Source organism: Eulemur rufifrons, chromosome 12, assembly GCF_041146395.1.
Source record: "Eulemur rufifrons isolate Redbay chromosome 12, OSU_ERuf_1, whole genome shotgun sequence".
Taxonomy (NCBI): Eukaryota; Metazoa; Chordata; class Mammalia; order Primates; family Lemuridae; genus Eulemur; species Eulemur rufifrons.
This window is the reverse complement of record NC_090994.1, coordinates 7932155-8074083: the sequence shown is the minus strand read 5'-3', so window position 1 is coordinate 8074083 and position 141929 is coordinate 7932155. Positions and strand designations below refer to the sequence as shown.

General features: G+C 50.5%; 3 protein-coding genes across 6 annotated transcripts; 2 read left to right on the top strand and 1 right to left on the bottom strand.

Moving 5' to 3' along the window:
- The first annotated feature begins 43142 nt into the window (after positions 1 to 43142).
- CHMP7 (charged multivesicular body protein 7) lies at positions 43143 to 53594 on the top strand. 4 transcript variants are annotated; one of them, XM_069485136.1, is made up of 10 exons: positions 43143 to 43338; positions 45566 to 45737; positions 47918 to 48103; positions 48851 to 48984; positions 49764 to 49812; positions 50056 to 50175; positions 50453 to 50551; positions 50794 to 50854; positions 51350 to 51529; positions 52101 to 53594. In XM_069485136.1, the coding sequence occupies exons 1-10, from the start codon at positions 43289 to 43291 to the stop codon at positions 52151 to 52153; spliced, it is 1104 nt and encodes a 367-aa protein (XP_069341237.1). In that variant the 5' UTR covers positions 43143 to 43288; the 3' UTR covers positions 52154 to 53594. The 4 variants fall into 4 exon arrangements, with proteins under 4 accessions (XP_069341237.1, XP_069341236.1, XP_069341235.1 ...); XM_069485135.1 differs by having other exon boundaries at positions 43143 to 43508; positions 52101 to 52217; XM_069485134.1 differs by having other exon boundaries at positions 43143 to 43508; positions 51350 to 51556; positions 52101 to 52217.
- Positions 53595 to 54908: 1314 nt separating this feature from the next.
- R3HCC1 (R3H domain and coiled-coil containing 1) lies at positions 54909 to 69059 on the top strand. The gene is made up of 9 exons (XM_069484793.1): positions 54909 to 54956; positions 61534 to 61596; positions 61972 to 62099; positions 62520 to 62657; positions 63335 to 63932; positions 64752 to 64924; positions 66023 to 66093; positions 67348 to 67443; positions 68353 to 69059. Exons 1-9 carry the CDS (start codon positions 54909 to 54911, stop codon positions 68481 to 68483), a joined length of 1446 nt encoding a protein of 481 aa, XP_069340894.1. The 3' UTR covers positions 68484 to 69059.
- A 1813-nt stretch (positions 69060 to 70872) lies between these two features.
- On the bottom strand, positions 70873 to 123692 carry LOXL2 (lysyl oxidase like 2). The gene is made up of 13 exons (XM_069484849.1): positions 123338 to 123692; positions 117347 to 117522; positions 102895 to 103106; positions 98471 to 98693; positions 95086 to 95269; positions 89128 to 89279; positions 84756 to 84923; positions 82121 to 82289; positions 79329 to 79572; positions 75058 to 75173; positions 74484 to 74620; positions 72083 to 72194; positions 70873 to 71372 (listed from the first exon to the last, which is right to left on the bottom strand). The coding sequence occupies exons 1-13, from the start codon at positions 123690 to 123692 to the stop codon at positions 71293 to 71295; spliced, it is 2328 nt and encodes a 775-aa protein (XP_069340950.1). The 3' UTR covers positions 70873 to 71292.
- Positions 123693 to 141929: the final 18237 nt, after the last annotated feature.

The following is a 141929-nucleotide window of genomic DNA, read 5'->3' as shown; positions in this document are numbered from 1 at the left end:
GACTCACCGACAGGACACAGACGATGACGGCGGCGAACATAGCGGTCTTGAGGTTCCGGAGCCCTGACCCGGGTCCTCGGACGCGCCCTGCCGCGGCGTGAGGGAGCGCTGTTGTTGCCCGTGCTCCCACGACAAACGCCGAAGTGGATGGAAGCCGTCCGCTGTGGCGTTCCGCTTTTTAAAGTGGCCGTAAGTACGTTCACGCCCCCGGCGTGGCGCGCCGCCGGGACGCAGCGAGTGTGGAAATTCCCCAACACTCGGATGACCAAAAAAAAAAAAAAAAAAAAGCGAGAGAGAGCGAGCCAATGAAATACCGCCGGGGGCGGGGAGGGGAGGGGCGAGCACCGACAGGGCGGAGCCGCAGGGCGCGTGCGTGGTTTCTGCGCCCTATCCGCGCCAGGAAACTGCGGGCGAGTGAGCGGGGGCGGGGAGTGGGGGCCGAGCGGAGGTGACGCGCCCTGCGATTGCGTCCTGCGCTGTGAACATGGTTCAGAGTCGGGATTCCAGCAGCTGCCCGATCCCACCATGTTCACACCGCGCTTGTCCCTCCTGTACTTCAATACCGAACTCCTTCGCCTCCTCACTCGTGACTTCTGCCCAAACCTCAGCTTCTCCCCCCCACCCCTTCATAAGCGGTGCAAGGACGTCCCTGCATCCTGTCCCTTTGCAGCCAAGCGTCCTGGCAGGGGCTGGGCCCCAGCACCTCATGTTTTCCTCTCCAGTTTATTATTTATTTATTTATTTATTTGAGACAGAGTCTCACTCTGTTGCCTGGGCTAGAGTGCTGAGGCGTCAGCCTAGCTCACAGCAACCTCAAACTCCTGGGCTCCAGCAATCCTCCTGCCTCAGCCTCCAGGGTAGCTGGGACTACAGGCAGGCACTACAATGCCTGGCTAATTTTTTCTACTTTTAGTAGAGATGGGGTCTTGCCTTTGCTCAGGCTGGCCTCAAACTCTTGAACTCAAGCGATCCTCCTGCCTCAGCCTCCCAGAGTGCTAGGATTACAGGTGTGAGCCCCCATGCCTGGCCTGACATGGAGAATGTTTTGCAGAGCACCTGCAACCTGGCCTGGTACAGAGTCAGTGCCCAGGGCACGTTGTATGAAGTGACTTCTCTAGTCACCTGCCCTGGTCAGGAACGCCCCTTTAGCCCTGGCAAGCAAGCGCTGAAGAATCGCCAGGCCAGGGTTCAAGTTGAGTATCTTTGTTCTAAGCCTACAGTCTTCTTCTGTAGACAAAGTGCGTATGTTTTTTAAATATATTCTAAAACCCAGAGCTCTGAAATTTACAACATGAATATCCCACACTTTATCCTGCCCCTGATAATTTAAGTTCTTCCAGAATGTTCTCTTAGTATATACTACAAATGCCTAGAAGACATAAAAAAGGATGGATCCACAGTCATTAAATTTGTGCTTCAAATTCTTAACTTTCTTTATTTCACAAAATACCTTGAATAATTTTTCCTGTTTCTCCTTGGAATTCTCTGTAACTCTTGTTCACAGTTGCACAGATTTTCTTCCTGCTGGGATGGGCTGAGAAAAGCCTGCAATGGGAGGTTTGGGGAGACATTCAGAAAGGGAGAGCTGCTGTTCTAACTGGCGGGAGGCTGTGTCGTGTGGGGCCCCCTCTCCCTGGCTCTGTTCTTCATGGCAGACCTGGCCCAGGAAAGGCAAAGATTTTTTAGATATAACCACCCCCCCCCCCCCGAACACACACACACACACAAAAGCACAGACAACAAAAGCAAAAGGAGGGGATTACATCGAACTAAAAAGCTTATGAAAGACAAAGGACACAATAACCAGAGGCAAAGGACAATTTTCAGGATGGGAGAAAATATTTTTGAACCGTACATCAGATAAGGGGTTGATTTCCGAAATGCAGGCAGACCTGGAAGATATTGCAGATTCAGTTCCAGACTACCACAATCTAGTAAATATTACAATTAAGGAATCACACAGATTTTTGGGTTTCCCAGTGCATATAAAAGTTAAGGGTACACTATACTGTAGTCTCTCTGGAATGCAATAGTATTATGTCTAAAAAGTGTACATACCTTAATTTAAAAATACTTTATTGCTATAAAATGTTAACGATCATCTGAGCCTTCAGAGAGTCACAGTCTTTTTGCTGGTGGAGGGACTGGCCTCGATGTTGGTGGCTGCTGACTCAGTGCGGTGGTTGCTGAAGGTTGGGGTGGTTGTGGCAATTTCTGAAAATACTACAGTGAATTTTCCCACATCAATGGACTCTTCCTTTCACCAAAGGTTTCTCTCTAGCATGCGTTGTTGTTTGATAGCATTTTTACCCACAGTAGAATCTCTTTCAAAACTGGACTGAATCTTCTCCAACCCTGCCACTGCTTTAGCCATTAAGTTTCTGTAATATTTTAAATCCTTTGTTGTCATTTCCATGATGTTCGTCGCATCTTAACCAGAAGACTCATCTCAAGAAATCAAGTTCCTTGCTCATCCATAAGAAGCCATTCCTCATTGTTCAGTTTTACCATGAGATTGTAGCAATTTAGTCATATTTTCAGGCTCTACTTCTAGTTCTAGCTCTCCTGTGATTTCCCCACATCTGCAGTTACTTCCTCCACCGAGCTCTTGAACTTCTCAGTGTCATCCATATATCCGGTGAAACAGCTTCCCGCCCCCCCCAAACATAGCGAGATCCAGGGAAATCAATATGGCTAGGCTATGATGACATAGTGCAAATAATTTATCTTAAACATAAGTAACTCAAATCCTGTTTTATCTTCTTGACTCTCTGTTTCTATAATCAGATTATGCACATATTTATGTACAAAAATGTTACTGGCAGCATTATTTAAGATACCAAAAACGTCAGAAGAAATAAAATGTCTCCAACAAGATTCTGAATAAGGAAACATTGGTACATTCCTTTGCTGTAATATTAGGGATTAATTAAAAGAAATGTCGCAAATGATGAATCACATGGAGACTCCCTTTGCTGTAGTCATCTGTCTAATGAAATGCACGAATATATTGAGGGTGATATATGTAAATGACAGGAAAATCACGGAACACATGCATCCTCCAAAAAGGAATTCTAGGTGGATTCCTCAAGAAGCAATCACTTAACTGACATTTAGAGCAATTATTATCCAGCAATAAAGGAATGAATTTATTCAATGTTACCATGTACTAAGCATTCTCAAATACATAATTTTAATCTTCATATCATAGCTTAGAGGTAATTATGATGAAACCATTGCCATTTTTACCATCCCCTGAACTTGTCTTGCTCAGCATTTAAAAAAAAAAAAAAGAACCATAATGTTCTGAGTTTTCCTTTTCTTTATTTTTAAAAATATTGCATAATCATCCATCTCATAGCATTTTGAACAGAAATGCAAACTGGCTCAGCTCTGCCGCTGGGCCTGGGCTATTCTGTGCAGATGGGTGTGGGACGGGGGGCCCCCGCAGAGCCCTTGGGTGCTCATGCCATTCACAGGACAAGGTCACAAAGTTTAGGAAACTTGCTTTACTTTAAAGCACCTGATTTTATTTTCAAGTGTCAGTCAGTAGTAAAATGTAAATGTTCTGCTAGATCCTGTGGACCTGTCAGAAGCAGGGGATTCCTGAGTGTGTATGAAATTGCTAAAAGCCAAGAACTTGAAAAAACAGAGAGTACTGTGTTCCCCAGACAGCCTCAGTGCACGGAATGTAAGCTGGGCAATGGACCCTCTTTTTTTGTTTCTTCTCCCATTTCTAGAAAAGAACAAAGTAAGTACTTGGAAGAACTGGGTAAGGCACTTAAGAGCTGAGGGCAGATTCTGCTACATCCCAGAGGACAGAGGGGGCGGGGAAATGGAAGAGGGGGTGGGGTTGGGCTGCAGTGGCAGCAGGGGCCCTGCTCTTGCATAGCAGGACTGTCATGTTTCATTCTTTTAACTGTTTGTCTTCAGTGTCACACTCCTGTGTCACCCTGGCCGGGTGAGGACGGGAGAGTGGGGCCCACCCGAAAGCACAGGTGCTTGAGCCCATCACCAGGACGGAGCCTGTTGTATCATTCAGACACCAGCTGACCTTGCCAGTCTGTAAGCGCTTTCATGGAACCTTACTGCATGTGGTCACTAGCTGGCCCCCCTCCAGGCATGGCAGAAGCTGTGGTTACCCGCCATAGGGAGGCCACTTGTGTAAGGTTAGACAAGTGGTCCAGGTTAGCCCCCAGAGTTGGGCTCAGCAGTGAAAGCCACTCTTGGGCTCCTCCCTCCCTCCCTCCACTGGGCCTCAATACCAGCGCCCACAAGGTCAGACCCGGATCCCCTGTGCCCCGGCCAGGCAAAATGGTACCGGGGCCATGACTGGATGCACCCTAGGGTTCCCTTCCCTCCTACCTATTCCCCCGACATTTATCCTGTGAGCATCACCAAAGCAGGACCATGGCTTTGGGGAGGCTGGATCCCTGTGCCCTGGTCCTGGCACAGCACTGGGTGTGCAGGTTTCACTGGAAGAATTTGACCCAAGTTGGGACCCTGGCCAAGGCCCATCCAGTGTCATGTGCCAGATAGTTTCCTGCGGTTCTGAATCTTAAGAACTTTCAAGCATCTAACAGGGAAGGAAAATCCAGATGGAAGGCTGAATTGGCTTCAAAGGCTTGCCTGACACCTGGGACAGCAGGGCAGGAAGACATTTAACTGGCATCAAAATGACTCCAAAGGATGGATGAGTCACTTGCAAGGTGGTGATGGCAGGGGCGGTATTGACTCTGTTTTCCGACCCTCCAGTTTGCTGTGTGAGACTGTGGGCTGCAGATGGCCAGGCCTGCTGTGCTCCTGTCCTGCCCTGCGACCCTGCTGTGGCCCCCGCTCGTTCCTGTAGGACAGGGAAGGGATAAAAGTCTGCAGGGGCCCTGTGCAAACTACACTGGGCTGTGCTGGGAGACGTGTGACGTCATGTGGGAGGACAGATCTCACTGGCAGGGCTAGAGTCAGCCGCTCCAGACTGGGTGGCCACAGGGCACGCGCTCTCCACCCAGCAGTAGCTGCACCTGCTCCAACCTGCACCTTGGACCGGCTCCCTGGGGTAGAGGCAGGTGCTTCTGGGGAACTGGGGTGGAGAGCCATGGGGAGGGGCCACAGAGGACAGAGGAGCCAAACTCCAAGTGAGGACAGCGATGGTACTGCAGGGCCACAGGCCTGGCGTGTCTGCCATGCTTTCAGTTGTCCTACTGGGCGCCTGGCCAAGGTTGTAGTTTGAAGAATGAGCAGGAGACAGCCCCACCGTGTGGCTGCATATGGCTGGTCACCCGGCCTCTGCTGAGAGGCCACAGTCCCAGTCCTGGTCCTCTGTGCCACACCCAGGTCAGGGGTGGAGAGAGTGGAGCGGTGCCATGCCCTGAGCCTGTGCTGTTGGACAGTGGGTGTCCTGCTCTTGGCCAGAGCTGGCCCATCTGTGGTTCAGAGCATTTTCCTAACGACCGGGAGAGACGAGGGTTGGATTCTTTGTTGTACAAGTGGAGAAAACGAGGTTTGGCAGGAATAAGTCTGTGGCATTTTTGTTCTGACCTGCTTTGTAATAGCAGCTTTCTTCCGGTCTGGGAAGCGCGTCTCCTGCCATTGCTACTCGGTATTTGTCCTAATGGGGGAAAGGATCTGCCTTTGGGGAACAGCACGGTGTGCTCAGCACGTCTACAACACCTGGGACCATGGCGGGGAGGTGAGAGAATTTCATTTTATAGACTAGGGGGCTGCAGCTCAGGGGCAGGGGGTGTCTGGGGCAGGACCAAACTCGAGTCTGTACAGAGGGGCTGGTAGGGAGAGGGGAAACTAGGAGCAACTGCTTTTAAAAGCAACATAAAGACAATTTCAGAGTTAAAGTGTAAGAATTTTACTGTCAGTCATGGGAGTTTAGTGGTGATATTGCGCAATGCCTGAGATTGAGTTTCTATGTCCCTCTGCCCCCTGCCCCCCACCACGTTCCTCTTTGGTCTCAGCACTGATAGGAGGGAGGGCACAGGAGTGCCTTCCCAATGTGACATCTGCTTCCTGTTCTGCTTCCTCTCCATGGAGCAGGGACACGCCACTTCTGTCTAGGCAGCCACGCTGCTCCCATGCCCCAGGAAATTATCTTGAGGAAACACAAACTCTTTGTTTTTATGTAGCTCATTTAAAAGGTAAACAAAAATATTTCATAATTTTTTTTATTAGAGCAGGCCAATCCTCCCCCCCCCAAAAACTACTTTGTCCTTGTAACAGAGAAGGCCAAATTCTAGTGTTGTATCATCTTAATCTCTATATTAAAGCTCATTTTAAAAATCCTTATAATAGATTCATTCATTTTAGTCAAAGTGACCACACAGGATTCTCTCTTTTGTTTTCTGTCTTTCAGCTTTTTATTTCTGCTATGGTTTGAACGTGTTCCCCAGAGTTCATGAGTTGGAAACTGAATACCCGATGCAACAGCGTTGACGGGGGGAACCTGAAGAGGTGATTAGTTCATTTGGGCTCTTCCCTCATGAATGGATGAATGGCACTATTTCTGGAGTGGACACATTACTGCACAATTGGGTTTGTTAAAAGAGGGACTTTGGCGCCCTTTTGCTCCCCGAGCCCTTACATGCTCTCTTGCCCTTCCACCTTCTGCCATGGGATAATGCAGCAAGAAGACCCTCACCACATGCAGGCTCTGTGACCTTGAACTTGCAAGCCTTCACAGCAATAAACAACAAATCTCTATATATTACCAAGTCTCAGGTATTCTGTCACAGTAGCACAAAACAGACTAAGACAATAGCCATTTGGTCTTTATTTATCGATTCATTCAGAAACCATTGGATAACTTCCAAACTAAAACAAAACAACTCTTTAGTTCAAACAGAAGTCATCTGTTATATCCTATAGACAGTATTTTTAAATGAGAAAATGATCTTATTTTTCTCATATTCTGTGCATACACTGTTGCTTCGCCTATGACATCTGGTAGTTTTAACTACATCACAATTAGATTAATTAATTAGAATTGTGAACTCTTAGCAACTTCAATTTCCAGCAAACACTGGAAAGTAAGAAATCATAAGCTGTTTTTTATAAATTTATGACTACATTATTTCATAATTTCTAGAAATACATACTTCCTCATAGCACCGTTTTCCAGTGTGGCACAAATGATGTTTATTGATAGACCGAAATACCTTTTGTTGCTCTGGAATAAGAAGCCAAAAGCAGATGAGCCTAAACTTACGTTTAGCAATTAATGATTCCATATAATATTTTATTCTGACATGATCTAGACATTCAAACAACATTGCCGTGGTTTCAATATCTGTCCCCTCTGAAACTCACTTTGAACCTTAATTGCCAAAGTCACAGTAGTAAGGGGTGGGGCCGTTAAGACAGGATTGGGTCCTAAGGGCTCTTCCCGCGAGAACGATGAACCACTCATGGATTAAGGGGTCACTGTGGGAGTGGGTTCCTCATCACAAGAGTAAGTGTGTTAGGAAGACTGTTGGGCACTCAGTGTGCCCTCTCCACCAGAGGACCCCCTGGGCCACCTCAGGATGTGCACACAGTCCCCATCAGCAAGAAGGCCCTCACCAGACGGATAGTTAAGGCCTTGGACTTCCCAGTTCCAGAACAGTAACAAATGCATTGCTTTTCTTTATAGATGACCCAGTCTCAGGTATTCAGTTATAGCAGCAAAAATAGACTGAGACAAGTATCTATTTAACTTAATATAACTTAAAGATTTTAAGTTACCAAAAAGTTAACTATTGAGTGTAGCTTACTTATATACAGTATAAAAATCAGATAAAAAATGATCTATAAGAATGACATTAAAAAGCCATATAGGCCGGGCGCGGTGGCTCACGCCTGTAATCCTAGCACTCTGGGGGGCTGAGGAGGGTGGATAGTTTGAGCTCAGGAGTTCGAGACCACCCTGAGCAAGAGCGAGACCCCATCCCTACTAAAAATAGAAAGAAATTATATGGACAACTAAAAATATATATAGAAAAAATTAGGCGGGCATGGTGGCACATGCCTGTAGTCCCAGCTACTCGGGAAGCTGAGGCAGGAGGACTGCTTGAGCCCTGGAGTTTGAGGTTGCTGTGAGCTAGGCTGACGCCATGGCACTCACTCTAGCCCGGGCAACAGAGTGAGACTCTGTCTCAAAAAAAAAAACAAAACAAAAAACAAGCCATATAAAAAAGTACCTATATCTTTCACACCAATGTCACAACAGAGCCTGCCCTACCATCTAGATAGATGAACGTTCCGAAGCCCACCAGGTGGGACTCGATGGTCTGCTTCGTGTATCTTTGTCCCAGCCTGCCCAAGGCCTCTAGCAGGGTGTGCACCGGGGCCTCCTGCCCCGTCCTGGTGACACATCATAACAGCATTTCGTACAAGGTGTCCTCCAGGTCCTCGGCACAGGGTCTGGCCATGGGGATGTCATTGTCTGTCTGGCCCATCAGCGTCATCAGCAGGTTCTAGAAGTTAAAGGGCAAGACATTTAGGAAGTAGTCAAAGAACAGCCTGAGACCTAGGTGGAGAAAAGCCAGAGACAGTCAGGTGAGTGGGGACTCAGTCCAGGAAGGGCAGAGGATCCTGCATCAGGCCTAGAACCCTAGAACCCAGTGAGCTCCCCTGCGGGGGGACCTGGGGCTTCAGCATCCCGACCTGCTCCCCATCCACAGAGAACCAGCCCACACTGCCGGGACCCCACCTGCACCCAAGGTGCTGGGTGGGAGCGGAAGTCAAGGTCACCAGAGAATCCTGTCCTCGGGCAGGGCTGCAGCCCCCTACGGAGGATGGAGGGAGCTGTCAAGGCAGAAAGCAATGTGGGGTACGAGCCGGAGGGTGGGGCAGAAAGTGGGTGCAGCAGGGACTCAGAGGAGGGAAGATGCTTGGCTGCGCTTGTCACAGGAGCAGGTCCCAGGGCGGCCACGCCTACACCTGCAGAAAACCCAGCTCAGCCTCACTGCCAGGGCCAGGTGGGGCGGCGACAGACTCTAGCAAAAAGTCAGCCTTAAAACGGAGCAACTGCACCCAGCCCACCAGACTACGAATGGATTAAATGAGATGTGTGTGCAACGTGCTGCACAGAGCTGTCCTTAGGGACAGAGAGCAGCCAGGAATATGAGATTGCGTTTTCTAACTGTCTCATTTAAAGAAAATGAAAAGAAACAAGTAACATTCATTTTAATAATATATATTACCTAAGTTAGTATATACAAAATATTATCCTTGTATCATGTAATCAATATACAAAAATTATTAATGAGACAACTTTGCATTCTCTTTTGCATTAAGTCTTTGGAATACTGTCTGCAGTTTATACTACAGCTCAGCAAGCTGGGCCAACCAGGTGATGGGCAGGACAGTGCAGTCCCTCTGGAGGCTCTTGCGGGGGCTGAACCAGGCCCTGAACAAGGGAGGCGGGAGGAGGTGGGTGAGGGCGCGGACAGAGCTGTTAGCGTTCTCGTTAGGGTGCAGAGAGGGTGGTGTAGCGTGGGGGTTACAAGAGGTGGGAGAGGGGCATTTAGGGTCCAGTGACAATAGCATAGGATCCCCTGCTTCCAGCACTGAATGCCCTGGAAGAGCCCTGTCAGCTGTGGGGATGGCAGTTAGGACACTGTCCCTTTTCCCTGTCCTCCTGCTGCATCCCCAGGAACAAAACACTTACTGTCAGTGGGGTTGGCACCATTTTCTGGAACCTGTGGCCTCCTCATCTGAGACCCTTCGTCTTCTGTGGGTCCCTGGAACACACAATGGGGACGCCCTGAGTCACAGTCACGAATCCTGCATTCCAGTGTGGCCCTGACAGCCATCTGGCTTTGATACCTGTGACACGTCACTTCCGCTCTTTGTCTCTGCTTCCTGTGTAGCTCAGAGGCTCTGTGTGCTGATTACTCATTTACTGCTACTTGCAATAAGTGCTCACTTCGTAAGGGTTCCATTCCACAAACTCACCTGTGTAACCATCACCCAATTAAACAGAATATTCAAAACAACTATGAAGTCCCCTTCTGGTCAATCCCCATCCAAACCCAACAGGAAACAACCAGTCCTCGCAGGCTTTATATGTGACTCAATAGAAGACTATATATAAGGGCACTTTGCAGGGGTCAGAACTGTCCCGTGCAGGCATCCTATGTGCTCTGTCCTCTGTGCACCCTGCCCCGCCGGCTTGCCTGGGGTCATGGCTGCCCTGGTCCATGCACATGCGCGCCACACCCCACGGGCTTGCTCCATCCCACCCAGGCGCCCTGCCCCACCGGCCCACTGCATGCTGTGGGCCCACTCCACCCAGCCTGTGCGTGATGTCCTGTGGGCCTGCCACACCCTGCACAGTGCCACTCTCCGCATGTGTCTCACCCCATCTGCATGCCTGGCATTCCGGCTGCCCAGGCCCACATGCATGTACACCAAACCCGGCATACCTCCTCCTTCCCCAGGGCATGCCCCATCCTGTGCGCCAGCCCATGTCCCATGTGCGCCTTGCACCACGGGCTTGCCCTGCCACAGCGGCCCAGTGACAACTGCTGGGGAACCAGGGGGTGCAGCAGAGCGGCAATGTTAAAGGTTCACAGAGCATCCGCCCCTCTCCTGCCTGCTCCAGGTTCCGAGTAGGACCCAAGCACACCACACAGGGACTGTCCCCACCGGGCAACAGAGGGCCCAGCAGAGGAGAACAGGTGTACCGTGTTGACTATCTGTTTAGAGCTGAGAGAAGAAGCCCCAGATGAGAAGGAACCAGGGTAAAAATTCTGGCAACGTGAAAAAACAGGTTGTGTCGACACCCCCAAAGGGTCACAATGAGGTCCTACCAAAAGGAAATGGTTGAAATGACAGGTATGGAATTCAGATTATGGATGGCAAGTAAGACAAATGGATTGAAGAGATGGTAGAATACCACCTTAAAGAAACAAACAAACAAACAAACAAACAAACAAAATTCAAGAGATGGAAGAAAAATTCACTAAAGAGATAGATAACATTACAAAAGAGATAATAGAACTTAGAGAAGTGAAACAGTCCTTAGGGAATTTGAAAACACGGCAGAAAGCTTTAACAACAGACTAGACCGATTAGAAGGTTCAGGGCTGGAAGTAATTTCAGGGCTAGAAAACGAGGATTTCGAAGTAAACCAGTCAGTAATAAAATGTAGAAAAAAGAACAAAGAAGACTGAACAATCACTGAGAGAAGTATGGAATTATGCCAAGTGAGCTAATATAAGAACGATAGGTAACCCTGAGGGAGAAGAAACAAAAAAAAAAAGCATGGAAAACCTATTTGAGAGAATAATTCAGGAAAATTCGCTGGCATGACTAGAGACTTAGTTATCCACGGAGCTAGAGATGTCATCTTCTGGGAATAAAAAAGTATTGAATATTCACAAGATGCCAATTCTTCCTAGATTACTTTTTTACATTTAAGGTAAATTCAATAAAAATTCCCATGATTAATTTGGACATGGAGAAAATGTTATGAAACAATTCTAAATTTTATCTGAGTAAAATGGTAAGTTTTGGAAAACGAAGGAGGAGGTATATATGCTCTACTGGATTTTAAAACATATTAGAAAATTGCATCATGTGGAAGTGTATTATGTATAATACAATACCTTTCACATACAGGTACACTTCTGCTTAAAGACTTGGACAAAGAATCACAAGAAATTATCTCCCAGAGTTACCCCAGGAAAAAGACCCGGAGTGCAGGGGGGAGTGGAGGATGTTTTCTTCACTCACTGAATACCTTTCTATAGTGTGTAAGTTTTCTCACTTTGAATAGGTATTAACCCCTTCTGAAAAATGTCAAAGCCCTAATCAAGCTGGAGGGATTATTGACTTTTCTAATGTTTGTTTACTTTTTCTTTACATTTTCTTTGTTAAATAACAAATGGGTGCTGATGTGAGGAAGGAGATCAGTGTCTATATTAACATGTCACCAGTTATTAAGGAGGGACCGAAAGCAAAAGGAAACCAGAGAATTAGTGGCTAAAGGAGGTTGGAAGAACCAGACAATAACTGGAACAATTCAGAAAGGGCCTCACTTCATATCGAATCACAAAATAAATTCCATTTAGATTATAAAGTTCTATGCAAAAATCAAATCATTGCAAAAACATCTCCATAAGAAATTACATTACATTGTATGCTGGGGAAAGATCTTTCTAAAGCTATAAGCAATGAAAAAGTAAATGTATCTACCGAATTCACTAGTTAAAAATTAAAATGTGTGCCCATGAAAATATTGGACCAAAGGAAAGGACAGCAAGAACTTAGGGATCCACATCCGAGTTTGAGACAGTGCGCAGGCGGGAGACCACGTCTTTTTCCAACACTCTGATAGACAAGACGCTGGTCACAGGCACAAATAGTCAAAACAAAGAAATGCACCTTTAAAACAATGCCTGTCTTCCTACAGCACAAACAGAAAAGGAACAGCACTCACTTTTAGATAAAAATGTATGAACTGAAAGAAACCAAAACCGGGGGTGTGTGTGTGTGTGTGTGTGTGTACAGCAAACAGCACTTCCACACATTGACTCGAAAATTCTGCTTCTAAGAAGTCTCCGTAAATCATGATCAGAAATCTGGACAAAGATTTTTGTCCAATATGTCCAATGGAATAATACTTTTGCAGTGAATTTAACACTCCTGCTGTTACGAGCAAGTTCTCCCTGAGTTCTGTTAGGAGCACACAGAGGAGATCAATCTGCCCTTATTCAGTCATCAGTGGGGCCCATGGAGCCCTGTCCCCTGCAGTCCCTCCATCCCTCCAGGCCCCCACCCAACCACCTTCTCCTGCAGTTCCTCTGTCCCTGGCAGTCCCTCTGTTCCCTCAGGCTTCTCCTTCCCCTGGGCCAGGACAGCCAAGGCACCGGCCTCGCTCTCCATCAACAAAGTCCTGGATGCTGCAGAGCTGACCCCACTCACCAGCAGATGCTCTTCCTCCCATGGGGACGTTACAGTGACACCTGTCAGCACTGCCAGCTCCTGGCTTTCCATTTTCTGCTGAGAGTCCAGGGTGGAACAAGAGTCTTTGTTGTTCCGGCTCTTGTTGCAGGCATTATCCTCAGCCCCAGGCCCTCGTGGGGACCTCCTCCGGCACCAGGAGAAGACCTTGGGGAGGCAAAGAGCAGACTCAGGAGTCCATTCAGGGCCCCCCACAGTGCCCCCGGGGCACTGCTGCTCCTGCCACCCCCACCCTTCCCAATGGGGTCACCCCAGGTGGGCAGAGGCTGAGCACATCCAGCACCTGCTGCTGGCACCACGCCCCTGGTCACACCCATCCCCAGGGTGCAGAGCTGTGGGGTGGGGGTGTCAGCCACGCTGCAGGAAGGACAGGGCTGCAGCAAGGCCCACTAGCCTGTGGGGTGCTCAAAGCGGCCATGTGCCCCTCACGGTCAGCCAGAGCCCCAGGCCACTGCAGAGAGCCAGCACAGCAGCCCTACAGGACAATGGGGACACCCCACCCAGGGCTCTGTGTGGGCAGGAAGCAGTTCCTGAGCACCCGGTGCCCCCGGGTCCTGGAGAAACCAACTCACTTTGTCCATGTACCTGGGCTCCGTATGGCAACCTGGAAGAGAAGGGGGTCCCCTTAGCAAGCAGGGAGGGGCCCATGCAGCCCCCTCCCCACCTGAGGACAGTGTCCTGGCAGGGCTGGGCTGGGGGCTGAGACACTGGATAAGCAGTCCCGGCCTGGGGACAGGGATGGGGCCTTTCCAACTCTGGGACACCCTCAGGAGGGGGGAGGAGGAGAAAATAGAGTAAAAATAAACACATGTGAAATCTCTGTTTGGTTCTGCTCTGACCAAAGCTGTATAAACCCCCTGAGCACGTCTGGTCCTGACCCTGGTCCCCCAGTGGAGGAGCCCACTCCCTCTCTGCCCTGGCTGGCCCTGAAGATGGAAGGGGGAGGGGAGCCGGCCCCGCCCTCCACCCTTGGGAGAGGAGGGCACCGCCAGCCCCAGGAGGGGACTGATGACATCCTGGTCCTGGGTGGCGTGGGGGTGAAAGTGAGGTGGCAGACAGAGCGACCACCAGAGGGCGACAAGGACTTGGGAGACGGGGGAGGGCGCTTTGCCAGTGGAGCGGGGCGGGGGAGGGGCAGAGAGTGCCCAGCGGCCCCTCCTCCCTCGGCCAACACCTACCTGTGTGGCTGTTCTTCCAGCAAAGAAATGCCACCATTCCCACTACGAACACTGCCAAAACCCCGAGGACAATCATCGTGAGGAACCAGTTGCCTGAGGAAGGGAGGGGAGAGATGGAATAATTCCCTGGGGTGGTGGTCACTGGCGCTCCAGGAGCTGAAGTTTCCTCAGACAGCTTAGTACCTGATCCTTGGGGGACACACACAAGGTAACTCAACCGCATAGAAGACCTGTCCTCCTTCGTCTCATTAGGGTACCTGGGTACACACAGGGAGGAGAGGTGGGATTCCGTGAGGGAAAGCTGGCCAGATGGGACAAAACAGGAGCCACTCTCCCACCCACTGTCCCTGAGCAGGTGACAGAGGAAGGATGGGCTTCTCATGTCTCTGGGGGCCCCACTCTCCCTTGCTGAGCCGGGGAAGGATCTGAGCACGTGAACTTCAGCCCCTCGGGCTCCCTGCTCCGTGCTCAGGGTTGCAGCCTGCAGGAACCTTCTCTGCTCGGCACACTCGGGGCTTCCCTGGGCTGCAGGGGAGGCCCCGAGTTAGCAGGATCCTCCCTCCAGGGCAGGTGGGAGGCCCGCGTGGCCACGAGCTGAGCCACATCTTCCAGCCAACCTCGATACCACTGAGCTCCTGTCCCCACCTGTCTGCCCGTCCCTACCCGTCACAGCGAACACGGGGGGTCAGAGGAGAGTCATCACTGTCGGCCCCAAAACCCCAAATAACTACAGGACAGGGCTTGAGGGACCAGGGCCAGGTGAGGATGGCATTGGCTCAGGTCCTGGGACTCTAGAAGGAGCTACACCCATGGCCTTATTGTGACCTCTGTGGGCCACGGGTACTTTTGTCTGCATGGTGCCTGCTTGGATAAAATAATTATTAAATATTGCATTTTAGGACTCAATAGGTTTAAGGATAAATAATAATACATCTAAGGCTGGATTTGCAGTTATGATTTCAAAATATAATATTTCATGGGCCCCTAAGGATATCCTGGGCTCTAAGTCGTGGCCTCCTGTGTCCAGTGGGACACGTGCTGGGAAGGTGTGGGAAGGGGCTGCTGCAGGGGGCTGGGTGGGGACAGGTAGATGGAACAGGAGGGGTCACTGCAGGCTCAGGACACCGCACAGGGTCAGGGATGCACCGTGGGAGTGGAGGCCCCACGAAGTACAGGGGAGAGAAAGGGGAATAGGGAACTCGGGTCTTCTGGGGGTTCCTTTGACCTTTCGCGAGCCCCTTGCCTCTCATGTCTCACCAAAAGTGGTACTCCGTGCAGCCCTCAAAGGAATTTAACTTTGTGCACCGACACATGTTGTTTGTGGCTGTGGATTCGTTACTTGCCTCTGCTTCATCTGCAGACAAAGGAAAAGTCTTTCGGGATGTGTTTCCTTGGTGTGTCCCTCAACCCTTCCTCACCACCCTGACCCCTGCCCACTCAGCTCAGCTCAGGTCACCAAGGAGCTCTGAGGGCCAGTTTCTGCACCAACCCACTTGGGGCACACAGAGTACAGCCACCCTTCAGCTGTCACCAATAGTCAGAATCATATAAAAAGGACCAACACACATTATCTCTTACATCAGATTAGGGGAAAAAAATCGTTTCAATAACATGGTCAGTAGCAAGGGAGGTGCAGGTATAGAACCTGAAAGGGCCTGACAGGAAAGGAGCCCCTGGGTGACTTCCCCAAAGCCTGGCCCCCCTGGCAAGGAGGGAGGGGCCTGAGGATAAGAGGCTGACAGAGGCAGAGCACCTGCCAGGAGCCTGGAGACAAAAGAGCCCGGCCCAGGACCAGACCTGCATCATGGCTGAAACCCAGCCCTTTCCCCTTGGCCATGCCTTCTCCATGCTGTAAGTTACCTCCCACCCCCTTGCAACTGGGGGTATAAAAGATTTCCCTACCAGGGGGCATGTATTATAAAAATAATTAGACTGTATTTTATATTAGTGACCTGATACATAATCATGGAACGAGACATGATAAAAACCAAGTGGGACTGGAACTTGGTTCCTTGACTCACGTGGGCTACAACCCCCACCTCACCACCCTGCACTGCGTCTCTGCGTGTGGGGTGAGCGTGTTCTGTACCTGATTTACAAGGTTCACACGAGATGTAATCAGTCAAACATTTCCTGATGTAACTGATGTCACTCCCAGGAGGTATGCAGATATTACAACCTACCATTCCTTCCAAGAGATAGGTTCCTGAGAAAGGAATAAAAAGCCAGTGAATGAATTGCTACAGAATTCCCAAGGGCTGGCAGTGGTGACAGGGAATTCCTCCTTTGGCCATCAGTGGAATCCAAACAGGGAAATCCACCTACCCAGCTCGCTCTGGTCATGGATTTTGCACCTGCTGTACACCTCCGACCAGCGCTATTCACAGATACGTATCAGGAGCCGTGCATGAAATTCAAATTCACAGTATCCATACTGACACAGTGAAGAGAATGAGGTCAAATTACTTTTAACGCTGTATTTTTTGTTCCAAAATATACACAACATTATCATGTCTACATGTAAGGAACAGGAAACATTGAGATATTTTACTTCATTTTCAATACTGAGTCTTCAATATCCAGAGTTTATTTCTCACCCACAACGTCTCCATTCAGAATGGATGTGTTTGAAGAATCAATAACCACATGGGCCAACACAGCACCACCTAAGTCCCCAGAAACTCACAGGAGAAGTCCTAATCCTTTGCCCAATGTGCTCCTGGTCAGTAGAAGACGCAAACGGGCACAGAAGTAACACGTTAATGAAGGGAAGGCTTTCAGTGAAAGCTCATGCCACCCGCCATGGGAGGACAATGGGAGGCAAAATGGGTGACACCTGTGTAGGGTCCAAGAATAATCCAAAGAAAGGGGCCACCTAGTGCTGCCCTGGAATGCAGAGGCCGTCTCCAGGCACTGGGCTGAGGACCTGCACCAGCTGTCACTACTCGGGGTTCTGAACCAACGTCTGAAGCTTGACCTTCACCTTCAGGTGACCTCACGCTCCCCTACAGGGTCTATGTCTCCCTCATCTCTGATTCATATTTATCAATATTGAAAGATACTCTTAGAAAACCCAACTTTAAAAACACCCATTTTGCTTAATAATGTGTTATTGTTGGCAGCCTCTGAGTGGAGGTTGTTCCAAGTTCTTGGTGATTGTCGGGAAAAGAAACTCAGGATGCACCGAGTGAACCAAGCAAGCGACAGCCTTTTTTATTGAAAGTGAAAGTACAGTGTCCAGAGCAAGAGAGAGCGGACACGCTGGAAAAGAGCAGCTGCACCGGGAGGAGGCGGTTTCTGGGATTTTGAAATCCTACTAATTGAGGGGAGGAACATTCAAGCCTAAGGCATTGGCTTTTACTAAGAATTTAGGCAATAATTCTGAGAATTGGGCTCCCTCCCATTTTCATACGTTATACGGTGGTCTCTGAACTGATGTGGTGATTTCAAGGGTGGAGACATTTTAAAACTGCAATGCAAATGATATTGTAATTAGCCAAAGCTCACACAAGGTGGCAGAGGTAGCTGACAAGCAGGTACCTGCCTGCAGTTATCAGCCCCTCCAGGTAGCTTCTGTCTGAGGGTCCTTTACTTTAACACCTGCACCCACTCTGCAAGTCCTGCATCTGGTCTCAGCCCTGTCTCCTAGTCTCCTCCTCCTACAGGATGATGACACTTCTATCAAGGATAAAAGTGTGATTATTCTATAATGGTGCTGGAGTAACTAAGGTTACTGCTGACAAATAATAAAGTTTCTTCGTTATGCCTTCCTTATAAGAAAATAAAGACAGGTGGATCGATAAGTTAATTGTAAAATATGAAACCACAAAAGTAGTGCAAAAACACATGAGAAATTTGACTTATACATTTGGAGAGAGGAAGGACCTTCTCAGTAGACAAGGAAACATAAAACTTGCATTAAGTTAACAATATAAAAGTTAGGAAGAAATCATTAGCAAGACAAAAACAAAGTAAATACTTGCAACACAAATCACACTGAAAAGCATAATGTCCTTTACTTATAGGCATTCATACAAGAACAACCAGAAGGAAAGATCAACAAGGAAATAGTAGACTTGAACAACACTACAAACCAACTAGACATAACTAACATCTATTGAATACTCTACCCAACCACAACAAAATATGCACGCTTTTCAAGTGCCCATAGAACATTCTCCAGAATAAGCCATGGGCCACTACAAAGTTCAGTATAATTAAAAGAAGAGAAATAATACAAAGTTTATTCTCCTACTACAATGGAATCAAAAAAAGGAAGAAACTGGAGAACATCACAGGTATTTAAGGATTAAACAACACACTGCTAAATAACCAATTGGTCCAAGAAGAAATCCAAAGAGAAATCACAAAATACTTTGAGATGAATGAAAATGAAGACAGAACATACCAAAACATACAGGTACAGACAAAGCAGCTGAAGTGTAGAGGGATACTTATAGCTGTCAAGGCCCATATTGAGGAAGATGAAAGATCTCAATTTGTAACATAACATTCTACTTTAAGATACTGGAAAAAGAAGAGCAAGCTAAAGATAAAGCATGCAGAAGGAAGAAAATTGTACAGATTAGAGCAGAAATTGATGACACAGAGAATAGAAAACCAACAGAGAAAATTAATTAAACCAAAATCTGGTTCTTTAATAATATCAACAAGTTCACAACATCTAACTAGACCAGAAAAAAAAGTTACAATCACGCACTGCATCACGATGTTTCAGTCAACAATGAACTGCACATGTAGCAGTGGTCCCATAAGAGCTTAATGGAGCTGAAAAATTCCCATTGCCCAGTGACGTCATAACACAATGCATTACTCACATGTGTGGCTATGATGGTGACACCAACTGTCGTATAAAAGCATAGCATATACAGTTCTGTTCAGTACATAATACTCGATAATGAAGTATATGACTGTGTGACTGATTTATGTATTTACTATGCTATACTTTGTATTGTTATTAATATTTTAGACTTTACTCCTTCTACTTATAAATAAAAAGGTAACTAAAAGAGCCCCAGGCAGTTTTCTAGAGGAAAGCATGGTTAGGACAGGAGACGACAGCACCATGCCTGTTAAATTGCTCCTGAAGACCTTCCAGTTGAACAAGATGTGGAGGCGGAAGACATTGATATTGATGATCCTGGCCCTGTGTGTGTTTGTGTCTTCATTTTTAACAAAAAAGTTTAAAAGTAAAGAAAAAAAAAAATTAAAAAATATTTTAAAAGTCTTATAGAATAAGGATATGAAGAAAGAAAATATTTTGTATAGCTGTAAAATGGGTTTATGTTTTAAGCCATGTGTTATTACAAGAGTCAAAAAGTTTAGGGCCGGGCGCAGTGGCTCACGCCTGTAATCCTAACACTCTGGGAGGCCGAGGCGGGTGGATCGTTTGAGCTCAGGAGTTCGAGACCAGCCTGAGCAAGAGTGAGACTCTCCCCGTCTCTACTGAAAAAATGAAAGAAATTAGCTGGACAACTAAAAATATATAGAAAAAATTAGCCGGGCATGGTGGCACATGCCTGTAGTCCCAGCTACTCGGGAGGCTGAGGCAGGAGGATCGCTTGAGCCCAGGAGTTTGAGGTTGCTGTGAGCTAGGCTGATGCCACGGCACTCTAGCCTGGGGAACAGAGTGAGACTCTGTCTCAAATAAAAAAAAAAAAGTTTATAAAAAAACTAAAATGTTTATAAAGTAAAAACCATACAGTAAGCTAAGGTTCTTTTTTTTACTGCAGAAAGAAAATTTTAAAAACAAATTTAGTGTAGCCCAAGTGTGCAGTGTTTACAAAGTCTGCACTAGTGTACAGTACTATCCTAGGCCTTCACGTCCCCTCACTCACTCACTCACTCATCCAGAGCAAATTCTACTCTGCAAACCACATTTATGGTAGTGTTCTAGACAGATGTATCATTTTTTTACTGCCATACTACATTCTGATTGTGCCTTTTCTATGTTCATATATGTTTAGATAGCCAAATACTTACCACTGTGTTATAATTCCCTATAATACATAGTAACTTGCTGTACAGGTTTGTAGTCTAGGTGTGTAGCCCAGGTGTGTATAAGTACACTCCATGATGTTTGCACAATGACACATTTCTCAGGACATGTTCCCATCATTAGGCAATGCATGACTATTTTAGAATCAGAAATGAGAGAATGGATGCTACTACTGATGTTACAGAAATAAAAAAGATTATAAAAGAATACTATGAACCTCTGTAGGTCAACAAATTAGGTAACTTAGATGAAAGGTATAAATTTCAAGAAAGACACAAACTCCTGAACGTGACTCAAAATAAAATAGACAATATGAATAGACCTAGAGCAAGTAACGATATTGACTGAGTATTAAAAATTTCCCTAAAAGAAAACCCCAGGCACAGATGGCTTCACCACTGAATTCTCCCAAACATTTCAAGAATTCATACCAATTAATCACAAACTTTGTAAAAATAGTAGAGGAGGGAGCACTTTCCAATTCATTTTATGAGGACAGTATTATTTCAAGAGCAAAATCTGAAAAGGCTGTCACAAGGAAAGAAAAGTACAGACCAATGATTCTTACGAATATGGATACAAAAATCTACAACAAATGCCAGTAAATCTATATACATATAAGTCCAAAAACATAGCAAGAGAATTATATCATGACCCAGTGGGTTTTTTCCCCAGGAATGCATGGCTGGTTCAACATTCCAAAATAAATAAATGTAACAAATCCTATCAATAGAATGAAAACCAAAAGTCACATGATGACATCAAAAGACACAGAGAAAGCATTTGATCAAATCTAACACCCTTTTATGATAAAGATCATCAAACAATCTAAGAATAGAAGTGAACTTCCTCAACCTGATAAAGAGCATCTACAAAATCCCATAGCAAATGTCACACTTAATGGTGAAAGACTGAAGGATTTTCTCCAAAAAAAGATGATTATTTTCACACTTTTATTCAACATTGTACTGCAGGCTCTAGCCAGGGCAATTAGGCAAGAAAAAGAATTAGAAGACATCCAGATTGAAAAGGAAGAGGTAAAATTATCTGTGTATGTAAACAACATGATCTTTTTTTTTTTTTTTTTTTTTGAAACAGAGTCTCACTCTGTTGCCCAGGCTAGAGTGAGTGCCGTGGCGTCAGCCTAGCTCACAGCAACCTCAAACTCCTGAGCTCAAGCGATCCTCCTGCCTCAGCATCCCGAGTAGCTGGGACTACAGGCATGCACCACCATGCCCGGCTAATTTTTTCTATATATATTTTTAGCTGTCCATATAATTTCTTTCTATTTTTAGTAGAGATGGGGTCTCGCTCTTGCTCAGAGCTGGTCTCGAACTCCTGAGCTCAAACAATCCGCCCACCTCGGCCTCCCAGAGTGCTAGGATTACAGGCGCGAGCCACCGCGCCCGGCCAACATGATCTTATATAGAGAAAATTCTAAGGAATCCACTGAAAAAGCATTAAAAATAATAAACAAGTCCAACAACCTTATAGAATACAAGATCAATGTACAAAAATCAATTTCATTGTATTTTTAGATACTCACAATGAATCCAAAAATGAAATTAAGAAAAATATTTCATTTACGATATCATCAAAAAGCATTAAATATTTAGGAATAAATTTAACAAAATAAATGCAAAATTTGTAGTCCAAAAATTATAAATCATTATTTTAAAAATTAAATATGATCTACATGCACATAAAAACATCTCCTGTTTATGGATGAAAAGACTGAACATTGGTAAGAGCACAGTATTCTCCAGACTGAGCTATAGGTTCAACATAATCCCCATCAGACACTCAGCTGACTTCTTCCTAGAAATTCACAAGCTGATTCTAAAATTCATATGGAATTTCAAGGGACCCAGCATAAACAAAATAATTCCAGAAAATGGAAACAAAGTAGGCAAACTCACACACTTCTGCATTTCAAAACTCCCTACAAAGCAACAATATTCAAGACAGTGTGGTACTGGCAAGAGGACAGACACAGATCACTGGAGTAGAATTAAGAGTCCAAAAATAAACCCATACGTTGATGGTCAGCTGATTTACAAGGGTGCCAAGGCCATTCAATGGAAAGGAATGGTATTTTCAGCCAGTGGTGCTGGGACAGCTGCAGCTGGATAGCCACGTGCAAAAGAATGATGTTCGACCCTTATGTGACACCATATACAAAAATTCACTCAAAATAGATAAAATGCCTAAATCTAAGAGCTAAAACTATAAAATTCGTAGCAGAAAACATGGAGATATAATGTCATGACCTGGGATGTGGCAAAGGATCAATAAGTATCTGCTGAATAAAAGAACAACGAATTGCAGGAACCAGGAGACTGGAAGAACATGGAAACAGGTGGTATGAAGGGTTAGAGATCAGTGTTAGAAGGTACCTGCTGGACACGGCAGTTTTACGGGGCTATACTTTGATTGTTGCTGGACAGGCGATTGAGTCTGAGCTGTGGCTGGGCCAGGTAGGACCTGTGGGGACAAAGCAGGGACTGGCATGAGTAGCTTCCAGATCTTACCCATCACAAAATGAATCTCATATTCCTTTCCCTCCAGCCTCCAAAACCAAACAGAACTTTGATCTTTCTCCATTTTAAAACCATTCATTTGTATTCATGTTTGTCTCTTTGTCCTCATCTCCCCAGCTCTTGGTAACCACCATTCTAGTTTCTGTTTCTGTGAATTTGACTACTCTAGATATCTCGTCTAAGTGGACCCATACAATATTTGTCTTTTTTGTATGTGACTGGAATATTTCACTTAGTATAATACCCTCACGATTCATCCATGTTGTACTATGTGTTAGAATTTGCTTCCTTTTTAAGGCTGTATCATATCCCACTGTACGTATATGCCACAATATGTCTATACATTCAGGTATGGATGGACACGTGGGTTGCTTCCACCTGTTAGCTATTATGAATAATGATGCTATGAACATGGACGTACAAAATCTCCTTGAGACCCTGCTTTCGATTCTTTGGAATATACCCAGAAGTGAAACGGCTAGATTACCTGGCGATCCTATTGCCAGTTTTTGAGGAACTGCCATACTGTGTTCTGTAGTGTCCACACTATTTTCTACAGTAACCAACAGGGTACAAGGGTCTTGATTTCTCCATATCCTCATTAACAGTTATCTTTTTTTTTTGCCTACAGGTTAAATGCGATCACTATCAAAACCCCAATCCTGATGGGTATGAAGTGTTATCTCCTTGTAGTTTTGATTTGCATTTCCCTAGTGATTAGTGATGGTGGGTATCTTTTGGGGGCTTTTTGGCCATTTGTATATCTACTTTGGAGAAACGTCTTATTGAGGTCCTTTGCCCCTTTTTGAATTGGGTCATTTTTTGTTGTTCTCGTTGCGTTGTAGGAGTTATGTGTTCTGGATATCGAGCCCTTATCCCTTGTTTCCTCCCATTTGGTAAGTTGTCTTTTCACTCCTTTCATTATGTTCTTTGATGCAAAGAAATTTTTCATATTGATGTAGTCCTATTCATCCATTTTTATATTTGTTATTTTGCTTTCACTGTCAGATCTAAGATATCATTGCCAAATTCAATGTTGTGAAGCTTTCTCTCTCTGTGTTTTCTTCTGAGAGTTTTATAATTATTTTAGATTTTATGCTTAGGTCCTTTATGAATTTTGAGTTAGTTTTTACATATGGTGTAAGGTAAGGTGCCAACTTAATTCTTTTCCACGTGGATATTCAGTTTTCCCAACATCATTTGATGAACGCACTGTTCCTTCCCTGATTGAGTGGTCTTGGCACCTGTATTGAAAATCATCTGACCATATATGCGAGGGTTTATTTCTGGGTCCTCTATTCTGTTCCATCAGTCGATATGTCTCTTCTTTATGTCAGTACCACATGGTTCTGAGTATTATAGCCTTGCAAAATGTTTTGAAATGAGGAACTTTGAGACTTCCAATTTTGTTCTTTTTCCAAGAGTGTTTTCGCTATTTGCTGTCCTTCAGATTCCATATGAATTTTAGGATGAATTTTTCTGTTTGTGCAAAAACACCATTGGGATTGTGATAGGGATTGCATTAAACCCTAGACCATTTTGGGTAGTACTGACATCTTCACAATATTAAGTCTTTCAATCCATCAACACAGAAAATTTTTGTGGAATCTCTAGAGTTTTCTACATATAAGATAATGTCATCTAGAAACAGAGACAATTTTACTTTTTCTTTTCCAATTCTGATGTGTTTCTTCCCCCTTCCCTTGCCTAATTGCTCTGGATATGACTTCCACCATTATGCTAAAAAAGGTGATGAAAGGCATCTTTGTCTTGTTCCTGATCTTGGAGGCAAAACCTTTAGTCTTTCACCATTAAGTATGATGTTAGCTGTGGGTTTTTCATATATGGTATTCAGGTAGTTTCTTTCCATTCTCAGTTTGTTGGGTGTTTTTACCATGAGAGTGTGTTGGATTTTGTCAAATCCTTTTTGTGCATCATTTGAAATTAGGATGATGTTGTGGTTTTTGTTCTGCATTCTGTTAATTATTATCTGGTTTTTTTTTTTTTTTTTTTTTTGGGAGACTGTGTCTTGCTCTTTTGCCCTGGCTAGAGTGCCGTGGCATCAGCCTAGCTCACAGGAACCTCAAACTCCTGGGCTGAAGCAATCCTCCCACCTCAGCCTCCCAAGTAGCTGGGATTACAGGCATGCACCACCATGCACGGCTAATTTTTCTATATATAGTTTTTTGGTTGTCTGGCTAATTTCTTTCTGTTTTTAGTAGAGACGGGGGTCTCGCTCTTGCTCAGGCCGGTCTTGAAGTCCTGAGCTCAAACAATCCACCCTCCTTGGCCTCCCAGAGTGCTAGGATTACAGGCGTGAGCAACCACGCCCAGCCTGAAGTTTGACTTATTAATTGCATTTTCTTAATTGTGTTGATCATTTCTGAAAACCTAGGAATCTGTTGATTCCTTTCCTTGTTTGTATTCTATTTCGTTGATTTCTACTCTTATTATTTCCTTCCTGTCACTTCCTCCAAGTTCATTTTACACTTATTTTATGTGTGATTGATGTGGATTTTCAGGTCACAGATTTTTATACCTTTCTTCTTTTTTTCCTTTTCAGCTTTACTGAGATATAATTCACTCCTTTACGTTAACAACTCAGTGGCCTCTAATATGTTCATAGAGGTATACAACCATCATTAAAATCAATTTTTGGACATGTTCATCATCACCCCAGAAAGAAACTCCACACCCACTAAGAGTCATAACCATTTCCCCAAACCACTATTCTTTTAACAGAAGCATTGAAAGTTGGAATCTCACTCTAAGCACTGGTTTAGCAGCTTCCCACAAATGTCCATGTGTTAGATAATAATCATCATGAGTTTTTTTTTTTGTTGTTGAGACAGAGTCTCACTTTGTTGCCCAGGCTAGAGTGAGTGCCATGGCGTCAGCTTAGCTCACAGCAACCTCAGACTCCTCGGCTTAAGCGATCCTACTGCCTCAGCCTCCCGAGTAGCTGGGACTACAGGCATGCGCCACTATGCCCGGCTAATTTTTTCTATGTAGATTTTTAGTTGTCCATATAATGTCTTTCTATTTTTAGTAGAGACGGGGTCTCGCTCTTGCTCAGGCTGGTCTCGAACTCCTGACCTCAGAGCGATCCACCCGCCTCGGCCTCCCAGAGTGCTAGGATTACAGGCGTGAGCCACCGCGCCCGGCCGAGTTTTGAAATATTTTTCAATTTCCTTTTGATTGCATCTATGAACCATGAATTATACATATATGGATGTTGCTTATTGGGGTCTTTCTAGATACTTGATGAACAATTTAATTTCATTGAGATCAGAGAATATATTCTATATGATTCATTCCTTTTAGGTGCATTCAGATTTGTTTTCTAGACCACACTGTGGTCTATGTTGGTGAAAGTGTCACTTTCACTGGAATAAAATGAGTCTTCACAGATGCTGCCTGTGTTCTCTAAATGTCAGCTAAGCCTAGGGGGTTGAGAGTGTTCAGGTCTGTCATCCCTGTACTATGTTGTCATCTGATTGTTCTATCAACTGCTGAGAAAGGGGTGAAATGATCCGGCTTTGAATCTTTTGGTTTTTGCTTCACGTATTGTAAAGCTCTGTTATCAGCCATGTACACATTTATGATTATTGGAACTTCTGATAAATTGGCACTTTAAACACTACAAATGGTGCCTTTATAAAACCTCTCTGGTGACAAGTGAAAACTTGACATCTGGCTCCTGGTGACTCTGGACCCCGGTAATTTCTCATCATTCTCTCAGTTACCTCTGTGCTTGCCACTCTCACACAAAACACTCTCTGTGACCAGGATGGGGACGGAATATCAGCATTAGCGCAGTCATCCTAGATTCCAAGTTATTCATTCACCAGGAAGGGCACATCTGGCATCAGGTGACCACACTGGGCAAGGAATCGTGGAGGATCAGGGACAAGGCATGGCCCTTCCTTTCCTTAGGACAGTTCCAGTTCACAGGGAGCTGAGGCACAGCCGAAAATAAGCTCAAAGTGGATCAAGGTGCAGAGAGTCTGGCTGCCCAGGAAGAGGTGACAAATACCATTGGTGGCAGGGAGACTGGTGGACATAGAGGGAAAAGTCCACACAAACAGGACCCCAGAGAGGTGTGAAGTCAGAGTGATGGGACAGGAGAGTAAAGGCAAGTGAGGCTGGACGAGGCTCTGTAGTCTGTGCGCATCTCTGATCAAGGGAGACTGAGGGTGCAGCCAGAGAGGTGAGGTCGTGTCAGTCCACAGATCTGGGCTCACGGGTGTGTGAGAGAGACAGAGACAGAGACAGAGACAAAGATAGGGACAGAGAGTAGCACTTGTTCCAGGTCTTGTCCATTCACACTCTGCCAACCCTGCCTCCGCCCCAGTGAGTCATGAACTAGGCAGCGGTCTCCAACATTTTGGGCACCAGGGACTGGTTTCCTGGAAGACAATTTTCCACTGAAAGGAGGCGGTGGGGGGCATCAGACAGGAGGCGGAGCTCAGGCGGTGATGCAAGCGATGGGGACCCGCTGTAAACACAGATGAAGCTTCCCTCACTCACCTGCCGCTAGCTCACCTCCTGCTATGCAGTCTGGTTCCTAACACTGGGACCAGTCCACGGCCCAGGGTTGGGGACCACAGAACTAGGGGGTCCCCTTGCCTTGCTCCCCCCTCCACAAGTGCTGCAAGTGTTAGACTGTTTCACAGCCAAGTGTGACACTCAAACCGCAATCTCCAAGGCACACAAACCCTGAAAACTGTCTTGTTGCTCTTGAACTGAGCAGGTGTGAGCTCAGTTTTAAAAGACTTGTTCTCAACGTCTTCCTGAGGTCTGAAATCAGCTTCTCAGTTTTTGTGGGGGTTTCTGTTTGTTGTTTTGGTATAAAACGACTCCTGCATTAAGAATCAAGCCATCTTGTCATCCAGGGCCAGCCCCTAAATAGCTCATGGTCCTGGGAAGCCACTTCCTGTCTTCTCTAAACACGTGTGTCTTTCTTGAAATAACAGGTGGCATTAAATGACCTCTCAGAGATGCCCCCAGCTGTGATCTTGCTCTAGCTGAGTGGGGGCCTCACAGAGGAGCACTGAATACTCACGTGGAAATGTCAGCAGAACGCGGTGAGCCAGTCCCCGGGCTCCCTCAGCCCCGCCCAGCCCCTCCACTGAGTGAATTCTCTGTGTCTCTCACTGCTCTTCTAAAACAAGGACAGGCAGGGTCCCTGCACAGTCTGCCTGTCATGAGGATTGAATGTGCTAATACGTGTAGAAAGTGCTGAGAACAGAGCTTGGCACTCGGCAAGTGCTGCACTGACACATGCTCTGATCAGTGCAATCATGACCCTCAGAGGGGACCTGAATCTCCCCACATCCTCCAGGCCAACAGTAACAACCTGGCGCCTTGCAAGTGCGCAGGCTCCCCTCTGCCAGAGGCTAATTGGCGGAAAGAGGTCACTGGAGCCAGCACAGCCTCTCTGGAGGTGGGAGGAGGCAGGGTGGTGGGATCTCGTGCCTCCTGATAGTGATTTAGGTCCCTGGTGTCACCTCCTCCACCAGACCGTGGGCCCCCAGGAAGCAGAATTCCCACAGAGCTCATTTGTCCTCCCCCACCCCAGGCACAGACTCTAACAGAGTCAAGGGCTCATCGTCTACTTCATGGGTGAACAACTGCCCCCAGGACACAGGAGGTGAGCCCAGTGGTGGCCTCAGCCCACTGTCTAAGGACAGGCTCCAGGCTGCAGCACAGGGGGACCACAGACACAGCTCCCAGAGGCCAGGTGCAGGGCAGAGACCAGAGAAGCAGCCTCACAGAGGCCTCAGGAGCCCTGCGGAGGGCGCAGCCAGTGTCTGCTGAGACTACTGTGTGCCTGAGAGGAAGCCACCAGGCGAGGGGAGACATCAGACATTAGGGGATGGGCCAGCATCGAGGCCCACCCGGGGCTGGGAATTGCTCAAGTTCCCTTTCCCGTGGTGGACACACTGAGGACAGGGGTGCTGCCTAGTTATCATCGGAAGGGAACCACTGTACCCTTAGTGGTTTCCTAAACTAGTCCCTGAATAAGGCAATGAAGATAAGACAGAAAGTTAAAGTATCAGATGATCAAACTGATCCCAGTACGCAATACACTTTAAAAGAGCACAACTAGGGTCAGGCATGGTGGCTCCAGCCTGTAATCCTAGCACTCTGGGAGGCCCAGGCAGGTGGATTGCTCCAGGGCAGGAGTTCAAGACCAGCCAAATAAGGAGAGAAACCCAGCTCTACTAAAGATAGAAAAATTGGCTGGGCTTGGTGGCCCTTGTCTGTAGTCCCAGCTATGCGGGAGGATCCCTTGAGCCCAGGACTCTGAGCTTGCAGTGACCTAGGATGATGTCACTGTCCTGTAGCCCCGCAAGGTGGTGGGGGGAGGGGCCGACGGCGGTGGGGGCAGGGACAGAGTGATACTTTGAAAAACAAGCAAAACAAAAATACAACTAAATTCACTACCCAAGAAAGTAAAATGCGCAGGGGGGAGGGAGGGAGGAAGAGAGAGACGGAGAGGCGAAGGGGCAGGGGGAGGAAAAAAGGAAAGACGGGGCCAGACGGCCAGGCCGCGGATCCAGGTCACGCGCTCGGCAGTTCCGGCTGGGTCCGCGGGACCCTGAGTCCTGGAATTCGGTGCAGGTCCCGCCCACAGCGCGCTTCTCCCTGGCGGCCCCTCGCGCGGACCCTGCTCTTCCCCTGACTCTGCCCACAGGTTCGTCCCTCCCGGACTCGCCCAGCCACGGTTGCCGGGCCAGGAACCCCTCTTTGTGCCCTAATCCCCGGACCCCGTCTAGCACCAGGCGCGCTGTGCTCGAGCAACGGACCGGACCGGACCGAACCGCGGCGGGGACTCACCGACAGGACACCGACGACGATAAACAGAGGGGTCTTGAGGTTCCGGAGTAGTGACCCGAGTCCTGGGACGCGCCGCGCCCGGGCCAGTGCCATGGCGAGAGTGAGCGCTCGCGTCTCGTGCGCCGCGGACTGAAACACCGTAGCGGATCTAAACTTCCCGCGGCGGCCTGAGCAGAGGCGTGCGCGCTTTCCCTCCTTCCTCCTTAGGGACAGCCCAGGTGGCGTCATCCGGGGCGGGGCAAGTATCCAAATGCCGCCACCGCCGGGGGCGGGGAGGGGAGGGACAGGCACTCATAGGGCTGAGCCACAGGGCGCGTGATTTGTTTTGGGTCCTGTCGGCGCCACAACCGAAGCGTGGGACCAGTGAGCGCGGGCGGGGAGTGGGGGCCGAGCGGAGGCGACGCGCCCCGCGATTGCGTCCTGCGCTGTGAACAGGGTGGTAGTTCAGACTCGGGATTCCAGGAGCTGCCCGATCCCACCATGTTCACACCGCGCCTGTCCCTCCTGTTCTTCAACTCCGAACTACTTCCCCACCTGACTCAGGACTTTTGCCCAAACCTCAGCTACTCCTCCCCACCCCCTCATCAGCGGTACAAGGACGTCCCTGCATCCTGTTCTTTGCAGCCAAGCGTCCTGGCAGGGGCTGGGCCCCAGTAGCTCATGTCCAGTTTAGGTGTCAGTTAAATGTCATCTCCACTCCATTGCGCCTGGTGTCAGGCAAGCCAAAGTAACCCAATCCAGCTTTTCTTTCTTTCTTTTTTTTTTTTTTAATTTTTTGAAAATTGCTAATCTCTGTATCGTTCCAATTTTAGTATATGTGCTGCCGAAGCGAGCACCCAATCCAGCTTTTCTTCTGGATTTTCCTTCCCTGTTAGATTCTGGAAAGCCCTTGGGAGGCAGGAGCGTGGGAGACTACTTGGCACAGGACACTGAATGGCCCTCGGTGAGGAACCCACGTGGGTCAGGCCTTTCCAGCCGCCCCTCCGCGTCCAGCGCTGTGCCAGGTATAGGGTGCGGGGATCCAGCATCCCAAAGCCCACTGGAGTCGAGGTCCTGCCTTCGTGGTGGTCAAAGGGTGAATGAGGGGCTGGAGAGTGGGCAGGAGGGAAGAGATCCTGGGGTGCCTTTGGTGGTAACCCCCACACAGTTTTGCAGGGCCCGGGCACAGGTGATGGGGACTGACGTCGTGCATGCTGGTATTGAAGTCCAGTGAAGGGAAGGAGGCTTGGGAGTGGCTTCCAGAGCTGAGCACAACGCTCTGGGCTAACCTGGACCAATTGTCTCACCTTGGGCAACTCCCATCCTTCTCCACAAGGCTTGAACTTGATTGACCTTGTTGAGTTTTTGCCTGTAGCACCCCAAATGGTTGGAACCGCAGAAGAAGACTGCGTGTGAGGGTGTGTTGCTGAATGCTGGTGCCGCAGGACATGGGAGAATGTGATCTTTGAAGAAGAATCCTCTAGTGTTAAAGCAGAACTGTCAGGACGTGCAGACATTGTTTATGTCACCCTAGGATGCTCTGGGCTTGGGTAGAGTGCAGTGGAATCATCCTAGCTCCCTGCAGCCTCAAATTCCTGGGCGCAAGCCATCCTCCTGCCTCAGCCTCCAGGGTAGCTGGGACTACAGGCAGGCACTACAATGCCTGGCTAATTTTTTCTATTTTTAGTAGAGATGGGGTCTTGCCTTTGCTCAGGCTGGCCTCGAACTCTTGAACTCAAGCAATCCTCCCGCCTCTGCCTCCCAGAGTGCTAGGATTACAGGTGTGAGCCCCCATGCCTGGCCTGACATGGAGAATGTTTTGCAGAGCACCTGCAACCTGGCCTGGTACAGAGTCAGTGCCCAGGGCACGTTGTATGAAGTGACTTCTCTAGTCACCTGCCCTGGTCAGGAACGCCCCTTTAGCCCTGGCAAGCAAGCGCTGAAGAATCGCCAGGCCAGGGTTCAAGTTGAGTATCTTTGTTCTAAGCCTACAGTCTTCTTCTGTAGACAAAGTGCGTATGTTTTTTAAATATATTCTAAAACCCAGAGCTCTGAAACAACATGAATATCCCATACTTTATCCTGCCCCTGATAATTTAAGTTCTTCCAGAATGTTCTCTTAGTATATATTGCAAATGCCTAAAAGACATAAAAAAGGATGGATCCACAGTCATTAAATATGTGCTTCAAATTCTTAACTTTCTTTATTTCACAAAATACCTTGAATAATTTTTCCTGTTTCTCCTTGGAATTCTCTGTAACTCTTGTTAACAGTTGCACAGATTTTCTTCCTGCTGGGATGGGCTGAGAAAAGCCTGCAATGGGAGGTTTGGGGAGACATTCAGAAAGGGAGAGCTGCTGTTCTAACTGGCGGGAGGCTGTGTCGTGTGGGGCCCCCTCTCCCTGGCTCTGTTCTTCATGGCAGACTTGGCCCAGGAAAGGCAAAGATTTTTTAGATATAACCCCCCCCCAACACACACATACACACACACACACACACACACACACACAAAAGCACAGGCAACAAAAGCAAACGAAGGGGATTACATCGAACTAAAAAGCTTATGAAAGACAAAGGACACAATAACCAGAGGCAAAGGACAATTTACAGGATGGGAGAAAATATTTTTGAACCATACATCAGATAAGGGGTTGATTTCCGAAATGCAGGCAGACCTGGAAGATATTGTAGATTCAGTTCCAGACTACCACAATCTAGTAAATATTACAATTAAGGAATCACACAGATTTTTGGGTTTCCCAGTGCATATAAAAGTTAAGGGTACACTATACTGTAGTCTCTCTGGAATGCAATAGTATTATGTCTAAAAAGTGTACATACCTTAATTTAAAAATACTTTATTGCTATAAAATGTTAACGATCATCTGAGCCTTCAGAGAGTCACAGTCTTTTTGCTGGTGGAGGGACTGGCCTCGATGTTGGTGGCTGCTGACTCAGTGCGGTGGTTGCTGAAGGTTGGGGTGGTTGTGGCAATTTCTGAAAATACTACAGTGAATTTTCCCACATCAATGGACTCTTCCTTTCACCAAAGGTTCCTCTCTAGCATGCGTTGCTGTTTGATAGCATTTTACCCACAGTAGAATCTCTTTCAAAACTGGACTGAATCCTCTCCAACCCTGCCACTGCTTTATCCATTAAGTTTCTGTAATATTTTAAATCCTTTGTTGTCATTTCCATGATGTTCATCGAATCTTAACCAGGAGAAGACTCATCTCAGGAAATCAAGTTCCTTGCTCATCCATAAGAAGCCATTCTTCATTGTTCCAGTTTTACCATGAGATTGTAGCAATTTAGTCATATCTTCAGGCTCTACTTCTAGTTCTAGCTCTCCTGTGATTTCCCCACATCTGCAGTTACTTCCTCCACCGAGCTCTCGAAGTCCTCAGTGTCATCCATATGTCCAGGAAACAGCTTCCCAAACATAGCGGAATCCAGGGAAATCAATGTGGCCAGGCTATGATCACGTAGTGCAAATAATTTATCTTAAACATAAGTAACTCAAATCCTGTTTTATCTTCTTGACTCTCTGTTTCTATAATCAGATTATGCACATATTTATGTATAATAATGTTACTGGGAGCATTATTTAAGATACCAAAAATGTCAAAAGAAATAAAATGTCTCCAACAAGATTCTGAATAAAGAAACATTGGTACATTCCTTTGCTGTAATATTAGGGATTAATTAAAAGAAATGTCGCAAATGATGAATGACATGGAGACTCCCTTTGCTGTAGTCATCTGTCTAATGAAATGCACGAATATATTGAGGGTGATATATGTAAATGACAGGAAAATCACGGAACACATGCATCCTCCAAAAAGGAATTCTAGGTGGATTACTGATGAAGCAATCACTTAACTGACATTTAGAACAATTATTATCCAGCAATAAAGGAATGAATTTATTCAACGTTACCATGTACTAAGCATTCTCAAATACATAATTTTAATCCTCATATCATAGCTTAGAGGTAATTATGATGAAACCATTGCCATTTTTACCATGCCCTGAACGTGAACCATAATGTTCTGAGTTTTCCTTTTCTTTATTTTTAAAAATATTGCATAATCATCCATCTCGTAGCATTTTGGACAGAAATGCAAACTGGCTCAGCTCTGCCGCTGGGCCCGGGCTATTCTGTGCAGATGGGTGTGGGACGGGGGGCCCCGCAGAGCCCCTGGGTGCTCATGCCATTCACAGGACCAGGTCACAAAGTTTAGGAAACGTGCTTTAGTTCAAGGCACCTGATTTTATTTTCAAGTGTCAATCAGTAGTAAAATGTAAATGTTCTGCTAGATCCTGTGGACCTGTGAGAAGCAGGGGATTCCTGAGTGTGTATGAAATTGCTAAAAGCCAAGAACTTGAAAAAACAGAGTACTGTGTTCCCCAGACAGCCTCAGTGCACAGAATGTAAGCTGGGCAATGCACCCTCTTTTTTTGTTTCTTCTCCCATTTCTAGAAAAGAACAAAATAAGTACTTGGAAGAACTGGGTAAGGGACTAAGAGCTGAGGACAGATTCTGCTACATCCCAGAGGACAGAGGGGGCGGGGAAATGGAAGAGGGGGTGGGGTTGGGCTGCAGTGGCAGCAGGGGCCCTGCTCTTGCATAGCAGGACTGTCACGTTTCATTCTTTTAACTGTCTGTCTTCAGTGTCACACTCCTGTGTCACCCTGGCCGGGTGAGGACGGGAGAGTGGGGCCCACCCGTAAGCACAGGTGCTTGAGCCCATCACCAGGACGGAGCCTGTTGTATCATTCAGACACCAGCTGACCTTGCCAGTCTGTAAGCGCTTTCATGGAACCTTACTGCATGTGGTCACTAGCTGGCCCCCCTCCAGGCATGGCAGAAGCTGTGGTTACCCGCCATAGGGAGGCCACTTGTGTAAGGTTAGACAAGTGGTCCAGGTTAGCCCCCAGAGTTGGGCTCAGCAGTGAAAGCCACTCTTGGGTCCTCCCTCCCTCCACTGTGCCTCAATACCAGCACCCACAAAGTCAGCCCCGGAGCCTCTGTACCCTGGCCAGGCAGAATGGTACCGTGGCTATGTCTGGATACACCCTGGGGTTCCCTTCCCTCCTACCTATTCCCCCGACATTCATCCTGTGAGCACCACCAAGGCAGGATCATGGCTTTGGGGAGGCTGCATCCCTGCACCCTGGTCCTGGCACAGCATTGGAAAGCAAGAAATCACGAATTATTTTTTACAAATTTATGACTAAATTATTTCATAATTTCTAGAAATATATTCTTCTTTATAGCATAGTTTTCCAGTGTGGCACAAATCACTTTTATTGATAGACCCAAATACCTTTTGTTGCTCTGGAATAAGAAGCCAAAAGTAGTTGTGCCTAAACTTAGGTTTAGCAATTAATGATTTCGTATTATATTTTATTCAGAAATAATCTAGACACTCAAAAAATATTGCTGTGGTTTGAATATCTGTCCCCTCTGAAACTCACTTTGAACCTTAATTGCCAAAGTCACAGTAGTAAGGGGTGGGGCCGTTAAGACAGGATTGGGTCCTAAGGGCTCTTCCCGCGAGAACGATGAACCACTCATGGATTAAGGGGTCACTGTGGGAGTGGGTTCCTCATCACAAGAGTAAGTGTGTTAGGAAGACTGTTGGGCACTCAGTGTGCCCTCTCCACCAGAGGACCCCCTGGGCCACCTCAGGATGTGCACACAGTCCCCATCAGCAAGAAGGCCCTCACCAGACGGATAGTTAAGGCCTTGGACTTCCCAGTTCCAGAACAGTAACAAATGCATTGCTTTTCTTTATAGATGACCCAGTCTCAGGTATTCAGGTATAGCAACAAAAATAGACAGATAAGTATCTATTATTTAATTTAATTTAATATAACTTAAAGATTTTAAGTTACCAAAAATTAAATATTAACTGTAACTTACAGTACAAAAATCAGATCAAAAATGATCTATAAAATGACATTAAAAAGACATATAAAAAAGACATAGAAGGACCTATATCTTTCACACCAATGACACAGTAGAGCCTGCCCCACCATCTAGATAGATGAACGTTCCGAAGCCCACCAGGTGGGCCTTGATGGTCTCCTTTGTGTATCTTTGTCCCAGCCTGTCCAAGGCCTCCAGCAGGGTGTGCACCGGAGGCCTCCTGCCCTGTCCTGGTGACACATCACAACAGCATTTCCTACAAGGCGTCCTCTGGGTCCTCGGCACAGGGTCTGGCCATGGGGATGTCACTGGCCGTCTGGCCCATCAGCATCATCAGTGGGTTCTAGAAATTAAAGGGCAAGACATTTAGGAAGGACTCAAAGAACAGCCTCAGAGCTAGGTAGAGAAAAGCCACAGACACAGTCAGGTGAGTGGGGACTCAGTCCAGGAAGGGCAGAGGATCTTGCATCTGGCCTAGAACCCTAGAACCTAATGAGCTCCCCTGCGGGGCGACTGTGGCTCCAGCATCCCGACCTGCTCCCCATCCACAGAGAACCAGCCCATGCAGCTGGGGCCCCACCTGCACCCAAGGTGCTGGGTGGGAGCGGAAGTCAAGGTCACCAGAGAGTCCTGTCCTCGGGCAGGGCTGCAGCCCCCTGGGGAGAATGGAGGGAGCTGTGGAGGCAGAAAACAATGTGGGGTGTGAGCCGGAGGGTGGGGCGGAGAGTGGGTGCAGCAGGGACTCAGAGGAGGGAAGCTGCTTGGCTGCGCTTGTCACAGGAGCAGGTCCCAGGGTGGCCATGCCGGCACCTGCAGAAAGCCCAGGGCCTGGGCTGGGAGGGTCTCTGGTTCACACCCAGCTCAGCCTCACTGCCAGGGCCAGGTGGGGCGGCGACAGACTCTAGCAAAAAGTCAGCCTTAAAACGGACCAACCGCACCCAGCCCACCAGAGTGCGATTGGATTAAATGAGATGTGTGTGCAACGCGCTGCACAGAGCTGTCCTTAGGGACAGAGAGCAGCCAGGAATATGAGACTGCGTTTCCTAACTGTCTCATTTAAAGAAAATGAAAAGAAACAAATAGCATTCATTTTAATAATATATATTACCTAAGTTAGTATATACAAAATATTACCATCCTATCATGTAATCAATATACAAAAAATTATTAATGAGACAATCTTGCATTCTCTTATGCATTAAGTCTTCGGAATACTGTCTGCAGTTTATACTACAGCTCAGCAAGTTGGGCCAAGCTGGTGCGGGGCAGGACAGCGCAGTCCCTCTGGGGATTCACTTATACACAGCCCTGAACCTGTTGATAAGCAAGTGACTGGAACGAAACTGCTCCCAGGGGACTCTCAGGGGAGAGGAACTCAAAAGAACAGACAGCAGCGGAGGGAATGTTACTTTTCACTGGCTGCCTGTTTAATTGATTTGGTTAAGACAAGAAGGAAGAAGTGGGAGAGGAGATGAGGGAGGAGAAGAGTGGTGTGGGGTGGAGAGAGGGAAATGACTCACTCCCCTCCCCCACCCAGCGCTCCCCTACACGCAATCACTGTGGCTCGGAGGTTAGCCCCGGCCTGCTCCATGGAGTGCGATGCCCTGATCCTGAGAAGTAGAGACGAGAGCGCCGCGCCAGTGAAGTCCCCACCCCTTCCCCTGAGCCGAAGGCTCTTGTCCCTCCCGGCCCGGGTCGGTCTTGGGGGCCCGGGGACCCCGGTCTTCTCCCGAATCTGACGACGGGTTTGTCCTGCCCCGAAATGCTAGGCTGCAGGTGACCCAGGTCAGGCACCCCCTCTTTGTCCCCTATTCCACTCGCCCCCTCCCGGCACCAGGTGCGCTCTCCCCAGCCTGGGACTGCGGCGGGACTGCGGCGGGACTCACCGACGGCAGGACACCGACAATGACGAACATAAGGAACCTAAGGGTCTCGGGGGCCCAGGCCTGGCTCCCCACGCCGGCCTGGAGTTTGGGGCGCGCCCTGCTAGGGCCCCCGAGGCTGCCGGTGAGCTCTGTCCCCGCTGTCCCATGGTGTTAGGGAGCGCTCCGGTTCCCGGCACCTCAGGGTCAATCGTCAGCGCAGAAACCTCCCCGTACTTTGCCGGGTGCGTGGCACTCGTGTCCGCATGCCGCTCTTGTGTCCCCACACGCTGCTCTCCCGGAATTCGGTGTGACTGCCAAGAATTCGAGGTCTCGCCTAATTTCCTTTTTTTTTTTTTTTTTTTTTGGTAAACGACGGTCCTTGAGTCCGCCCAGTTTTGCACCAACTGGTGTGTTGCGCAATCCGCAAGGTGCAATTCTGAACAGCAGCGCGCTCTGTCATAAACAGGAAAATTAGGTTCAGAGGCAGTATTCAAGGGTCGTCCTCATCTCGCCCCCTTTTCGGGGCATCTTCCGCGCCTGTTCAGGAAACTAAACTGCCTTACCCTCTACCTCGCCGCCTCCCACCCGCTCCCAGCTTCTGTTCCTCCCCTTCCTCAATGACCCAGTGCTGTAGTCACTGTTTGGAGTCGCTTTGCCACTCTGGTCCCGTGCAAGCTTCCGGGGCAGGCGTTGATTTTAGCATCTCAGTAGCTGGTGTTGGCACCAAGCAGGTGCTCAAAGAAGGAATGGGTGGACGGAATGAAGGCTGCAGAAGCCATGACCGCGGGGGTCTGAACCCATAATCACTAAAAGACTTCCACGCCCTACCGCCATCACCACCTTGCGAGTAAATCATCTTGCTTTTGGTTTCAGGTTTTTGTTCGTTTGTTTGTGACAGTGTGTTTGTTGCTCTGTCTCCCGCGCTAGAGTGCAGTGGCATGATCATAGCTCAGGGCAATCTTCAACTCCTGGGCTCAAGTGATCTCCTGCCTCAGCCTCCCCAGTAGCTGAGACTACAGGCGCTTGCCACCACACCTGGCTAATTTTTCTATATTTGTAGAGACAGGGTCTCGCTCTTGCTCAGGCTGGTCTCGAACTCCTGACCTTGAGCAATCCTCCCGCCTCGGCCTCCCAGAGTGCTAAGATTACAGGCGCGAGCCACGGTGCCCGGCCTGGAGGACTTAAGATTGTTAAGATGTCAGTAATACTGAAAGCAATCTATAGATTCAGTTTGATTGCTATCACAGTCCCAAGGAGGATTTTTTTGCAGAACTAGAAAAACTCATCCCAAAATTTACATGGAATCTCAAAAATTCCAAATAGCCAAAACAAACCTGAAAAAGAAGAACAAAGTTGGAGGACTCATACTTCCTGGTTTTAAAACTTACTACAAAGCTACAGGAATCAAACTAGTGTGGTACTGGCAGAGAGACACACATATAGACCAATGGAATAGTATGAAGAGCCTAAAAATAAACCCTCCCATATGTGGTCAAATGATTTTTGACCCATGGTCCCATGATCATTCAATGGAGAAAGGATAGTCTTTGCAACAAATGGTAGGAGGAATACTGGATATTAGATTTCCATTTGCTAAAGAATGAAGTTGGGCCATTAACTTATACCATACACAAAAATTAATTCTAAATGGGTCAGAGACCTAAGTGTAAGAACTAAAACTGTAACACTTTTTGAAAAAAAAAAAAAAAAGGCAAAAATCTTCATGGCATTCAATTTCACGATGATTTGTTATGACACCAAGACCACAGATGACAAAAGAGAAATAGGTAAATTGGGCTTCATCAAAATTAAAACTTTTGTGCAACAAAGGACACTATCAACAGAATGAAAATGCAGCCCACAGAAGAGGAGAAAATATTTGCAAATCATATATCTGGTAAGAGGTTAATACTCAGAGTGCAAGGAACTCCTATAACTCAACAACAACAACAATAATGAAAATCCAATTTAAAAATGAGTAAAAGACTTGAATAGACATTTCTTCAAAGAAGACATATAAATGGCCAATAACCAGATGAAAATGGCCCAATATCACTAATCATTAGGGAAATGCAAATCAAAACCACAATGACATTCCACTTCACATCCATCAAGTTCACTATTACAAAAACAAAACAGAAATAACAAGTATTGACAAGAATGTGGAGAAACTGGAACCCTTTTGCACTGCTGGTGGGAATGTAAAATGGTACAGCCACTATGGAAAACAGTATGTAATGACGGGCACACATGGTAGTAAAATTCAGTGGAAATCAAGCAGGTGGGAGGGGAGAGGAAGGAGAAAAAAAAGGAAAAGGGTATGGTAGTTTCTAAAAAAAAAAAAAAAAAATCTACATGAACTTATCATTTGATCCAGCAATTCCATTTCTGGGCATTTATGCAAAAGAATTGAAAGCAGGAATTCAACAGATAGTACATCCAAGTTCATAGCAGCTTTGGTCACAATAGCCAAAATTTGGGAATATCACAGGTATGCATGGACAGATGAATGGATAAACAAAATGTGATAGATACATACAACAGAATGTCATTCACCCTTAAAAAGGAAGGAACTTCTAACACATGCTATAAACATGAAGGAACCTTAAAGACATTATGCTAAGTGAAATAAGCCAGTCATAAAAGGACTAATATAAGCTAGTCAAAAAGGATAAATAATGTAGGACTCCACTTAGATGAGACATCTAGAGTAGTCAAATTCAGGGACATAAAGTAGAACATTGGTCACCAAGTGCTGCAGGAAGGGGAGAATGGGGAGTTATTGTTCAATGAATACAGAGCTTCAGTATGGGGAGATGAAAAGAATTCTGGAAATTGACAATGATGATGTTTGCACAACAATGTGCATCTACTTAATGTCACTGAACTGTACACTTAAAAATGGTTAAAATGGTAAATTTTATTTATGTATATTTTACCACAATTATTTTTTTTTTAAAACAGATTAGGGTCACACTGGAGTAGGGTGGGCTCCTAATCCAATATGACTACTACCCTTGTAAGGCATTGTCCTTGCGAAGACTCAGACACATATGGAGAATGCCAAGTAAAACCAGAGGCAGAAATGGGAGTTACACTGTCACAAGCCAAGGAACTCCTGGGACTACCAGAAGCTGAAAGAAGTAAGGAAGGACCGTCCCCTAGAGGCTTCAGAAGGAGCATGGTCCTATTGACACCTTGCTCTTCAACTTCTAGCTTCCAGAAGTGTGAGAGAATAAATTTCTGTTGTTTTGAGCAAAAAAAAAAAAAAAAAAAAAAAGGTATTTTTCACAAGTCAGTGTTACTGTACATGAAAACATAAAGGCACTTGCCATGCCAGCACTGTTGCAGATTAAATGCTTAAATCTCCCCAGAATTAACACGTTGAAACCCTAACTCCCAATGTGATGGTATTAGGACGTGGGCTGTGGGGAGGCACATAGGTTTACATGAAGTTATGAGGGTGGAGCCCCATAATGGGAGTTATTGTCTTTAAAAGAAGAGGAGACACCAGAGCGCCCTCTCCCGGTGCACACGCGCTAAGCACATACGTGAGAAGGTGGCTGTAGAAAAAATTAGCAGGGCATCATGGCATGTGCCTACAGTCCCAGTAGTCCCAGATACTCAGGAGGCAGAGGCAGAAGGATCACTTGAGCCCAAGAGATTGAGGTTGCAGTGAGCTATGATGATGCCACAGCACTCTACCCAGGGTGACAGAGCAAGACTGTCTGAAAAAAAAAAAAAGTCTTTTTGTTGACAAGGCCATTATTAAGTAGTATTTTGCACAGTCTGGATATTGCTGACTGCAACTTCAATTTTCACTTACCATGTTCCTCTATCTTCTGATTTTTTTTACCCCCATGAATTAGTACATAGGTCTAGTGGCTTGATCAGATTCAATTTTTTGACAAAATACTTCATAGGTGGTTCTGTGTACTTCCTGTTGTATTACTTCAGGAAGCACATAAATGTCTTGTCATTCTTTTTGCAATATTAAGATTAATCAGCAGGTGTTGTCAAATTGACCCATCTGTTTTAACATCCCAAGGGTGCTATTTTAGATAGGGCGTTCAACAAGGCTTTTCTGAGGAGGTAATATTTAAACTGTGAACTAAAGGATGAAAACAAGCCAGTCATGCAGAGCAGAGGAAGAGGGTAGTGGGTGGAAGCCCTGAGGTGAGAAAGAACTTGCCAGATGCCCCATATTCCTTCTCAGGATTAGCAGAGCTTTATCCATTCTCTGCCACGCCCAGTAACTCAGCCTCCAAAAGGTCAAAGTGGAGAGCTTTCTGCCTGAAGGTGTCAGGCAGCCTCAGGTATATAACTTTACTCTCCTAAAATATGCTTAGGTGTAGGACTCATCAGACAGAGACCAAGGTAAGAAAACAACCTCGTCTCTCTCATGACACAAACCAACCAGCCATTTTATTGGACATGACAGCATGTCAGAAATGTGCTTTTTAGAGTACAAATTCTTTGCTCACATCCTACACTATTCTTTTCTAGAATGTTCTCCACCAGACTTAAAATATTTGTGGTTCAACTTTCTCTTCTGTAAAATGGATAAAGAATCAATACCTCATAGAGTTGTTATGAGTATTAAACGAGTATTGGCTGTGAAAGTGCTTGGAGAAATCTGACAGAATACATAGATATCAGTTAATATGCACATTTGTATACCGAATCATATATCTCTTTTCCTCCCTCAAAATGCTTATTGAAATTCTTTCTTACCCTGAGTTCCAACTACTATACACGGGGAAACTCAGTAATAATGCCTAGTAGACTATGTGCTAGGTACTTTACACACAATCAACATTTTCTTCAAACAACCCTATTCGGAAATATTATTTTACATAAGACGAAACAGGCTCAGAAAGGTGAGGTACTTGACCAAGGCCACAGTCAGTGAGTAGCAGAGGCAAGATTAACATTTAACGGTGGCAATTGTTACTTTGTTTCATCAAACAGGAAACTCCTTTCACTTTATAAATGGGTCAGTTAAGAAGAAAATCAATTTACTCCCAACACACTGGACAGCTTCATTGCTCCTAAAATTCTTTTTTTTCTGAGAATCTCATATATATGAGCTCATTTTACCTGTCCTTAAGGAACTAGGGAAGGAACAGGAGACACAATAGTAAATGCTAAACTGTGTAGTCCAGGAGAGAGATCAACAATGAGGCAGGACAGTTGAAGAAGGTTTCAGGCAAAAGTTATTTAGAATCGTGCCGGGCCTTAAAGGATCAGTAAGATATTGAGACTCAGATGGAAACACGCCAGGGCAGAAGGTGCGGAGAAAGAGTAGTAGAAGCTTATATATCTCTAAAAACAAGTGTGTGCACCGTCACAGAGCTTGAGTGACGGACAGTTCTTTTTATCGGCTGACATTATCTTAAAAGGAAGATATCTTGGAAGTTTAAATGTCTGAAGTAAGGACGTCTGGTCTAGGAGCGGTAAACCGTGATAGAAAGACCCATCCGGGAGGTACTGGAGCCACTCGCGCCCCTTAGCGGGGACTCTCGCGTCCCACCATCTCAAACCACAAATTAGAGGCGTAACCGTTTGCCTCTCTACAATGCTTTGCCGGACTCTATGATTCCTAAAGGGGTGCAATGTGCATCTACCTGCTGAGCACGCGCGAAGCTCTTCTTTCCTCACAAAGACCGTAGGAGGAGGGGTCGCTCCGTAAAAACGTCATCATTTCGCCTCCTGGTACAGCAAATGCAACTTGACGCATGCGCCTTGAGGACTGCCAGGATTTATTTCACGCTGAGGGTGGCGGTGACGTGATGACAGAGAAGGAGGTGGTCCGGGAACGGAAGCCGGGAGGGAACTAGGGCGGAAGAGGACCAGGGCCAGGGTTGTGTTCGGGTCCTTGCCGGGGCTGGGGTTCCGATGTGGTCCCCGGAGCGGGAGGCCGAGGCCCTGGCCGGGGCAGACCCGGCAGGCCTACTGCCCCCCGAGTGGGAGGAGGATGAGGAGCGCATGTCCTTCCTGTTCTCCGCCTTCAAGAGGAGTCGCGAGGTGAACAGCACCGACTGGGACAGCAAGATGGGCTTCTGGGCGCCGTTGGTGCTGAGCCACAGCCGCCGCCAGGGGGTGGTGCGCCTGCGTCTGCGGGACTTGCAGGAGGCCTTTCAGCGCAAGGGTAGCGTCCCGCTGGGGCTGGCCACCGTGCTGCAGGACCTGCTGCGGTGAGGGGCGGGCCAGGGGCGGGCCGGGGCCGGGGCCGGGCGGGTGGGGCGGGACCCGGTCCTGTTCTTTGACAGTGCACTGCGCCCAGCCCAGGGTCTGGGTCAGAGTAGGCGTCCAGTGTTCGTTCAGTGGACGAAAAAGGAAGAAGATAAGAAAGAGGCTGGGGGAGAGAGGGGGGACCTGGGAGGAGATTGGAGACCAGGATAGTCCGATTAGATGTATTCCGGACAGTAAAACGAGAAGCCAGCCTGGCAGAGATGAGAATGGTTTGTCTGGACTGGAATCCCGTCTTGTAGTTACTTCGTAAGGGCCTCCAAATTTGAATTACTCTTGGAGCAGAAAGTCTACGAGATAGGATTTATTGAGCTAAGGAAGGTCAGAGCTAGGAAGAGGGCAATCGTAGGGAAGAGGCTTGTGGGCATCTTGCATCAACCCATGGCACAGGTCATGCGTCTGGCTTGTCCTTGGCACAGGCTGTTTGGAGCACAGAGGACATGAAGGAGGAGGAGAGCTTTACTGAGTATCTTGGTGCCCTAAAAAGGTCTGTAGGTGATAACGTGTGCTATAGGTGCAGTGTTTTGGAGGTACCTAAGGAGGTAACGTTGATATTTAATATTTGTACACACTTCACATACTTTGCATACGCCATTTCATCTGACCCTCTCAACAGTCTTATGGCAAGGTTATAGAGTTATCCTCAGCAGGCAGAAGAGGAAACTAAGTCTCAGAGAGATCAAGTGACTTACTCAGGGTTACACAGCTAGTTAGAGGTAATGCCAGGACTGGACTGCTGGTCTTCAGATTCTAAATCATTTGCACGTCACACTGTACATATTCACTGAGATCAGCTTAGCCTGGTACCTCCCTCAGTGAAGGAAGGAGGAAATTGACTCTGATGTGGTTTTTGTTGTTGTTTTTAGCTTGCTGCTGTTGCTGATTAAGAGGTCTACCTTCTCGACTTTTGTTCCCAGTACCTTTTCATTGTTTGACATGGACGTGACAAGCCTTTCTGAAATTCTCCTTTCTGAGAAAGTGTACTGTGGAAAAAGTTTTAATTCATGCCTGAAGTGGGGGACAGGAGAAACAGTAGCTGAAGAAGTCAGTAAGGGAGGAGACCAGAGTGGGCCCCCTTATTGCAGAAGGAGATCGTCCTCCACTCCCAATCCAGAGACCTGCAACACCTCCGTATCTTCTCTCCTGACTGCTGGCTTGCTGTTGAGGCCTCCTGGTGCTGGACTGGGTCTGGCACCTGAAGGATTTATGAGGGAGATATTTCTCCATGGAAGCAGCAGAGCATAATAGTTAAGAGCTTTCTTGATGGCCCACCAGCCTGGAACCAAATCCTGGCTCTGCCATTTGCTAAATTATGTGGGCCTGGACAAATTTTATGCTGTCTTTAAGCCTCAGTTTGACTAATTATAAAATGGTGATAATTGTACCTAGGTTTCTTGTGAGGATTTGAAGAGATATTCCTTATATTGCCTTAGCATAGTGACCGGCCCATAGTAAGCAGTTAGTAAATGTAGCTGCTGTTGTTACTACTATGAAACACTTACATCCCATCCCCACCCTAGCTTAGGAATAGCAGAGAGTCCTTCCTCTGTACGTCTTTGTATTCTTCCTTATGTTTGACACTTGACAATGATCCATTATTTTCTCTTCATTGTTTTGAGCTCCATTTTTCAAAGGAAATCTCAACGTGGGTCTGGTAGCCTGCTGTGCCTCTGTAGTCTTGGTGGAGCGCTTGTGGTTTGCAGCCTGGCAAAACCTGGTTTAGATTTGGCCTCTCTCCTTACCTTCTCAGTCCCTCAGTTTTCTCATTGTTAAAATGCTGATAACACCACCTGTCCTACAGAATTGTTGTGAGGCTTAGGGCTGTAGTATAAACCATGCTGTGTATTGTATAGCTGGCACACAGTAGGTGCCTAATTAATGGCAGTGATGATCATGATGGTAAAATTCCTCTCTTGGGGTCCGGAGGTGGAGTGGAGGAGGGAACTGGAGTGGGACATTGCATTAAGTGCTACTACATGCCCTTTTCTTTCTTTGCCCGCAGCCGAGGGGAGCTGCAGCGGGAGTCAGACTTCATGGCCAGTGTGGACAGCAGCTGGATCTCCTGGGGGGTTGGGGTCTTCCTGCTGAAGCCTCTCAAGTGGACGCTTTCTAACATGCTGGGGGAGAATAAGGTCCCAGCCGAGGAGGTGCTTGTGGCTGTGGAGCTGCTCAAGGTGGGTGCTCAGAAGGGGGTGTCGGGGTGTCATCTGGAGTGATAGCAGGGCCCTCCGCATTCCTGTGTACATTCTTCGAAAAAGACTGTCTCTTTTACATGGTGACATAGTTGATAACTGAGTTTATCTGACCTCTCTTCTACTATGCTTTGTAGCATTATTTATTTGTTAGTTAGACTTTGACATTCCAAGGGTGATCCTTTGTCTGGGAATTGTCAGGAACCAACCGTTGATTATTTGCTAGTATTTGTAGGGATTAACGATAAGCTATAGTTGAGGAAGTGCGTTGCCTTCTGTGGTTTACTGATAAGAATTTCACAGGATTTTTGAGGACGCTGTGGCTTTCAGCTTTGCCTGCCCCCAAATCAGCAAACTAGGCCCAGCTTTCTACTTTCTGACTATGCACTTTCCCCTTCCAGCTTACTGATGGCCTGCCTGCCCCTGTCCATGCTCTTCTGCCTCGAAGAGGCCACCAGGGCCTTGGTCCCTTCATACTGTCCTGGTCAGTCAGCTTCCTCCTGGCCTGCCCTTCCTGCCCCGCCCAGATCGCTTGGCCCATTGCTTGGCTGACTTTCTCGTATGTGTTCTCCACTCCTTTGCATGTCCCTCGGTCCATGCCAGGAGACGCCCGGCAGATCCACAGCCTTAGATCAGCCGCTCAGTCTGCCATCCCTGCTGGAGAAAGTCACCATGTCTCCCAGACTGAGGTCCCCTTGGTGGCCCCCAGAGCCACTCAGCAGCCCAGCTTTCTTGTCTTCTCCCGTTCCCTCACACACTCCTTCCATTCTCTGTCCTCTTCACTCCCTACGGGCACTTCACAGAGAAGGTAGACTCTCCTGAGTCAGGCCTGCAGTTTGCTGTCCTCTCACCCAGCCTACCCTCCTCGGAGCCCGTCTCCGCCCCCCTCCCCCATACTCAGGATGCTTGTCCCTTTGTCCCATCAGCTCGCCTCTGCCCTGTCCGCCCGTCTCCCTCTCTGATACTCTCCTTCTTCAGCCTCCAAACCCACCCCAGCCTTTCCCGTCACACATTGTCTCCTGGGCCCTGCCTGGTGACTGCTGTCTCCTTCTCCATCAAGCTTTATTGTCACCACTTCCTCACCTCCCATTCACTCTGTCACCCGGTGCAGACCTGCTTCAGCCACCACTCCACCAAAACTGCTATGGATGGGGTCGTGGGAACCTTTCTGTGTGTGTGTGTGTGTGTGTGTGTGTGTGTTTACAACACGGACCGAACACTGAGTGGCAGAAGTGCATTGTAGACAGCAGTTATTTTTGAAACGCACAGACCGAGCCTGACCTCAGGGCCCTTGCACAGCCCTGGAAGCTTCCACACAGCTGGACCAGTTCAGGATCCCCACCCGACCCCAATGGAAGCACCCGTCTCTCTTCACCTCGACAGACCCCAACACACTCTGCCTCAGATTAAGGAGGTCTCCAAAAGCTACCAGTCTCTCTCTGTCCCCTGGGATGTTTGACTGAACAGCCCACATTTTCTTTGGGGGGACCCCCTTCTTCCCATCTACACTTCCTCTCCCCACCCACGTGCTTATTCCCCCACCCGGCGCCCGGAGCTCCAGGGCTCCAGGGCTCCGTCAGGGTCCCGGCAGAGACTGCAGGGTGGTTTGGGTGGTTCTGGGCCAAGCTCAGGTCCTCCTTTGCAGTCCTTTTGCAGCGTTTGCAGTGTTGCCGATCGGCGGAAAAACGGAACAGCCAGGATTGGAAGGGAATTCAGATGCCATCTCATCCACCCTCTTTGGTTTGTGAGAAGGTTACTGAGGACAGTGAGACGGCGACTGGTCCAGGGTCGCATTGGCCAGGCTAGAAATCAGGCCTCAGCCCAGTTCACAGCTCCGTCCACTGCACCCACCGCCTCACTCTTCCCTTGGGGAGCCAAGGCCAGGGAGAGGCAGAAACGTGAAGTCCAGACAGAAATGCAAGCACAGAGCCGGCCAGCTCCCCACATGTCACATGCCTCACTTCATACAGTCACTCAGCTTTCCAAGGTTTTAAAAAAATAAGTCCTTTTTCCTTATAAAAAAGCTACTACTTTAGGGAGGTTGGGGTCAGTGTGTCCCTGTTATTGCCTTGTGTGATCACAGTTTTGAAGCTTAGGGTCAGGGCTCACTGTGTCCCATGGTGGTGACCAGGGCCTGTAAGCCCATTTTGCCTTCCCTGCAGGAAAAGGCCGAGGAGGTGTATCGTCTGTATCAGAACTCCCCTCTCTCCTCCCACCCTGTGGTGGCCCTTTCGGAGCTGAGCGCCCTCTGTGCCAACTCCTGCCCAGATGAGAGGACCTTCTACTTGGTGTTGCTGCAGCTGCAGAAGGAGAAGAGGGTCACAGTCCTCGAGCAGAATGGGGAGAAGGTATGGAAGTCCGTCTGTTCACTCACTGACTCAGCAATGACTTATTAAGTGCATGCGGTAGTCCCCCTTGGCCACGGTTTTGCTTTCCAAGGTTTCAGTTATCTGTGGTCAACCATAGTCCAAAAATATTAAATGGTAAATTCCAGACATGAACATAAGTTTTCAATTGCATGTCATTCTGAGTAACATGATGAAATCTCACACCATCCTGCTCTATCTTGCCCAGGACATGAATCGTCCCTTTGTCCAGTGTATCCACGCTGTAGACACTCTCTGCCCGTGAGTCACTTAGTGGCTTTCTTGGTTATCAGATCGTCTGTCGTGGAATCACAGTGCTTATGTTTAAGTAGCCCTTATTATACGAGTAATGGCCCCAAGGCACAAGAGTGGTGATGCTGGCAGTTTGGATATGCCAAAGAGAAGTCAGAAAGTGCTTCCTTTAAATGAAAATGTGAAAGTTCTCGACCTAATAACAAAAGAAAAAGAATCACATGCTGAGCTTGCTAAAATCTATGGTAAGAATGAATCTTCTACTGGAAAAACTGTGAGGAAGGAAAAAAAACTCGTGCGTAGTATGTTTGTATAGAGTTCAGTACTGTCTGAGGTTTCAGGAATCTGCTGGGAGTCTTGGGATGTGTCCCCCACAGATAAGTGGAGACCGTTGTACCCACATGCCCACCGGCACTCTTGCTTGGAAATTGCTCAGCTTTATGGTAGGGACAGCAATAATTTGTCCCTATCCCTCAGATTGTGAAGTTTGCCCGGGGGCCACATGCCAAGGTGTCTCCTGTCAATGACGTGGATGTCGGGGTGTACCAGCTGATGCAGAGTGAGCAGCTTCTCTCGCGCAAAGTGGAGTCCTTATCCCAGGAAGCAGAGAGGTAACTTTTACCCTGTGCTCAGCCCCCCACCCTCTGCCTTCCCTGGCTCTTGGAGCCAGCAAAACATTGGTTATCTGTGGACTCTTTAAAAAAAAAAAAAGTACTAACTGTTCAATGCAGAAATCATGGAAAACACAATATCACAAAGGAAAAAAAAGAAAACGAGTCTTAATCCCCCCTGACCAAGATTACGACTGTGTGTTATGTTTATGGTCTTCTGTGCCAATATTCACTGGACCGTTAGCCAGGCCTTGTCTCTGGGACTCGGGGTACAACAGTGAACAAGACAGGTCTCTGCCTTCGCAGAGGTCTTTCTGGGGACTCCTCCTCCCCCTGTCAAGGCACACGAACACTCGGAAAGGAACACATAGACACTGGATTAGAAAGTGTTCACGCCATCTTAAAATGGGGGAGATCCAGCCTTGTTGGAAAGCGAAGGGATATGTCCAAGGTCATGGTTGGTGTTAGGAACCGATTTCCTGTCTCCCAAAATGCGAAGGTGTGTGTGAGCTGCCCTGTTTGCTTGTTCTCTCCCTGTGGATCGAAACGGCTTATCCTTAGTCAGTCTGCCTTCCCGCACGCCTGCCTTGCTGCAGGAGCTTGGCAGTGGGCTGGTGGGCATGATTTTCCTTGCCGTTGGGTAGAGTGGATTTGGTCTTCAGATTTCAGACCACCTTAACTAAGTGCTGTTCTCAGGGACTCTTGAGAACCCTGCCACGCCCATCCTATGGCACTGTCATCTCGATCTGTCCCTTTCCATCTGTCCCTTTGTTTCACAGGTGTAAAGAAGAAGCCCGCCGGGCATGCCGGGAAGGAAAGAAGCAACTGGTGAGTTCTCTTCCCCTCCACCACGTGGCAGTGTCCTGGGCCGCAGGAGAGGTGCCTAGCAGTTCAGAGAGCAGCCTGCTGCAGGCTGGAGGGGACAGTCTGCAGGGGGCCCAGGCACCACAGCTGATTTTACAAACGAGAGGGAAGGAGGCATGGGGTGGACTTACTGTCTGGGAAGGGCTGTCTTCCTCTTGCCCTCTGGCTTGTCCAATCCAGTCCTGACTAAGTCTCCACGCCCCCCAGGCACTGAGGTCTCTCAAGGCCAAGCAACGGACGGAGAAGCGCATTGAGGCCCTGCATGCCAAGCTGGACACTGTTCAAGGCATTCTGGACCGGATCTGTGCCTCCCAGACAGATCAGATGGTAGCCGCTCCCTCCGCTCCACACCGGCTGGTCTCTCCAGCATGCACCGCTCAGCCCCACAGCCGCGGCTTGGCTGTTCGGAGGACGCCTGGGTTCTTTTAGGATGTGGTGGGGTTGCCTTTGCCCTCCCTGTTGGGAAGTTTGGCCCCAGTGCTCGTGCGCTGAATTGAGCTTGGGTCACAGAAAACCCCCAAAGCTATCTTTTGGAACTGAAACATTATATATATATTTTGCCAAATGTTTGTCATTTGCACCGACAACTTTGCTTTCTCTTTAGGTATTTAATGCCTACCAGGCTGGGGTAGGAGCACTAAAACTCTCCATGAAGGATGTCACAGTGGAGAAGGCAGAGAGCCTCGTGGATCAGATCCAAGAGGTACAGGAAGGGGCCAGGGAGGGGCACACACAGAGGGAAGTTACGGGGGACAGATGTGACTTTGTTGCATGTCCTCTTTTCCCAAACTTGACTTGTTCCCTTGTGAACTGAAGGAATCTTTCCTTGATTCTCAGATGTGGTGGTCTTGCTTTGTCACCCTAGAATTGTTCCCCAAAGACCGAGATGCTCAGAGCCACCATTCCACCATTCCCAGTTCCAGGGTTTGCACTTGTCTCTTACAGCTCTGTGACACCCAGGATGAAGTTTCTCAGACTCTGGCTGGTGGGGTAACCAATGGCTTAGGTGAGTGAGTTGTCGAGATGATGCTTTCTCCCTTTCTCCCTTTCTTTCTAAGAGGACTTCGCTTCCCTGTGCTGGGGTTTCATTGTGGATTTGCTTCTCTGGTGCGGGGAGGCTTCTCCTAGCAGACCCGACTGGGATTTTCTGCAGGAGCAGTAAGAGGAAATTGCCATTTCCTCCTGGAGAGGCTGTGCTAGTGACGCATCTGCGCTCCTGCGTTCCGTGCTCTGACCCGAAGATCCTTCCTGAAGGGCGAGGGGAGGCAGTGTCCCTCCACGGGGTTAGCAGAGTACACCTCCTTGATGCCTTAGCTCTAGATGGAAAAGCAGTATCCGCTTGAAGGCACCCTCTGTCTCCTGACTCACATGATATTCTTAACCTGCAAGGAGGCCTGGGCATCTTTCGTAAAGCTCAGTGGCTTTGGTAACCTCAGTCCTGGACTCATTAATGCGTTTCTTCCTGGAGTTTGTGTGTTCTGATGTCGTCTCTTCTGTCCAGATTTTGACAGTGAGGAACTGGAGAAGGAGTTGGACATCCTCCTTCAGGACACCACCAAAGAACCTTTGGATCTGCCCGACAACCCCCATGAGACGTTTTATACCAACAGTGTGCCTAACCCTAGGATCTCAGATGCTGAACTTGAAGCTGAACTTGAGAAGCTGTCCTTATCAGAAGGAGGTACGGAGCTGCTCTCCAGGGTTGCTGGTGGGCACGTGGCCTTCTGGCTAGCAGAGTTGGTGGGTCCCAGCCCAATGACTCAATTTGCTGGGGTCTCAGAGCCCTGTAAGGGAGTTGGGGGTTCGTTACTTATATTAAGACCCAGTCCCGGGCCGGGCGCGGTGGCTCACGCCTGTAATCCTAGCACTCTGGGAGGCCGAGGTGGGCGGATCGTTTGAGCTCAGGAGTTTGAGACCAGCCTGAGCAAGAGCGAGACCCCATCTCTACTAAAAATAGAAAGAAATTATATGGACAGCTAAATATATATTTAGAAAAAATTAGCCGGGCATGGTGGTGCATGCCTGTAGTCCCAACTACTCGGGAGGCTGAGACAGCAGGATCCCTTGAGCTCAGGAGTTTGAGGTTGCTGTGAGCTAGGCTGACGCCACGGCACTCACTCTAGCCTGGGCAACAAAGTGAGACTCTGTCTCAAAAAAAAAAAAAAAAAAAAGACCCAGTCCCTTAAACACTGGGATGCTTTCATTTTGAAGATTTTCCTGTTGTAGTGTTCAGCCATTTCTTCTCTTTGCAGGTTCCGTCCCAAGCAGTAAATCTCCGAAAAGGCAATTGGAACCGACTGTCTAAAGCCATTGTAGGACCCTCAAGTGAAGGACCCTCATGTAAAAGCAAGACCAGGCTTGTGTGTGTATATAGTCATTTAAATGAGAAGCTCTTCACAGTTCGTGGGGAAGAGGAGGAAGGAGAAGCACTCTGGTGTATCTGGATGCTGCTGCCACTTACTACAGGACAGATAGGGTCTCTGGAAGCGTTGCCCGCAGGCGTGCTCCCAGCTGGTGTCATGGACCTGCCTTCTCGTCTTTCTAGTGCCACACTTTATACAGTCGTGTGTTTGACCTGTCGTCTCTCATAGCCTGCAGTTCTTGTCATTGGCTCAGTTAGGTTTGTCTTCACCCACCAGCTTCGTTCCAGCCCATGAAGGTGAAAGATGTGCAGCTTTGCCAAATCAAAATCAGTCCCCCCGACCAGCCACCCCCACGGTCTTTCAGAGGGGTTTATTCTGTCCATACTGTCAGTTAAATAACTCATTCCTGTCCCACCCAATTTCCACTGGTAATGAGAAGAATGAGACTCAAATACTTAAAAGTTTTATATGAGGGGACTTAATAGCTGCTATTTCATTGGAGAAACATCCAGTGTAAAAGATTTTTCACTAGGGTTATTTGTCAAAATCTCCAAGTGTTCAGAAGAAAAGGTCACCCCTGAGTGGCTCAGAGTTGTGACAGCTGGGAGGGGGCTCATGTGGTTGGTGGACACTGCCTCTTCCATCTTACGCAGAAGGAGATCTGCCGACGGGGAGGGGGTTATTCTGGGTCTTTTGCACTTGCACGGGGGGAGGCCCAGGTGACTCCAGGGCCCCCAAGATGTCCAAATCATGTATGGTTTTTTAAAGAGGCGAAATTTTTGCCTTGGCCCCATCATGAGTAACTTAAATTTAAAAGTATATATTTATTTTCCAGAATGAGCCACACAACAATACACCTCCCCTTCTCGAGCCTGGCACACAACAACAGGCTCTTTGTTTGAATCTGGAAAGCATTTTGCTTTTAGCCCACTGCTCAGGGCAGGGGGTCTGAGCCAGGATGTGCAATAGACGCAGGAGGTCCTGCCCTTCTGCAGGGTCTGCCCTGTGCTTCCTCGGCGGCTCTGCACGCCCCTGCCGCCTGCAGCCCCATCTTCCCGCTTCATTGGAGGAACTGGGAGGGTGTGGTGGGAGGACAGGCAGGAGAGGCTCTGAATGCTCTGGCAACAGGGGGAAGGAAAGATGACAGCCACACTGCCACTCTGCTGCCCAGGCGCAAGGATATCTGCCTGGAGCCCTTCGCCCTGTCCCTCGCTCCTACCCCGGGTGGGTAGAGCAGAGAATTTGCTCCAGGCCAGGAGCACAAATCACTGTTCTGGTCAATGAATTTCCCTCCCACTGGACCTTGGGAAATGGAAATGTTGGGGGTGAAGAGAAACAATCACTATTTTTTCTTTTTTACCTGGTAAATAATTAAATGAAAAAAAAAAAAAAAACAAAAACTCGAGCACTTGTCCTTGTCTCTTCTTTAGGTCAGGATTAGTTTCTTGTTCCTTCGTGCCTCCCCTACCTCAACCCTCAACCCCCAGCTCATAAACACTTTGGTTCTTTCTCTTAAGGCCACAGGAGAATGGAGAAAATATCTCCATATCTTTTCTACATTTACATACATACAACCCAGAGAAATTGCCAAATCACAGTGACTGTGGGGAATTTTAATACACTGTATTCTAATAGTGTGATTTCAACTCATAGATCAAGTAGACCAAAAATTAGAAGGCTATGGAAGATTGAACCACACGATTCACAAACTTGATTCTCACTGAAATATCTTCAACTCTGTATCTAACAGAGACTATTCATTTTTTTAAGTACATATAGAATATTTACGGAAGTTGGCCACGTATAACACTAGGACACAAAGCAAGTCTCAACAAATACTAGAAGATTAGTATTGTGTTATCCATATTCTTTGGTCACCATGCAATTAAGCTACAAACTACAGCAATGGGGTAACTGAAAACGTTTGGAAATTATAAAACAATTCTAAATTACTCAGAAGTCAGAGAATAAATTATATTGGAAATTGGAAAATTTGTAGCACCACCGGCCTCCTTGCAAACTCTGGACATACCAGGGATGCTCCCATATCGGTGTCTTAATGCTGCTTTTTCTGCATATTAAAATTCATGCAACGGAGCTAAAGAGATACTTAAGGGGAAATTTATACCCTTACACAATACTATGAAAAAATAGATTGAAAATTAACACACTACTGTAAATTTTAGGAAATCTGTTAGCAAAGTATCTTTTTAAAAAATTCCTGCATTATCAAGTTTGGTTTATCCTTGTTTTTCCAGGATGGTATAATATCAGAAAAATCCCCTCATGTCATTGACCACCAAGCCACCAGCTGCAGCCACGCGGGTTGTCAGCTGAGCCGCCAGGTGTCAAGGTCGTCCCTTAAGACAAGCGGCCAGGCTGGGAGGAGCAGTCAAGTCTCCACTTTCTCACTGCAGTAGTAGGCAAGAGGCTGCACAAGAAAGGATGCCAGCTCCCCATTGTCCCATTCTCCCCCGGGGAACTGCTTAGCGAGGGGCAGATGAGCCAGCCAAGGGAGGAGGAGTCCTCAACAAAAGGCTCTTGCAGGCTCTGGATGTGGACCTGGGGGCCGGGGGGAGGGGGTTGAAGCAGCTTAGAAGTGGTAAAGTACTAAGTGGGATTGGAGAGAAGTGTTTTCAAGTCCCACCCCCACCCCCACCCATAAGGGATCTCAGCAGAACGTTCCTCCCCCCTAAGATGCCTTCTGACTTAGAGGAGCCCTGGCCAGGAATGCGGGTGCTGTGGGTACGCGGGAGAGGGAGAGCGTGGCCAGGCGGGGCCTGGGCTGAGCCCTTGGCAGCCTGCAACTCCTCCAGACCACAGCGGCTGGCTGTGTGTCCAGACTCCTGCAGGGACAGCAGCCTCCACCGCCAGGGTTGACGGGCAAAGCCTTTGTAATTGCCTCTGGCCAGGCCTGGAAAATCCGCACATAGGGTTTTGGCCTGGAGCCAGACTCCTCGCAAATTCTAACACATTCTAATTTCACAGACTCTAACCTGCATATGGGCATCTTGCTGACGGGTTGCATGGGGCTGAAATCCAATTGCAGTTTTGTTGCCAGGATGTGGACCCTGGCACGGGGCTGCGTCTGCCTGGAGGAAGGAACACTTTTGTCTAATTTCACACAAAGGTACCGTGTGGGCTGCCGATGGCCCTGTTCATATCAACAGATGAAAGAATAAATATCTTACAAAGTCCTCAAGCAGTGCAGAAGAACACTGTCAAAATTCAACACCCATATGATTCAAGAAAACAAATTGATAAACTAGGTCTAGAAGAGAATTTTCTTAACCTAATAAAGTATATCTAATATAAACCTCTAACAAACACCGTAAAGAAGAGACAAGGCTTAATACTCATTTTAATCATTTCCCCCTGGCCCCTTAGACCCCACTGGGGCCACAGGCTCTCATTTGCGGTTGGCGCTTGAGCTGGGGAAATGAAATCTGTGTTTAGAGGTAGTGTCCAAACATCTGTAAAGTCGTGTCACCGTAAGGGGACATTGGCAGAAGCTCGGGAGCTAAGATGAGGACAGGCCTGAGCTCTGAAGCCCACTGGGGAGACCCCGCTCACCCCATCTGGGTTCCCAATGCTCTGGCCCTTTAAGAAGGGCTAGAACTCGGGAGGGTCTGGGGCCCTGGTCTCCTGGGAACTGAGGGACAACAGAAGCAGCAGAGATTTGGGGGGTGTGGAGGGGACACAGAGCTGGGGTGGCACACAGGACGAAGGCCCAATCAGGTAGAGCGGAGGCTGGGGTGGATGACGGCACAGTTCCCTCTCTTGACAGCCTGGGGCCACCTCTCCCTACTCCCTTTTCTCCCTTTTCTCTTGGCCCCACTCTGCTCTCTGCCACGCCTGCCACCTTGGCTCCACTTAGGGACACAGTTGTTGCTTGTAAGGGTTTCTTAGTTGATTTCCTTGACTTTGTAGGTTAAAAAAAAAATCAAATATTCTGCAAACCATGATAATTTGATCTCATCCAATTTCTAAGCTTTCCAGTTTTTATGTCTTTTGGTCAATTGACTTTTGCTAGAACCGCCAGGAAAAGTGGCACATAGTAGAAGCGCTGGGTGATAGCCTTGTCTTGTCCTGAATTTAATGTGGGACCTCTTCTTTGACCATGAATGTCAAAGCATAACCCAGAAGCAGTTAGTTGGGTAACTAACTCACAAGTACACTAAGCAGGCAGCCATTCAATTCTTATCAAGGAAAGAGGCAGGAAAAAAAACAAAAAAACCCCAAAAAACGGAAGGAAGGGATGAGAAGATTTATGAAAGAAAGAGGGTGCCAGCCTAGGAAGAGTGAATATTGGTTTTCTAATTAAGGTGATTAGCTGGAGGCTGTCAGAGAGGCCAGTCTGGGCAATCTATTCTGGAATAGGTTGACTAGATCCTTAGAGGGGGAAAAGTTCAGTTATATATGGATTTTACAGCCTTGAGAGTTAAGCTGTGCAGGACACATGACAGGCTGGCTCCAAACAGTGTCTGTTAGTATGTCCTGGCATCTCCCCAAGCCAGACCAGGATCACCCATTTCTCTTGGCAGAATTTCCACGAGAGAGAGACTTCCAGTGTCACCGCTGGTTTGCGAATACTTCCCATTGCCGTCACAGTTTATAGAATTTTCTGATATTAACATTTGCCCTTTAGAATTCTACAGATATGGTTCCATTGTCTCCTGGCATTGAGTTGCTAGGAAATTCTGCAAGCCACATAATTTTTTCCCTTTGTATCTGCCTAAATCATGATAGTAGTCTTTTTTTAATCCCCAGGGAAAATAATTTTACCATGATCTATATCAGCCTTTTATTGATTGATTGATTGATTGATTTTCTAGAACACCATTTTAATTTGCTAAGCCATTTTAACCTGTAGGTTCACATTTTCTTTTGTTGCATTTTATTGTATTTTTTCCTGTTCCAGTAATTTTGTTTTCCACCTCAGGTATACCGATTATCCATATATTGGATCTCCAATGCAGATTTCTGTATTTATGTTTTTCTTTAACTGCTTTAATCTCTCTGGCTTTTTTAAAAAATTCCATGTAGTTTTCTATATGGAGTTTTTCATGTCTGAGAGTAGCTTTTATTCACAAATGACTTCTTATAGTTATTTAGATTTTGTTATATTAGTTTATAAAAATAATAAATTTAAATACCTAGTTTTCATTAGGTTTTAAATTTCAATGTATAAATATACTTTTGTTTATATATCTAATATCTAACATATTATATTATCTATATGTATTATGTATTAGATATATAAATTATATATATTAGATATATATTCTATATAAAATGAGTACAACTTTGGTAAACTCAAGGTGACAGAACAAATTTTACTTAAACATTTGGTCCCAGTTTTACTTATATTTAGTAAGTTTTTAAACATTTCAGCTGTACTTATAAATTTCATATATTTGATATTCCTCTTTTTAATTGGAATTTTTATTGAGAACATTGTAGAGTCCCGTGCATTTGTGAGAAATAGTATAGAGAGATCCCATGTATACTTGACCCAGTTTCCCCCAGTGGGAACATCTTGCAAGCTATAGTATATTAGTACGATCTACTAATCTTAATCAAATTTTTCCAGTTTTACTTACACTCGTGTGTGTGTGTGTGTGTGTGTGTATTTAGTTCAATAGAATTTTATCACGTGTAGGTGCATGTATGGACCACCACTGTTAAGATACAGAACACAAGGATCCCTCCCAACTCTTTTAGTCACCCTTCCCTCCCTCCTTCCTTTGACTTCAGGTGGGAGCTCCTCCTTTCTGCAGGGTGGGGGAAGAGCTCTGGGTCCCCACTAGACCTCTGCAGACGCTGTCCTGCCTGGGAGGGGAGGAAGTGCCCTGTTGCTGCTCCTCATGCAGCCTCACTGACACCACGAGGATGGGGTGGCCTCTCCATCTCTAGGTGGGGCGAAAGCCCTGCTGTCTGTCCACGAGGCCTCCTCTGATACCACCCCCGTAGGCAAGGGGACGGGTGCCTTTTTACCGCCAGGTACAGGTGGAAATCCAGGTTCCCCAGGAGTCTCTACTGACATCACAAGGAAGGGGCTCATTACTGCCTAGAGGGATGAAACTCCGGGCTTCCCACTTGCGGTGCTTGTTACAACCTGGTGAGGGTGACAGTCTAGGCGTCCCTCTTGGCCTTTGCCTGTGTGGGTGGGGAGGGTGTGTGTTCGGGGTACAGCAGTCATTGTTGCAATGTTTTTTTGTCCTGCTAGGCTGCCCCTTTCCTGGTTCTTTGCCTAGAGAAAAAAGGATTTTGTTGGAGTTTTGCTTTTTTGTGGTTTTGTGGGGTTTTTTTTAGTCCGTATCCATTGTTGTTGATGAGTTTCTGGCTTCGTTAAGCTCCAAGTCTGGGGATCTGAGGCATAAAGAAAACCTAGAGGACTTAGCATTTTGCCGTTCCTTGGACGCTGAGGTCCCTAGCTGGCCTGCTTTCTTTCATAACCTTCCCATGTTTGTTTTATATATAGTGTCCAGGAGTTTTGGTTGTATTTAGTGGAAAGCACAGGAAAAAGCATGTCTACTTCATCTTCCCAGGAGTCCCGATTTTCTATGTAAACACACAAACGAATCACCCAGCAGGCTTCGAAGCAAAACCTTCCAATGTGCTGTACTTAAACAACTCTCATCGATCTAAAATATCGTAAAGCCAGTTCTTGTTAATAGTACAACACTGTTTACCAACTTAGTCAAGTTCTCTTACATCGGCCCATTTAAAATTGTACGTCTGATATCCATTTTACCTTTTAAATTAGAATCACCAGCTAATGCGTTAGATTCTGTACTATGCCAAAACCACGTGAACATTACGACGACTTTAAATAACAAACATAAATGGGACATTCTTAAACTTTACCTTCCTGGGGTGGAAAGACGCTTAAACATGAAGAGAACAGTTTGTCATCTCAAGCAAGCTGAGGTTATTGGGTAGACAATTCAATTGCATGTTACCTTCTCAGGAGGGTCGCGGCTACTTACAGTGAGCTGTGAGACTAGGACGAGGACTCTAGGGATGCCGCTCCCCAAGGTGATCTTGCGTGTGGCAAAGAGAGTTGCACTGGGTCGTTATTTAGGGTCGCTGTGGCAGCGGGGAACTCCAGGTCTATCCCTTCAGCTGGGACTGTTTGCAACCCCAGGTGCCCCGGATTCAGCACTTTCATCGTCTTTCAATCACACCTCCCATTCCGGCTGATACTCTAGGCACACACCCGGGCTGCTTTTCCCCTGATTGGATCCATCTCATTTATTTAATTCCTGACTTCTGTGTCTGGCTATTGGCCACGAGATTAAGACAATTCTAATGACATTGTAAAGATGGAGAGTCTTAATCTCGTTTCAGAGCAAGGCCTGCCTGGCAGTGGGATTAGGGTCCCAGCTCTACATTTCGTGGCTGGGGGCCCCTGGGCCAAACCTCGTTTTATCCCCCTACAACATGTGTAATAATTTTCATCTGAAAGGGCTGCTGCAAAGATGAAAATGCAGTGTGTTTGGCAAGCTTTATGCAAATAGTAATTATCTTGGTTTTCGGAAGCCTTTACTCCGCAACACTGATCTGTTCTTGGCATTGTTGGCGCTAGTTTTTGCTGTGCCCACGAAGAACATGATTGCCTCTTTCATGACTTTCCATAGCTCTGACAGTTCCCTTTCATCTCAAACCATTGTCTATCCACTGAACATGGAAATCAGTCTTTCTTTCACTTCTTTGAAGTATGAAGCACTTGTTAACTGAAATTTTCTTCTGTTTTCTCAACAGTCTTCCAGGATATTCTTATCCTGTGTCTTTTTCCTGATGTGCTCTTTCTTCTTCTGCTTTTCTGTAGAAATTCTGCCTGTCCTTTATCTTGCTTTTGTTGTGTCTACCCGCCTTTGAATTGGGACCATTCTACTCCCACCTGCTATTTGCCCCCAAATAATGCGGACAGACGTGCTTCTATTTCCTTCCCCCACTTACCTGGCATCCCTAGATAACCTCCACCCATGGTGCGGGCCTGGGTGCTGAAACCTTTCTTTCCTGTTTGGCCTCTGAGTTACCTAAAGAGGTGTGGCAGAACTAGATTCCTGGGCAGCCTTCCTCTGAAAGCTCGTCTCTGAATTTGCCGAACACCTGTATGGCGAACCAGCTCACAAGAGGCGAGGGCTTGGGTTTTCCTCCTGGGCTTTGGATTTGTTCCTCCATTTCAGAGAGAGAGAGACACTTTGTTAGGAAATCTGGGCCCTTGTTTTCTGGGCCAGCATGTTTTTCTCCCAGGTCATATCTGGTCGTCTCTGGTCCATAGCTGCTAAGCGGACTTGCCTCTCAGCCTCCTACCTCCCAGGCAAGGGAGCCTGATCAGATAAAACAATGCCATTGCGCGCCAGCCCCCACTTCCATTAAGCCAGCATGGGGAGGGGGTGGGGCTAGCAAACTGCATCTTATTTTTTTCTCCATTTCTCTGTCCCCAGGTCCCTTTTCCCAGTCGACTTTTTGAGGGACAGCCCTCCCTTCCTCATCCTCCCAGTGTCTTACTGCAAGACCCCCTCAGACTGTCCCGCCCCTGTACCAAAACCAGTGTCTTAAGTACCCTTAGCTCAGGGTCTGGCTTTGCTCTGGCTGCCCTGGGCTTCTGGATTTAGGATGGCCAAGGGCTTACATTTTTGACATTTTTCAGGGAACAGGAGAATTTCAACCCTGGTCTCCCAGATTATATATAATATCCCACCCAACAGACTGTCCGATGGCAAGAATTTCAGGCTCCATTTAAGGTGGGTGCTGGCATTATCACCTGCCCCACCCAGTTACCCACAGGCCAGCACACCTTGTCAGCGACCTCGCCGTGGGAACTAGACGTTTTTACAGGTTCCATCAATGAGGGAGAAGGAAGAGCAGTGACGGGCAGAGGGAGCTTAATACTTGGTGTTCAGAAACTTCCTTCCTCCTCATTCCTCTGTTAAGTGCCTGGGGAGGTGAGTGGGGAAATCTAGCACTGCCACCACCTAGCATATAGTATTTGGTGGCCGCTCGGAAGTGTTTGCTGAATTTAAATGATCCTAGAAGACAGTGTGCTCTCACTGGGGGAAAAAACGCAGAGCTGACCTTGGAATCAGATGCACCTTTGCTCAAAGCAAGACTCTAGAATTTAGCATCTGTGCAACTTTGGACAAGTTATTTCACCTTTCTGGGGCTTGGTTTTGCAGTGAATATAATTCCTAGTCGTGTCGCTGTGGGAGAAGCGGTGATGTTTGTGTTAGTGGCAGGTGCACCCCAACCCCCTCCACCCCATACATGACAAGCACGCGCCGCTCTCCCGTTTCTGCGATAACTCCCCCAGGCCGCGCGGTGGCGCTGCGCCTCCGGGGACCCTGCGGGCGGCTGCGACGCGCAGGCGGCGGCGGTGAGCGCAGCGGGCCTGGAGGCGATCGCCTGGGCCTCTGGCTCCTGCGTGGGGAGAGGCGGCTAGGCGGCCCAGGGCAGGTCCCCGAGAGCCTGTGGGCGCCGGGGCGGAGCGCAGCGCGGGGTGCGAGGCCACCTCCGGCGGCAGATCCCGGGTGGGTCGCTGAGTGGGAGCCGGGAGACCCCTCCCGGGCCATCGACTGGCTGGGGGCACCGTGGCACGTCACTTCCCCGCCGCGGAGCCTGTCTCCTCACTTGCCAGAGGAGACACCTTGGACCAAGAGGTCTCCAGGGCCCTTTTGGCACCGGCTTTGCGGGATCATGGTGGGTCCAGGGTCTGTGCTCTGATCTGCGGCCCTGCCCGTCTCCCCTGCAGGCTCTTCCACCTGTCACCCTGGCCCTTCTCTGCCTGGACGGTGTCTTCCTCTCCTCGGCCGAGAATGACTTTGTCCACCGGATCCAAGAGGAGTTGGACCGCTTCCTGCTGCAGAAGCAGCTGTCGAAGTAGGCTGGTGTGCGGTGCGAGGGCGCCCGCCCCGCTGGGACGGGCAGGGTCTCGGAGCCACCTGTGCCCTTCCCCCGGGGGGTGCATCCCAGGGAATTGGCCGGCAGCTGGCTCTGACCTTGGCCTTTAGTCTTCTAGGGTCTGCTGTCAGCCTCTTCCAGCTGCGTCTTTCCTTTGTAATTCCCAGCGCCCCCCACCCCCGCCCCAGATGAAGGGGCCCCACTTGGGGATGGGGATGAGCCAGAAGCTCCCTGTGATCGATCATTCTAGCCCAACTCCTCTGCAGTCCACCTGGGACCCAGTGGGGCAGAAGGAGCCTGCCGTTAAGCCACAATTAACCTGGGACTGGACCCGGTGGAAGTCCGGCTTCAGGGGCTGGACCCGGACCCGGCTCAGCGCTCCTTCCCGTCCCTTCCCAGGGTTCTTCTTTTTCCCCCACTCTCCAGTCGCCTCCGGTACCTGATCCACAGAACAGCAGAAAATTTTGATCTCCTGAGCAGCTTTTCGGTTGGGGAGGGCTGGAAGAGGAGGACGGTCATCTGTCACCTGGACATCAGGTGTGTAACCTACCGCCTTGGATGGTCCTCAGCAGTTGCATGTGGCTGGTCAGCCCCTCGGAGGGCAGAGCTTGGCAGGAACCAGGGCTGGGCCCCCCAGGCTGCTGTCTCTGTCCCCAGCCCCAGCTACCTGAAGTCAGTGCTGCCATTTGTTTCGGCAGTGGAGTAGACACACATTGTGGTATTCACTTGGCAGACTCAGCTATACACACTGGGCCAAAAGAGAGAGAGAGAGAGAGAGAGAGCAGTTCCAGTAGTGCTTATGTTGGGGGGGGGGGGTCTGCCCAGCAATCCAGAGAGACCAGGGCAGCGGAGAAGCCCCTGGTGGGCATTCAGTCATCTCTGTTCCCATGTGTGTCTCTCAGGGTGAGTGTCTTATGGCAATGACTTTGATCCTAGTGCTTAAAGTTACTTGTTTTTCTAATAGCACAGCTCCTAAATGCAAGTATTTACCTCACCTGGTGCGTAACCGGAGATCCAACCATCGCTAATTCAGGTTACCGAGATGGCATTCAGTCTGCATTATGACGCCTTTCTAAGGGATTTTTGAGGGTCCTTTGTGCTTTGGTTTCTGCCTAATGCTGACTTGAGCGTCACACCTGAATGACAGGTGGCTCCAGTAAACCATTTTCCTCTGGGCTCCCACACACTCCGACCACCTTTCTGTTCCTCTCCAGGGTACCCAGTTCAGATGGCCCCTCTGGCCCCTGCCGCCCTCCTGCTTCCCACTCTGTCAAGTACCGTGGTCCTTGGCCCACCTCAAACCAGGGAGTGACTGCTGGTGCCCGAGGTGCACGGGCTGGCCGGTGGCATGGACGCAGGCCGGACCAGCCTTTGTATGTGCCCCGCGTGCTGCGCAGACAAGAAGATTGGGCGCCGAGTTCTACCCTGGGGCTCAAGGGAGAGCCCCCAGCTGGTGGGGTCCTGGAACAGCCTAGAGAAGTCGGTGCTGGGGACCCCAACTCTGATCAGGGATTCCCTGTGTTGGTGACTCAGGGAACAGAGGATCTAAAGGGCCCAGGCCAAAGCTGCAAGAATGAGCCACGGCTGGACCCGGTTGGTCCTGAGCCCCCAGGATCCAAGAGTCCCTCAGGGAAGGGAGACAGAGTGGAGATGGCCACACAGCTTGTGTCCAGCCTGCAGCTGGGCCTGGAAGTGGGACAGGAGAGTCAGCCGGAGAAGACTATGGTGGCAGAGGAGGGAGAGGAAGAAGAGGTGGAAGAGGAAGGGCCCGGCAGCTGCTTGGAGGACGATCACAGTGAGCTGCTGCAGGAGGTGATGGGTCTCTTGAGCCCAGAAAAGGGAGGGCGGAAGTGAGGTGGGTGTGGCCGTGGGCAGATGGGCACCAAGGGAGGGTGGGGCTGGGGTGCAAGGCTGGGTGTTGGGTGATAGGGTCCCTAAGGAAACATGGGGGTGTGGATTTGGGTCTCAGCTCAACCATTTAGGAGCTGGTTGACCCTGGGCAAGTCATTTTGCTTTTCTTAGTCTCAGTTTCCTTATCTGGAAACAAACAAGATACATACTTTGGTAACGTAGATAGAACATATGTGCAAGTGCTCGGTCACGTGCTGCAGATATCGGTCATGGAAATTACTCTTCTGCTGGAAGCCATGTCTTACGAACCTCATTTCCTTGGAACCACGTGTCTGCCCCCGAGACGGGCTGTGGATTTGGTTGGGAGGGTGGGCATCTTTTATTGTCATTTTATATGTGAAGAACACAGACCAGAGAGACTTGCTCAATATCACATCGTTCACAAGGGACGGGAACATCCCGGACTTGCCCAGCTCTGTCTCTTACTGACTGTGCAGGTTTGGCCAAAATTACTTAACTCTTTGGCCCTCAGTTTCCCCATCTGTAAAGCAGGGATATAGAATATAGTTCTCAGGGTTATATGAAACATAATGTGCGTAAGTGCCAGTCACCCATTGGGGACCCCATACAAGGAAGTGGCCTCCCCTGAAACCCACGCTTGAGCTTCTAGCCCAGACTCCCACCAGGCAGGGCCCCTCCTCCCTGTGGAGCTCAGAGTGTGGTTTAGTGGCTTGGAGCCCTGTGTGTCAGCGTCCCTTGCTAAGGGTCCGATCTCTGCAGATCATGGACAACCTGACTGAGAAGGAGATTCAGATAGAGAAGGTCCGCGTGGACTTGTCCTCCTTCGTGGAGGACCTGCCTGCAGAGAAGGACTTGGCCCACGTGGTGGAGATCTACGACTTTGAGCCAGCGCTCAAGACTGAGGACCTGCTGGCAACGTTTTCTGAGTTCCAGTGAGTGGTGGCCGGGGAGGCGGGGTGCTTGTGTTCTGGAGGAGAGCAGAAAGGGGGTGTGTTCCCTGGGCGCCGCACTCCTGGGCAGCTCAGCCTGCTGGCTGTGATTGTGGGAGGGGAGAGCTGAATTTTTGGTTATAGACACATTGTGGAGGCCCTAGACCTGGGCCGGTCCCCCTGCACAGCCACATGCCTGCCAGGACCCTGTGAGAGCCTCCGTCAGTCTCAAGGGACAAAGCAGCCCACCCGTCTCCCCTTGCTCTACCTCCCAGCAGGCTGTGGGCCAGCTCGGTGAGGGAACTGAGTCTGGGGTGGCCTGAGCTGCTCGGCGGGGCAGCGTGGAGGTTGGGATGGAGGCCAGAAGGGCCACGTTGAGACCAGATTTCCTTTGTCCTCAATGTCCCCAGATTCCTTTGGCTCCGCCTTCCTGTCTTTTCTCCTTTTTTCTTTTCCTTTTTTTTAAATTCTCATTTTCCTTTCTCCACTTGCCCTCTCTTTTCCTGCTTTGCCTTTTTAAAATCCCTTTCTGCACGGGACCCTGCTTCCCAAAACCCTTCCCTCCTGAGCTGGAGGGAAGCCCGGGGGGCAGCTGGGTGGGGCACGGCCTGCTCTTCGGTGGCTGGGCCAGGCCCCGGTGACTTCTTCAGCCAGGTGGCCAGTGCCACCAGAGCAGCTGGGTGGGCCCATGCTGTCTTTAGCTTCTCACGGGACTTAAGGTCTTCGACGTGCTTATTTGAGGTCCTGTCCCCACCCTGACCACAGAGACTCCTGCATGCCCAGCCCCCACGCCCTTGGCCTGGCTGTGACCGGGCCTGTGAGGAGCCCTCTGCACCCTTGGCACTGTGTATATGAGCTCTTTGAGCCCTGGGGACCCACCTAAAATATTAACAGGGGTGACATTTGTCTTTCTGAAGCTGAACACATGGGCTCCAGAGAAAGTTTGCTGCAAATGGTTGTCTCCTTCCCCAGGGAGACGGGACCTGGCCTTGGGCTCGCGGTGTTTGAGGACGGGAGGTGGGAGGGAACTTGCCTGTAGGGTTTGGAGGGAAAGGGTTTGACCACCTGCTCTCCTAAGTGCTTTGTCGCCTCCCCACACAGAGAGAAGGGGTTCAAGATTCAGTGGGTGGATGACACGCACGCTCTCGGCATCTTTCCCTGCCTGGCCTCAGGTAACACAGCTCACGGTGGCTCAGCCCTTTCGCTGATCCCCGTTGGGAGGGGAAGGACCCCTGGCTCCCCGGTGGAGGTCACCTGTCTCACAGGTGCAAGCTCGCCTGAGCTAGTGGACTCCCAGGCGCTGCTCCCGGCCGGCCCAACGCAAAGTCCTGGGGAGCCTAGGGGGCCCTGGCCCAGAGGCCTCGTGGTGACGTCTTAAGTAACAAGCCTTCCTGCTGTGTTAGTGCTTTCAACGCAGAGTCTTCAGACTCAGGTGACATTTACTGTACCAGTGTCATGGGCCAAGTCCTAGGGCCATTCCCATATTAGATGAAACCATAGAAAAGTACTGTTTGTGTAGGTCAGAAGTATTCAAATACTGGCAATTTCATCCGGTTCACGCAGGTGCATTCTCATTCGGTTTTCACTTCAGCCTCAGGGTGTAGGTCGGGTTTACGTCCAATGTCCAGAGGAGGAGACTGAGGGTCTCAGAACATCAGGGCCCACTCCAGGTTACAGAGTCTCCACGTTAAAGCTGGGGACGCCACGCAGCCTCCTGGCTGTGGCTCCAGTGTGCCTGTCCCTCTCAGCCACTTTCCTGGACTGCCCTGCCGGCCACTGCTCGCTCTGGGTGTGACTTATAAGTAGCCAACACCCCGCACCCCGGGCTGGGTGTCCCAGACCAAGGCCTTCTGAACACCAGGGCTGTCACTGGTGGGGCCCAGTCCTCGGGAGAGCCTCAGGGAGGGGCGGTGTTCAGAGAGGGAACAGAGCGTGGTGACGACTCCAGCTCCAAGGAGGGAGCCGCCGAGAGGCCGCCAGTGCCATGGAAGAATGCGCTCTGGCTGGGGATGGTGTGGCCACCTCCTGGGTCCTGCCACAAACTGTGTGGCGTGAGCAGGTCGTGCCCTGGTCTCAGTTTCCTCATCGGACCTGGAGCTCTCCCAGCCCTGCCCCGCTGTGCTCTGTGAACAGAAGGGGTGCTCCACGGCCAGGCCTGACTTGGGGCAGCGAGTGCAGTTCCCAGGGGGGTCGTCGTGGTGAAAAGGGGTGTTTGTTTTAAGTGCCAGGCGTTAGAAGGCGGGAGTCTGGGGGACAAGACAAGCAGGTGGCAGTCGTCTCCTGCCCAGCCAGGGTGGTGTCAGAGCAGCCCTGCCCTGAGCTCTGGATGGGCGCACGGGCTCTTGCACCAGCTCCGAGTGCTGCTGGGTCCTGGGGGCCTCACGGGAGGAGGCGGCCGTGGCTCCAGATGTGCTTTCCCTCCACAGCTGCCGAAGCCCTGACCAGGGAGTTCTCGGTGCTCAAGATCCGGCCCCTCACGCAGGGAACCAAGCAGTCCAAACTCAAAGCCCTGCAGAGGCCAAGTAAGGAAGCGGCCATCCCTGGTGGGGAGTTGAGTGCTCAGTGGGGGCGGGGCAGGGTCTCCCCTCTGTCTTTCCCCTGCCTTCGGTTCTCTGCTCCTTAGAAGCCCCGGACTACCAGGGCTGCCGCAGCTGGTGGGGCTATGCCCTGCTCCCCAGAGGGTGCCGAGGGCAGGAGACCCCCTCCGAGTCGCATCTCCTGCTCACCCAGGGAAAGCCTGGTCTTCCTTCTGGAGGGCCCCGGAAACCATGTCCCGCAGGGGAAACAAGAGCCTGGGCTTTGGGGCCAGCCCTGGTTGTGATCCCGGCTCTGTCACTTATTGCAGTTGACCTTGGGCAAGTCACTTGGTGTGTGAGTTGGTTTCTTTTCTGTAAAGGAAGCAGATCATGCCTGGAGCCCTAAAGGCACACAGAAGGTGCCAAATAGGTGTTAGTTCCTCCCCTTTCCTCTTCTCCCAGAAAGCATGGGGGTATCTAGAGGCCAGTTTTCCGACTGAAGGAATAAACAGGCCTGCTGAGGCCGTCCCTGCTCTCTGGGCTGGTTACCTGGCCTTTGTCCCCGGCTTCTTGGAACAACCAATATCCTGTCTGTGGGTCCAAGAGCTCCAGCTGTCCCATCCAGACTTGCTTTCTCTTGCCAAGGACACTGTAAAGCAAGGAGGTGGCAGGATTAGTCCTCCCACCCTACTGCAGACACAGAGAAACAGGGTGCGGAGATGGCGGGTTGGGTCAGGACCCCTCAGGGAGCCCTAAGCAGGCCCCTTGTGTGAGCATCTGCCACACTGTGGGCACAGCTGGGCCCCAGGCCCCAGCCATGGGACGTTAGAGGTTGGCTCAGACGGCCTCAGGCTGCTGTCGCTGGGGGAGAGGTGGCCTTGAGTTCAAGTCCCCACCGTGAGGCTTCCCTTCTAGAGCTCCTGCGTCTGGCGAAGGAGAGGCCACAGACAAACGCAGCCGTGGCCCGGAGGCTGGTGGCCCGGGCCCTGGGGCTCCAACACAAGAAGAAGGAGCGGCCTGCTGTGCAGACTCTCCTGTCGCCCTGAGGCCCCGGAGGCCCAGCCAGGCTGGATTCTGCTGGGGCCGAGCTGGGCCCCAACACCACAAGCCTTTACAGACACCAGAGCAGCCCAGCGCCACCGTGAGGGCCTCCTGGTGGGGCGTGGTGGGCTTCAGCTTGGTCTAGTACCAGAAATTGAGAAAAAATAAAAACTTAAGTTGTTCTAATGCAGTTGCTTCCAAATGTAATGGTCCACGGTGTGACACTAGGGGGTGCTGTCCCACTTCCCGCCGCAGGCCACGGCTGCTGAAAGAAGAGGCCACTCAGGAACTTGGCCCAGAGGATCCCAGCTGGCCTCGAGGGCCATTGTGCACAGTTGGCCTGTTTATGGGGTGGCTTGTACCTGCTCTGTGATACCTGCCCAGATCCTCCAGCGATTCAGGTGTCCCAGCCTGCTGGCGTGTGCTGCAGGGCAGCTCTGGGACACTCGGGCTGGTCCCAGTGGTACCTGTCGCTGTGGGTTACGCCAGGTGCTTGCAGAAATAAACACTAAGCCAAGAGCCGAGATGTACGCGTGCTGAGTTTGCTTCCCTACTGGGAACAGGTGTGAGGCATCTTTGTGGGGGCGGCGCCCTCATTTCTTCCGGTTTGGGTGGAGTTGGTGCCCAGGTGCCCCTCCCTGGAGCCGTGAGGTCACTGTGGATGCTCTGACTTGCTGGCCCCTCCTCGGGGACGCTGCCCTGTGACTGCTGCAGTCTTGGTGTCCCCTTTGCTGCTGACACTACTGGACGTCCCAGCAATTTCCAGTACAAACAGCAGAGTTCAAGAAAGGTTAGGACTCGTGTTCTTACTGATTTCTGTGATCTCCTCAGACTGCTGCTCCCAGAGGCTGCACCTTATCTACCGAAGGAGGCCCTGCAGCCACACGGGGACCGCAGGGCACATGGGAGCCCGTCTCCACAGGAGGGACACGGGAAGTGTATCCGAAGCTCCGTTTTGGGAGAGCGAACACAGGAATTCTGCTAATCAGGGCCCCAGTGCAGTAGTTCAAATGAAACAGACTCGAATCATACAACTTTTTCTTTTTGGAGACAGTCTCTGTCACCGGGGCTAGAGTGCCATGGCGTCAGCCTAGCTCACAGCAACCTCAAACTCCTGGGCTCAAGTGATCCTCCTGCCTCCACCTCCCGAGTAGCTAGGGCTATATGCATACACCACCATGTCTGGCTAAGTTTTCTATTTTTAGCAGATGGGGGTCTCACTCTTGTTCAGGCTGGTCTCGAACTCCTGACCTCAAGCGATCCTCCCACCTCGGCCTCCCAGAGTGCTAGGATTACAGGCATGAGCCACCACACACAGCCTATCATACATTTTTTATTGCAATTTTCAAGTATGTGTAAGCGTCTGTGATGACGGATGGTGTTTGGTGAGCATCCCTGTCACCCAGCACCCTGGGGATAGCACCGTTGAATCCACAACCAACAGAACTGGAACAGCAGAAACAGGAGTCACTTACACAGGTGGGCTGGATTTTCTTCTTAGCTATATTTCCAAAAGTCCAGATGCCTACTATTAAATGCCACTAAATTTCTTTGTGTTTCAAAGTCTGTGAAAATATAATAATGGTACCTTGAAAAATATAAGGGGTGGAGAGAAAAGCATCAACAATGAGCTCATGTAATCAGAAAGCGTGGCAGCATGGTTTATATATGTGACAAGGCGAGGACACATTGACTGCCATGTGAGTTGTATTTAACTCAGGCTAGTTTTCACCGGGGCCCATGAAACAAAACTCTATAGCTGGTTCCTGAAAATCTTACTTATTGATGTTCTTATTGTTACAATTAACATTGTAACAATATGTTACAAATAATATTGTAATAGTATGTTGCAATTATTGTAACAATTAATGTTACAAATAATATTGTAATTTTAATTCTAAAAACATGGATTGCACTGCATAACTCATGCACAGAAAACAGTAAAAAATAAACTAGAATGGATTGTTTTGTTTTAATAAAACACCGTGGCTCCAGGGGAAAAAATTTTTTTTCTAGTATGGCAGTCAAGGTATCAATCAGCAAGTGTGGCAGCGTCACGTATATATGTGTGTATATAGTAACAGGCTAAGTAGAGGCAGTTGGTTTAGTTGGAAGAGAGGTCCAGATATTCAAGTTTGCTGGAAATAACTTAGGAGACACGGAGTTCAGCCTGTTCACCTCTGGGGTTGATAAGCTCACATCTTCCCACAGGTTACTTGAGAATGGCCCTGTGTTACCTGTGGTGAGCTGGGTGGCTGTGCTGGGACAGGCTGGTGACCATCTGTGTGCGGGCCTGGGGTCCTGGGCAAGGCTGGTTCTTGGTGCTGCTCCCACAGCCTGTGGACAAGCCCCACCCCCCACCGACCCCCCCCCCCCCAGGCCTTAAAGGTCAGACAGCAGCCCCAGTGAATGATGGGACCGTCCTCTTCTTCCTGAGCTTGGACACAGCCGCCGTGGGGTCTGGATGGGGCGACTCGTCACACTTAGTTGTTGGGGGAAGTCCCAGGGAAGATGTGATGTGGCCCGAAGACAGGAGGTGACCACGGAGGCTGTTTTTCTTCTCTCTCTCTCTCTTTTTTTTTTTTTTTTTGGGACAGGGTCTGGCTCCGGGCTCAAGTGGTCCTCCTGCCTCAGCCTCCTAAGCAGCTGGGACCACACCCTGCTAATTTTTTAAAAAAAGATTTTTGTAGAGACGAGGTCTCGCTGTTGCCCAGGCTGGTCTTGAACTCTTGGCCTCAAGTGATCCTCCCGTCTCGACCTCCCAAAGTGCTGGGATTATGGGCGTGAGCCAGCACCCAGCCCACGGAGGCGTCTTTACTGCGGGGAGAGCTGGTTATTTATGAGTCCGCTGAAGTGCTCGAACTTTTTTTCTGTCTCTTCGCTGAAGGAGCCGCCTGCAGAGTAGGAATTGGAGAAAGAGTTGGGCAAATCAGAAGCTCAGCCCTCTCCTGAGCAGGGAGGTGGCCCCGGGGCTCTGCTGGGGCCACCTCTGCGACCCCACGGGGGCAGGGCCTAGGCGCTGGCCATCTCCAGGAACAGGCACGTAGCGGGTGCTATGTCACGGCTGAGTCAACGTACACAGTGCCTTTAATTTTTACCTTCACAAGAGTGAAGGCTGTCACTTTTCCTGCAGAGGAGAAAGCTCTTTCCCTCTTGTTCCCCAAGGCTCAGGATCCAGGGAAACTGTCTTTATTGGAGACCAGAAGTGACAGTGGTTTGCTGGCTTCTAGTTCGTGAGAGGGAAACCTGATACGCAGAGCCCACAAATTGCTACACCCACATTTTTGAGGCCACGTGCATGAGGAGGGAGTGGCCTCGGCTCTGGCCCTTAAATAGCCTTGGGGTCTGCCCTGGGCCGGCCCGGTTCGGTACCACCCTCCCTCTGTGGCCGGAGCTGGCTGTAAAAGCTCAGTCCCCACCCTGCCTTGTGTGTCTGCGGCTTCCTTCCTGAGCGTGGCGATGGGACACTGGCTCCGCTCCCCAAGCTCTTTGCCCAAATTAGGAAGCTGCCTCTGGTTCCTCGAGAAAGTAGGGCAGCGCTGGCCCGTTTCCCCGAGAGTGGGCCGACAGCCCCGGGCAGGGAGGGGACAACCCCGGGCCTTACCTATGTGGCAGTTGTACATCCAGATGCGGTGGCCGTCGTAGCGGCTCCTGCACTTCATGATGTTGTTGGAGTAATCGGACTCTGCAACCTCGAAGTTGGGGTTAATGACAACCTGGGGGAGAAGCAAGGCAGAGGAAGCTGTTGGTCCCCCCTTGGCCACCTCCACCCCAGGCCTGGGGCTCTGTGAGACCAGCCCGGCTGCCATAGCCGGTGACCTCAGAGAAGGGCAGGTGCTGGGATCCAAGAGCCGAGGGCGAGACTGCCCAGAGGGGTCTGTGGGTTCAAGCAGAGCCCGTGGGGCAGAGATGAGCTTGGGGAGGCAGAGGGAATGTGGCCTGGAGGAGAGAGACCTTGAGTCCCTCTGTCCTTCTCAGTGTTGAGTCACATACCTACCCCTCTGCCAAGCATAGGCCTTCAGAAAGGGGTCACCCCCTTCTGGAGCTCCGGGAGAGGCCCCAGAGCAAGACGCTGGAGAGGCGAGAAGGATGCAGGTGCCCAGATGGGTGGGGAGCAGGAAGATGGGACTCGTCCCAGCTGTGTGACTGCGGGCACGTCCCTTCTGCTCTCTGGCCCTTGGCCGGCTCTGCAGAGCAGTGGGCTGGGCCGGGCCATCGAGCCCCTGCCTGCTCTGCAGGTCCAGGGCCTGTGCCGGGGCTGCTGGTGGAGACTGGCCCCCCTTCCCTCCTTGTCTCCCCAGCTCAGCGGACGTCGCCCAGGGAGCAGGAATAGGAAGGGCTGTCATTCCGAGAGGGGGCTGTGACAGGCCAGAAAAGGGGAGATTTGGGGTGAGGAACTGAGGAGAAAAGAGAACGGGGAGGGAGGTGGAGGGTGAAGGGACAAAAGCCGCGCTAGCACGGTGGATGAGGTGCGTAGAACCTCGAGGGTCCTGCCACATTGGGGGCTGTGACCCCGGCAGGCAGGCTGCTCACCAAGGAACATTCTCTAGGTTTGGGGCCCCGGAAGGGCCAGGGCTCGACCCTTAGCGGCCGCTGGGCCTGCCCAAAGAGACGCCGTGGAAACCAAGGCCAGCACGGCGCCCGCCCGCGTCCTGACCCAGTGGGGGGGCCTTTCTGGGGGGCTCCTCTCGCCCGCTCCATCCTCCGTCCAGCTGCTCCCCAGGCCAGGGCTTTCCGTGCCTCCTGCTCCGTGTGGGTCCCAAGGGACATATTCCTTTTGGTGAATCAGTATTACCATGCCCCTAACAAGTCCATTTGCTAAGTGCATAGTTTGGGGATCGACAACACTAAACACAGAGCTGATGTGACCCGGGTTTGCCTGGCTGTGAAATGAGCACAGTGGCGATGCCCCCGCCTTGGTGATGAAACGAGGCGAGTCATGCGCCGGGTTCGGGCAATGAACAGTAGTTAGTAAGTAGATGGCATTTGTCAGAATACATGAGGGTACACACCCACCCGGCAGAGTGACAGCAAACCTCAAAGCCAAACCGACAGGCACCGCACTGGGTACGTGCACGCAGCCACGAATATTCATATTTTAAGTAAACAGCACTCTGCTCTTTGGCCAGGTCTCTCCACGCCTGCGGCTCTGGGCTCGTGGGCGGAAAGTGCTTGGCCGTCTGATTTCCAGCCTCTGAAACCGCCCTGGAAACCTCTCAAAGTCCTCTGTGGTCACCTCTCTGCAGGTGTTGTTTCTGCAGAGGGCCGTCTGTCGGCGGGGCTGCGGCCCGGCCCTGGGCTGGCTGAATGCCCCTGCGGGAACGCTTTCAAGGCAGAATGACACATTTCTGGTCATCCGGCTGGAACGCGAGACGGGTGGAGTCGTGGGAGGGAATGAGAGGGTGGAAGAGGCTTCTGCAGGCGATGCGCACCAGAAAGTCCCCCGTCTCCCCCACCAGCGAGGGGCCTGGTCAGAGCACGTGGCTATTTGCATGGAAGTGGGAGGCCAAGGCCCCCTGGTTCCTCTTCAGGGCTGGCCTCCCACCTGGGCAGAGTCCCCACAAAACCGTACCCTGGCTGGGCTGTCTCCAGTGTTTGACAATGTACCATTATAGATTCATTTCTTTGCATTGAGAATGGCCCCTCTGCAGATCTTTCATGCGGCACATGTTTCTGGGTGAGGGAAGTCATACGAGAGATTGCTTTCAGCCTGGACAGCATGGGCCGCGGCAGGGTAGGGCACCGGGACGGAGGGGAGGGTATCTCAGCAGGAGGTGGCAAGCACCAGGTGTTGACTACATCTGCTCTGGGTGTCTCAGCATCTCTGGTCCCCCCAGGCCCTGCACGCGCCCTCTTTCCCAAGTCCTTGGGCTTCACATACTTGGGTTACCCAAGGACTACGGTGGCCTCTGGGTGTAGCACCCTGTACTTTAGACAGCCTGGCCTCCACGCAGCCTCCCTTCCTCCCCCGAGCAAGGCTGCAGCCCCTTCCCCGCCCAGCTCACCTGGAACAGGTAATCTCCAGGGGGTACGTCGGTAATGTCAATCCACTGGCAGTCGATGTCGTGGCGGTACATGTCCCAGCAGCCCATGGTGATGCCCTGCTCGCCAAAGTTGGCACACTCGTAGCTCTTCTGGATATCTGTAGGCAGGTTGGAGGGGGACCCGTCACCAGGCACACATGGCCTGTGGCCGCATCTCTCTTCCTGCCCCCATCCCCCACCATCTGGGCTCAGCATCCCCACCCCACTCTATGGGTTTCTGCTCTGTTCCCATTTCAGTGGAACCTCCTACTCAATTCCCTCCCCACCCCCCACCCCTCCCTTCAGGCCAGGCTCAAGGCCCCCTCCTCCACGAAGCCCTCCCTGGTGACTCTGGCCTTTCTGTGAAACCCTCAGCCTGGGGATGGACTGCATGTTCCTTGGGGAAATCTTAAGCCAAAGGCCCAGGGTGGAGAAAGGCAGCAGGGGAGAGGGTGACACAGGGTCCAGCGTCCAGCCTGGGCTCTAGCCGGGTGGCTGAGGGGGTGGGCCCATTTAGGTCCCCCAGAAACCCCCACCTCCACCAACACAAAGGTACCTCCTTCGCATTCTGTGTCCTCCAAGCAGAAGCTGGCCTTGTGGCCCTCTGCCACCTTGGTGCCATTGAGGTTCAGCAGGTCATAGTGGGTGAACACCTCCATGCTGTGGTAGTGCCTGCGAGCGCGAGAGACGGCCAGAGGTCAGTGTCTGGGGCAGCCGCTGCCTGCAAGCAGAGGCCCAGCTGGCGACCCGGCTCTGGGAATAGCCCCGCAGCACGGTCCACGGGAAGGAAGACAGAAGAGCGAGCCAGGAACTGTGGTGCTTCAGGGAGGGTCTCAGGCTCTGGAGTCGACAACCCACCGGCCTTGCAGAGCCTTGGTCCTCTGGTCACTAAAGGGGGTCACAGTGTGTGGCTTGCGCTCCGTCACACACACTATCGGATTTAACAAGCAGGGACCCTCCTGAGCGCTCAACTGGCTCTCCCAGCCCATTCCTTTTCGGTGAGCTTTCCCTAGACTGAGAAAAAAATCCCATTTTGATGGGTTTTGAAAACTTTTGAAAGTGGGAATATGATAGGGAGGGAGAGAACAAAAGTGGGGAGGGCAGTGAGGCGGCAAAGAACAGGCGCTAAGAAGTCGGGCGTGTGTCCTGCGTGGGCCACGCTCGTGCCCAGGGACGTGTGTGCTTCAGACCAGGAGCGGGAGGGCCTGCGGCCCTGCCTGGGGCCCCGGGCACGCGAGCTGCAGCAATCTGTGCTCCTCGCATCGAGCAAGGGGAACGAGGAGGGGAAGGAAGACAGTTGTGGGGGCCCCGTGGGAAGAGGGCAGGGGGAGAGCTCGTCCCCTGGGCCGCCAGTTTACATGACGACTTCCCTCTCTCCACTTGAGAGGGATCGAGAACAGCGTGTCGGAAAGTGATGCGCTTGGTTCAGAAGAAACAAGGGGAACGTGGCTGCCGCATGCTGCCCAGGCCGGGGCTGATGGAGGCTCTCGCTGCCCGGCTGTCACCATCCCGATCCCCACACACAACGGTGCGTCGTCACAAGCATCTGCAACTATGCCTACACGCTTGTCTCTGCCATTACAAGGACATTTGGAAAACGGGGAAACTAAGCAACGAGGGGCCAAGGCACAGGGAGCAGAGTTCCTCGTTTCATCTGTGCATGACCAGAGGGAGGATGACCTTACCGACTCTCAGGGCTGGCGTCGGACTGAATGAGGTAAATGAAGTAAAATACCCAACACGAGGCCGGTAACAGGTGAGCGCTCAGCACCTGTCGGCTTCTCGGTTCCTGCTGCTGTAGCCGCATCGCCATTACCACCCTGTTACTCCGTCACTCCTGTTACTGCAGGCCAACCGTGGCTGGCCTCAGGTTCCCTCCGCCGCGTAGGGACAGAGGAGGGCAGAGGGGAATGAAAAGGTGGGTTTTCTGAGAGGAAATGAGAGGCTCTTTTTCCCTTCCTCCTGCGTTTGCTTGTGCTAAAAATAATGCCGGAGTTGCTAAGTCGGTCTTCCCTGGTCACTCACGCTCCCGGGCAAGGCGATGCTGAGCCGGGGGCCCGCGGAGAACATGCACAAGGACGCATTCTGTGGCGGCTGGAGCGATGGCTGTGAGTCTATTTTGGCTTCCTGCAGGGCAGGATGAGACATGAGGTCTGACTCACTGCCTAAAAAATGTCTGCGTCGCTCAGAGAGGGGCTTATGTGCCCATGTTTACCGGGCTGGAAAGACTGAAGGAGTTTATGTTCCGTTGTCTAAACAGAATTCAGACAGAGTCCACAGACGGACTCTTGGGAGGCTGACCCCGCCGTCCCGCTCCGCGGCTTCCTGCAGACTTGATTTAAGAGGCTTCCCCAGCCGCAGTTTTTCCCCTGCAGACGCTGGGCAGGGAGCACTGGTTCCGCAGCCTCCCAGTGTGGGCTGGCTCTGTCCTGGAGCATCTCTGCCTTACCTGTCGGCGTCGGTGGGCGACCCCCAGGGCCACGTCACCCTGCCAGCTGCCCGGACGTACAGTCTAGAACACTCCCCACCATTCTGCCCTACTCCCAGGAAACAGGGCGGGATGCGGGGCAGGTGCTGGGCGAGGAAGGCTCTCTTCCTCTCTCCAGGCCGAGCTGTCAAGACCCTTGGATGTCTAGGAGGGGCCTGATCCCTCGGGTGGAGATGGGGACACGCAGACTTGGAAGGAAACTCCAGAGCTCCAAGTGAGAGAACAGCCCGATGCTTGGTGGAGGTGACTGCAATCTGGGCAAAAGGAAGGACAGCCTTCCACGTCGCACTCCAGAGCTCAGTGTTTTAAGACGTGGAACCAGTTGGGGCAGGAGGTGTTGGATGAATACATGGATGACGGGTAAAGCTGGTTCAGAGAAAGACGGGAGGTTCGGCTCTGTCCTTTGCCACTCTAGGTCGTTGGTGGCCCCGGGAAAACTCTATCGAGCCCTGGTGCAGATGTTCGCACTCTGCGTCTCTTCCCAGGGCAGCCATGTGCCCTTGGCACCTCTGGAATGGACGGTCCTGGTGGTCCCTCCCACGGCTGGGCAGTGCTCCTGTCCTCCTCTCACAGAACATGGAGAGTGTGTCCCAGTCCCAGGAGGTGCTGCCACAAAGGCAGGGCCTTCTGCTCGCCCCGCCCTGCCACCCCCATGTGACAGGTGGCCCCACAGGTGTGATGGGGGCCTGAGACTCGCTCCCAGAGGCCACATCACCTCTGAGGGTTTTGACCCTCTATGGGGGCTGTTCTCCCTGTGGGGGAGGCCAGGCACAGTGAACACAAGTGTCCCCTTTGCAGCAAAGCCACCCGTGACTCGGAGGGCTGGTGCCTGTGCTGGAGGAACATATGCTGAGCCAGCACGTCCTTCCCTCTTCTGCCCTCCCAAGCCAGTGGCTGGAACATCTGCAAGCCAAGACATAAAACAGACCACAGGAAAATGGGGGCAGTCTGAGTTCCCAGGGCTCAGATCAGAAGAACACTTCCAGGATGTCACCATGGGACTATTCTTAGAGACCGATTCCTTGGAGAGTAAGTATGTGGCGCACACAGGCTCCTGCCATGTGATCTCTGGGTGGGCCGCCATATGCAGGGCTGGGATGCAATTACCCTCCACTTATAGACCCTTAGGCAGCAGCAGCCCCCGCTGCCCAGGCCTCCCACCCACATGCTCCCTGAAGGAGACCGGGCGCCGAGGCCGTCATGACTTTAGCTCTCCCCTTTCACTTCCACCCTGGAGAAGACTGACGTGCTTCCGTACAGAGACCAGAAATTCTTTGGCTAATTAAGAGGTTCGGAACATTCAGATAATCATGTTAAAAGAAAATCAACACCCCTAAATTCTATCATAGTCCTTTCTTTGGAAAGGGGTTGAACAGCTCTGTCCCAAAACTGATTTGAATGTGACCAGGCTGTCAGTTGTGACATGAAAGAGATGCCAAAGATGGATTTCTGTTGAAGATGCAGCGGGGGTAGGAGAAAGAGTGCAGGCTTTGGAGTCAGACAGCCCGGGCTGGGCCCCCTGCCCTCTGCATCGTCTTGGGCAAGAGACGTAACTCCGAGCCTCTGTTTTCTTACCTATGAAAATGAGGAATCGGGGGTGGGGTGGGGGGGCTGGCCCTTAGGAGGAGATCGTGCATGCTAGTCCTTCTCCCCCATCAGTGATCACCACACAGAGCTAGGAGGCAGCCTCGGCATCATGTACACAAGGGCTTCCCGTTCCCTGATGTGCGCACAGTCACCTGGGAGTCCCGTTAAACGCAGATGCTGACACATGAGTCTGCAATGGGCCCTGGGACTCAGCATTTCCCAGGCTCTCAGGTGGTGGCAGATACTGCTGGTCCAGGGACCTCCCCTTGGGAAGCAGGGCTCTAGTGCAAAGGCTTCGTTGAAGAACAGGTGGCTTCTGTGGGCTCCAGCTAGGGCTGGCTGTAGGATTTCACCCTATCCTTCTGTCTCGCCCGGAGTTTACAGCACAGCAGATGAACAGAACTGGAAGGGACATCCCAGGCGATATGGCCCGGCTGGCCCGACATCCTGCAGCCAGTCGGAAGCTTCGCTGGGTTTAGAGACCAGGTCTAGTGACTCCCGGGCCTAGAACTCTCGCCTCCACACCCACTGTCTTCCTAGAGATAGTAAAAGTATCCACCGGTATGTGAAATCCATTTCTAGAGGAGCTCAGAGTCCAACAACGCAGAGCCCCAGAATACCCTGCAGCGCACAGGCCTGCCGTGGGCACACGTGGAAACCACGGACTGACGGCCAAGGACGGGGGCACTCACACACCTGCGTCCCACAGATGTCAGCCGATCAGCTTGGCAGGGAGGGAGGGGGGAGCCCACCTGTGGCAGTCGTGCCAGATCCACGCGTGGCGGCCCTTCTTGGGCCGGAAGTCGGCCTGGCCGTTGTTGTGGATCTGGGAGGAGAAGCGCAGGAGCCGGCGGTAGCCCGTGGTGGGGTCGGTCTTGGCGGCCGAGGCCGAGAGGCAGTTCTCCTCCATGGCGCACTGGAGCATGAACATGGGCCGGTCCTCCAGGTAGGTGGTCTGCTGCACTATCTCAGCATTGAGGACCAGGTCGGGCGCGGCTGGGGAGGAGGACACGGTGGTCACCAAGGCAAGAGACCCCTCCCCAAGGGTTCCACTTCTGACTCCTAAGCTGGGACAAACCCCTACCCCCACCTGCCACCGCCTTCTGGAATGGGCACAAGGACTCCCCAAGGTTACCTGCCTTGTTTAAGACCCCAGATTATTCCTGCCCTCTGCTAAGAGATCTCTTTGACATCCCTTTGGTTATCAGAGGACACGGGCAAGACGTTGACAAGTATTGAATCTGGGTGATGGGCACATGAGGGTTCATTATATATTGTTCTACTTCCAAGTGGCTTTAAATTTTCCTTAATCAAAGGCAAAAAACAATAATGATGTGATTGTGCTACCCAGTGAGAGAAAACCCTGCTATTATCGCCTGGTCTGATTCTTCTGGGAATGACATATTTTCCAACGTGTATAATATTATGTGTAGATTTATAGTCTGCTAATACTCTTCCCTTTAAAATACATCTTGACACATTTCCATGTTAATATATATCCATTGCAACATTCATTTCATGGCCACACAATATTTAATTCATAATCCTATCTATCCCATATTTTTAGATACATTGGTTGTTTTGAATTTTTTAGCTAAAAGCTATGCTAAACATCCGGTAGTAAATCTGTGCATATAACTTTAATATATTTCTATAAGTGAATTTGCTGGGAGAAAGGGTCGCCTGTTTCTGAGGCTGACGTGTATCGCCAAATTGCCTTCTTAACAGGCCCTTCCAGTTTCCAGCCGTATACACTGTTGTCCCCAGGTGCCTGCTTTCTAAAAAAAAAAAAAGCTTAATTTACTCAATTAGTGCAGTGCACATAGCAGGTGTTAAAAGAATGACTGATAGCTACAATCTAGTTAGCTAAACAATTGTATTAGGAAGCTTAGCTTCTTTGCAAAGGGATTCACTGTCAGTTTCCCCTTAAAAGTGAGCTTTCCAGGAGCATTTCTAAGTACACTTCAATTCAGAAAAATGTCACATATGAATTATTTACGAGAACCTGCTATCTTTTATTTTGACAAGTTGCTTGTAAATTTCTCAAGCGAGTGTAGTCTGTGAGCCTTGCGTCCCTCAAGTTCACCTACACCTGGGGTGGGTGGGGTGGCTGTGTCTTGTGTCTCCCTCTCCCTGCACCGCCCCCAGGCTAAGGCTGCAGGTTCTCAGTAAACACGGAACTCACTGGCGCCCTCTAGAAAGCAGATCCACCCGCAAGCATTGGGTGTGGAACTGAAGGGCGGTGAAAGGGGCAGGAAGATGGGATGGGGGCGGGTAGAGGATGGAAGGCACAAATCAGGAGGCTCCCGTTCCCTGACGAGTGTTTCCTCTGGGAGGGCACGCCAGGATGCAGCATTCCTCAGCCCTGAGTGTTCTGGGCACACTTATTTTTATAATGGTGTTGCATGAGTCTCTTACTAGTTGTCGGCACCCGGTGCACAGCCTCCGTGCAGCCCGCTGAGCTGAGTGCGAGCTGTGCTGTTGCTGAGGGAGGCTGGCCTCCTTCCAGCGCGGGGGTGAGGAGTGGGATCTGGCAAGGTACTGTGGCGCGTGCCTGGCTGGCAGCCTGAGACCCGCGCTCTCCTGCCATGGACCTGCCATGGGACGGGGACTTGACCTCCCCACTGTCCATCAGCCCTCAGAGCTCAGCTGAGGCCTTCTTTTGCCCACCCATCTCTGGGATGCTACAATGAACGCCGTGCTAGGCTCTCTGGGCAGAGCCGAGCAGGGCACAGGTGGAGACACCTTACACTCTAGCAGGAGACAGACATATTAAGCACATATTAATTACTTAATCACAACTGCGATGAGCTTGCTGGAGAAATATGAGGTGCAATGGAAATTGTAATAGGGAGAGCCTGAAGGGTGGGTGGCCAGGAAAGACTTCTTTGGGGGAAGTTCCCATTTAGCAGTTCTCTGAAGGATGAGCAGAGATTTGAGGAAATAGCTCTAAGGCCAAGGGTGGGCTGAGCCTTCAGCCAAAATAAGCAGTCCATCCAGAGACCCTGCGGATGGGCGGGGGTGGCCTGAAAGGAGGCTGGACAACGAGAGCCCTGAGCCAGCCCCTTGGTTCTCGAGAGTGCGGTGGGAGTCTTGGGTGGGATTTGAGCAGCAGAGGAGGGAGTGGGAGGTGGCTTTGGCTCTGGCCTGGGGAAGGGAAGCCATTGCGGGGGCACGTGTCCCTGTGGGGACCCCAGCAAGCAGCCTTTGCAGTGATGTGGTGTGCAAGATGGTCGTGGACACATGACCTAATCTCTCTAGGACTCCCGGGGAGTCACCAGGCAGCTAAGTTACCTCCAGGGTCTGAAACATGAAATGACCTACGGAGGAGGTGGAAGGAAGGAAGATGTTATTGGCCTCATTTAACCCGAACGAACGGGAGCCCCCGGTCAGTGATCTGCCCGAGGTCACTGAAACAGTCGGCAGTGACCCTGCGACTTGAACCCACGGCTACCAGACTCCCAAGTCCCTCCCTCCGGTGTTCCTCTCCTCTACGTCATGGGCAAGGATCTGCAGTTGGGGTGCAACCCCCAGGAGCTCTCACTTTCTGAGCAGGCGACTCCTGCCCCGTACTGCACCCCGCCCTGGGGGCAGGTCACGTACTCCTCGTCATCGTGGTGGCAGTGCGCCAGGGACAGCTCCGTTCCCGAGCACTTTACTCCACTCATGACCACTTTGTTGTCGAAGACATTTCCGTGCCAATACCAGGTCTCCTGGATGAATCAACAAAAGAAATGGCCAGTACGTCACCTCGAATTTCACTTTCTCATATTCTACCGACTTGCAGCCTCATGACAGCCCCAAGGTTTTACAATCTCATTTTTCACAGGGAGACAGTGGAGGCACAGAGAGTCACTTACCCAAGCCACGCAGTTAGTTGGTGGCAGATCAAGTGAGGATCCAGGTCTTGGGTTCTGTCACCCTCCCCCTCGGGAGAGTAGAGCTAAGGTTGCAGTAAAACATTTGTGCAGTGATGCACGTCAGGAATGGCAGGTGCCTGTAACTCCGGGTGCCCACTCCCTCCTCCAGAGCCAGGGCAGACATTGCTAATCAACCACAGCACTCTCTCCTCTAAGCCGGAATGTGATCTCAGAAGACAAGACCAATTGATGGGAATCGGCAAATGTCAATAATTCGTTAGATATGTCATAAAGACTAACCTCTGGATTTAGAATTTTCTCTGGCTTAAAGAACAATTAATGGAGTAGTTCTGCAAAGAGGCTGAGGAGACCCCAGGTTCATGATGCTGAGATTTACTGGGCCCCATTGCTCTCTGGGGCTTTAAAGCACTGTTAGGATCTATTCTCACATTTCAGACAAGTTCCCAGTAGAGAAAAACGCGGAACCGAAGGGGACAGTCAGGAGCAGAGCTAGGATGGGGACACAGGGACCTGGGTTCCTGAGGTCTCTTGGGCTTAAGGTCTGAAGTAGGGTTAGGGTTCAGGGCAGTATTCCCCAGACCCTCAGAGAGAGAGAGACCACCAAGACAGGAAGGGCCTTGGAAGTATCGAATCCGAACCCTCCTGTGATGGCCAATTTTATATGTCCACCTGGCGAGATCATAGTACCCAGATGTTTGGTCAAATACTATTCTAGATGTTTCTGTGAAATAGTTTTAGATGAGATTAACACTTAAATCAGTAGACTTTGAGTAAAGCAGATTACCCTCTATGATGTGGGTGGGCCTCATCCAGTCAGCCAAAGATCTTCAGAGATCAAAAGGCTGAGGTCCCCAAGGAAGAGAGAATTCTGAGTGCAGATGGCCTCAGACACCAGTTACACACTAGCGCCTCCCTGGGTCCCCGGCCTGCTGGTCTACCCTGCAGATTTCAGACTTGCTGGACTCTATAGTCATGTGAACCAATTCCTTAAAATAAGCCTCCCTCTCTCTCTCTCTCTCTCTACACACACACACACACACACATGCACACACACACACACGTGCACACACACATATACATGTACACACACGGTCATACTTTCTATCGGTTCTGTTTCTCTAGAGAACCTAACCAATAACCCCTTCATTCTCCAGATGAGAAAACTGGGTCCTTGACAAGAGATAGGGCTCGGAATCGGCGGCAGATTTGGGACTGAGGTCAGGCCCAGGCCTGTTTCCCGACCCCAGCTGAGGCCTAGGTATCTGAGGAATGAGCTGATAGGAAACAAAAGTAGCTGGACAGCGGCTCTGTTGAAACATGGCCGTTTTTCCAGTCTCCCTGGAGAACTGCCAGTTTCCGTGCCCTGGCTTGTCGGAAATATTATCAGCAGAAACACAGCCTTGCCCCGGGAAGCCGAGCCCCCCGAGGGTGTGGGCAGCTGTATCAGAGAACTGTCCCTTCTGGGTGCTGGGATGAGGAGCCACAGGGCAGCGACCGGGGCAGCTACTCAGGATTCAGCACCTCCTGTCAGAGCCACCTGGGCCCCGGCCAGCCCGTGGGGGACAGGCTCAGCCAGGACACCGGCATCCTCCTCTTCCCTCCCTAAGAAACCCCTTTCTTAGGCCCCAAGAAAGGCCACTTGGGAAGGAGAGCTGGAGTCACAGTTAACAAAACAGGATGAGGATCTCAAAGCATTTTCCTGTCGTGTAAACTGCTTCATGAAAATGTTTAGAGCCAGGCTACTGAGGACTTGGGATTAGTCATTCCACGCCACAGGCAGGACACTGGGGCATGGAAGGGTGGCCGCTTTGCCACAGACCATTCAGATCGCCGGGAGAATGCGGGAGGCTCAGACACCAGCTGGGAAGTTTTGGCCAGAGCGGGCTTTCAAGGGAGCAAGCGAGGGGAATTGGGGGGTTGGGCCTTGGGCTGGGGGGGTTCGCCACTGCCCTGAGGGACTGAGTTGTTTCCTTCTGCGAAAGGCACGTCAGGACCCTCCCCAGGACCAGCTGTCAGCCCAGGGTGAACCCCAGCCTGCAGAGCGAGAGCCGACCAGATAAACACAGTCCAGCCCTTCTTTCTGTAGCCGGGAGACGGGGGCCAGGGGCGGAGGGTGACCTGCCCAGGGACTCGGGGCTGTAAGGGGCAGGGTGTGGTTTCCTGCCTCCGGGTCCACGGCCCTATACCCCGTCCCTCCCGCACTGGTGGGGAAGGTTCGAGGCAGAGGGGTGCTGACTGCAGGTGGGCATGTCACACTGCAGGGAGGACAGGTGCGGGTCTGCGGCCAGGGCTTCTCACCTGGAAGGCGTTGCTGGCGAAGCCCAGGCCCAGCTGCCGGCACACGACCATGGCCTCCACGATGCCCCAGTTCTCGCCGCACACCGTCCCCCAGACGAGGGACCCGTTCCTCTCCACCAGCACCTCCACCCGGCCCTCGTAGGGATTGCGGCCTCCACTCAGGCGCACCTGTGGAGAGGAGGGCATGGTCACCAAGGGGGACAGAGGGGAGCTTCCCAACCATAGTGCCATCAGCTCCAGTTTCCCCAACCCTGAAGCCAGGCGGTCCTGCCCAGGACACGCTCAGACTCAGCAGCGTCCTCGAGAGTCCCCTGTGTGGCGGTGGCGGGGCCAGCCTGGTCTTCATCGAGGTCCCCACCCTAGGCTTCCCGGGGCCCTAGAGGCCTCAGCAGTGGGGGGCCCACTGACCCCCCCAGAGCACCATGGCAGACACTGACGCTGTTCCCAGGAGCCTATTAGTGGGGGCTGCTCTTCCAACCAGGCACCTGGAAGGATGTGACCAAGGGGCCTTGAAGTGTCACAATTCTCTGAGACCCTTCCCTGTGCCCTTTCTCCTCACCACAGCGCCTGCCTGGCTGGGTCCAGGTCCTGCTCTCAGCTTGTCCCGCGGATCCCTGCTGAGACCCTCCCAGCCTGTTTGACAATTCTGCTTGGCGTCTCGGAGGAGATCCCAAATCCGAACTTGTCATCGTTTCCCTCTCCCCATAAATGATTGGGCATGGTCATGTTTGTTCCAATAAAACTTTATTTACAAAAACAGGCCTAAGGGATAGGTTTGGCCTGTAGGCTGTGGCTTGCTGGGATCCTGAATCTATCCTGTTATTCAAGCCAGAAATGGAAGAACGACCCCCGACACCCTGTCCTCTTCCCTCCAGTCCTCCCCACGCTCCCTCGCCTCTTTCCTGGACCTCTTGCTGTCACAGATCCATTCTCTACTCAGAGGCCAGAGTCATGTTTAGACACCTGCTCATGCCATCCTCCCGCTTAGACCCCCAGTGGCTTCCCCTTGCTGTGCCAGTCTCCTCTCCAGCCTTACTGCACGTCGCCCTCGCCCTTACTCTCTGACCTCCAGGCCCTCCAGCCTTTCCGTTCCCGTGGCTGCCCGACTTTCCTGGCTGTGTCACATGGTAAGTGACACATTTCACGCCAGAGCCCACTGCACACACATGCCCTTCTGCCTGGCTGCTCCCTGTTCCTCTTCCAGACTCCACACCAATGAGACCTCCTCTGACTGGGGTCAGTGCCCAGCTACGCACCCTGTGACTCCCTACACATCTCCTTCCCAGCATTCACGGCAATTCTAATTAAGCTAATTTACAAGTAGTTTAACATCTGTCCCCAGTGGTGTCACCTGGGGCAGGCGGCTCCCTTCCCCGCCCCTTACATCTGCCACTGCCTCACAAAAACTGACTTCGCTTTGTCACCCCAGGTCAATGAAAGATGAGGGTGGAGGAGCCTGGAGGACCCTTGTTCTCGTGGTGGCTAAGTCTGTGTGACGGCTCCTGTCTCTAGGGCTCCCCCCCGCTTGCCTGCTGCCACCTGTGTGGTCCTCCCCTGAGTTGGCTGGCCATGGAGCAGTGTCCTTGTCCGGGGTCCTGAAGCCAAGGCGAGCCCCAGATGCTCTGGCTGCGTGCAGAGCGTGGCTGGCTGCCACACTGACTCTGGGGCCAGGAAAACGTGGTCACCAAGGGCACTTCCCAAGGCTCCAAGATGTTGCCGTGGTTCTCCAGGGTTGACCAGGCCTGGAGAGGCCCGTGTGACAGGGAGCAGGCTTCAATTGTTCTAGAAGGAATCTGGGCACTTCATGCAAGGCGGGGTGGAGGTAGGGGCTTTTTTCATTTTCCAGAGAGGACCGCAGTGCACAGAGTGGCTGGCCGTGAGGTTCAGACTTGGCACAAGACACGTCTCACCATTCCCAGATGCCCAACCCGGCCACCAGCACCCTGGAAGTCACCCAGCTTGCTGACGAAGGTGGTCTGACCTCACCAGCAACAATGGAATCCCAAGAGACCTGGGGTCAGCCGGGAGCCTCTGGCCTCATCCCCCGACCTCGCCACCCAATGAGGGTGCCCGGGAAGGTCAATCCTTAAAGTCTCTTAAAATAGCCTGGCGGTTCCCTTTTCCTGTTCCTTTGGTCCTCGGTGGCAGCAGTGTGGGGTTTTAAAGACGGGAGGGAAGTTTGCAGCCAGCTCAGTTTTTCTGAGCACGAACAAACAGACAAAACAGCACCTCCAGCCAGGGGAGGGCGGCGAGGCTGCGGCTGTTGTGATGATGTTGTGGCTGGCTGCCGGCACCTATTTCTGGAGCAGGAGAGGCAGAGGGGAGGTAACACGACCCAGATGTTGCCCCGGAAGGGGGCAGGGGCCTTTCCGACTCACATTCCACACAAGGGCTCGGGCCTGCTGCCAGGCCGAGGTTCAGAGGTGGACTGGAGGCCATCGAGGGTGCGGCCCTGGACGGATTAGCTCACCGCAAACCCACCTGCCACTCCCGGGCCTCCTGCCTCGGCACCTCTCCCGGCGAGGAAGGAAATGCGGCTTGGCCGCTGCTGGGAGAGCGAGACCACTCGGTTCCAAGCCTGCCGCCTTTACGGGCCACTCGGGAGGAAAGCCCCGCTCCTAATGACCAGGGCAGGGGGGACCCTCACCTATTTCAGTGGAGACTGAAGACTCCTTCAGGAGATTGATTAGGTAATCAACCAGTGAGTGACTGTCACGGACTGAACTGTGTCCCCCTCCCCAATTCGTAAGTTGAAGCCCAACTCCAATGCCACTGTATTTGGAGCTAAGGCCTTCAAGGAGCTGATCCAGGTCAGACGAGATCAGATGGGGGGGCCCTAATCTAGTCTGATCTTGGTGTCCTCTGAATAGAGGAAGACACCAGGGATGCGAGTGCACAGAGGAAAGGCCATGTGAGGACACAGCAGGAAGGCAGTGGCTGCCGCAAGCCTGGGACAGACGCCTCGGGAGACACTAACTCTGCCGACACCTTCATCTTGGACTTCCAGCCTCTAGAACTTCGAGGAGACAAATTTCTGCTGCGTAAGCCACCCAGGCTGTGGTACGTAGTTAAGGGACCAAGTCTTGGTGCCGCCCAGTGCTGCTGCCGACACCCTCTGCAGCCCCGTGCACCACGCAGCAGCTGGCCACCCCCGCGCAGGACAGCTGGGGCAGCCCCACAGGAGTGTCTTTCATGGGTCACTTTCCCCATTTTCTTCCCGGGGAATAGAATCCACAAATCCAGGTGTAAAACTCTCCCATCCTATGCTTGAGTGCACGGAACACCTCCTGGAGCCTGGGGCCCCCGGGAAGGGGGTTTGTGTTGGGAGGGTGGCACTTCTGCGGCATGACCAGGTACCCGGCCTGGCTCAGCTCTACCGACCATTAAACAGTTCGGGGAGACGTCACTTCCTTTGGCCGAGGTACTTCATTCTGTCCAACTTCAGTCTGTCTGAAGTGAAGAGTCCCCAGCATACCAGGGCTCGTGGCGTCACCTGTTCACCCGCCAGCGAACGCACGGCTTAGCTGAGCTCTGCTGGGGGGCGAATCGCATGAGGCATATTGTGGCCAAGTGGTTCAGTGGTGCCTTTGGCTTGCTGGTGCCATGGCCAAGAACTGCTGTCAGAGCAGGGGCCCGGCTGGGGAACCACTCTGAACCCGGAGGTGTCCTCATTTGCTCGTTTTAAAAACAAGCACGCAGCGCACCAGCGGTGCCGGGTGTCACACAGATTTGACCAAATTCATGGCACAGGGAAGAGCATTCAGTAGGAGCATTAAGCATTTATTGGGCCTGTGTATAGGACTGGATAGACCTCGTGCACAGCAAGGAAGACCTCATCTTGTTGGCTCCCCCTGTGGGCAAGGTCACCCCAGCCAGGACACCCTGTGGGTTTTTAGGGGCCCTGTCTCAGGAAGGGAGGGGTGTGTCTCTGGTCTTAATGCTGCTAAGGTTTCCTTCTCCTTCCCTCTGGTTACCCAGCACTCCTGTACTGTGCTTACACCTGCGTTCCTCTGGGAAAGGGTCCGCACACGCCCAACCCAGTCTGAGTTGGGGTCCCTCATGTCACAGGAGCTATGGACTTAGCATCCCCCACAGAAATGACTGAGTTGCCATCACACCGTATGTCGAGTCCCAGAGCAGGGCATAGCACACAGCAGGTGCGCAACATCTGCCACTGAGGAGGGTGGCACTTACATGGATGTATCCTTACTGGGCACATTTGCAGACGCTATCATTAGTGACAGCACCCATACACTCTCTGAGTCCATCTCAGAGCACCCTAATACCCCCTCTAGACTCCTTGGGAGTGAGGCCAGCTGGTGCACGCTTCCTGGGCCCTCCGCGTCAGTCCCCTCCAGGCATCCAGACTCACCTTTTTCTGAAAGCCCATGGCAGGGATGTTACATCTCACGCCGGCATCTTCCTCGTGGTTGCAGCCCTGAGACTCAGCGTTGAATTTGCAGTCTATGAGGGACTTCTCGTTCCCTGTGCACTCGATCTCGTTCAGGTGGATGGGTCCGATCCCTGGAGAGGGAACACAGACACGTGCTATGAAAGCTTCTGAAGGTTTTTTCTCGAATTGGAAACAAAGTCCCGGACAATAAGAACATGCCTCTCCCAATCTCAAAACTCCCCCAACTGCCTCTCGTAATCAGCTTGGCGACCCAAGCCTCTTCCACCTGTCCTTCTCCTGCTGGGTCCTGACCCTCCACACCCCGACACGCTCCAAAACCTCCCACCTTTACTGTGTCCCACCCTTGACCACCCCCCTTTCCCTTTCAGGGTGAGCTTGTTGGAAGGGGCACCTGTTTTTGTTCTCGTTCCTTCCAGGGCTAGCATCAGGATCTCCCCAGTCTGTTCTCCTCCAGCCCACCCTGTCTGGGGAAAGGGCACTTCTGACCCCCGCCCCTTGTTCTTACCAAAACCCAGAGGTCATCCCTGGGACCACCTCCTCCCCCTTTCCCACGTTCTGCTCACTCCCCCAAAATCCGGGTGCTTTCCCCCCATTTCTGCCTCCACGACACTACCCTATCAGCCCCTGTGTGTGTGCCCATCTATTCACCCCTCACCAGCCCAGGAGATCTGTAATGGCTATTGAATCACGTCACTGCCTGTGTGAAAACCCTCCCGGGGCTTCTCACTCACGCCAGGAAAAGTGCACGGGATCCACTGTTGCCAGATGGCCCCAGGGCCCCTGTCTCTGTCCGGCCCTGACCACTCCTCCCACCTCAGCCACACAGGGCTCCTTTGGCTCCTTCATTGAGCCTCGCCGCCCCCCTACCTGGACTCTCTCCCTCCCTGCTCCCCATGCACCCTGCAGGGAGCCCTCCCCAGTCTAAGATGGGCCCCCTCATGGAGGGAGCTATTTGTGGAATGTCTGTCTCCCCCACTAGGCTGGAGGACCCACGAGGGCAGGGACCCTGTCTGGTTCCCTTTATATTTTCCCAGCCAGCATGTGGCAGACAGGAAATGCCCATGTGGGGCCTACAGGGATGCTGTCGACTTCCCCAAGCGCCTGTTGCGTGTCAGCCTCTGTGCTAGGTGCTGGGGACCCAGCATGGGGAAGGCAGGCCCTGCCCTGAGGAGCTCCCAGGCCCTGGGGAGGCAGAACTTACACAAAGACTTGTCAGTAATAAAGGTGACGGTCACAGCAGGTGCTTTGGAGCCCAGAGGAGGGGCCCTCAGTCCTGTTGAGGGTTCTGGAGACAGCCAATATGTCGGCTTACTGAGGACCAAAAATTAACTTCTAGATCAACCCATATGAGTAGGTTAAGAGCCAAGTTTCTATTTCCTTGGAAATTCATAAATGCTGAAGCTTCCAATTCCTTGGAATTTTATAAAATGATAAAAACACATCGGTGACGATGGCTGGAAGAAACTAAGGACTAAGAGTGGAAAGGCTGTGACAAAGTCCAGATCCCACACAGGGCTCTGGAAGCTGGCCAGTGCCACCACTCTTGGGTCTCAGAACCAGGCAGCAACCTGGGACCCAGCCAGATCTGAAGCTTGTCTGGTGACTATAAGGATGATGATAGTAAGTCTCATTTAGTTGAACACTTACTATGTGCTGCATTCTATCCTAAGCACTTGCTTATATTAACTTCATTTAATCCTCACAGCAAACCCCCAGAATTGAGGGACCAAGGATTAAGTGGCCCAATGGGGGAGCCAGGATTCAAACCAGGCAGTCTGACCCAGCACGTGACCTTGCTAAGTTTCTGAGGCTCATTCAGGAGAGAAAACTGTATCTTGGAAAAGAAGGTTTTGCTTGGGAAAGAGCTTGGCTGACCTGGTGCAAACGCCCGTGCTCTCCCCCTCCTCTGGGGAAGCTCTTCCTGTCTCCTGCCTCCTGTCTAAGAAGCTTGGCTTCAAGGAAAACCTCAAATCTGTCCTCCGAGGTGCGGTCTGAATGACCTCACCCCCGCCCAAACCTCCCTGGCATTTACTTTTCACACCTCTCGCTCAGCGGGCACCGAGCCGGGCAGTCAGCCTGAGACTGGAGTCGGCCTCAGGACTGGAGACTGCGGGTGATGCGTTCTTAGGAAGTGATGACACCTTTCTGAAATCCAGTTTCCTCATCCACAGAGGGAAACTGTGATATCTGTTTTGCAGGGTTGGGATTATGAGGAATGAGACTGAGTATGTCAGGTGACCACAGACCCAGTAGGTGGTGGGTATTTTTATCAGCATTATTTCCTATCCGTCATCACCTATGTGTTCGTGTATGTTACCCCCGATCCAGGGTACTGCTTGTTTCTCCCACTCGAAGTGAGCCCCTGCAGCGCAGAAACCACAAGTATCCACGCTTGCAAAATCAATGAATTCTTCCATTCTCGGATCCAGCCCCAAAGCACCCAATCAGCGTCTGTGGATTGTGAGATCACAGCGCAGGACAGGACAGGACAGGCTAATTCAAGCACCTAACGTGCTCTAGACTCCACTATCGGTCAGTCTCCTTCCAGCCCGACTTCTATATAAACTTGCGTGGCTCTCTCGGCTACCCAGACACGAGGCCCTGGAGTGTTCCACCCACTCCCCGGAAACAGGCGCTCCCATGGCGCATCAGAGCAGGGGACAGAGAGGGGAGACCCAGTGTTTCATCACTTCCCTGCCCCACCCAGTTCTCGGGTCTGTAGGGCAGGGTGAGAGGCCGCTAAAGGACGCTGGACCAGATGTCCACCTGTGGCCTGCCCATGGTGTCCGTGGGCTCCCAGTTCCTTCTGCAGACTGGGTTTCACATTTTGCACCCTTGACCTCCAGCTTTTACCTGCTCCTGGGTTCTGGACTGCCTCCCGAATCCCTCTTCCTCACCGTGCCTTCCCCACCCCACCTCGGCTCTGCTCCCCCACGCACAAACCCTGGCCCGGGTGACCACAGGGCGTGGAGCAGAACCAAGGCGCTGTGAAAGAGCCACGTGTAACCTCAAGGAGCAGTGTCATGGCCTCTGAGTGGGCTGAATGGTCAACTAAGCTGGTCATAATCAGATTTTAGAAAGCGCAAGAGAACAGAATAGGACACATCACGGGCTTTGCGTGTCGTAAAGGTAAGCTTTGCTTCAAGGAATTTGTGCTTCAGTTTACATGCGTGGCATAACCTTGCACGTGTCTTTCTGACTGCAGATCTCGTGCAAAAGGGTTTTAAAGGAGCTGCTCTGTCCAATACAGTAGCCACCGGCCACGTGTGTCTGGCGAGCCTCGAAATGCAGCCAGTCCAAACCGAGATGTCTGCAAGTGTAAAATACATGCTGGATTTCAAAGATTGAGCACACACATGCAAAAAAATGCAAACATTCCCATTAATAGCATTTGTATTGATTAAATGTTGAAATCATAATATTTTGGATATACTGGGAAAATATATTATTAAAATTAATTTCACCTGTATCTTTTTTTAATGCGGCTACTAGAAAATGCAAAGTGACACATGTGGCTCATGCAATCTTTCTATTGGACAGCGCTGGTCTAGCACTGGAACTTCTTCACCAAGTGCTCATCCAGCTGACCCTGCCTATGCCACTGGGATGCATTCATCCATTTCTTCCTTCTTTACAATATGAACATCTCTGGAGCACCATGTGCTGGGCACAGACTCGGCACTGAGGACACAGAGATAAAAGACACAATGGCTTTCAGTCTTGGGGGCAAGTGATGTGCGAACAGGCAGCTCAGTCCCCGTGAGGCTGCAGCCAGACAGAGCCTCGGGCACCGTTAATCCAGCCACCTCATTTTACAGTGAAGAACTGAGGCCCAGAAGGTTGCTCAAGGTCACCAAGCACGTAGGTGGCCCATCGGGCCAAGGACTCAGATTGCTCGATGCCCAGCCCTTGCCCTTTCCCTCTCCCTGGCTGTGAGCGTGGTCACTTGGTCCGTCAGTAGGAGCCGGGACGGAAGGCCTGACCCCGTCTGCTCTATGACCCGACAGTGAATGCGGTACTTTTCCCTTCCTGCCCACTGGAGTTGGTCCTGCCCAGTATGGCAGAAGGTGATAAATCATCCACGGTTCTTTCAAGGACAGCATCAAAAATGCCAAGTGCATTTTCTCCCAGAGTTCTGTGGGCCCTTGGAAACCTTTGGCTACTCTGGGCAGTGAAATAATTAGGTCACACAGCACACACCCATGATACATGGAATGTCTATGTCATTGAGGGCTTGTTTATCCCTCAGAGTGAGTGGTCTTTGTCCTGCAGGCCTTGAGAGAACACACTGACACATCAGTTGATCAGTAAAATGGATTTGGGGACCCTGAGGAGCTTGGTGACCAGGGGAAGAAGACTGTCATGTGGCACAATGGAAGCTGCCAGGTGGCACTATGTGATGCTATTGTCCACCCCCGACCCCCACACATCAGTGCACACCCAGGAAGCTTGAACGGATTAGAGAACAGAGGCAGAGAGAGATTCTGGTGTCAACAGAACTGGGCCAAGGTGGGTTCAAGGAAGAAGCCCAAATCTAAGAGTTGGAAGACAGGTTTCAGTCTTACACTGCCACCAACTATGGCAGTGACCTCAGACTTGTTCTCCTGAGCCTCAAATTCTTCATCTGTTGGACTAAGAACCTGAAGTCCTCCCTGGAAGTACCATCTAGGATTCCAGAACTCTCTCCAGGCCACTGGAAAGCTGCCCTCCTTCCAATCTCAAGAGCCATTTAAGGGCTGCCCTGCTGCGGGCTGGAGCATAGGCATGTTAGAGAAATAGCCAACCAATGGCACTAGGCAGACAAGCTCCACTTCTAGACACATGAGAGCTCTGTGCTCTTCAGTTGAGCTGGGGGTTAAATTCAACACAGGATCCTGGAGTCTCGCACAAGGAAACCACTGCATGGGGTATCAGGCCCTGGGCGATTGAGGACTATTACCTCCTCCAGGCTGTGATCGGTGACCTCACCACACATTCCTTTCTGAGGGGTGATGGCCCCATCTCTGACAGTGTGGAAACCTCCTCTCCCCACAAGATACACACCCACCCTGTCCGCAGCCCATTTTCCTCCCCACCCGCTCCCAGCCACAGCCCACGCTCCCATGTCCGCAGTGGCCTCCCTGCTGGTCTGTGCTGAAAGGATTCCAGGAAATGACTTGGCTTCCCTTGCCCAAACCACAGTTCTCCAGGGGAGGGCTGGGCTCTCACTGTGTTGCAGAGTCTGTCTGGGGCGGAGACTCCTCCTCCTGCAGGGCTTGCAAGTGGGAGTGGTCTTCGCGGGCATTGGGGAAGGGAAGCAATCAGTTCTGTGTCTCATGGTTACAACCCTGCTTTCAACAAAGGGACCCACTTAAAAGTCCCCTGTGCTTCTGCTCTTTGTGCACATGAGAGATTTGTTCAGGACACTTGATGAAAACCAGGCCCTTTCTCAATTAGTGTCTGATGACATCCTGTTCCCTCTCTCCGCTGTCGGGCAGAGGATGTTTGCGGGGTTGCACCAGGATGGAAAAGTAAGATGGTATTTGGTTCTGTGTCCAGGGTGGTTCAGCCTCATGGACTCCGAGATCCTCCCCTGGAGAAAGGGCCGGAGACTCCTGACTTTCCCTGGGGCAGCAGACAGCAAGGGGTTAGGAACTGGGACACCTACGTTGGAGTATTCATTGGCTGCTGCTATGTCGGCCCACCTTGGCCATTTTCTCCCTTCTCTGGGCCTCAGCTTCCAAATCCATAAAATGAGGATTCAATGTTTTCTAAGGCCCCTTCCAGCTCTGACTGGCAAGAGGCCTGGGATTCTCGCCCAGGCAGCAGCTGCTAAAGGGAGGAGGCCCTGAGCGCTCATGGCCGCCCACCAGGCCTGGGCCCGTGGTGCTGAGCTCCCCGTGAAGAGAGGCCCCCAACGGCCTCCTCGTTCCTTACCTTGCCCCAGCCGGGAGCCAGTGATCGCCTCTTTGGCACTCCCAAAGCCCAGCTCTCTGCAGACCACACTGGCTGTCACCAGGTCCCACTTGTCGTCGCAGACGGTTCCCCATTCTCCATTCTTGAGCACCTCCACGCGGCCCTCCCCGATGCTGGCGCCACCTCGCAGTCGCACCAGGGGTTGCTGAAGAGACACACGGTCCTGCTAAGTGCAGAAGCTGATGCACATTCAGCTGGCATTGTCACTGTGCCCCCGTCCCCTCCTCACCGCCCCACCCGGGCTAGGCACTCGGTCTGGGAGCTGAGCTGTGCTTGACTGGCACATGTTTGTGGGGTCGGGGAGGGGGGCTCTACTGAGTCAGCTCTGGTGCAAGCTCTCTTTGCAGCCCCCACGTCAGGGACTCTCATCACTCATCACCCCAACCCATGCTTGGCTCAAGGATCCTACCACAGCGCTTCCCTCTACCCCTCACTCCAGAGCTTCCAGCATTAGAGCTGTAGAAAGAAGCTCCTTCCCCCCAAAGCCTGCAGATTCCAAATGGCTCATAACTCTCCCTTGTGTATGCAGAGCGCTGCAGTCTAGCACTGCAGGGAGACCCCACAGCGCTAAGTAGACCACACTGCAGTGGTTCTGCGGGGCACAGCAAAGAGAGGAGTGGGGAGCCGACAGGAGAATGGGAGGCCGGGGAGCTGGACAGCCAGCCCTAACGCGGCCGTGACTCAGAGGACAGATGCCGCAGGGAGGGGAGCCTCACTCTGGTCTGTCCCAGAGGTAGGTGCACGCCTAGCCACCCTCGGATTCTACTCCAAGTCCAAATGGGCTGACTCTTCAGAAGATGCAGCCCCACCAGATGTGCAGAGAGGGTGGAGGATTACAGTTTCGATACCACTAATGCCCACGCACAGCCTGGAAGCCTTTATCTCCTTATGGGGTGCACTGAAGTCCACAGGAGTTAAGACCCCAGTGGATAGTGTCTTGCAAGACAGGAGCTGGATCACTTGACTCCACCTTCCACATTCCCAGGTTTGCATCAGTTTCTGTGCATGTCTGCATGCATGTGTGCACATGTGTGTATGTGTGTGTGCAGGCCACATGCATGTATCTGTGTGTGTGTGTGTGTGTATGTGTTGGTGGAGGCTCAGAAGCTTGCGAGGCTTTGAGTTGTTGCTGACTCTCATTCAACTCCAAACCGAGGAGTGAGGGCGACCGTGCAGCTGTTCTACGTGTGTTGGATCAGACCGGAGTCACTGCCTACCCTGGCCTTGCTGCCCTTAGCCTATGGCTCCCTTCACCCCACCACGATGGCCAGGACGAGGCAGTGTTTTCAAGCACTGCTGTCCGCTAGCCACACAAGGCGTCAAACGAGAGCCTGTCTCTCCACCCTCAGCCACATCTCTCTCCCCCACCACCTGCGCGCTGGGGAGGCCATGGCAAGGCGAGGTGCTGGGACAGCACCCAGATGTACAGATCCCAGGGACTGCTCTGACCCTGGCGCTAGGAAGAGCAGTGGGAGCAAAACACTCAGTGTCTGCAGGAACTTTTATTCTAGCTTAAAAACAAAATGAGTAAAACTGTTGGCTCCAGCCTCTATTTTTGTCAAACTGTGACCTCCCTCCCCAAGCTGTCTAGCTGATAGCAGGGGCCCCTTCCCATGGAGCTGACTATCCCTGACCCAAGCTTAACGTAGTCGGAGTGTCAAATCACCCCGCCCCAGCCCGGTAGTGGCCAGGCACAGTCAGCTGGCCCCGGAGGGAAGACAGAAACCAAAGGAAAATGTGACGTAAGGCCGGCTCACTCTTTTCTAACTGGTTTGGTATGAACTTGATTCCTCTGCTTTAAACCGCACAGTAGAGGAATTCCAAAACAGTAGGGTCTGGTATTCTGGATGACACACGAGGGAAGCTCAGAGGCCCAGGCTTGGCTGCAGAGAGGATGTGGCCATCAGATCACGCGGCAGGGGGCAAGTGAGGGTGTGCTGGCTGGGCAGGGGGCTCGTTAATAGAGAGCCAGGAAGTGGCACTGGCCAGGCATGCCCTGTGTGCACAGGTATGACAGTGTGGTCCCCTGAGGGGACTGAGCAGGGGTCGGCCTTGCCAGGAAGCCACTCCAAACAGTTCCCTCACCCTCTGGTTGAGGAGGGCTGGGTTCCAGGCATCCATTTCACTCCTTTCACTTAAGGCTCGGACTTTAGTACAAATATACCCCCAGCCTCGGAAGAGGCACCCAGTGTGGCTTATCTGGTTCTTGCCCTAGTTCCATTTTCCCGTGGGAGGACTGTGATGACGCCCTGTCCAAGAGCAGGTCTGCAGGTTGGTGGGAGGGGAGATTGGGGAGGGCAGAGGGTTAAGATGGGAGGGGAGGAAGGGAGGGGGGCACAAGGGGTGGCTGGGGGGGACGGTCAGCTCAGCCCCTGCTACTTCTGCCCCACTGCCTGGACCTGGCCGGCACACCTGGCTGGCACACCTGGCTGCACACCACCTGCCGTTCTCCCTCCTCCGCTCCCTCTCACCCCTGGCTTGGTCAGAGCCGACTTGGAACACACCCCTGCCCAGGTGCCGGTTACTAGGTACCACGGTTTTATCTGGCACCGGGCAGCAGCCCCGCATGTGGGGTACCTCTCCTTCCCCCGCTCCTCTTCCCACAAGCTGTTCCCACCCACGGGCCGGATGTTAGCAGTTTCCAGAACATACAGATCCCGGAGACCCTTTGGTGGCTATGTGAAAAAAGAGTACATAGAAAAAGAAAAGCTAAGAAAGGGAGGACAGAATAGGGCACTTTCTCTTTTTCAGAGGGTGAGCCAGGCCTGCTCTGGTTGGGATAATTCACTTGTCCTGAGAAATCAGTCAGTTGAAATGTACATCTACATCTCTCCACCCACACCCAACCCACACACACACAGGGGTGCTGGTTTACGTAAGTATAATGTGACTAATGCACCAAAGACTTAGACATGATAATGGTAAGTTTTCTACATCGGTGAAAGGTTTTTAAAATTGTCGTCCTTCTGTTGCAAAACAAACCCAAACATATTTGAAGACTTTTGTAGCTGATGTCCTGTGCTTTTGACTATTACACTGTATTTCCAAGTGTCCTTTGGGAATTGTGCAGGGGCACAAGGGCCCTGTCCCACCGCCCCCAACTTGTCTGCTTGTACAAGGTCAGCAGACAGTGCACGAAGAGCCCGTGATGACGAGTAACGGGGTGCCCCTCTCCCCCAGGTGTTCCTCCTCCACAGAGGGGACTCTGGTGTTAGAGTGAAGCAGCGAGGTGGCCTCAGCTGGGGCTGGCTCTCTTCACTCTCTCCTGGGGGTCCCTGCCTGCTCACTCAATACCCCGTCACCCTCAACAGATGCCAAGTGGCCACACCTCCTGCCCCGTCCTCACCTCTGGCTTGTAGGCTTTCCGGAATCTCGATGGTCCATCCTGGCTGAAGACCTGGCCAGGCACACAACTCACCACAGCTGGCAGCCCATTCACACAGGTGCCGTTCTTCCTGGGGCCCAGCGACACCGGGGGGCCCAGCTTGCAGCTGGAGATGTGGGCCTCCGTGCCCGTGCAGTCCATGGAGTACCGCCAGTAGCGCTGCTTCTTCCGCGAGGCATACATCCTGCAGAGGGCGGGAGGGGACAGCTGACCAGGGCATCCTGGCACCCACCCTGATTCCTCCTGCAACGAGGCAGAGCAGGACAGACTGTCCCTGCTCCTGGAGCTCAGCCCTGCCTCACAGGCGAGGTCCCTGCTGGGCACCACGCCGGGCACTGCAGAAGGACCCCCAGCGTGGCCATGGCCTCCTGCCTTCAGACAGCTTCCATTCCAGGAGAGAAAAGACGACCTCAGTGTCGTGAAATAATGACGATCATCACAACGACGCCTATAAATACAAAACGCAAAAAGGGATCTCTGGTCCCAGAAAACCCGTCAGTCCCAGGCAAACCAGAATGGTTGGTCACCCTGACTTCAAATAATTTCAACACGGGTTGCTGTCATCCCGTAGCCCCATTTCCTTCATCAATGAGCAGGAGAAGTTGATGTCTAAGCTCTCCCAGTGAGATATACACAAGATTAAAGGTGTAAATCCAACAAGAAGCCATGAGAACAGTCGTAAATGACTCCATCTGCTGAATCAAAGTACAGTTGCTGAGTGCTGGGGACTATCTCAGTACCGAAACTGCCACAGACCCTGGCACCCGGGAAATCATGAGGTTGGGGTTGTCGCCACAGCACATCCTAGGGAAGCTCACAGCCTGCATTTCTGACACTTGCAAAGCATTGCTTTTGATGTTTTTTTTTTTTCTCAAGGCAGAACATAGATCAAGGTAATTCAAAGTATTTTTCTAAAACAATAACCAACCAATAAGTAATACATTGGTTAACGGAAAGGTTACTGTGCCTCAGTTTCCTCGTGTCCAAATCAGAGGCAGTAACAGAGTCTACTTGGTAAAGTGACACCGAGCCCAGAAGGGCGGGCGCAGTGCTGCATCCCTGCTGCCCGGGCAGCCCTGGGAACACCCGCCTTGTCTCAGAGCCGGTGGGACGTGAACGCAGAGAAGAGATAAATCCTACAGACGCCATCATCGCCTTTCCTTAGCCAAAACTGGAGACCGATAAGGATTCTTGTGTACCTGTGATCGCAGGGGGTGCGTGTTCCCCACAGCGGCGGCCTGGAGCAGAGAACTGCACAGGAGGACCATTGACAACTCCAAGAACCACTGCCAGCCCTCCCCACTTCCTGTAAGGCCCCTGAACTTGGAAGCCTACAGCTTGCTCCCCGCGATGTCCCCACATCGATAGGGAGAACACGCTGGGGGAACATCGGCTGCACGAGGATTGGTCAGACCTCCCCGCCTGCCTTGGCTCAGGAAAACCCTTCTGCTTCCAGCTGTCAATGAATGGCATCCTCTCCAGGAACAGACGTTACTGCGCTCTGAATAGAAAGCACAGCGCCCACAGCAAACAAACACAGCAAACAGAGGCTCTGGGCCTGCCGTCCCCAGGCAGCCGGGACCTCCCTTACATCAGCCCCCAGGAATGAGCCGCAGCCCACCTGCCCCCATCCCAGCGAGACCCAGGGCTGCAGACTGAGGCCCGATCCAGGGCTGCCTACCGCCCACTCCAGACCCGGACATTAGCGGGATGACGCGAGCCGGTGGGGGGGCGGGGGGGGGCGGCCTTCTGCCGAGCGGGAAGCCTGCTTGCTAGAGGTGTCAGGGCCTGCGGCTGGGCAGCGGCAGGGACGCTGAGCTGGACCGATTCAACGGACAATGCACAGTCCTGCTGGCTCTCCCCCAGCCAAGGCCAGATTTTGTGGGATGCTGCCAGCTGCTGAGTACATCTATTCCATCGACGCTTTCGCGAACTGGGAAAATCACCACGGGATGGGTCTGGGGACCCACTGGGCCCACTGTGAGACGGACGTGAGCTAAAACTCCACAAGTCCCTGCCCTGACGGTGGGCTACAGTGATGTTTTGGGTCTCCTGGAATTAGTGTCAGTTCAGAACAGTGTCCAGTGTCTCTGAAGGTCTGATCATTTCCTTTTCCCCAGAGCACAGTCAACTTGGCGGAACGTCCCTTTGGAGAAAGCTGGGAGGAAGAGCAACAGGATCAAGTTCTGGCTGTGCACCAAGGTTTTTCCTTGAGCGGACCCAGCGTCCCCTCTATTCAAGAGATTGCGGATCTGTAAACTGGTCCCCAGCCCCTGAGAAGGGCCCACAGATAGCTCGGTCCCCAGGCCAGCCCAGCCCCAGCCCTCGCACTGGGCAGTGCTGTCCGAGGAGGGTCAGAGCTGCAGTGGGGCCCTCGGGTGGGGCCAGCAGTGGGGAGCCCTCCCTGCAGCAGGCCTGGCTGTCACGCAGGCTCTGACACGAGTGGGCTGTGCCACACCTGAGCCCACTGCCCTCCAGGTCTCATCTCCTCCTGTGCAGCCCCAGGGCCCGGGCTGGTGGCCTCTGAGCCCGGTCACACCCTGGGAGTCCTGGCTCTTTGCTGGCAGATCCCTCCAGCTCGCTGTCACCTCAGCCCCTGGCAGCACCACCAAGGCAAGAACCTCTTCCCAGCACCTTTCTCTTTGGGACACACGCAGGCCCAGCTGTCAACTGGGTCACAGAGATTACCCCAAAACAACAGGGACAAGCCAAGGAGGCTGTACACCTCTTGCCCCTGCGCCGGGCAGGCAGCCCCTCGTCTCCAGCTAGAGGTCTGCAGGAGGGACCGGTTTCTAGCAGCTTCTGCTGATCCTCTCCCCTCCCCCACACATGACCAGCACTGTGGCTGCCTCCCATCCGTGGGAGCCTTTTCCTCCCCCCTTGTCAAAAGGCAAAACCACAGATGTGGGGGTGTGGGGAGCAGGAAGGGGGTTTCAAATCCGGTGGGAGAGAGGATTAGCCAGGGCCCAGCTGCCAAAACTGGCCTGAGATCACCCCCTTAAAAGCAGAGAAGGACTCTGCACAGGCCAATGCTACTGCAAGCCATGATGGCTTTAAATTCCATCTGAATATGGAGCGTGGTGCCTGGCTCAGGCCTGTGGCCAGGCGGGGGACACTGATGGGGCCGGCCCACTGGGAAGTCTGACAGGGGAGGGCTTTGTTTCTCTTGGCTCCAATTGGTAGGAAAAGCTAAGAAGGTGTCACCAGGAAAGGAGTTAGCTGGTGGGATTCAGTGGGCAGGGACTCCTGGTGCCAGCAGAGAGGTCAAGTCTGTGCCATATCTGGGGGTGGTGGGGTGACAGTCACCATCGAGGTCACCCCAGAGGTGTTGTGAGCCCACCAGCTGGGCAGCTGTGTGGCCACACTCACTCCCCTCGGGTGGGCTGAAGGCTTGGACCTAAGTCTGGCCCACCTTGGCCGGGCCAGGCCCAGGGAGGACGTAGGGCCGGGGCTTGCAGCCAGCCTCCTGGCTCAGAAGCCCCCTCTCTCCTTTCTCTGATTTGGAAGGAACAAGGCAGTGTGTGAGTCTACACTCTGCAGGAGTGTAGACCCTGTAGCTAGACACTGTGCTGGAGGCCTGGACCTGCTCCTTTCTAGTTTATCACCTTTCTCCAAGAGCGTCCTCAACTCAAAAACAGACCTTGATTTCCTAGTGGTGTTGCGAAGATTAAATGACCAAGAACAGTGTCCAGCAGACGGGAAGCACTCAGTAAACAGAAGCTGGTGTTCCCACTATGATGAAGGGGACACAGGAAGACCCCACTGCCAAGCACACCCCAGCCACCAGTTTTTGGGGTGCCGAAATCCTTTCACTGGACACCCCTCAGGCTGGATGTCTTCAAGTCCCCCCCTCACTGTCTCCTTCTTTTCCCTGGGAGATATTAACCCTGGAGATCATAAAAGCATCATCAGATTTAACTGGGATTGGATGAAGTGAACTGAATGAATCAGTTTCTCAATTATCTAACAGTTGCTGCAGTTTGCAGATTTCACAGAATCATCGTTCGCTAAGGGCAAGTAAACACGTCTTCTTGAGTTGGTGCTGTCTCTGCCCTGCCCGGCCTGGGGGTTGCCCACCCTTGTTTGGCCCACGCGGTCCCTGAGCTGGGTGTCAGCACGCGAGGTGGGGTTTCCTGGGCAGGGAGCACTTCGTGCCTCATTTCTGCTGCACCCACCCCCTGGCGTGCTCCGGGGTTTAGGGTCTGTCTCCTCAAAGGCAAGGATGGCACGTGGTGCCCGTGAACTCAGGCCTGGCCCAGCACAGGGGCTCCGCGCAGGCTCGCTAACCGGCCGCACGCAGAAAGGCCACCGCCAGGGCCGACTCTTTTGACACGGCAGGGAGGGCAGGTGCCCAGGAAGCCACCCGCGTGGCGCGGTGCCCTTACTTGTACACTTTGGCGTTGTATGTCTTCTCGGCGGGGAAGCCAAACATGCCGCAGACCACGCGGGAGTTCTTCGCTGTCCAGTGCTTGTCGCAGAGCTGCTTCCAGTGCTTGCCGTCCTTCACCTCCACGTAGCCCTCCGTCACCGGGGCGCGGTTGCGGTAGGCTGAGAGGATGGCTCGGATGCGGATGTCCTCCACCTGGATGTTCAGGTTCTGGGGAGGGGGAGGCATGGAAGGAGAGGGTTACCTTTCTGGGTTACCTCCCCTCCTGGGGAGGCGCCGGGCAGCCAGTCCTCCTTGGGGGACTGCAGGCCAGGCACCCTGCTGTCCCGCCTCCGCCCCAGGCCCTGCCACGGGCTAAGGGTGCTCCCTGTGAGCTCGGGCCCTCACCATAGTTACAAAGAGCTATGCGTGGGAGGAAGTGAGGCTGCAGTGGCCCGAGGTGGGAGCAGGGTGACCTGGAGGAGTCAGAGAAGACTTGGAGAACCCTGGGAGCCCCTCCCACAGCCTGCAGAAGAGCCCAGAGAACTGGGGGCAGCAGCCTCCTCCCACACACGGCTCAAAATAAAAGCATGAGAGAGAAAGTGTTCTTTGAATTCAGAGTTTGCATCTGACTTCCCAGCATGTGTGTGCATGCCTCAGTGTGTCTCTGTGTGTCTCCCCCACTAATTGTTCAGTAAAACTGGAATTTCAGGCAGATGGGCCCCAGATATTCTGGAGCAGGCGGTGCCACCTTGCATACTAGTTCATACCCGAGGAGTTGGCGTTCGTCCACTCAAAAGTCCCCAGAGGCCCGAGAGAAGGGGCAGGGCTCGGAGAGAAAGGAGGCGGAGGCCCTCAGTGTTGAGCACGAGCGCAGGGACACGTGACTGCCTAGCAGTTGACAGTGGCTTGGGGACCAGGGAGAGAGGGAGGGGGACAATTATTTGGCTGGGGCAAGGAAAGAAAAGTTTCCAAACACCTTGAGCCTCTTGGAAAGCCCCCTTCTCACGCCCACCCCACCCCTCTTTCTGTGGCAGTGAGGGAAGGAGGCATGAGTGTCGGGAAGGACTCACCGGCGGGACCCCTCGGAAGGAGGTGCAGGAAGGCTGGGGGCGCTGGTGGAAGGGAGGAAGGCGCCTGCCCCCCTGCCATGTGGGCTCTCCTCCTCCCTCATCAGGGGGCTGGAATGTCCCTGCATCATGCCTACGCCTGAGTCCCAGGGGTCTGGCAGGAGAGGGGGCCTCAAGAGGCCAAGCTGGGCAAGAGGAACAGGCGATGGGGGGGTTCCCTGGCAGCGACACTTTCTGTGCTTTCCTAGGGAACGCCACAGCAGTCTCCAAATACTCTGGATGTTCCCTCTGGAATCTCTCACGCCAGTCCTTCCTCTTTCTGCCCCTGTCCCTGCCCGAGTGGGGCCATTACCAGCTCTTGCAACAGTCCCAGACTGAGTCCCTGCCTCCAGCCGTCGGCCGCAGGGCCAGCCACCAGAGAGCTCTTTCTGCAACACAGATCTAACCTGTCCCTTGACTGCTTCCTTGCTGCCTGTGTAACAGCCAATCCTTAGTGAGATGCCCCCACCCTGCAGGACCGATTCCACCTGTGCCCCCACCCCCTCACTGTCCCAGCTTCAAGTGGACCCTCGGATACCACACACTGCAGAGTATGACAGTGACAGCTACCGCAGAGCGCTCACCAGGCGCTGAGGCTGTGCAAAGTGCTTCCTGTGAGTCTCTTACTCAATCCTCAAACACTCTACTGTGGTGGTTTATGGCTACTGTCATCCCCATTTTACAGATGAGAAAACCAGTTGACTCCAGTATCCTCCCGGGGACCACCGTGCGGTGCAGTGGGAGACACACACTCTGAGCTGGTCCCAGCAGGGCTGGAGGGAGGAGCCCAGAGACCCGAGTGGCCTGTCCCTGTCCAACCAGGATGCAAATAAACCACCACGTTGAACAGAGCCATTCTTTGGGAGCCCAGGGATCCACACCTCCTCGCCGCCGGCTTCAGGGTCCCAAGCCAGGTGCCGCCTCACAAGCCCTGCCAGGCGGTGGAAGGTATGTGGGCCTGGAGGGCTGGCATCTGGCTCCACTTCCTTTCCACGCAGGGCGAAAGGAAAGCTGCCAATGGCAGGATTATGTCTTCCAGCCTGGATCCTGGATCCTTGACAGCCCTCATTCAGGCCGCAGGACTCGTGCCACCAAGACACGTGGACAGGGACGAGCCAAGAAAGGGCCTGAGGCCTCAACCCGGCCCATGGCCAGCCCCCTTCTGCCCCTCTCCACCTCGGGAGCTGGGCTGGTTTCCAGCCCGAGACTGTAACGCCAGAGGAACGTCGCCACCGCCACCGCAGCACCGGCCACGCGGCTTTGCGGGAGAGCAGGTTTGCCGACCTTGTTCATTTGCGGACCCTTCCCCTGCTGTGGGGCGGCAGTGCAGGCTCGCTGAAGAGGAGAGGTGGCCCTCGGCTCCTGCTGCCACAGAAGTTGGAAGGCCCAGCTAGGGGGGCTCAGCAGACCCTGCAGAGAAGGGCCACGCTGACCACGGGGCTTGAGGCCAGCACGCGCCAACCCAATGGCCAAAGAAGCCTGCGCCTGTTCCTGCCCTGATCCGGGACAGGCCCCTCAGCAGAAATATGACTGGAGGGGCAGCCAGGGGGGATCCAGGGTGGGGGCAATGCAGCCAGGAAAAGAGAAAGGGCTAGAGCCAGGTGTCATTGTCTGCATTCCTCCACCGATTCAGTGTGCGTGTGTGTGTGTGTGTGTGTGATGGTGTGTGTATGTGCATCTCTGTTTCTGTATGTGTGCATGATGGTGTGTGTTTGTGTCCATGTGTTATATGAGCCTCCGTATGTGGGTCTCTGGGATTGTGTGTCTTGCATGTACTTGTGTGCATGACGATGTGCACGTGGCAAGGATGTGTGTGCATGCATGTGTGTCATGTGTGTCTCTGTGTATGTGTCTGTGTGTGGTGGCACGTGTGTCTGAGTATGTCTCTACATCCTGTGGGTATGAGTGGACTGTATGTGTCAGTGTGTGTATGTGTGTGTGTGTATGTGTCAGTGTGTATCTGTGGAAGTGTGGGTCCATGGGAGTGTGTGCCTGTGTCAGTGTGTCTGTGTGTGTGTGTCTGTGTGACTATGTGTCAATGTGTATCTGTAGGAGCGTGCGTCCGTGGGAGTGTGTGTCTGTGTGGTGGAGGAAACATCAAAAGGGTCTTGTTTCCTCCAATGCCTTAAGAAAGCTCTCAGGATGGGCTTTGCTCTTATTCCTTCAAACTGGAACGTCTCCTCTTCTCCCTCCAAGGAACCAACTCCTTTCCAGTCTGTAAGGCTTGAATCCACCTCATGCATTCATTCATTCAACAAAACACAGCTTCCGTGGACCTTGCTGGCTTCCTCCCCACACCCCAACCACAGCGCCTGTCTCCTCTTTGAATAGCGACCACGATGGGCGTCACTCGCCAAATATCAATTCGCTGCATGCCTGGTTCCGTGCACAGAGCTCCACATCCATTCCCTCACTCAACTTCCACGACAACCTTCACGACGGCAAATGCTATACCATTTATGGTGAAAGCACGAGACAGCTTGGCGAGCTTGTGCAACTTATCCTCATTCACACAGCCAATGAGTAGCTAAGGAGGGATGAAAACTGGGTTCTGACTCCCAGCCTGTGCTCCAGGCTCACAGTGGTCATTGGTCTCCAAGCAGCTCTTGCCCTCACACTGTGCCCCATACGTTGCCTGGTACTGAGGGTGACCCACACGGGGCAGGGCCTGGGGCGCAGCCCGCCTGGTGCTGTGCACATTGGACGTCCAGGGCCCCACCCCAAGGAGCCATGAGTCAGATGGACTGTGTACGTGAGGGGGAGCCGGGCTCCCAGCGCTCTTGTCCTCGGGCCAGCTGGCGCAGGCAGGGAAGCCTTCTGTGGCACACGTCCAGTGCTCACGCTAGCTAACCAGCCCACAGGCTGCTCGGAGACCTCTCAGAAAACACATGCACGCAGGCATAACTCCTCCCTTACTTCACTGCTGTGGAATCCCTTCCATAACCACAAGGGTTAGGAATTTTTTCCCAGGAGTTTAGTCCCAAAAGAGAAGAGAAGGTTTGAAACACTAAAATACACACGTTTTTCTTTTTTAACAAAGGGCTCTCTATGCTTGCTAGTTTAAGATGAAGCCCAATATCCCAGAAGCTGGCCAAGCATCCTGTACATTTTAAAATTCAAACTCACACCTGAACGTTGTCCCTCTCGCTGGAGACAACAGTGCACCCAGGCCTTCAAAGGGCTTCCCCCCAAGGGAGTCACAGAAACTCCTGGATGTATAGTCCCCTCAGAACTCATCGCACCCTCAGGGAGGGCCTGAGGTCCTGGGAGTGACTGCCACCCGCTTCTAGAAGGGAAAACAAAACGGCTTGCCCACTTCAGCCCATAGGGACAGAGCATGGGGCTCGGCCTCCCAGGCTTATGCCTGAACAACATTTAATATCTGCAGCATCTGCCAATGACTTGTAAATCCCAGAATGTGATAGTCTGGGGCTGTGGCCAATGAGGAAAAAAACCACCCGTTTGGAAAGTCCAGCTGGAGGTTGCATCAGGGAAGATGCAAAGACACGCGAGGCAGGTGAGCCTGCAGGAATCTGCCTCCCACTCTCTCACCAGCTCTGTACTAGGCCCACTGCCTCCCGGGAGGCACGGTGGCAAGGCCAGATCTTAGCCCAGTTAGCTCCTTCCTTCCCTCTCTTCTAGAAGTCGTAGTTTAATATTAGCCCAGGCCTTTCCACCTGAGCAGTCATCTTTGGGGTGGTGTTGGGCAGGAGTGCCATGTTGGAGAGACACACAATCATGCCAACATCCCAACTAGAACGCACTCCTGGTCACCTCTACGCAAGCTCTGCTCACCGAGCATGCTGCCTCTCGCTCCCGCTAACCAGCTCCTGCATCTTGCTCTCACAGCCCTCAGCTTTCTTTATTTGGCTATTTAAAACCAATCCAAAAAAAAAAAAAAAGGCCTTCCAGATAACAGAACCAGTTCTCAACCGCTTGGCACCTTCCTCAGCACATAAAACCAAACATGCCCAAGATGCCCTCAACTCTTCCTCCTTGCATGGAGCCATTGAGGGGGCTCCTGCCCTCCAGTTTTGCAGACTGAAAGCCTTCATCACCCCCTCCCTTCCTCACTCTTGAAGCCCACTGGGCTGCAGCAATACCTTTTCTGCCTTCCATTCCTATTTCTATTTCCCAGGCAGGTGTGCACTGAGAATCGTGCAAACGAAAGAAGGGCTTTGTAATTCTGTCATCTCACTCAGGCACTGTGCACTGTCCTCAGCTCTGGTTTCATCACCGAAGGCTGGAGCCACTCCCGGCCACTCTCTGTCATTTCCCCCTACCTGTCAGATTCCTGCCAACCCTCAGGGACAATGTTAATCATTCATTCATTCATTCAGAAATACTAGGTGGGGTGCGGTGGCTCATACCTGTAATCCTAACACTCTGGGAGGCTAAGGCGGGAGGACTGTTTGAGGTCAGGAGTTCAAGAGCAGCCTGAGCAAGAGTGAGACCCCGTCTCTATTAAAAATAGAAAAATTGGCCAGGTATGGTGGTGCATGCCTGTAGTCCCAGCTACTCGGGAGGCTGAGGCAGGAGGATCGCTTGAGCCCAGGAGTTTGAGGTTGCTGTGAGCTAGGCTGACGCCACGGCACTCTAGCCAGGGCAACAGGGTGAGACTCTGTCTCAAAAAAAAAAAAAAAAAAAAAAAAAAAATTGTCAAGTGCTAGTATGTCCCTGCTGAGCACTGCGTGAGACCCTAGGACACACAGGTCGACCAGATAGGCCAGTTCCTTGCTGTCACGAGGTTCCTAATCCAGCGGGGAAGAGTCGGCACCACTGTCTCCATGAAGCCCCCACTCCTGCCCCTAAATACCTCATCCACATACATTTGATTTCTTCCTTATTCCTTTAACATTTGCTTTCTGAGTGACTAATTTAGTTCTCGGCTCCTACTAGTATTTCTTTTTGGACATTTCTGCCACCCAATGGGACTGTGAATCCTTCCCCACCCGCCAAGAGCAAAACTGTGCTGTGTTCATTTCTGTATCACTCACGGCTCCCAGTGCCAGACACATAGTGGGTCCTCAAACATTTTTGGAAAGAGCCAATAATAACTTTCAAAAAATCCAACAACAGGAGTTCAGCTTAGCTAGACATGTTCGGTGCCAAAGCCAAAACATTTTATTAAAGACTCCTTTATCCCTTGTTTAATGCAAAATAAATAGCTAGTCTGTCCTTGCCGCTCTTAGGTAAACAGTACTGGTGTGACTCACGGATAGATGTGGAGAACATCTGCATTTTGTCTGGGCTCTCTCTTGTCACCTGGGCTCTTCTCCCTCGATATCTGACACCAATGAATAGTTACCGAACTGAACTAAAAGCCGATCTGATCCTCGGCACACGGTTAGCAGGCTTAGCTCATGTACACGGCATGAGCCATGCTGTATTAGCGGAGTCTGGCTACACTGTAATTATCCCCCTTGATGATCCAATCAGGAATTCTTAGTTTAAGAAGCTGCCAGAACATTCTCTAGCCGGTGACTTCCGACTAGAGGGAAGGCATCTCAGCGATTTCTGTGCCTCAGCTCCAGGCGCTGGAGGCCAGTGGGGGTGGGGCAGGGGACAGGGTGGGGGCGGCGAGGAGAGCTGAGGTCATGCTGATGCCAGCGGAGCAAAAAGCCTGCAGTCCGTTAGGGCCCTCCTCCTATAAATCAACGCTGCTGGAAAATTGAACGTTCTCGGCTTCATTTTCCAAGCTGGAAGCACTTGGGTGAGTAATAGAGGCTGCTTTTTTGGAGAACGGGCAAGCGCTGCTGCCCAGCTTCCCGCAGGACGTCTGCTCCAGCAGCCAGCCCCTCTGCCCCCGCAGTTCCTTTGGCTCCAGCTGGAGAGGGGAGAGGGGCTGAGAGGCCACAAACCAGGCAATCCCGGGCCAAGCCAGACCACTGTCCAGCTCACACCTGAACCTGGTGGTTCTCCTCTCAGCACCACCACCATGGCAACAGAGTAATGATGCTCGACATTGCCTTTCTCCACTGCTAGACGGTAAGCTCAGAGCAGGCAAGACTGTCTATTTCATCAACCCCTTTATTCTCATGCTTAGCGCAGGGTCTGGCGCTGAATTAAAGTGTTTATCGAGTGAATGATCAGACATATCCTTGGTACCAGCCTCCCGGGGATGGGGTGGAGGATTCCTTGGCGTGGACCACCCAGCCTGGCTGAGCTGACTCAAATGAGCCCGTGGAAGAGCCAGGCTGGACACTGCCCACCCCGCCCTAGTCATGTCACCAGACTGCCCTGCACAGCGGATCTGCTCAACCGGGGCAGGGAGAGGCTTCCTCCCGCCCGGCTCGAGGGTCTGACTCCTCCATGCAGCAATTCTTGCACTGGTCTCTCCTCATTCATCTTTCTCTTCTCCAAACTGCCACACAATTTCCCAACCAATCCACACTGTCCCAAGTTTGAGTACATCCTGTTCATCTATTTATTTCATCTAAAACAAATTATAAGGCTCCTCACTCATTTGTATAATCTAACAAATAAGCATAATGTTACTTGTTTATTTCATCTCACAAATAATTACAGCGGTATTTATATTTTTCAAAGGGTTGTGAGTGTAACACTCTGGCGAGGAACCAGGTTCCTACATTTGCCGGAATGTGCACAAGTTCAAATATTTTGTTCTGTTATCCACATAAGCACTCTTTTGCATTTCAGATGACCTATTTTTAGTTGGGAAAATAGGTCATCTTAGAGCTACTTCTCTTGTGTCCCTTGTGGTGGCTGGGACACAGGCTCTCAGTAATCAGAATCACGGAATGTGAACACTGACAGCCTCTTACACATCCTCCTGCCTGAGCTCCCTGTGAAGTGGGAGAGACAAAATCCAAGAGAGCTACTAGATCCGACCGCCCAGCCAGACAGTTCAGCAGGACTGGGATCAGAGGCTGCGGGCTTCCCTGTGGCTCTTCCCTCCCTTGCCGAAAAGTCTGGTACAAACTGCCCGCTTGGTACCATTTCACTTCCTGCCACAGAGGGAGGCCCCTTTCCAGAGAAGTCTATATTTAGGCTTAGAGGGACCACCACCTACCTTCAAAGCTGCACAGAGATGAAAACAGACTCCCTTTCTTTCCTAAGCCACCCAGTGTAACCTGTCCCATCTACTCTCTACTGAGGGGGAGCGTGGCCTGGGGGAGGCACAAGACTCCTGGCTAGGAAGTGCTCAGACTTTTCTGGAAGTCTTTCTAGAGACCTTTCCCTTTTGGGCTCCAGGCTTCCACCTCTGGAGCCCCCAGATGACACAGATAAAACTGTTGCTAGGAGGCAATGGCTGAAACATTTGGCAGCTGACTGTGACTAATAAAAACCTGGACTCCTGGAATTTAAAAAATTCACAGCAGCCACAGTCCCTGTTGGTTAAGAGGAGAAAAAAGGGCTTTTTCAGGTCTCAGTGTCCTGGCAGGAAAATGAGCCAGCCGAGGGCAGGGGACCAGATTCTCCCCTCTGCTGAAAATGAATGGCCGCCTCCTGGCTCTGTCCTTGTCATCCTCTGTTGGCCCCTCCGAGGTCCCCCAGGGGACAGACAGCACCGCAATCTCACAGCCTGGGGATTTCTAATCAAGTCTGGTAGTTCAACTGCTTTTTGCAAAAGAGCCTTTAAAAACGAGCAGGGAAGAAGATGAGGCTGAGGGTGGGTGAAGAAAAGAGACCCAAATGTTCCCTGATCTAACAACACGTGGCCCCAGCCACGAGCCTCCTATGAGCGCGTGACAGAGCAACGTGCGGAGCTGCCGGGAGCAGAGGTTTGCCGAGCAGGGCATCTGGATTTGTCATCTCTCCTTATCGAATGCTTTTTCCAACTTGTCCACCGGCACAGAGAGGAAACACAGCCTCTTGATTTAAGAGCCTCTGAAATCCCGGGAGGTTTGTTTGGGGTTCTGTTTTCTCGGTTTAAAAGAGATTTATTTGTTCATTTGGAACCAACGATATTTCATATTTCATTATTTGTTCCTACTTACCTCCTTTTAAGAAAGTTTTGAGGACTGACCTCATTTGCTTTCTCTGCAGCCAAACTTCTGTTTTACAGCGCGGTGTCCAGCGACCCAAGAAGGGTCAGTCATTGCACACACATAGCTGCAAGTTCCAGTGTCCGGTGGGACTGGAACCCAGGGGCCCTGCCTTCAACTCTGGGGTCCAAAACTGAGAATACACAGCAAGGTGTGGCGGGACAGCCCGTGTCGGAAAGGGGGAGAGCGGAGACCCTGCCGGGTGAAATGAACCAGGGTTGGTGAATCAGTGCTGGGGCTAACCTAGCACAATGCTCTATGGTCTGCGAAGCACTTTTACAGGAATCATCTGATTTTTTTAAAAGCACTTTTATAGAAATCATCTGTTTTTCCCCCTACAGAATTTATAAGACGACCTTATAAATGACGAGTGCAGGTTGTGTCATTCTGATGGAGAAACCATCGCTACTGCGTATTACGGACCATCACAGCTGGAAAGGATTGAATTCAACCCGCTCAACTCGCGCCCAGTTGAATTCAACACTTGCCCAGTGTTCTGGCTGCTGCTCTACAGGGAGCTTAGGGTCCAACCCTGCCAACTTCCCCTGGTTTTTGTGAAGAAGGTGAGATTTTTCCCTTCTCTAGACGGGAATTGACAAAGTGCCAAGGAGCCCCCCAAGGATGCCCTGAGCAGATGTAGAAGGCATCCAGGGAGCAGTTACCTCATTAAGTGAAATTCCATCAGTCAGGCTCCATGGCTTAGTGACTCACGCCTCTGGCATCCCAGAGTAGGATGAACTTGGTCTAGACTGATGCCATTTTCTTCCCCTCTCTGCTTGGAGAATTCCAGTGTGCTCTGGAGGAGGCACAAGCCTGGGGGGGCTATCTGCAATGGTCTGTGATCTGTCCCTAATCTCCAGGACTCAACAAGGGTGACTGTTATACAGCCCAGCCACTGCCCTGCAGAGCAGGCGTGGGAAGGGGCAGCAATGTCCTCATCCCATTTATCAGCCCAGTGGTTTACAGCTGGGGTCACAGGACACGGAGAGAGCATTCACTGACACTTCATTTCTGGCTCCTTTTGAACTTGCAGACCCCAGACTGGGGGAAGTCGAGGGAGGGCTTTAACTCTCACACTTTCGTGTGGAAGAGTGAAGGGCGCAAAGCTTGCACCTGGTTTCAAGGTCAAGGTCATGAGGGGCCAGAGAAGAGGCAGGGAGAGAGCCTGAGAACACAACACACACGCCAGCAGGCACCCCTTCTCTGCGTGTGTGCGCACGTGCAACACATGTGTGACACCACTGTACTCAGTGGTGCACGCTGCCAATATCCAAATAGGGCTCACCTGCTACAGGGATGATGCATTTTCATAGGCACAAGGGATCTTAGAATTTGGCAATCACTTTAATCCCACTTCCTTTCCCTCATAGGCACCAGACCACAATATTCCTGGCAGGAGGTTTTCCAGTTCCTTCTTGAACTCCTCTAGTGACTAGGAGCTCACCACCCCCTGTGGGCTTCCAGTGAGCTGAGATCTACCTGCTATTACCTTCCCCTCTGTCTTAGCTCTGGGAGTTGGAATAAATTATAAACACTCTTCTGCACAACAGTACTTCAAATAGTTGAAGAGCACCACCATGTCTCCCCCCATGTCTCTTTTCTTGACAAAAAGTCTTCAGTTCCTCATACGATGTGGTTTCCAGACATGCCTCCATCCCGCCGGCCCCTCTCTGGGTGACGTGGTTAAAAGCTGGACCCAGAACTGACTCCCGCACTCGGTCAGGTATTAGTCCAAAAGGCAGAGTGTAGGGAAAGAGTTCTATCAGGAAAGCAGTTGTATTCACTTTCTTAGCAGCCATACCATACTCTTGGCTTATACTGAGCTTTCAGTCAATTACTGCCCACTCAGAGATTTGTTTCTGTTTTTTTTCCCCAATAATCAATGATTTTTTTAGTCACTTTCCATAAAGCCTGGACTCTGTGGCTGATTTATTTTTTCCATAAACATTGATCTAGGACCTTATATTCATCGCTAATATGTTACAGCTTGGGCCTATTATTTCAGCCTACTGTAGTTTTTCCGAATCTTCATTCTATGATTTTTTATTCCAGCAATTTTTCCTGGTTTTGTATCTCCTATACATTTTATCAGCACGCATTTTAATCTCCATGAAAATTCCCGATACATGGGGAGGCAGGAGCAGGGCCCCAGGGCCCACTGTCAGGGGCCACCGTGTTCACACTCATGAGTCACCAGTGCGCCCTGCGGTGTCACTACTCAGCATGCTATGACTCCGCCCAACTGCACGTCCACCAAAGCTGTGTCTCTTCCTCTTGTCCACAAAAATTTAATAGGCAGCATTTCTCGAGCTGAGAGGAATGATTCCGTGACTTCAGCTACTGACACCATGAGGTATTTTGGAGAAATGTCTCCGTATCCCACAAACAGCCCCTGTAGGTGGTCTGGGCGGCTCCCTGCCCATCAGCCCAGCACTGCCAGGAAGCATGAGCCTTAGCTGCAGAGCCCTGAATGCAAGAACCTTTTGGCAACTCACAAAGGTTCTCCTCAGACATCCTGAGGTCTAGGCCCTTTCATGACCTACTTTCAGTAGCTACAAAGGGAAGAAGTGACAGGGCACCAATCATCAATGAAAGTTCCCTCAGTGTCTGTGGTTGGGCAAGAAAGCTCCACCCTGGCTTGTGGGAACCAGTCCGATCGGCATGACAGCAAGAGGGAGAACTTCTAGGAAATGCAGAGCATCGAACGCCCTTTAAACCAGACATCTCCCGCGCTGCCCTCTTTGGGTTTCTGTAAATTCTCCAGGGTCCGTGCTCCTTGCCTCGGCCTGATCTCCCCCTCACCCCCACTTTCCCCAAGGCAAACATCTTGTCTTTGCGGGTTCTAAGGTCTGGAGAACAAGGGCCATGTTTTCTTTCTCTCCTGATGTCCCAGGCCACAGTGCGTGAGCAGCAGGCACTCAACAAACGTCCAGAGTAAAGGTAGATATTAAGCTTTCCTATCACGGAATCCCAGCCTTTCCAGGTAAGACAGTTCTCTCCAACATACTTTTTTCAGCCTTTTCTATGCTTATTTCACCACTTAAGGTCCTGCTGTTGATATGACCTGTCTTATATCCCCTTCAAATGTGAAGCGTTGGAACCGGCGCATAGTAGGTACTCAATAAACATTTATCCAGTGAAGCGCCGCTCCCAGAGTCCTTTTTCCAAAATCATTTTTTTCTGGTGGCAAATGAGTCTTCTTGCTTTCTCAGCCTAAAACCCAGTGGCATTTTGGCCCTCCTTCCTCTTACTCAAGCCATCAATGACTCTCTTGTGCCAAGAAGCCGGGGTCTTCACTTGATACTCCACGTGGATTACCCTGAGGTTCTAGGTTCAACGCAGGCCCATGAAAGATGTTGTAATTAAGCTCATTGTCCTACGAGGCAGGGCAATGCTATGAAGGAATGATTTGCTCCTATGTGCTCCTCATTGCTATTTAGTTTAATATTTTATCCTGGGAGATTCTCCACCTAAGGGGATAATGACCTCTGGTTTGCATTTCTGGGGAGAAGAAAATCTCAGAGCTGGAGATATTGTTCCTACTAGGTGCCTACAGTTTATTGGATACAATGATGAATAAGGTATAGTCCCTGACAACTCTCCAGGAGCTTCAAATCTCATGGGAGAGAAGAGATACATATAAGAGGGTGCTAATTATTCTATTATATGAGGTTAAAAAGAGCGGAGATAGAAAGTTTTGTAAAACGGGGTTGGACAAGCACACCCTCTAAATCATAAACTTTGTGGTCAAGCAAAGTTGTCATCAGTGACTGGAACACTAAATGCAGTCCATTGACTCTCTAACAATCTCTCTAGTGATCACCAATAAAATAGCAGATTTGAACATTTCAGCTAGAAGTGGTCTCATCCTTCCAGCTGAGCTAAGGCTGGAAAGCCGTTTCCGTGCTACAATGCAGGTGTGGACGAGTTCCCAGTGTGCTCGGTGTGCTCTGGGAGCATATGAGAGAAGAGCAGGACAGTGTGAGTCACGAGAGTAAAGCCCACAGTCTGGGCAGAACTTTCTCTGCAGCCCAAGTAGGGCAATTTCAACTCACCTTTCCTCCCTCAGAGCTGGGGTCAGCTGGAGGCCAAAGCACAGTGATAGCTCCTGGGCCTGGCTTCTTGGCAAATCCCATAGTCACTTGGGGTGACACCCAGCATGCTCCTTGAGGATAGGAGTCTCGTCTGCCAAGTCCTCCAGTCCTAAGCCCCACATGTTTTGCACGTGAGAGTAGTGCTTATCAATGTAGTTGTTTGGGAAAAGGAAAACTAAACCTCAGATTTAGCCATAAATGTAGAAGGAGGGTCATCAGATTGGGATCATCTGGGAAAGTTTAAGAAAAATAATCTGATCCCATAACAGAAAATTCTGAGTCAGCAGGTCAAGGGTGAGACCCCAGAACCTGCATTTTTAAAGTGATTCTGATCCCCAGCTCGATTTGGAAACTGTCCAGTAGTAGCCAGCTTCCCAGAGGACCTCCAGGGACCCCATGTTCTATGTTAACACTCTTGAGTAATCTCCTCCCAACCCATAGCAGGGCTGGTCTGTGTGATCAGTAGAATACAGTAGAAACGAGGGTGTATCGCTTTCATGATTAGGTTATGAAACACTGTGGCTTCAATCTCATGTTCTTTCTCTCATTCTCCTTTGGACTGCTCACTCTGGGGCAAGACAACCACTATGTCTTGAGGCCACTCAGGCAGCCTAAAGAGGGGCCACACAGAGAGGGACAGGGGGTTCCAGTCTACAAGCCAGCAAAACTAAAGCCTGATGAGTCGGCGTGGGAGAGACTCCTCCAGCCCTCAGGTAGCCTGACTGCAACTGCATGAGAGACTCTGAGCAGAATCAAGTAGCTCAGCTGCTCCTTGGTTCCCGATCTTCAGAAACTATGTGACATTATAAATGTTCACTGTTTTAAGCTACAAAATCTGGGGGTGGGAGGGAGATTTGTTACGCAGCAATTGATAACTGCTACATTTTCCCAACCCAAAGGGCAAGCTCCTGAACATGGCACAGAAGGCGTTTCATGCCCATCTTTCTAGCTTCAGTTGCCACTGCTCCCAGATGCACATGGTACTCTTGTGTGCAACTTTCTGCTTAACCCTGGTCTGCACCCTTGCATCTGTGTGCCTTTGCCCAAGCTGTTCTCCATGCCTGGAATGCCCTTTCCCTACCAATAGCATCACATTCTCCAGAAACCCTTCCCTAAACTGCCCTTCCACCAAATCTCGTTGAATTTGATCCCCCTCCTTAGTGCTCACACACACTTCTTGCCATCAGTAGGCAAGAAGTGCGTTCCATGAAAGAAGAAAAATCCCCATATGAAGAAGTCATCAAGAGAATATGACTTGCCTCTATCTGGTTGATCAACGAATTGTCAAATTTGAACCCAGGAATCCTTTTCTCACTGCACACCACACCGACATCTTCCGTGTGCTTGCAGTCGGTGACGCCCCAGCCGTTGGAGGAGCAGGCCGCAAGGGTCGCCTCTTTGCCAGTGCAGTAGATGTTGTCCAACCAGATGGGCCCTGAAGGAAGTAGAGAAGAAAGAATCCAAGTGCCACGTCAGTGCAGGTTTGAGTCTTTGGGGGCACCAGGTTCTTACATGGAAAGTGAATTCTTTTCAAATTTAGGCAGCTATGTGTGGCCATCAACTGATTTTTATTATGTTAAGATAGCGCATATAGTTCTAGACCATCTGGATCCCCTTGCCAGAGTAGGCAGCTGATGTGATTTGAGGATATGGTAGATTGAACACGATTAGGACAGGAATCAGACTTAAGCCTGGAAGTCACACGGCACAGTGGAAAGAGCTTCAGCTTTGGGTACTAAACCTGGTTTGAATTCTGGTTCTACCACTTAGCTGTATGCCCTGGTCAAAGCCCTTTTTCTCCTCAGTAAAGCAGGGGTCACAATTGAAACTTGAACTGCAGAGGTGTGTGCAGATTAGAGATACTATATGGCACGTGCCTAGCTTATTGCTGGCCATAATTACTCAAACATGGTAATGACGATGATGATGATGATGATGATGATGACTTAGTGACGCTGACTATGGCACAAGTCAGCCTCACCTCCCACCTGCAGCAGAGGCCAAACTCTGACTCCTCAGGGAAAAGCTAAGCTATCCTGCAATTCAGGGTTGGAAGTTACAAAGGCATTTTCACATGCTACCTCCTTGATCTTCCCATCCGTCAGGGAAGAGGACAAGGTGGCGTGATTATTCCCATCTCCCCACCGAGCCCAGAAGCTGGACCTCAGCTCCCCGTCCAGTGCTCTTCTCACTGCCTGACGTTTCCCAGGGCTGATTCAGAGACAGCCTCGCTGGACTGACCCACACGGCCACTGCTTCATGTTCCCAAAGGCCGCCATGCAACTCTACTCACTTCCTGTTCTTTTACTCACTTGCACGAAGCAAGGAATTCAGTGTGCAAAGGCTAGGGGATTAACCACAATGAGATACCGCCTCATACCCTTAGGATGGCTATTAAGCAAACAGAAAATAACAGTGCTGGCAAAGATGTGGAGAAACTAGAACCCTTGTGCACTGCTGGTGGGAATGTAAAATGGCACAGCTGCTATGGAAAACAGTATGGCGCTTCCTCAAAAAAATTAAAACTCAAATCACCACATGACCCGGAAATTCCACTTCTGGATATATATACCCAAAAGAATTGAAAGCAGGGTCTCTGAGAGATATTTGCACACCCGTGTTCATAGCAGCATTATTCACAATAGCCAAGAGGTGGAAGCAACTCAAGTATCCATGGATGAACTGTGTTCTATGCATGCAATGGAATATTATGCAGCCTTAAAAAGGAAGAAAACTCTGATACATACTACAGCATGGATGAAGTGTAAAGACATTATGCTAAGTGAAATAAGCCAGTCACAAAAGACAAATACTGTATTAATCAAATCACAGAAGCAAAAGTTAGAATGGTGCCTCCAGGGCCCGGGGTGAGAGGGAAATGGGGAGGGGTTGCTTAATGAGGACCGAGTTTCAGTTTTGCAAGATCAAAAAGTTCTGGAGATCGATGGTGGTGACGGCTGTACAACAATGTAAGTGTGAGTGTACTTAACCCTATTCAACTGCGCACTTGAAAATGCTTAAGGTGGTAAATGTTATGTTATGCGTATTTTACAACAATTAAAAATAAAAATTTTATAAAGTGCTAGAGGGTTTTCAAGTCATGATTTCGTTATAAGTGCCATTCCAAAATGAAAGAAAACAAAACCAAACCTCTCATTCTTTTCGTAGCTCCTGTTAGGAGTCTACAGACCAGCAGAATCCAACAGACCTGGGCTCAGATTCCATCTGCTTAACCAAGGCTGCTTCCCATTTCCAACCACGATGTCCAACAAACAGGTTGCCATGGAGACTCAGGGAAGTAACGTACGTGCCCAGCACACTTTCAACCTCCCCGTCCCCTTCCTTGTTCCAGAAAAGCAATGAATTCTGCTTCCAGGATGTAAGGAAAAAGCAGATAAAAACACTCCCATTGCAGAGATTAGAAAACCAAGGAGAGAAGCCGAGGCTCTTCGAGGTCAGGGAGGACACATGTCCAGTATCCTGACATCCGGGCCCTGCTGAAACGTGTCTGCTCCGACGGCTGCCGGTCGGGGCTCAGACGAGAGCGCCTCGGACGCTTTGTGAGGAACAAAGAGCTGATTGAAAACATCTGGGCTGAGGTTTTCCAACCGGTTTCTCAGTTTGGCCGGGTTTCCACGCCGTCATGCTCCACTGAAACATATGCTCCCTAATCGATTGCTGTCTCAACAACAAACCAATGTTTGTTTTGCTAAGTGCTAGCAACGGAAAAGACCCTCTGCATTTTTAAGCAGGGCCTCTTCCTTGGAACATTCTGCAGTTAAGTTCCTGAAGCCACAGAGACGGCAAGAGACAGCAGCACCCTGCTCCCTCTGCGGTGAGAGATCCTCCTCGCTAAGGGCCAGGAAGCGGCCGGCGCAGTTACAGACACCACGGGGCCTGCCCCAAAGAGCTGCTCTCTTATGCACCTTCAGTGGACCCCCAGTACTCTACCCTCTGCATGTGCTTGGTCAAGGATTTTTTTTCTTAGATGGCAGATAAGTAAATCTGCACTTAGCCCAAGAGAGCATCACCATGCACGGTCCACTCATTTGGTCTGATTTCATGACAATGTTTTGGTTTCCGTCCCCTTTATGTTTAATGTCCACTGACTAGCCTGCCCTGATTCCAGTGCGACCAGCTTCTGGGTCTGCCTGCTGGACACAGTCCAATAGATGCCACCTCAGAGCTACCAAGAAAGCAGTCCTTGAGACGCAAGGTGAGACTCAAACTTTGGACACAAGAGGCCATTTTGATCAGAGGCCGAATTTCATTTTACTCTTTGCACCCATTTACTCTACGCAATGCCTCTCCTTTGAAGGAAGAGCTATAGGAACACATTCACAGGTCATTTGGAAGATAAAAGTCATAAATGAGGTTCCATTTGAACACTAGAGCCTGTTAGGGCAATGGAAATTGCTCAAGTTAGAATCTTCAAGGGCCCAACGTGGCTACCACTGGCTCTGTCACTCTGATCTAAGGTATGAGGGGGGCTGGGAATAGGCTCAGCCTCCTGGTTCTGAAGGCAGGTGCAGGAGAGCAGCCACCTCAGGTTCAGGTTGCTGTGGGCCCCACCCAGAGGGTGAGACATGGGACAGCTGCTCCCTCCAGAACTCTCTAAAAGGGCACATGGTTTACCTGACTCCAAGATGCTTTGGAAGAGAGACCTGTTGGCAGGCCAGACTGGAAAACCTGGAGTCCCCGGTGGTCTCCCTGGCTCCACTAGTGCGGTCTGAACTTCAGAGGAGCCTGAGGCTTCCTGGAGGGGCAGCTGCGGCATTCCCAGCTCATCCACAGAGCCTGAGTCGCAGGTTAGATCCCACCGGAACAAACCCTGGGGCACTGGCCGTGTTCTGGGCTCCCTCTACCAGGCACTGTTTTGCCAACTCTTTTTTATATTCTCCCGAATCAAAATGAATCAATCAGCTAATATCCACTGAGTGCCCACCAGGTACCCAGTACTAACAAAACAAAACAAAACAATAACCTTCCACTGATGCTGATGAAATTCAAATATGTTTAGATTTGAAAGGTTTCTCAGGACATAAATCAAGTACCACTTTATGTAGACAGCTTAACTCGTGAAGCCCTGAACACAAGACAGGGTTCTTTTTTTTTTTGAAGCATCTGTTTCTCCCTGTCTTCTCTTTGACACTCTTCCCGTCATAACCCTCGATGGTTTCAATGTCCACAAAGATGACCTTTCCAGAACTCTCAGTCTCTTAGTTATTACAGCTCCTGTTTCTTGTGACACCACAAGATGGCCCCACGGTCATCGCTCAGGCCTTCTCACCACCAGTCATTGCACCCCTTAACCTCCGTTTCACCCTCCTGCTCTGCATTCATGGCCCCCCAATCTTTCTAGCACACTTCTTGGATCCCAGTCCCAATGAAGACCCACAGCCCATCGGTCCCAGCAGCTCTGCACAATCCTCCAACTCCTCCACGATTCCTTCCCTCCTTGCCCAGCACGGACTCCGTGCACCATGATTTGAATTGTTCCCTTTCGTGCTCCCTCTACTCCCTCGAACTTTTCACCCTTCACTATCCTTGGATGGCAAAGTCACACCCAAGTAAAGGCCCTTCTCCTGCTCTTGATGGGAAAAAACCACAACCCTCTTGTCTGATGACAGGTACGTTTTAAATCTGGGTGGAAATAAAATAAAGTTGTCCCTGGAAAACACCCACCATCCTTGGAAAGCACTTGTTATAAAGTCATGAGGATGGGAGAGCCTGGAACAGACAACATGAACCTGCTGTTGGCCCTGGACAGCTCAGCCAGCCAGAGGCCTGGAAGTGCAGAGCGGTACCGGGAGTTTGTTTACAGAAGACAGGAAACGGGCTCCGAAGCCCAGCATGTGCTAACTCATGTTCGTCACTCTGGCTCTCATCGCTGTCGAGGGACCCAGAGTGAGCTTCAGAGGACATTTGACCCTAAGTGCAGTCTCTTGATCCAGTTACTCCAAAAGGAAATTTTCAATGGTGGAGGGGAGGCGTGCATGAGACGGCACTTCCTCCCTCCTGTAATTTCTAGAGTAACAGAAAGGAGGCTTGGCGGGGAGCATGACAGTTGTCTGTTTCAGTGACCCCCAAACCTGGCACTCTATGCAATTCCTTCCCAGGCTTCCGAAAGCTAGAGAGCCTGGGGTTCCAGCCCTGACCTTTTAAACCAGGTTATCATGGGTTGAGAGTTGAGACAGTCTGTGTTTTTAAGCCCTCCCAGGTGATTCTTAGGCAGTCAGTGTGGCATTAACCCTTTTGTCCAGGATGGGGGTGTGGGCAGCTCTGCTTCAGTCCGGCAGCCAGGCCCGAGCTGGGGCCTGTGCTGGGGCTCAGCCAGGTGCAGCTGCCTTTGCTTCACCAACCTAGGGATGGGGAACTCTTAGCTCCTGGAAAAAAATAAAAAAACAAAAAACAAAAAACACAATGCCCTTCACTCTTATCTACTTTCCCGTTTGGGCACACGTACTATCAGAGTTTCAAGCATTCTTAGAGACCCCAACTTCCAGATGGGGAAACTGAGGCCAAAGAGGCTGTGTGTTTTTCTGCAAAGCATATAGTTAGGTCAGACCAGGACTGAGCTCAAGCTTTGGGGCTCCAAGACTCACCTTCCTCAAGGTGCCTACGACAGTTTAGAACTGAATAAATAAATTGATTTGAACCTAACAAGGGAGGGAAGGATAGGCCAACCAGAGGTGAAAAACCCAAAGCAACTCTGTTCCTGTCACAACCAAGCCCACAACAGCACGTGAGGATTAAAACGATGAACTGGACGGGCAGGAAGGTGCGGAGGGGCAGGGAACTCCAACGCCAGCACATGGGAGCCCTTGTGAGGAAGACCCAAAGGCTCTCCTCTGAGGGAGGGATGTGGAGGGAGGCAGAACCTCCGCCGGGCAGGGCCTGTGCCTTGGAGAGAGAAGCACAGGCTGGTTTCACCCCCTACCTCCCCTACCTCGGGCCACCCATCATCCTGGTTTGCCTGGGACTGAGAGGTTTTTTAAGATGTGAGACTTTCCATGCTAAAACCAGGACAGTCCCAGGCCAATCAGGATGGTCACTCCACCCATCCCCATACCCCTCCCCTGCCGCCTTCCTGCAGGGCACAGCTGTGTGGGCACAGGAGGATGACACCCCAGGTGGCATTTACACTTCCTGGTGATTACAGCCCCTTCACCAGGCTGACCTCACCGAAGCTGGCTCCCGGGCTGTGCCGGGTGACACAGCACTCGGTTCCAAAGCCCAGAGCGGCTCACCTTCCCCCTTGCCGTAGGAGGAGCTGGCGGTCCAGGACTTGGCCTCCACGTAGCCCAGCTCCCGGCACACGACGTGGGCGGCGTGGATGGAGAAGTCGTCGTCGCACACGGTGCCCCACTGGCCGTCGTAGTACACCTCCACGCGGCCCTCGTTGTGCTTCCTCTTCTGCCCGGCCAGGCGCAGCTGGATCTTCACCACGTCGGCGGGCACCTGAGGCTGGTGGTACTCGGGGGCCGGCTGCTGGAAGTACTCGGGGTAGTAGGGCCAGCCGTCATACTGCGCCAGGCTCGGGGAGGGCAGGAGGGCCAGCACAGCCACACACAGGCACAGGCAGGAGCCCAGAAGCTTCTCCATCCTGTCTCAGCCGAGGATGCCACTGGGGCAGTGAGGAAGGGCAGGCGAGGCGGAGGCGGCAGGAGCGTCCTGGAAGAGAGGAGAGATGCGGGAGGATCAGACGTAGGGCTGTGGGGACCTGTGAAACACCCAGTCATCTCCCAGTCCTCGGCTTAAAACCGAAAGCTCTTCCGTTCTGGACGCCACCCCAGCTCCGCTCCCACCTCATGTTTCCACCGTGCACGTTGCCCACCCGCCTTCCCATCTCTCTGGGGTGCTGTGCTCAGCGGGGTTCCTGGCAGGGAGCGGGGTTCCTGGCAGGGAGCCGGGCACACTCACCCCTAACTAGAGGAGGTTTTAGAAAGACCACAGAGATGCAAACAGAGTTCAGGGGATCTAACAAAGGCCAATGTCACACCCCAGGGCTGGCAGCTCAGGGGAGCTGGTGTCACCCTAGGCTTGAAGGGCCCCCCAGGGGAGACAGTAGGTATCAGAACCAGCTTCCGGGGCCACCTATTAGGGGCTGTGGCCTTCATCGGAGGGTCTCAGCACCAACGTACAGCAAACGAGGGGAAAGGGAGGCAGAGTAAGTACCTGTCTCACTCTCCTCCTGGCCTCAAATTTCTTCTTCGTGCCTCCTACTGGGCAAATGAAACCACACCCAACCTGAAGCCACAGGTGAGAGGACCCACGCTGAGGGACCCACATGGGCCAGCCTCCTGGGGCACAGGGGCTGGTGGGGGAGGGCAGCAGGTCTGAAGGGGTGGGCACAGGACATTGGGTTTAGGTCAGTGGTAGAGACCCCTTAAACGACTCTCGGACAGGGCTCATCTTTAGTGCAACTGTTTCTACAGGCGGCAGCCTCAGAGAGCCAGCCATGTCTCACCCTCAGAGAATCCAAGGATGCGCTGGCGACAATTCTCTTCCTTCTCGTGGTGTCTGTCCCTGAGGGGTGCCAGGGGCTGAGACCAGCCTGCTGTTAGCTCAAAGCGGAGGCATTAAGCCCTTTGAGGCTAACATGAGAGGGGCCAAGCTGCCAGTCATCAGGCCAGGGAGGGTGGGCCAGGATGGTCTGAGTTTGGTTCCTCATTCTGTACACTAGCTGTGCACCTCTGGGCAACATACGTAACTTCTCTGTGCTTGCGATTCCTCATGTTTAAAATGGGGATAATAATCCTATCTAGCTCATGGAATTGTTATCAAGATTAAATGAATAGCACCTAGAAAATTCTAAAGGAGCATTTGCTAACCGAATTTTAAAATCCTCAAGGTTTTGCTCACCATACTCGGTGGGGCCTGCCTCTAAGAATTCCAGACTGAGGTCACATAGCAAGAGACCTTGTGTACCCTGGTCCTTCTGTCACTCAGAGAGAGAGAGAGACTGTCTTAACAGGGTTGCAGGTGTGTCTCGTGGAAGAGGAAGTAGGTTGGGATGCGGGGCCCCAAAGGGCTGAACCAGGAGGAGCAGGTGGAAGCTGACGGGGCAAAAGGTATTTTCACATCGTGTGGCAGGGTCGGCTCATCACATTCCTCGCTCACGGCATGCTACCGTGGAGGGAGACTGGCTAACTTTCCCGTAGTCAGAGCTGTCCTGGGCTGCCCCTGGAGGGATGATCTGCCTCGGACAGAAGCAGTCCCATGTCTGCCGGCTGGTCAGCAGCGCCCACTGCCCCGAGATGGATGCTGCGGTGGAGATGCCAGTGCTCGGGGGACACTGGGAACCAAGGACTTTGGAAGGCCCATCACTGGAGAGCCAGCCATCCTCATCCTGTGACTCACAAGCAAGGCCAGAAAGCAGGGCGGAGTGAGCCGTGGCCCCCTGCAGACCACAGCCTGACCAACCAGCAACGTGGCTCTGCAGGAAACAGTGTCCCGGCCACATTCACTCCCATCAAAGTACATGCGCATCCGCGAACTCAGCTATGTCTCACGGGAGCGCTGGTGGATAGAGGAGGCAGGTATGATTAGGATTCTTAATTTACAAGGGAGAAAATCATGACCCAGAGAGGATTAGGGACTTTGTCAAAGTTGCAGAGTTAGTGCAGGCGGCGCCAGAACGGGTCACTCCAAACAACCATCACGTGTGAAAACTGTGCAGGTTCAGCCTGGGATACAAAAGCCTTTGCAATATGTCACACACCCCCTACATCGTTGGCTTCAGATCCAATGACGGTGTCTCTCTTCCCTCACCCCAGCCCTCCCATGGCATGCGTCCAAACCTATCAGCCTTTGTTGAGCTCCAGTTTCAACACCTACAGCAATGTTCCTCCCTTCAAATGGCATTTGTCACAGTCCTTCCCAGGTCCTCCAAATCAGATCGAATGTCTTTCTGATTCCCTTTCAAATCGCATTCTGCTTGTGCTTCACACTGTTGTCATGTCTGGCTCTGCCACCAGACCCCCAGCCCCAAGGGACAGAAATCATCTCTCTGTCATTTCTGCACAGCAACACATCTGTTTCTGGGTATGGCTGACTAGTTCGTATTAGGTAAGGCTTCCTGCCAAGAACAACTAGGAAAGGTAGATAAAATACTAGAAACATGTTTGAACGCATAGGAAACCTCTGAGGCAGCAGGAACTCAGGGAGCCAAGACTGCAGAGAGACCCGCAGGGCATGGGGACGGGGAGGGCTCACACTGTCTCTGCTGCTCCCTGGAAGGCACGTGCTGACTCCACGGCAGTCAGCAGCCAGCAGGCTGAGCGCTAACAGTGGGCCCCTGAAGAGCTACAGTCCACAAGTCAGGGCAGGGAGTTGTTAGAAAGGTCTGACATCCACATAACTGGAATCCCAAGAGAGGATGTGCAGAAGGAATATTTGAAGAAATAATGGCCAAGAATTTTCCAGAATTGAAAAAGATAGCAAGCCCAAGCAGTGTAGTTTACAAAGAAAACCACATCTGGGCACATTGAAATCCAACTGCAGAGAATCCAAGAAAAAGAGAAAATCTCAAATGCAGCCAAAATGTAAAAAGTGCATTGCCTTCGAAAGCACCAGAGAGACTAACAGCTGGCTTTGCGACAACCATAAGGAGAGGGGAGGATGCAACAGGCGTAACATTTCAGAGGGCTGAAAAAAACAACAGTCAGCCTAGAATCTGTACCCACTGAACACAGTGAAGGTGAAATGAGGACAATTCACACAAACAAAAACGGAGAGAGTTTGTCCCCAGAAGATCCACAGGATGGAAATACTAAAGGGAGTCCTTCAGGCTAAAGGAAAAATGATCACAGATGTTAGCGTGGAGGTTTAGGAAGGAATGAGGGCATCGGACAGGAAGCTGTAGGTAAATTTAAATGAAGACCAACTGTGTAAAACAGTAAGAGTGTCTTGTGGGCTTTCAAATACATGTATTATTAAAATGCAAGGCACAGTGGCCAAAGGGCAAGAGGGAATTAAATGGAGTTAAAGTGTTTTACGGATCTTGTGTTGTCTGGGAAGTGGTAAGAGTATCCTATACTGTCTTCTGTTAGACTTTAGCAAGTCTCATAGATGCATGTTGTCGCCTAATTTACCGTAATCACTATACAAACAATACGTAACGAAAAATAGTACAACCAACAGGTTAATAAAGGGGGGAAATGATAGAGTTATTAAAAATATGTGATTAATCCAAAACTGAAGCAATAAAGCAACATAGAACAATTTGTCACAATAGAAAAAGCAGAAAGAGGGTGGATTTAAACTCTATCAGTAATTACATTAGAAGAAATAAATACTCATAAAAAGGCAAACATCATCAGAATGGATTTAACAAAACCATCCAGCTTTATGTTTCTTACAAGAGACGCAAAGGTTTAATGTAAAAGAATGGGAAAAGATACACCATGCACACATTATTTACAAGAAAACTGGTACAAAGTCAGATGATGTCAGCTTTAGGACAAGAAACATTACTAGAGACAGAAAGGGACTGTTTATGATCATGAAAGTGTCAACCCACCAGGAAGACATAACTCTTCTAAATTTGTACGCAGAGCTTCAATGTATAAAATAAAATATTGACAGAACTACTAGGAAAAAAAATACACAAATCCATAACCATAGTGGGAGATTTTATATGCCTCTGTCAGTAACTAACAGAAGAAAGAAACAAAAAAATCCTGGCCCCAGAGATGTCAATGACATGATTAACAAACTTGACCCAATTCACAAGTTTCCATAAACTATCCTCAACTACTGTAGAAGACAGGTTTGCTTCGAGGACACATGGACCCTAAATTGGGTGATAAATCTAGTCTCAACACATTCAGTGACATCATACAGAATGTGTTGTCTGTCCACAGTAGAATTAAGCTGTAAACCACCAATAAAAGAACGGCTAGAACATCCGCAAATATTTGGAAATGATGGATAAGGAAATAAATCTATTACAGTTAATCTTCATCCAGCTCACAGTACCAAACTGATTTACTCATTCAACAAGTGTTCGTTGAGATGCTACTACCCATCAGGCCTTGCTGTGAGTGGAACACTCCTGTTCTTTCCCTCGCACTGACATGAACCTGACAGTCTGGCTGGGGTTCGCCTACTGGACGTCATGGATGGAACTACCTGCGCCTAGGTGACCTGGCTTTGGATTCAGGAAGGTTTCCCTCTTCTACACCGCCTCTTGGTCCTCATCTTACAGAAATTAAAGACAGAAAGAAAGTCAATGATTTGCCAAAGGTCACAGGCAGTGATTCACAAACCGCTAACATTATAAAGCGCCCCCTGTGTGCGGGCACTGTTCCCAATATGGTGCTCTAGTGTTTTAATTCCCTTGATGCGGTAGGCACTGTTACTGTCCTCAGGAGGACACTGAGGCACAGAGAGGTTCGGTAAGTCGCCCAAGGTTGCACAGACGGTACGTGCAAGCCAGGATCTGGCTGTGAGTGGCACCTGATGCCCTGCTGTGTCCCCCACCACAATGCTCTCCTGCTCCAGCCCAGCACTTGCCTACCCTTCCGTCCCTCCCCAACCCCCCCCACAAGGGCTTCAGAGTCTTCTAGAGCTTCTAATCTTGTCCCAGAAAGAAAGAAAAAAAAAATGCAGCCTTGAAATATTTTTTAAAAGAAATCTTAATCTCTGGATTTGTATATCTATAAACTATTCCACCTATCTTCCTGGCTTCTCCAAACTGTGGGAATGCCCAGAGTTCAACTCTTAAATCTTTCCAGAAAAGAGCTCCTGAATTTTTTCGCTTCTTTTGTGGGGACTTCTACTCCCTCCTCCGGGGGATTGTAACATATTAAACTCAGCTGCTTCTCTCTTTTTTTAAAAATAACTTTTAAGGTTTTTATGTCCCTTATTGTGAAAGCTATGCAAGCAGATGACAAAAGTCTGGAAAATGCAAACAAATAAAAGGAAGAAGATAACTTGCAATACCACCGTCCCGGGTAACCATTATCAAAATCGTGTTGTATATCCCTGCCATCTTTTCTCTGCACATATTTCCTTTTAAAAAATGAAATCGTTTTCTACATATTGTTTTGCAAACTGCTTCTCACATTGAACAGTATACTGCAAACGTTATGCCTCATTGAGTATTCTTTTATGAGATTTTTATTACTTAGTATTCCATCTTATGGATAAACAATAATCACATTTCTAAATTTTTGACTGCTGTAAACATTGTTAAAATGAATACTCTTGCAGCTGAGATTTTGCACAATGTTGGGATAATTGTGAAACTGCTGGGCCAAAGGCTATATAAAAAGTCAACACTTTTGCAAAACTATATTAACTGCCTCCTAAGAAAAACGGAACCAATTTGTACCTCTGCCAGCAGTACGTAGGTTTCCCCCAAACCTCAAAAACTCTGGCTATGACCATGTTTTCAAGCTTTCCTCCAACTGATAATCAAAAAAGGGCATTTTGTCTGAATGAACATTCCTTTTGCTACGAAAGAGGTCGAGCTCCTCCCTTCCCCCATGCTTATTGGCGACGGTATTACTTTTTTTGGAGATTATGACTTCCTGCCTTTTACCCCTTTTTCTGTTAAGGTTTTTCCATATTACTTTGGAAGATGCATTGTTCACACTGGTATCCACTCAACCTCAGGAGGGAAAAACTGCCAGGCATTCTGGGTGACCAGGGGCCCCGCTGCCTCACTGGCCTCGGCTTCCCTGCCTGGCCCCAGCCCGAAGGTCAGGAAAGGGCTGGAGAGGCTGTGCCAGGCTCCATGGCAGCTGAAGTCCCCTCTCTGCTCACATTGCTCACAGAGAGGGATGCTGTTGGTGAATGGGCACCCAACTGGCTCCCAAGTCTAGCACAGTGCCTGGCACATGTTAGGCGCTTATTTAAAACAGGTAGGATAATAACAGGGTCAGAGAAGACTCCTCATTCCTGGGAGAGGCCCCACTGATGGTGGGTAGAGCCACAGTATTATTTATAAACAACTGAGAGCTCACAGAGGCATGAGAATACAGCACCAGGCAGAAGTTCTGAGGTTATAGTTCGGTTGGCACAATGGGTGGGCTCTATTACGCCCAGAAAATCATTTTCCCCTTCTTTGGTTTTTATCTCTATGAAATAGACACCTCCATTCTGACCTGTGTTAAACGTAATCAGCAAATGAAAACAAAGCCGAGGAGAAACTTTAGAGGGGAGTCCCACCTTGGCCCGTGCTGACTCCTCCAATCCCAGCTTCATCATATAGAGCGATCACTTGGACCCGCCGTGGGTGGCTCGTGTCAACTCTCAGCTGTGAGAATTCAGAGAGGAGAAGGAGCGATGGTCTGTCACCAGAGCTCAAACAAGAGAGAAACTCCCTCTGCTTTTGCCATAACAATAAGTAACGCATTGTTTTATACACTGCTTTTTCCAGGATAAGATGATCTAAAGAGGGTGAAAGATGACATTTTTTTTCATTCAACAATTGCAGGGTTGTTGACCAGATTTTGGTTGCCCCTACGATAAAAGCTCCCTCTGTGGGTTTAGCCTCCAAGGAAAGCCAGTGGAGAGGGAACTTCGGCTCCCTCATCTTCCATTGTGTGGACCCTCCTGCCTCCCGAGACCCTCCTGGTAATTACTGGCACCCCTGCTTCCCAGGAGAGGTGATGTTGGGTGTCTCAGAAACAGAACACAGGGTCTGAATCCCACCTTCCCCACTTCGTAGCTCTATTCATCTGGGGGCAATTTCCTTAGAGCCTTGATTTCATCCTCTGAATATGGACATAACCTCCATTACTGGGGTGTGTGTGATGACTAAATGAGATAACATGAAAGTCCGCAGCATACTGCGAAGACTCATTCATGTTATTAATAGTTTCCTTCTTTCCTTTCTTGGAACCCAGAACCTCTGATTGTGGGGAGCTCTCTGCTTTGTACCCTGTAAATATTTACTCAGTGAAGAAATATAAATTTCTATTCAAATCTTCACATCCTATCAAAACTGCCTTTTCCCTCTGACCTAATTGGAAAGCAAGCTGATAAATCCATTCCAAGTGAATTTATGAAGAAATTTAAGGCATTAAGGAATAAATTAGTTATTTTTAAGGAGAGGGCACTTTTACATTTTTAACAAGGAACTCCCAGATAGGAATTTCTACTGGTAAAATTTGAACTATTGTGCAATGCCGGGAGTAAGGAAAACGGGATTTTTTCTGAGTAGGTGGGCCTTTCCAAGTCAGCTCGCCTAGGTGTCTGCTTGCCTCGGAAAATCACTCTAAGTAGCAAAGGTGGTAAGGGGATGTTGGCGTAATTTACGGGAAACCAAGATCTCCTGGATCAGAATCTCTCCCCAGCAGATAATCTAGGTTTTTGTCCAGACAAGAATCATAGGTTATAAGTTCAGACCTACAAGAGGCAGAGCAAGGCACCGCTGATTTCCAAGGAAATGTGCCAACTCAGCTGCACACACCTGTTTGCCCTGAAGGGAACCCACCCTTAAACATGTGCTGGGCACTAACATCTCTAAAGAGGCTGTCCAGAGACAGTGAGCGCTGCTGATATTCAGAGGAGAGAACTGGGAGCCTGTGATTGCTTCTGCAGGGCCCATGGGAAACAGCAAATCCTTAAGTGCCACCTCCTCCAAGCAGCCCACTAGGCTTACCTCCAATAAGGCCTGTGGCTGGGCTCAGGAGGCTTTAGGGGGTCAAGCATTATCTCCTGCTTCAAGTGTAGCAGGCACTTCAAGCATACTCCATTCCCAAACAGGGGTCTCAGGAAGGAGTAACAGAACAGGCTCCAGTTTTCATGATGAACAGTATATTAGAAGGTGCTGAGAAGCAATGTGTTACATTTAACATTTAGAGGTCTGGTAATTTTATCATGCAAAGATTGGATGGAGCACTCCCACAGTAGTTTCCCCAGCTACAAATATAAAGATTTTCTTATACTCTGCCTGTTTTGTGTATTTATTTACTGCCCGCTATTCTAAAAAGATGACATCTACTTTTATACAGCAACCTGGACACCACGTGGGCTGGTGTTGAAGGTAGGAGTCTCTTAAAAAGAACGTTGGATTTTTAAAAAAAAAACAAAACCAATATTTATTGATCACTCATCAATATCAATCTGTATTTGGTCAGTATCAATCCCCCTGTGAAAAGTGTTTGACAGGTATTAATTCATTTCCTCCTCCAGTCCAGAGGAGTGCTGCTCAACAGAAACATGATGTGAACCACATGGGTGATTTTTAATTTTCTAGTAGCCACATACAAAAAGTAGAATGAAATAGATGAAATTGATGTTAATGATACATGTTATTTGATGCAATATATCCCCAATATTATCATTTCAATATGCAATCAATATAAAAATTACTAATGAGAAATTCTGCATTTTTTGGTACAAAGTCTTTGACTAGCACATCGCAAGTGCCCAGTGGCCCCATGTGGTGGTGGCTGCCATGTTGCGCAACACAGCTTCAGACAGCCCTCTGAGCACAGAACCAACAGCATCCCGAATTCCCTGAGGAAAAAGCCAGGGACAGAAAGACTACATGATTTTCCTATGGTCACACTGCTACAAAGTGTGCACCCAGGCCAGCCAGCCAACAGGGCAGACCCCTTTATTCACTAATCATTATCATCCCTGTCCCTGAGACAAGCACACTCTGGTGTATCCAGCATTGCCCAGCAACCAATTTACCTGAAAAGGTTGACTTGGGTTAAAAGATTTGAGCTTCGCTAAGAAATTTACTAGGATCCAAATGAGTAAAAACAAAGAAAAGATTGAATTTTAATTTGAATAAAACGAAAGAAAACAAAACAGAAGTGCTATATGTCTCTTACCTTTTGTGATGCCTAAATATTAACAAATATGGTAAGTTCTCTATCTACCCTTCTAGACATTTGAAGACATTTAGAGTGATGGAAGACACATTTCTCTTTTTCATACCTGCTCTATCTAAGGTCAATCAGAGATCTTTATTTCAGAAAGGAATCAAAAAGGCTGGTGAGACACCTCTCTGATCCCATAGTTGGGAGAGTTTTTAGATGATGACAGGAAGATCTATTCTTGGCATTCACCTTGGAAGACCTTCAAGAGTGTCTCAACATCGACAGCCTGAGAAGAGTCTACACCAGCAGGGTTGCATCAGCACACATGGAAATTTCGGGAACGTCCTCTACCCTGAATGGAGGCAGAAAGCAGTCTGCTAGCTAGATCAGCGGGAACAAAGGAGACATATGCCGAGAATTTCAACAGCCCACGTCACACACACCAAACCAGGCTCAGGTTTCACAGGCACCAGGGGTATGGTCTGCAAGAGGAAGGCCCACCTTGGAGAGTATTCTGTTCAAATCTCATCCGAGTGAAGTCTGGGAACTGTTGTAGCAGATGGTCTTAATTATTCACACAGTTGAGCCCAGGAGTGGGCTATAACTCAGGGCAAGATGCCTATTTGACTGACACAAAGGAGAGCCAGTGAGTGCCAGAAAGAAGTTGGCTGTGACTGGCTCATCACAAAGAGGGAAATTATTTCCCCAATACTTTCTCACTGGGCTCTTGACTAAGTGGCTGAGGACATTCTTACATTCAATTCAATCCATTTAAGGATACAATGTTCACATGGTTGATACTAGGATAAGCTTTGCTAACAAGAGGTACTGTATCCCCGGGTGTTTGAGATATGAGGAAAGAAACTTCACATCACTGGGACTCAGGGTCCGAGGTATTCCTGACAAACACCAGCTGGGATCAGCTCACCTTGCCCAGGGCCTTGAGCAGTGACCCAGGCAGACAGCCACACACCCTTCGTCCAAGAACAGGCTCAATGCTCTGCCACCTTGCCACTGAAGTAAGCAGCATGGACTAGTGGCTCCGAGTCACGCAGAACTGGATTCAATCTCATTTCTACCACTTAGCAGCTCTGTGACCTCAGGCCCATTGAGATTTTCTAAGTCTCAGTATTTCACCTACAAAATAGAAAACTTTAAAAACAACACTTTTAAGGAAAAACAGGGCACATCTACTTTTCAGGACTGTTGTAAAACTCAAAGATCACGTTTCTTAAGTTCCTGGCCCATAGCAGGTGGTCAAAAAAAATATCAGCTAATGTATCTTTGTTCAAATAGATGCTGCCTGCTAGATTTGGGTCAAGTTATTCAAGTGCCAACTATAGTTTCAATTGATACTAAGCTGCATATTGCAGTTGGTTGGATTTAATTTTGATCTTCAACCTCCCCAACTGTTATTTGGGGAACTGGGTGCTACCTAGGCTCAGCCTATGTAGTTCCTCTTGGATTCTGCTCCTTGCAACAACGTACTTAAAAACTACGAATGTACACTTGCTCCAATGAATACACAGTACTGGCAAAAAACTTAACTATCTAAATAAAAAGATATTTTCACATGTGCTACATAAACTAGGCAGGTGCAAAATTGTGCTAAATCTGCAAATAAGACTTTCAAGCAGGGCTCATGTCAACCAACACTTGCTGGTCTTTGCTAGGAGTTACGGAGTAGGGTCTGGTCAGAGGGACACAAAGAGGTTCTAAATCTTGATCTTGCTCAAGGTTCTGAGTTGATCATGAACAGTGCTATTTCTGTTGTCCGACACACATCACTCGTTGGAGGACCTCTTTAAGCCCTGAACCATCTGTCACCCCAGAAACTTTCCAGCACATTCCAGAATCCCTGATTTCTATGATTCTAGGAGTGGCGTTGTACTGATAGTGGATGAGTATTTGAAAATATTTTATAATCATTACTTAATTTTGCCCCAACAGAGCTACAGGAGGAAGAGGATAAAATACAAAACTGGAATTTCCAGGGTCCTTTCCTTAGGCCACCATCTCGACAGTGTGTCAGGTCAGTGTGCCCAGGAAGGAACATGAAAGTCCTACTCCATACAATGCTCTGAGTATGAACATCTTCCTGGAGGCGACTCAAATTTTTTTCTTCCTCCAAAAGCAGTCCCTTTTGAATCACTTCATCAACTCCCTGAACAAGGCATTCTGTGTTGTAGAACGCACCTGCCTACTGACACTTTCTGGAGTGGCCATGGGCTTCCCTAGCACATTCCTAAACAACAGGACAAACCCGAACCATGGCCTCTGACCACTGACACCTGACGCTGTGCCACTCAGTCCAATAATGCCCCATGTGAACAAATGATTCCGAGTCAACAGCAATAATAATTCCTAGTCACACACAGCTAAGGGGCGAAACACACTGGGAGAATTATACACTGCATTTGGACATTGTGCTTTTAGTCCTTCAAACTGCCCTACACAACTGGATCCTCATCACTGTTCCCTCCCCCAACATGAACATCTGGGGCAGAGGACTGTCCATCGGGCTTCCATCAGGCCCACTTTGCATGACTGGCCCAGCTGCTGCCAAGGCCCCTGGTAGGTGGGGAAATGATTCATCCCCTCCAGGCACTTGCTCCACATCTCACGCCCTGGAGCTCCCAGCAACAGCAGTGCCTGCCCCAAATGTGAAGCATCACACAAACAACCCTACCCTTCCCAGCCAGGAGCAGTGGCCCACATTGCCAAGGGCACTTGCTTCCGGCAGTGCAGCCCAGCACTTGGCTGAATTCTTTCACCCAGACAGCCCAGACAGAATGCTCCGCTCAACATCTTTGCCAGATGTCTGCATTGGGGTCAGGGAGTGGGGTAGGGGCTCTCTCCTCCATTGGACTCCTCCTCCCCGCCCTTCCGGCCTGGGATTCCCGCTGGGACCAACAGGAGTGATGAATGGTCCTCATTCATGGCCCAGAGCGCCTGCAGGGTGGTGATCCCAGCTGTGGTCCCAGCTGTGGTCTGGGTGCTGCTTCTGGCCCCACATGGAACACACTCCTTTGTGCAAAGAGGCTATCTTGGGAATGGGGTGTGCTTGAAGAATGAGGGAAGCGGGTGGGGGACCAGGAGGCCCTTTTGAACCAACTCAGAAAAGAACGGAGACTTTGACACCAGGGTTGGCCAGGGCTGGCTGGTCCATTTGGCTCCTGGCCAAAGATTCTATTTCTGGCTATGGAGCAGGAATGTTGAGGGCACAGCGAGATGGGGAGAAGGTAAGCATACAAAACTGAATTTTTTCCAGCCTCCAAAAAGAGGCCTTTGTCGGCATAATTTGTTGTGACCAATCGGGGTCCCCCACAGTCCACCACTGGCTCCAGGTGGAATTCATTTTGACTAGGCTGTCTCCTGGGGAGGCTGAAGGCACAATTTCAGACATTTTCAAATGTGCCTACTGGAGACTCTCAGATTGGATCGGACAGTAAAAGGCAAATATATGGTATCTATATGAGGCACATGTCATCTCTACAGCACATGGCCCGTAAAAAAGGAGCAGGGAAAATGCAAAATTGGTGATTCTGATTAAAGGCAATTCAGAAAGTGATTGAGATAGGGACACCCATTGGGTTCAAATGGTCCAACTTCTACCTGCTTAAAAAAAAATGCAGACATGGTTTGACTACAGGATACACATAATAATTGGAAGAACCTGGTGCCAGTACCCGAGTGGTCCTGGATTCAAACGTGGCCTCTGCCAACGGAGAAGAGTCTCAGGATCTTGATGGGACACATAAGAAGTAAAAAGTGCCCAGTGCAGTGACTGGTTCATAGTCAATGCTCAGTGATTATAACCATAAAATCAGAAACAATCTGGACAAAATCCAGGAGGGGTATCACTATACCCATCACCCACTCTTAAAACGCCTCTTGGGTAACAGGCTTTCACCATCCTCCCCTGACCCTCCCCCTCTCAGACACCAGAGCTAACGATCTATAGCCAAACTGGTCGTTTCCCTGCCACTTTGAGGGAGATGTTGAAGTCCACAGAAGGCAGGCAGGGGGAGGAGAACAGAAGGCAGATCCAGAATGGCACGCGACCTTGGTAAGCAATCCAATCCCGCAAACCAGTCCGGGGTTTCCAGGGATGGAGTCCACTGCGTGCACATCCCCGGAGGGGAGTGCGGAGGGTTGGTCCAGGCACAGGCGCTGAGGTCAGGAGGGGCCCAGACTGTTGGGGATAAGATGAGTGTTCTGGATGAAAGACGTTGGGAGCCCTGGGCTGGAGGGAGTGCACAAACCAGTTTTTCTCAGAGACGACCCATCAAAAGTGGTCAGGGAGGCGCATCCTGAGCTCAGTCCCTAAGTGATATCCTCCCGAAACCCTCCCTGTTTAGCTGGTTGTGGGCTCCTCAGGTGGGGCTCCTCGAGGCAGGCCTCGCCCTTGGCTTTGTGCACCTTTTGTATCTCCAGAAGCTGCCAGGCCAAGCTCATCCAAGCAACGCAACCTGGGCCAACAGTCAATGGTCCAGGCCTGTGCTTGTCCCATGAGAACCAAGCCCAGGGAGCCCAGTGAAGGAGGCGGCAGCCGGTACAGAGACCACAGCCACATCTTCAGGTTGTAAATGCCTGGCAACACGGGGGCGTCGGGTGGGAGTGCTGTTCTAAAGTTCATTAAGAGCCCGTGGGACTTCACGGCCCGTCCCAGCACTGGCTCCTGTCCAGGAGCCCAGTGAGCATAGCCCCAGGCACCAACTGCCACATCTTGGAGGTTGGCCAGGCTCGGCTGCCCGGTGCCAGCTGGCGCTGGGTCACCAGTGAGCACGCATCAAGGTAATGGCATCCACCGCGTAGTGCCATATACACAGAGACCTGCAAGTTCTTGCTTTAACTGAGGGGCACAGACTTTCTTAGCTACCTTCGGAGCTGGTCAGTGCCATTGGTGCTGATCACAAGCCTCCTCCCAAGAATAATTCTAATATTCTCACTGCACCTGCAGATGTGGCTCTCACTACCAGCTATGAGAGGCCACCATTCTCTTTAGCATGACATAAACCAGCTTCAACCTGCTACCCTGAGTTCTAGCCACACTGGCCTGTGTGCACGTGGTTCCACCGCTTTCACACATCCCTGCCTTTGGACTTGCCACTCCCTATTCTAGAACACCACATATCCACCTTGCGGACACCTGGTGATGCACAGCCTGGTTCCTAACAGGCTGCGGACTGGTATCATGCCTCGGCCCAGAGGTTGGGGACTGCAGTTTTAAAGAACCAATGTTACAATCGGTATGGGTGTGCTGCGGCACACTAGTTGCAATTCCAGGTAAGCTGACGGATGGTCCTCCTCGCCTCATCTGTGCTTCAACAGGCCCAAACTGCACACATTCTTGGGCTGTGCTGTACGGCTGTTGTTGGCACCAGGCAGGCACCATGGGGTTGGTTTCCAGGCATCAGAATATTACTCTTGACCGGAGATTTATTTTGAAATAAACATGAAATATCATGTCTTATTCATTCTTGTGTCTCCCACAGGGACTGGCAGAGTGTCTAGCACATAGAAAGTCACCAATAAATCATTTTAGTTACAAAGAGAGAGAGAGAAAACCAGGTGGGAAGGCGGGGAGGAAGGAAAGAAATGAGGTAAGACAGGACATGGCCGAGGAATATTTCCCTCAGGGAGTAAGACTCATGCTCTTGCAGAAGCTCCCAGAAACTCAGGAGTTCTCCAGGTGGATTCAAACCCCTGTGGCCGAGGAGCGGGCTAGAATGATATCCAGTGGTGACACCCTGACATAGCTACAACTGTACACCCCAAACAGGGTGTACTCCCTTTCCTAGACGTTCCAAGGAAAGAAGCTGCTTAAATCTCACAACTAATCTGGTGGCCTTCTAGATTATAAACTGTTCTTCAAACATCTCTTGCAAATCCCCTCGTGGTAGAGAAAATTAACATCCAATGCCAAGATCTTGAGGTTCAGTTGAAGCAGCTATATTAGAGCATGAAACGATGCGAAATCTCTTGCTTTGCCTTTAAATTCATGCACTCTTGGTAATGTCCTATTTTTGATCTCGGTGATAGTTACAAGGGCATGCTCACTTTGTAAAAGTTCATTCATAACAGGTATTTGTACTCTAATGTTCACAGCAGCATTATTCTCAATAACCAAAAGGTGGAAACAACCTAAATGTCCACTGATGGATGAATGGATAAACAACATGTGGTCTATCCATACAATGGAATATTATTCAGCCTTCAAACATGAATGAAATTCAGATACATGCTACAACATGGATGAACCTTGAGGACATTATGCTAAGTCAATCAAGCCAGAAACAAACGGACAAGTACTGTATGAGCCACTTATGTGAGGCACCCAAGAGTAGTCAGATTCACAGAGAGAGAAAGTAGAATGGCAGTTGCTAGGGAGTGGCGGGAGGGGAAATGGGCAGCTGGTGTTTAATGGGTACAGGGGTTCCATTTTGGATGTTGAAAATATTCTGGAGATGGATGGTGGTGACGGTAGCACAACAATGTAAATATACTTAATGCCACTGAATTGCACACTTAAAAATGGCTAAATTGGTGAATTTTATGTTATGTATATTTTACAATAAACACAAAAACAACAAAAAGAAGTTCCTCCAGGTATATGCTTAGGACTGGTGTCATTTTACCTATGTATGCTGGGTTTTTTTTGTTTTTTGTTTTTTGAGACAGGGTCTCACTTTGTCACCCAGGCTGGAGTGCAATAGCATGATCAAAGCCTGCTATAACCTCAAACACCTGGGCTGAAGCGATCCTCCCACCTCAGCCTTCCAAGTAGATAGGGCTATAGGTACATGCCGCCAAATCCGGCTGATTTTTAAATTTTTTGTAGAGATAGGGTCTCACTATGTTGCTCAGGCTGGTCTCAAATTCCTGGCCTCAAGCGATTCTCCCACCTCAGCCTCCCAAAGTGCTGTGATTACAGGCACCACACTCGTCCCTATGTATACTATTCTTGAAAAAAAAAAAAGTTTACTTTACAAATGTGCTTTACTCAAGTTTACATTTGAATTTGTTTTAGAAAGATATTTAGAAAAATATCTTTCTTACTAGATCTTCGCGTCACACAAGAACTCTTCAAACCTGTGACGTGTTTATTCTGGTACACCAATGGTACATCAGGACAAGGCCAAGGGTGGAAGAAGTTCGTGGATCTAAGTTCAGGAAGAATATTACGAAGAACTTGCAAATGAAGCTGTTCACAAGTCATCAACGTAAGTTATCTTGCCACAAAGTGTGTATTTTATTGGCTAGCAGCATTATTTTTGCAGGAAATCCTCTTAGCATTATTTTGACTTCAAGGGGACATATGAGAACTGTTGCCACAGGACATCCACAGGGCCAGCTGAGTCTGCTTGTCTGACACGGATTACAGCAATGAAAAAACTAAAAAGAAAACATCAGCCGGGTGCAGTGGCTCATGTCTATAATCCCAGTACTTTGGAAGGCTGAGGCGGGAAGATCACTTGAGGCCAGGAGTTCAAGACCAGCCTGGGCAACATAGTGAGACCCGCCCCCATCTCTACAAAGAAGAAGAAAAAGAAGATATTGCCATTTGCATATAATAATTAAATCTAATACTAAAAGTATCCCAAGTGACGGGATCAAAAAGCCCTGAACAAGAAGCACTTACTGATCACATCCTCATTATCTGCTGAGTTCTTGCTCTAACATCCTCATCTCCTACACACATCACTTGCCTGGTCATATTGTTTCTGCCAAGGAAAGTGCAACAGATTTTTTAAAACTCTGGATGGAAATCTTACCTAACCTGGCCCTATCATGCGCTAACACCCTCACACAAGTGGCTATGCTGAAAAAGGGGTGCTGCTGCCTAGAGGCTTCTCTGACAGGTCTCGGGAAAAGGGCAGCCCACACGCTTGGCCAGGTCATAGTCCCTGCGGAACGCGTGCTGTACTCCACAGCAGGGGTGCATTGGTGGAAGTACTTGGACGAGTCTGCCTGGACAAGGCTGAAGACTTAGAAGATCCAGTTGTGTATTGCAGCCCCTGCATCTCCATGGCTAGCTGTGTGGCTCTTCCTTTTCTAGCCATGACTGCTAGTTTTGCCGGTTCTGTGGGCCTGGAGCACGGTAGGCTCCGGCCACTTCATCTGAGGCCTCATGGCCCACCCAGGGTGTGACTGCCAGGCAGACTGACCCCAAAGGCCTTTCTCCAGAGGGAAATGAACAATGGTAACTACAAGCTGCTCTTCTAAAGTCAGGCAGCCCCTGGGAATGGGGAACGATGTCACCTGCTGTGGCATGAATATTTGTCCCCTCCGAAACTCATGTTGAAATTTAATCCCCATGGTAAAGGCAGTATTGAGAGGTGGAGCCTTTAAGAGTTGATTAAGTCTTGGGGGCTCTGCCCTCATAAGTGGATTAATCCATTCATGGGAGGGGAACTCGTGGGTTTATAAGAAGAGGAACAGAGACCTGAGCTAGCACAATCAGCCCTCTTGCCATGTGATGCCCTGTGCTACCTGGGGACTCTGCAGAGAGTCCCCACTAACAACAAGGCTTTCACCAGATGTAGCCCCTCAACCGTGGACTTCTCAGCCTTCACAACTGTAAGAAATAAATTCCTTTTCTTTATAAATTACCCAGTTTCAGGGATGCTGTTATAAGTAACAGAAAATGGACTAAGGCAGCTCCTAAGTCTCCCCAAACTGTAAATGAAGGAAGCAATCATGTTTTGCAACTGCACCTGCTGCCGCGGAATAACCTAGAAATGCTACTCCTGTGGAGATAGCCCATTAGCTAAAGAGGAAGAATTTGTGGCTGCCAGAAGACTGTGTGGTTTAAGGTTAATGTTTTGCCCCTTTTGAGTTCCTCCAGTTGAATGATGGGATTGGATCGACCCGTTTCTCTGCCCCTAACTGGCTATATTTTACGGAAGGTCTGTTTATTCCCTGTCTATGTCAGAGCGATGAACACAACAGCAGAAAACCTAAGAGTCCAGCAACAAGAGATTCCTTTTCCCCACATGACCTACCTAGGAAGGAGAATTCGTGAGTCTGATTAATTAAGGTGTGAACATTT

Coding starts and splice junctions, on each gene's coding strand:
- R3HCC1 (XM_069484793.1), top strand. CDS start 54,909: ATGCCTTCTGACTTAGAGGAGCCCTGGCCAGGAATGCGGGTGCTGTGG. Junction 61,597..61,971: donor GCGACGCGCAGGCGGCGGCG/GTGAGCGCAGCG, acceptor TCTCCCCTGCAG/GCTCTTCCACCTGTCACCCT. Junction 63,933..64,751: donor ACAGTGAGCTGCTGCAGGAG/GTGATGGGTCTC, acceptor CGATCTCTGCAG/ATCATGGACAACCTGACTGA.
- LOXL2 (XM_069484849.1), bottom strand. CDS start 123,692: ATGGAGAAGCTTCTGGGCTCCTGCCTGTGCCTGTGTGTGGCTGTGCTG. Junction 89,280..95,085: donor TGGCTCCCGGCTGGGGCAAG/GTAAGGAACGAG, acceptor TTCCCTCTCCAG/GGATCGGACCCATCCACCTG. Junction 74,621..75,057: donor GGACACAGAATGCGAAGGAG/GTACCTTTGTGT, acceptor ACCTGCCTACAG/ATATCCAGAAGAGCTACGAG.
- CHMP7 (XM_069485133.1), top strand. CDS start 43,210: ATGTGGTCCCCGGAGCGGGAGGCCGAGGCCCTGGCCGGGGCAGACCCG. Junction 48,104..48,850: donor TCGAGCAGAATGGGGAGAAG/GTATGGAAGTCC, acceptor CCTATCCCTCAG/ATTGTGAAGTTTGCCCGGGG. Junction 50,552..51,349: donor TCGTGGATCAGATCCAAGAG/GTACAGGAAGGG, acceptor TCTTCTGTCCAG/ATTTTGACAGTGAGGAACTG.